The sequence below is a fragment of the Equus caballus genome, chromosome 3, assembly GCF_041296265.1.
Source record: "Equus caballus isolate H_3958 breed thoroughbred chromosome 3, TB-T2T, whole genome shotgun sequence".
Classification (NCBI taxonomy): Eukaryota; Metazoa; Chordata; class Mammalia; order Perissodactyla; family Equidae; genus Equus; species Equus caballus.
Genome location: NC_091686.1, coordinates 4,886,346 through 5,030,524, shown reverse-complemented (window position 1 = coordinate 5,030,524; position 144,179 = coordinate 4,886,346). Strand labels below are relative to the sequence as shown.

Sequence of the window (144,179 nt, the reverse complement as noted above, 5' to 3'; positions counted from 1 at the left end):
ATTAACCACTGCAGAAACATGGCCAAGGAGGTGTTTGTTCTCTCAACAAGTATTTGACCATTTCCTCTATGGCAAGGACTGCTTCAGGTCCTAGAGATACAGCAATGATCAAAACAGACAAAAATTCCTGCCCCCCTGGATCCTACATTCTACTGAGGCAGAGGGAGATGATAAACAATATAGTAAATCAAATATATAACATATCAGAGGATGAAAAGTGCTAACGAAGAAAGAAAATCAAGAGGTAAAGGAAATGATGAGGGTGAAGAAGTTTGAAATAGTAGATAGGGAAGCCTCACATTAAGGTGACATTCTAGGAAATACCCAAAGGAAGCAAGAGACCAAGCCATGACCAGTAGAAGGATGTCCCAGGCAAAAGGTAGAGCAAATGCAAGAACCCTGAGGCAGCATGTTCAAGGAAGAGCCAACAGGCCAGTGTGCTGGAATGAGCTGTTTGTCCACAGTCGCTTTTCAAGTTTTCTCTGCAGAGTGCAGGAGGCCTAAGGTCTGACCTAGCGGAGTACATATTAGTGGGTCCATATGCCAGCTAGATTATCATTAACACTAGGGAGCATTTGGAAAATGTAGGTGCTTGAATTTCTGCCTAAGCTGTTCCAGTTGAGTAAGTCTGGAGATGGCCAGGCATCTGTCTTTGTAGACAGCTTCCTAGGTAGTTTAAATGATCTGTAGGCTGGGGATCCGATATCTAGATCCAATCCGTCTTGATCTACAGCTTCATCCTGGCTATAGCAGGAATGGATCCCCTTTGCAGGGCAGTGAAATATTGAGGCCAACATGATCAGTGTTGGATTCATTGGTTTTAGCAGCAGGGAAAAGGCACGGTGATGACAAGCTAATGCTTTTATGTCTTATGCTCAAGAACTGCAACACAATGTGGGGCTTACAATCATTTTCTATTGCACTATAGATTTGTACTGTGCTTTGCTTTCCTTCCAGGAGACCCGGCCTCTGTGTTCAGCAGGTTCTGGTTGCTCTATTCCATGTCTTTCTGTATCCAAGGAAGGATTAAATAAGCTAACTGTAGGTAGGGATAGGGCTATAAATAGGATTCACCAGGAACTTGAATACAACTTGAAATATTCTGTTCTTGTCTTTGCTGATCTCTGCCATTGGCCTTGTGCTCCACCATTTCCACAAAGTAGAAAACATGACCACCCCCAGCTCTTGAGTTTTATAGCTGAGAGCTTCTGCCGTAAGAGAGGGTCTGATTTCCATACTCGGAGTCTCAAGTCTAACAGATTCTAAGGAGTAGACAGTGGCCTATTCCTGGTCAGTGCCTCCTATTGAGAGGATTGAACATGGCCAGTGTCATGGAAGAACATGGCAGCTTCTCTTGGTAGCCATAAATGAGGACAGATGACAGTTCCCAAGAGAAGGATGGGGTAGGGTGTATATGAGTACTTCCTTAGATGTTCTGTCCAGGGTTGAAACTTGCCTTGAAACTTTTCTTTTGAAATTGGTTTAGAGCCAAGATAATCTAAAACCAAAGTCCTTAAAATTGGATAAATGGCCCTACCAGATCTAATTCCCTATTACTGCTGTACAACTTCATCACTGAACGTCCTTTCTGTGCTCATGCCACTCTAGACACACTGGTCACCCCAAGTAAGGCCTTTGAACTTGCTGTTGCCATTGCTTGGGAAAATCCTGCCCCAGAAATCTGCATGGCTCGCTCCTCTCACCTCCTTCTGGTCTTTGCTGAAATATTGTTTTCCCAGTGAATCTCTCCCTGTCCACCTTATTTGAAATTGTATTTCTACTCCAGAGCTCCCAGTACTCCACAGTAATTTTATCCTTATGACTCATTACCATATGACATACTATGTCTTACTTACATTTTGTTGTCTCTATGGTTCACTGCAACATCAGCTCCGTAAAGCCAAGGATTTTTGTTTCTGTTGTTTACTGCTGTATCCCCAGCACCTGGAACAGTGCCTGGCACATAGTAGAAACTCAATGAATAGTGAATGCCTAGTAAAGTTCTTGTATATTTTCTTAGACCTCATAGTTATTCCACAGCTACACTTTTCTATGACATCCCATGATTAGGAACCCTGACGTAGAGGGCCCCACCTGAGACTCCTTTGGATTGAATCCAACAATAATTCCAGAAAATGAACAGAAGAGCAGGGAGGCTGGTGTTGGCATGGCAGCTGCTGAGCTGGGAAGGGGGCAGCATCTGTATTACTCAAACCCAGCAGCAGCCTTGGAGAGAGGATAAGCCTGCGGCTCTGCAGGGCTTTTCAATATCTTGGATTAAATGAACTGTGAAATATTTGTTTTATTAGAAGTGCTTGTGTTTGTTTCTGAGGCCTTACATTGTACGTGTTCTGGGCAGCTGATATGGAGCAGAGTGGAGTGTGCACAACGTTTAGAGAACTCACGGGAACATCCCTCATCATTTGGGACCTGTTTTCAGGGGACCCTCTCATCTCTCCTCCAAGACCAGCAATCTCATCCTTGGAACAAAGCACTGGGGAAAGAGCAGGTTACTGCCGGTAATGGAGCGTGGAGAGGAGCAGCCTCGTGTAGCACTGAGTGCAGAGGAACTCAGGAAATTCTTTTTGTCTGAATGTCTGCAATCCATAGAATTTCAGACCTGAGCAAGTATATTAAATGAGGACAGGACTGGGGGTTCAGGATGAGTCAGTTCTTAAAGCTGATGGAAATTGGAGAACTTTTACAGGACTTGAAAGAAAAGCCCCTCATGTGTACAGATGTGCTGAGTACAGCTCCACGGCATCTCCTGCCAAGTGTGTTGTTCTTAAACACATTTTCCACCTGGTCTAGGAAAGCTGAGGGCCTCCGAGGTTCATGAGGGAAGTCCTACTGTCTGAGTGGGGAATGAGAAATTCTAAATTTCTTGGTGAGTTCCCATGGTCAATGGAGTAGAAGCCTCCACATTCTTAGCTAAGAATATTGAGCGTCTTTCTGCCTGCTGAAGTCATTAAATTATCTGTGTATACGTGCGAACATTTGAATGGATGTGTGTACCTGTACGGATGCGTGTGGATGGACGTGTATGCGTGAAGGTATGTGTGTAGATGTATCTGTAAATGCATGGGAGAAGTTTCAGAGTATATACTTTCCCAATGGTTAAATGTTTAACTCTGGAAAGGTAGAAAAAATGAGGCAGGGTGAAATAAGGAAGGGGAGGGTTCATTTTTAGCCTTATAGAATTCTAAAATTTTTACGTCTTTTCCTACCAAAATGTACCCATGCATGATTTGTCCAGTGAAAAAAATTATTTAAAAAACTGCAGTTGACAAATGAACTCACTAACCAAAGACAAATTGACTGATGTTCCTTTTCTGTTCTACTCCATTTCCTGCTCCTTCTGAATGACCACAGTGGTAGTGGATTGTGGGGTGGGGGAAACTAATCACATCATGTGGGAATCTCTGTTTCTCTAATGCCACTGACCTACTGTCCTACAATACATATATGTCATTTTTTTCATACTATCCAATATATCGAGAATGTATCCTTCCCCAGCCCTTCCTGTTTTCAATTACCAAATTTTGCTCATCTTTTAAGACCTAACTTAATTAAATCACCACCATGAAGCTTCTTCTCATTTTTACATCATCTTTCCTATCCATCCATCCATCCATCCATCCTTTGTGAGTGACTACTGAATGCCAAACACTGTGTGAAACTTTAGGTAATACAGATCTTATTCTTGCCCTCTTGAAGATATAAAGAGAAGACAGAAAGGATATACTCAAGCAACCAAATGAATATAAAATTTAAAAATGTAATGCATGCTGGGGAAAAAATAAACATGGTATCCTGACAGAGAATAATGAAACAATACCCGAATTAAATAAGGTGGTCAGAGATGGCATTTATCGTATGACATGAAAATGGAAAACATGAGGCACGTTGAAAGATGAGAGAGGGGAAGTGTAGGAATGTTTTCACAAGGGAAACAATATCCATGATCTCTTCTGCTTCTAAAATCCTTCTATATTTGCCTACCGCATTGTTCATTGTATTTATCATGTCTATGTTCATAGTCTTGATTTTCAAGCTTCTTTACAGCTTTCAGTTTCCTATCATGTGGTAGGAACTAAACAAACTGAGTCAAACATCTGTGGACTCCAAAGCAAGAAAAAGGAATTCTCTTATATTGTCTCAAAGACATTTTAAATTTCATTGAAAGAATCTCTAAAGACACAGAGATTATTTCCAAAGTGATCTTTAGGACTGAATATAAAAATTGTTTCACTTTTCCAAGTTGCCTCTCTGCTAGGTCTTTACTCTGAACCAGGAAAGAAAGATCACTGTAATCTACAAATCCCATTCTGGTTGGGTAGAATCCATCCTTACGCCAAACTTTATTTAAAATCATTTAAAGATCTGTTGCAGAGGAAGTATTGTTATCCTTTCCTGTTCCTTTGGGCTTGTGGTCTTTTTATAGGGGGGAAGTGAGAGAGAAAGCATACTTTCGGTAGACCAGAAATTGTTTTCTTTAGTGTAATATATGGACTATTGAATATATCCAGGCTATAATCACCTCTCCATGCCTCTAAATTGAGTTGGTACTATTTTACCAACTTAATGAGTTGTTAGTCATCCTTATTTTTCCCTAAGATCTGGCCTTGAGGCATGGAAAGGTTTTTATTTTCTAAACCAGAAACCAGAAAACATCTTTGTTCTCTCCCTCAGGGCCAGCATCTTTAAGACCAAGGCATTAGAAAGAACAACTCCAATTTTAGAAACATACAGTAGTCAGAATAAAGTGGAAAACACCTTGCCGCCTCTGGAAGGGCATAGGATCTAAGAGTTCGAAGAAACCTTAGAAATTATTTAGGTCACTCCTCTACCCAGTGCTGGAATTTGTTTACAACAGCTCTAAAAAAATGAATGTATGTCTCACACATGAATGAAGAATGTAGCACATTCTAAGAAAGACTATTCCGGTTTTCAGTTATCTCTGGTTATTAGATAGTATTTATTCACGTCAGTTTATTCACACCATTCATACCATTACTTATTCACCCCATAATCTTCAATGAGACAAACCCTACCTTTCCAACATCTTTCCAGTGATCCTAAGAACAGGTCTTGTTTATGACTTAATTAAAACTAAATTGGGCTTCGAATCAGAAGATTTAAATTATGGCTCCAAAAGTTGGTTGATCTTGGGCAAGTTTTTAATTTCTATCTCTCAATTTCCTCCACTGTAAAATGTTTATAGTCACCTACCTCACTGAATAGTTGTGAGGGTCAAATAGGGAAATGTGTGTGAAAACGTCTAGCATATGCCCAAGACGTAGTAGGACCTCAACAAATTTTCTGTTCTGTTCCCTTTTATTTTCTCATGATCATTTAAAGAGCCTGGGGACAACTATATGGGTAAGAAATGCACTTGGCTACAAGTAACAAAACCCAAATAACATTAGCTTTATCATAAGGACATGTATTATCTATTTAATAAGAAGCTCAAAGATAGATAGCTTTAGGCTAGGTCTAGTAGCTCATTGATTTCCTCAAGGACTCGGGCTCTACCTCTCTGCTCCACCATTCTTCGAATTGTTGGCTTTTTTCTTCATGCTTTCTGCACTTTGGCTGTAAGAGGGCTGCAGTAGCTCCAGGCATCATGGATGCATTCAAGGCAGGAAGAAAGAGAGGAGTGGCATCTGTAACTCTCCTTTACTCCCTTACCTTTTCTCAGGAGGCAAAATAGTGTCCCGTGAGGTCTCCCTGCACTCTTTTCTTGTCTTCCACTGGCCAGACTGGGTGAAATGGCCATACCCACTGCAAGGTGAGCTGGGAAAGCAATATAGGCAAAGGGGAAGGGAGTTGGGAATGGCTATGTGCTAGCCAACTAACCACGGCTGCTGCTGTAACAGCTTTCATGTCTCCCCCTGATTGTCACCTTTCTAGGCTTATCACTCCATGCGGCCTCAGCAGCTCTGAAAACGACTTGATTCACATACTCCTTTGCCCCTTGGTTCTCCTTTGTTGGGTTAATCATGGTCAGAACCAGGTAATAGTTGTCCCCCTCGGGATTCAACCAGGGAGCAGAACCACTATGAGCCTTATGGACTTTGGAATTTATTATGGAATTAGATCGTATACAATGTGGGAGGAGCTGGAGAAGTAAGGTCTGGAAAGGGGAGTTGTAGGAACAGAGAAAAGTCGCTAACCTTCTTTCCTGAGGCATGGGCACAGGGCAACAAGTCGTAACTTGTAGGGAAATCTGGGAACTCAGGCATGTCCAGCTGCCAGAGCAGGGCCACAAAAGGAATATGATAAAGAAGTTTCTGGAAGGCTGTTGCCTCTAGGTCAAATGGTGAACCAGGGTCGCTGTTGGTCAGTTAGGCCTGTGGTCAGGAAGAAGAGCTGTGTGCAGGGCAAAGCTAGGACAAGCTGGAACCAGTTGGCACCTCATCTTCTGTCTCTTAATCTAACCACAATGAATCTTAGAGTTCAAGTTCAGAGCGATTTGAATGGGCTCAGTGTAGCCTCTCCAAACCCAGGAGGTGTCAAGCATGAGGAAAAAGAATGGGGCTGTGCACCCAAATGGACTTTGCTCATCGTGAGGTTTTGCACATTTTCATTGCAGTGAGATGCATTCTCAGGGAGAGAAGATTCTCTGAGGGTATGTCAAATGATGGAAATAAGGTCTATTCCAAAGGCAAAAATATGAGGTATGAATGCAGGTTGCTTATATGAATACACTAGCAGAAGGAAAAGGAGCAACTTAGATTGGGAAGATAAATAAGAAGGAAGAGGATGAAACATTGAAGCAGAAACTATGCCTCAATCATGCTTCTATAGAAGCCTTTCACATCTCCTCTATTAATTTTTGTTTCTTTGACTTCTGTTTCAAAACCCCATGGCAGCAGTTTTTCCTTAAGTGTATTTTTCCTTTGCAACTAAATCTTTTATCTTTGTCTTGACTTGTATATCAGTAAATGTTTAGCAGCATGTTAACTGTTATCTTTTGTGTACTAAAGCCCAGATTGTTTAGAATAATTAAATCACAGGATGTCTCCTATACTCGTCTTAGCTCCGAGACTCTTTTCATCTAGGTGATAAAAGCCAGACATACATTAATCCATCAAATTGTCTGATGATAACTTGAAAAATTATGAGAGAATGTTATCTAATCATGAAAATAAGTTAAATTCCTCCTTTCCTATAAATAAGAGGTTTTGGGGATTTTTTTTCTTTCTATTTACAAAGCAGCCAGAAGATCAGTGAGTAGGGCCATTTTTCTATTCTATTATGGAACACATATGATATATTGAGTGTTTCTGAGATTTGTTCTTTAGGGCCAATTTGTCAACAGGACAGGCTGACCTATGTCTTCTCTGCATGGCAAGCTGAATGTCAAACAAATGTCTCCTTCATTCCAAAGACACCATTCTATTCTATTTGGGTGGAAGATGCTGCTGGTTTAACTCAGCAGCAGGAAATTGCTTGACTGGAGTACCTTCTGATGGCAAACTTATTTCACAGACCTTTGTAGACAAGGTAGGTTTTGACATCAGTGCTAGTTAGAGCAATAGTTCCAACCTGATTTCCAATGATTATTGTCCGAATGGGAACATTCAAGTGTTGAGATTTCCTTATAAAACTTGTACGTCCAGAAAAGTCACATTTTAAAAAACAACACCACTTAAGGGTATATACAAAAGCCAGCATTGTAAATTCCATATTGCTCTGGACTTGGGGAAATAAGCAGATGGAATATATTGGAAGGGCTGAGGGCACAGATGTCTTCTTGGCTTGGGTTCAGAGTGAAAGGAGAAGCCCATTTTGTGCTAAGTCTGGGATAGGAAAGCTCCCGATACATGGAGGGCTGAAAAATCAAGTACACAAAGTTTAATGAACTGTTTTTTAAGACAATTATTGCAAGATTTAAGCAACAAGTTATTGTTCGGGACCATGCTCTTCTAACTGATTCAAACATGCGTTTTGAGTGGGAAAAGCTTTTCAGTGGTGGTTGAGTTATGTAAAGTGTCCTCAGACCTTCCCCTTACAGTAGCATGGCTATTGCTCTGGCCAAGAGAAAGCTTGCCCTGTTGAAGCCCTAAGTCCTTTGTTCATTACAAACATTGTCTCCAGTGTTTACTAAACTGGGAACAGATGTTTACTGTGTCGATTTTTCCTTTAAAAGTTGAAAAGTAAAATTAGCTGCTATACTTGGTTTAGGAATCATATTCCTAAAGGAGAAGCCAGGAAAAATAACGAACTTCCATTGCTTTGTTCTTGTTACAAAATTTACGCTTACTTATTAGAGAACATGTAAGAAAATACAGACAAAAAGAAAAGTTTAAATCACTGGAAATCCTTCTATCAGAAAACAATGAAAGTTAACATTTTGTAATAAAACTTTCCAGTTATATTTGGAATTGCTGTGTATTCTTATCGTATTCCTGCTGTTTTCTTCTAGCAATCTGTTATAGGGGTTGTTTCTTGTCAATAAATACAGATCTAAGTTGCCAATTTTAATGGATGATTATATTTTATCTAATCTATAATTTATCTAACCTATCCACCATTTGTAGACATTGTGTTTTTATCGATCTATCTATCTATCTATCTATCTATCTATCTAATCTATCTGTGTTTTCAATAACATTGCAATGACAATCCACGTACTTCTCTGTGTGCTTGTCTGATTATTTCCTTGGGTTGAATTCCGAGAAGCAGAATTGCTGGATCAACGGGTCTGCACAAGTTTAACTTTTGATAGGTATTGCCAAATTGCCTGCCAAAATTTCATACCCATTATACTCCCTTCAACAGGGTGTGAGAGTGTCTTTTCTCCATCTGCTCCCTAACACTGGGTAATATCAATCCAATTAATCTTTGCCAAGCTGAAAACCTAAAACAACCACAGCACCAACATTTGTTGCTCCTATTTGTGTATTTAAGATTATTATTGAGTTTGCACATCTTGTTACATATTAATTAGCCCTTTGCACAGAACATTATGAATGTCCAGACGATGAACTTCCTTTTACTGTGTTTGCACTTTTCGTTGTACTTTAAAGAGATCATACGATATGGTCTGGAGTTAGCAGGCCTGGCATTTAGTCCTGCCTGACACTAGCTAAAGGGATTAGTTGCTACTTCTCCCAGATGCATCTGTAAAATGGGAGCAATTATAACTCACACAGAGCCACGAGGACTATTTTCTTCTGTATGTAAATGGAAAGAGGAGGTTTTGTGTTTGTTTGTTTTTGGGTTAGGTTTTTTGTTGGTTTTTAAAATTTCTGTTCACTCTTATGGTCGGCCCCCTATAAAATGGCCCCCCAATGACCCCACCTTCCTAGTATTCACATCCTTGTGTAATCTCCTCTTGAGTGTGAGCTGGACCTACTGACTTACTTCCAACTAATAGAATACAGCAGAAGTGACGGGATGCCACTTCCAAGACTGGATTACAAAGACTCTGGCTCCCATCTTGCTCACCCTCTCTCTCGCTATCTATTATCTATTACTCTCTCTTGGAGCCTGAGCTCTAGGGGAAGCAAGCTGCCATGTTGTGAATAGCTCTACGGAGAGGTCCACGGAACAGGAAACTGATGTCTCTGGCCAACAACCAGCAAGGATCTGGGGCCTACCTACAGTCACGTGAGAGCTTCGAAGCAGACCCTACCCCAGTCCAGCCTGGAGATGACAGCAGTCCCAGCTGTAACATCTGGTTGCAGCCTGTGAGAGACTCTGAATCAAGGGCACCCAACCACGTTGTGCCCAAATTCAAGGCTCTCAGAAACTGTGAGAAAAGAAATGTTTGTTGTGTTAAGCCACTAAGTTGTGGGATAATTTGTTATGCAGCACTAGATAACTAATAGGACTCCTGAGGCATCTTCTTGGTGGTTACTACTAAGTGTTGTGTGCCCTACCTCCGTCTCCTGGCTCTGCCATGCACCAACCCTCTGTCATCAGTGGTCTCCACCTGGAACTCAGAGGACTTTGTCTTCTGGGCCTATCCTAGGAGAGGGTTGGGGGAAGCTATGCTCCTGTATTAACCATGTCTTTTATTTTCTGTATTCTGATGCTTCAACATCTGGGACCTTTCTGACCCTGGTTACTCTAAAAAATCAAATTATTTGTTCTCCACATCCTTCTTGCCTCTTCCCTTTGCAAGTAAGAGGAAGGAAATAAAGGTTAGTTTTTCTGTTGTTTTAATCAAAGGGCTAGACCAGATCATCTTTCAAGATCCCATTTCACCCCTGAAGTTGCTCGCTTATTTGTGGATTGGTTTTGCGAGTGGTGGAATGAAGATCATGGGTGCTATTGTTTACTCCTTTATCATTATGATGTTTGTGTTCTTGTTTTGTTTCTTTTTGAAGAAATAACACTCCAGCTTGCATGACCCATAATCCTGCCTCAAGTCCTTACTTTCAAATGAGGTGGGGAGTACATTCAAGCTATTTCATGTAGACTGCCTTCTGGATTGCCCACACACTTGTTTTCCTGAGCAGGATGACATCTTTTGTCTGTAAAGGGATGCACTTTGAAATTATTCCAGAAGAGAAAAAGTGAAAGGCTATGCTTTCCTAAGGTGCAGTCAAATTTTGTCACAATTTGCATTTAGTGAGCCTATTTGTCAACATTGCATCGTATCTGAAGATGCCTTTATCCACTCTTGTTTGTTTTAGGTTGAACTAAATAGTATGCAATTTACTAAATCACTAAAACATGGGAAAGAAAAGAAAAATATTTCTTATTTTTTGTTTTACAGCTCAGCTGTGAGGTGCAATGAATCTGGTGCTTCAGAATTGTCAATTATTCCTGACCTTTAGAACTCCTTAGTAAAAATTAAGATATTCTGATAGGTTAGATTCTGATTCTATTTTTTTTCAGATTCTTTTCTTTGTTTCATGAACTGCTTCTTAAAAATAATGCTCTCACTCTGCTGAGGAAGAGAACTACTGAATTGTCATGTGTGTGTTGACTAAAAACACACACAAATGGAACAGTAGCAGGACTTCTGTAACCAAGAGAAGTTTATGAAACATTTAATTGTTAAGGGAGTCACAGTATTTCAGAGCTTGACCTTGAAGTTTTAAAAAAGTGAACTGATCCACTGGAACGAGTACAAAGCCAGCTTTGGTGCTAAATGTAAATTGTTAAAAATGGTACGGAATAACATCTGCCTTGTAGTATGCCTTAATCAGCACTGTGAAAAATGAAAGTTTAACGATCTACCATAGTGGCTTCTAAGAGAAGGATAAACAAAGGATGAAAGAGTTTCTTGCATGGTTTGTAACTGATGCCATGAAAAATGTCAAGAACCATCTGCCTCAAACTTATCCAAACTGTCATCAAGTATTCTAATCCAGTCAAACGAGATACAACTAGAACAACCTATGTAACTTGCTGAAGGCTTTTCAAAAGAGTTGTAAATAAAGAAGGAAAAAACCCATCAACTGTGTAGCTGCAGATTGCAGCCAGCTTGCCTGTGGCTTTGAAATTCAATCCCATTTCTCTAGTCTGACAAACTGTACTAAATAGTAAAATGGATTTTTATTGCTCTCAGCCATTTTCACTTTAGTTGCTATCAGGAGATGAATACACAGTTTTCTAATAGAATCAGAATCATGATTTATTTTTTAAAATGCACAGACTGGTTTCGACCGTACCACTCAATCGGGGGTGTGTGCAGAGGACCCAGGCATTGCATTTCCATCAGTAAGCAATCACTCACACAGGTAGGGCTAGATTTCCATGGCCTAAGCTGGCATACATTTTTTTAAATTGGAGCTTCTCTTCATGCTACTTACTCTATCGAATTTTCCTAATCCACTCATTAAGAGTACAGAGTTCAATATCATACTGATGGGCTTTAAATGCCAGCTCGACCACTGACTGACTGAGTGATCTTAGGTAAGTTGCTTGACTTCCCTGGACTTATTGTTGTCATCTGCAAGACTGAGATAATTATAATTACCTAGATCATAGACAGACATGAGTTTAATGCTTACGAAATACCTGAAACATTGAAACCAATTAGGACAGAGACAGGTAATGCTCACTGAATAACTCTGTGCTCCCCCACTCTCCTTTGCAATTGGGTTGGGGCCATGTCACTGGTTCTGGCCAACGAACTGTTAATAGAAGGATCCATGTCATTCCTGAGCCAAGATATTTAACTGCTTGTGTGCCTCCTCCATCTTTCTCCTTCCCTTCCAAGGCAACTGTGGAATCGATGTGTTCCAGACAGAATAGCTACAAGGTAAAGAAGGGCCACTTGTCCCACACTGGACTTCTCGTGAGAAAGAAATATATCTTTGTTGGGTTTAGCTGCTGACATTCAGTGTTAATTTGTTACTGCACATGGTACAGCTCAGCCTAATACCTAAATAAGTGTGTTGGCACTTGTAATTATATATATCTACTTTGCTACCAATAGATACACAATAAATATGTCTTTAAATGGCATACACCGTTTTGACTATTCTATTCTCTTCTTCAGTATCTTTGACTGAATAGGAAAAGAAAGTTGGGGGAAGAAAGATGATGATACAAATAACTGTAGAACAAGGCAAAATAATGTTAAAGACGCGAGGATAGTTTTACAAAAGGATCTCTGAGAAGTTACAAGAGTAGACTATCTATGGTTGAGGAGTTCTGGAAGAAATTTCACGGATGTGGAGTCCCTTTAGCTAGCCTTAAAGGACAGGCAATAGTGAAATAGGTAGGTGGGTGTAGGGGGCGTACAGGGCATTCCTTGCCCCAGCCCCTCAAGATAGAGAACAATGCATAAGTCTTTAGGAAAAAAGGAGAAACGGGAATGACCAATATGCAAATGAAAGGATATTCACTTTCACTAGTAATCAAAAGTCAAATCAAAATTAGGGGCCGGCCCCGTGGCCGAATGGTTAAGTTTATGCACTCCACGTCGGCAGCCTAGGGTTTCACTGGTTCAGATCCCGGGCGTGGACATGGGACCGCTCATCAGGCCATGTTGAGGCGGTGTCCCACATGCCACAACTAGAAGGACTCATAACTAAAATATACAACTATGTATTGGGGGGTTTTGGGGAGAAAAAGAAGAAAAAATAAAGTCAAATCAAAATGAATCAAAATTGAAACAAGAAGTGGATTTTATTTTTCCACCCATCAGGTTGGTCAAAACAAGAAGACTGAGAATATCTGACGCAGGGTCAGAGAGTGGGGAAACGGAACCCCCGCTGACCTCCAGTGGAAGATAACTTGCTACATGTCTGAGGATTTTGGCAATAAATATCAAAAGCCTTAAAAATGTGCTTATCTTTCACCCAGTGATTTCACAAAGATGATATTCATCACAAAAAAAAATTTAAGTAGCAAAAGCAAACAAAACAACCCACAGCAAGAGGAAACAATCTAAATGTCCATCAGTAGGAGATTGATTAAAAAATATAGTATTTATGAGAATATGATATTAATTTAAAATGATACATATATAAACCTACTGACATAGAAAGATCCCTAACATATAGTTAAATAAAAGGACGTTTTAAATCATATAGACTATATGATCCTGTTTGTGTCTTTAATTACGAAATTATATAGTTTATATTTTAGAATTTAGAAGTATAATTTATGGAATTATATAATGTCTAATTATATTTGCCTGCATATTATATTTTGTATATATATTTTAGACTTTAGTTAGATTTAGATTGACATACACATGCGTATCTTTTCTAAATTTTTATATATCAAAATTTTAACAGATTATGCTTAGGTGGTTTTAGGTGGTAGGATTATAAATAAAATTTATTTTTACCCTTATTTTCTGAATTCCTTCCCATGTTTTTGTGTTACTTTTATAAGAAGAAGAAAGCTACTTCAAAAACCAAAAAAAAAAAAAGGGGGAGAAACTGGGAATGGCTTTCACAGGTGGAGGTGGATAGGACACTTTGAATGGCCTCATCCCACGTGTGATGGGTACAATTTCTTACAGCCTTGTTGTATCTACTCTGTGTGAGGAGATGAGCCGTGCCATGAAATGGGCCATTTCCTGCTTATGTAAGTCATTTTGCATTGGAAAATACTGCTTACCAAAGTAGTTTTTATCTTTTTAATATTATCTGCCATTTCTCTAAAAGTAATTGTATCTTTAATTTTATAATAAGTCTGACGTGGCTTGACAGGGCACAAAGGAAAAGAGAAAAAGATGGATTGATACTTTGTTAGAGAGAAGACCATAAGTCTCTCCCCTTGTACAGTCAGGGCAGAGAATTCTTAGTTTTATATATTTAGAATAAGAACAGCTACCATTTATTGAGTCCTTTCTATTTGACAGGTCTGTGCTGAGCACTATCTGGGCAATATCTCATTTCATCCTCACCACAATCCTATAAGGTCAGTTCAATTAGTTTTTTCAATTTTATAGATGAGGAAACTAAGTTTAAGTAACTTATTGATTAAGTAACTTATCAAGGTTCCACAGCTAAAAAAGTGGCAGAGTCATTGTTTTGCCTGATAATTGAAAGATGATCAGATTCCAGATGGTGGAACAGCTTGATGAATGGAAAGCGATCAGATTAGGGATTAGATGAGCTAGATCATAGCTGGCTCATATTGCCGCTAATTTTTGGTAAATTTCTTCCCCTTGGGTCACAATGAATATGGCAAATACAATGCATATGTATTAACACATTTATATGAGATTAAAGAATAAAAACTATATATCTATATCTACATTTAGATTTATACTAACAAGACAGAGAATAGGAGGGGAGAGGTCGCAGATGAGAGACGTCAAGGCATTTTTGAAAGATTGAAAGCAGAACAAAGAGTAGTAATTAACTTAGCGAGCAGACAGAACTGACACCTAGTTGCTTGCAGTTGAGGAGATGATGCAAGGATGTCTGCCTTGGAGATTCACGTAAAAGTTCAGAGATTGAAGGCATCCCAAAGAATGCGTATTTATTTATCTATTCAGTTGTTTTTCTCACAATATTTTAATCCATTTTGTAGAATTCTTACTTTCAAGTTCTCACCTTATGATTGTTTCCTTTTTCCTGCTTTTTGATTTTTGTTTCAAATTTAAAAGTTCTGAGCTCTTTAAATTATGGAAGTATCATATTCATATTGCAAGAATTTCAAATAACACAGAAATGCAGAAAGTAATAAAAAGAAAGTCTTTCGCACCTCCATATGATCTTCTAGCTGTGCTACCCAATATAGTATCCACCAGCTACGTGTTGATATTTAAATCTAAGTTAATTAAAATGAACTAAAATTGAAAATCCAGTTCCTCAATTGCGCTAGCCACATTTCAAGGGCTCAACAGCCACATGTGGCTAGCGGCCACGGTATTGGACAGTGCAGAATCAGATCATTTCTATTATCATAGAAAGGATGATGGACACTACTGCTCTGGAGGTATTCACTGTGAACAGTTTATTGTATAAATTTTCAAAACTTTTCAACTGCACATAATGCATCATACTACACGTACTCATGGTTTTACACAAATAGTCCAGCTGCTTCAAAGGAAAAACATGACCTCTTCCATCCCTCCTTCGTCCCAGCTCAGCTTCCCAGAAGCACCTGTTCATAATTTTAAAAATCTAATTATAGTTTATGCATTGCAGCAAACTAAGTAACAGAGATACGCAAGAAAAGCACGCTCACCACTCCTGCCCTAGCATATAGAGACAAAATCTATTTAATGTTTCTGGGTTTTTTTCTTTCGGTGACTACTTCCACAACTCCATTTCTTGATTCATCACTCAGTCAATATCTATTAACTCCTCAATAAGGAAGATGAGGATTAAGCTCACCCATATCGACCTCTCCCTTTTCTATCCTCCTGCTACTGTTTGAAATTTATATTATTACATTCTATTAGTTGCCCCTCTAACTCTGAATAACATTGTTTAGCCTGTATTTCTTCTTTCATCAACTTTCCCCTGACTGGTAAAATTGAGGTATCCACTCCTCCACTCTCCCCTCTCTCTCTCCCTCCCATTTCTAAGCCCCGCCTGCTGCTGCCCCTCTTACACCCGGACCTTATGTACTCTGTCTGCCCGCCAAGCCGCATTCTCTGTTTTCTGCGTAGGTTGGCTCTAACATCGCAAGCCAATTAGCAACATTCACTTGAAACAAAATATGTGGCTTTAACCAAATACACGTTAAGGTTCCTAAGTTTGGATATTCTATAATTTATTTAGCTAGATTTGATGTTAGATCATCTGATATAAACCCAACTCATACCAGTGAGGGAGTCTTTCTGTGTGTCTGTGTGTGTGTACACGTGTGCACGCTGTTTGCACGGGCAGGCTTTCTTCCTCTAGTCATGTCAGGTGGGAGGTGCACGTTCAGGGACTCTGGGGCTCCCAGGAGACAAGCTACAGCAGTGTGATTCTGATCCCCCTGGTCGAATACGGGCTTCACGTCCCAGATCTTTGTTCAGACACCGTCTCTCTGGCATGGCCTGGGGGCTGTGGATACTGCTTAGCTTTCTGATCTTCCAGACTCTAAAAGATTCCCTTGACTGAGGTAGAGCCTGTGGACTAAAAGGTACAGAGAGCAGAATTTCAATCCCAGAGATCTATGCAAATGCACGGAGACATCTATATTACATAGTCCATGAAATCTGATGCAAGTTATTCATAATTTCAGTGACAATATTGGATTGCCCTTAATAGGCACTAGTTGAAAGGGGGAACTAACCAAAAGCTAATATTGGAGCTTGCACTCAGGCTGCTAGGAGGCCCCCAAGAATCTCATTGGCAGTCTCTTTTGAAGATCGGTTCTCTGTGTCCATTAAAACAAGATTAAATTAGTTTGTGGGAGCTGCTTTTAGCATTGGCACTGTTACATTATGCATGATTTCTGACTGCACATCCCATGAACAAACTACGCGCAGCTCCATTAGTGATTTTTTAGGGCCGTGCTTAACTTGGAAATGGATTGATTTTGTGTAGGTTAATGTATAGCAATGATGCTGCTGTGTCCTTAAAAATACTCTCTTACATTTGATATCAATAGGGAAGCGCTCTTTGGGGATTATGGCTCATTTTAAAAGGTTAAATTATGTAGATTGATGACTAGAGAGCAGTAAACCCTAGACCAGTATATCGTAATATCTGGAAACGTAGCACTGCCCTCCTCCACGCCTTGGGGACATCAGGGTACCTTATTCAGCGTGCTTCCCACCAAGCACTTCCCCACATGGGGAAAACGATATTCCCAGGATCATTCAGCATCAGGGCAGAGCCAAATACTGAACTCATATCTTTTGAATTCTGGTTGTGAGAATCAGAAGTTTGGATTTTTAGTGACCTCAGCTCCTTCCCACTAGAGGGTTGCACCCATTTTTCTGTTCTTTCTAGAGCCGAGCAACATGCCTGGGATATGGTAAGTGGTGGTATTACTTGCTGAATTGAACTAAATATAGTTCAGCTTTCTCATTTTATGGAGGAAATGGTGGGACATGGTGTAAATATTTAGTTAAAAAGTACTTTTATTAAAGTGTACCTGAGGCCAGGCACAAAGATCAACCAGCCACAGTCGCCGCCTCTGGCAGCTAAGAGTTCGGTGGGGGAGCAGACCCTGCACACACAGTGCCCCTGGAAGAGACCAGAATGCAGCAGGTGCACTGGGAATGCCAACACTGCTTCCGGTGATGATATCCATGTTTAGTCAGGCAAATGAGTTGGTGGAAGGGATCCAGGCAAGAGGGCAGGCATGATACAGGCACAAAGAGGGGAAATGGCATGGAGAGGACAAGGGTCAGTAAACCATGGTGGGAGCTGAGGAGAGATCAGAAGAGGTAGGTAACAGACCAATCCGGAGGGAACTTCCCTGCCAGGCGAAGGGGCTCACTTTGCCCAGGAATGGCTGATATTCAGTGACAGAGGAAGGACTCGAGTTCACTTCTCTTGATTCTCAAAATGACTTCGTCCACCTCTATCACTGTGCAATGCTGGTTTCTCCCGCCTCAGTCCTGTAGTCTCTCTTTTGCTGCCCTTACTGGCAGAACTTCTGCTGCAGGCTTTGCGTTTTATTAGGATTTTTCAATTAGACAAGTAATACACTATAAATTTTTTAAGGATCAAAGGATATAAAGAGAAAAATAAAATCTCCCCTCTTGTCTACTTTCCCAATCCCAAACTGCTAACGGTTTCTTATGTATCTTTCTGGACATATTCCATGTGTGTAAGGAGTGTGGCAACCAAATGACATCAGATAGCTCATCCTGTAAGGTCACTTTGCTTTGGTTTTTCATAGTACATCTCGTACAACTTTCCATGACAGTATAGTTCTGTCTCACTTTTTAAAAAATTGCTGCATAGTATTTCATGGATCTAATTTGTTTAACCAATACTCCACTGTTGAGAATTTGTTTTATTCATTCATGTACACACACACACACACACACATATAATATATATAGTATATATGTGTACTATGCACCTACTATTATATACCGTGTACCCACTATATATGTATACATATAGTATATTATATCTATGGCAGGAAAAGTATTAAACATGGATTAGATACACTTAGAGGTCAAAAGAAGGAATGGCGGGCCAGCCCTGGTGGCCTAGTGGTTAAGCGCAGCTTCTGCTTCAGTGGCCCAGGTTTGGTTCCTGGGCCCGGACCTACACTGCTCTGTTAGCAGCCATGCTGTGCCGGCAGCCCACATACTAAAAAAATAGAGGAAGATTGGCATGGATGTTAGCTCAGGGTGAATCTTCCTCAGCCAAAAAAAAGAAGGAATGGTGAGGAAAAAAGCCATTTCATGTTTATCTGTAATGTTTTATTTCTTTTAAAAATATATAGCACAAATAAGGTAGATACTTTGATAGTTATTACATTATCTTTTGTGATTTTATATATCTTTAAATTCTACAGTTTTATTTAAAAAATACACCCACAGGGGCTGGCCCTGTTGCATAGTGGGTAAGTTTGGCATGCTCAACTTAGGCAGTGTGGGTTCCTGGGTTCGGATCTCAGGTGTGGACCTATACCACTCATCAGCCATGCTGTGGCGGCAACCCACATATAAAGTGGAGGAAGATTGGCACAGATGTTAGCTCAGGGCTAATCTTCCTCAAGGACAACAAAAAAACAGAAACAAAAACACACATACCAAGCAGATCGATGCTTTCATACTATAATATGCATCATTTTATTTCCTGTAGACCTACACTTGAAGAAGCTCCGTGAGACCACAGGAGAAGCCCCTCTGATAGTCTTCTTAGATTCAACTGCAGGAGTAATGGAGAGCTCCTAAGTTTCTAGCTTATTTTACACCATAAGACCAATGGGAAACAGGAGAGGCAGAAGTCAGAAAGATAAGTTTCCTCTCATTTCACCATTCTGTGGTTCTTTCTTGGAGCCCTTCTGGAAAAGTCCAGTCTGCCAAGCAAACTTACTCACTGAGGGACCTGCTGTGTGACACTGTGGCTCACGGAGAAGTGGTGGCCAGGCCCAGAACCCACCTCCTCCAAGGCCTGCATCATTTCCCACATCCTCACCTTCCCCACTGCGGGCTTGCGCCTCCCGGATCAAATCTCAGCACTTAGGTCCTCACCTCTGTGGTCTGGGTTCTCAGCGCACTCCCGAGGCCCATGGGCCGGTTATGATGTGGAGTTCCTGTGGAGCCTTGGGAATGTTGCTCTGAAGTTTCCAGAGTCAGACAACGTGGTTTAGTCAAATGCAGATGAAATTGTGGAGCCAGGTGTCCTAGCTTCAACCTTGGCTCCATCTCTTATTAACTGCGTGACCTTTCATCTCTGTCATGGGTCTAATGCAAACAATATTGCCTGCCTTCCTTATCTTGAAATGCCATCATCAGGATGAGGAGAGAGAAGGTTTGAGAAAGTAATGTGTAAGCCACAAAGTAGCAAACAAATGATAATTATCGCAACTGAGTGTGAATTTGGTCCAATGAACACTTCCACATTTTTCTGTCAAAATAAGATTAGTGTTAAAAATTTATAAAATTGTGAAAACCTCAGGTAGGTTATGTGTGTTTTTTGGCTTTTAGAGAAATAATATCTTACTAGAGCAGGCGTCACTAAACTATGACCCACAGGCCAAATTCTGAGGGCAGCCTTCCCTTTTGTAAATAAAGTTTTATTGAAACTCAGCCACACCCATTCCTTCACATATTATCTATAGCTGCTTTCACACTACCGGGGCAGAGCTGAGTACCTGTGGTTATAACAGAGATTGACCCACAAAGCCTCAAACATCTACTATTTGGCCTTTCATAGAAAAAGTCTGCCAATGCCTGTACTGGAGGAAACGCTAAGTGCCTTGTCCTTTCAGTTAACACTACGTATCACAGCTGTGCTCTTCACATTTTATATATGCAAGACAACACATCAGGGTCTAGAAGACAATATTATGGTTTTTATTTTTTGTCTCATTTTTTCTCATTTCCATTTTAGTATATATTTTACAAAGTATGAAATGCATTAGTATGATTGAACATGTACAAAATGTACTTATAAATACACACATAAATAATTATATTTGAGATAAATAGTCAAAAGTGTTTATAAAAATGAGTCCCTGAGATCTAGCCATGTTATTACATGTAGACCTAGTTATTTTGCCTGAACTCTTGTATGGTGTTACATTATTGGAGTATATCACAGTTTGTGCATCCACTCCCCCTCGATTAATATTTGGGCTGCCCTCAGTTTTTACTGCTACAAACAATGAAGCAGTAAATGTGTATGATTTGCTTTCTTCCAGATCCATCGTTAGTTGGTAAAGCCTGATGATAGGAACTTATTCTGGCCTTTTCCGATTTGAGAACTCATAGGGATAGGAAAATCCACAGCCCGACCCAACTGGGCCATTGCTGCATTATTCTTTGCTGATGCTACATGTGCTTTATCTGGTTGATAACAAATGCATTTCACTGAAAATTTTCATGAGTTTCAGAAGACAAAAGGGAAAGAAAGGTCTCAAAGACTCCACTAACCTGGGAAGCTCTAGAAAGAGAAAAGAATCTATAGAAAGAAAAAAAACTAATCTGAGGTGCCTCAGTTTCCTCACCTTCTCACCCGTCTCTGCTGTTGACCAACATCGGCCGGGGCTCCTTCCCAGGCGCTTTGGGGGTGACCTCACCTTCCCCCGCTCTGCCATCCCCAAGCTAGCTGGCTTCTCTGATTAGACTGTGCCTTTTACTGCCTTGTGTATCTTTTATGTTATGTAGGATTCTGGAAGCTCTGTGCACCTGTATTCTGATTTGAATTATTAAAGCAGGTCAGTATTTGTGCATTTAGAAGCGAGATTCTTTTTCAACCATCCCCGTGATGTGAAAGAGGAAGTTTTTCAACCATCAGTTACCTGTGTGGATAGTTCTTTTAATCCCCTCTATTTTTTTTTTGGCAGTTTCTCCATTCCTTAGCTTTTCTCTCCTTCCCTCCCTTCCTCCTTATCCCTCCCTCTCTCTCCTTCTCTAACTCTCTCTGTCTCTTTCTTAGTATCGTTTACTGGGCTGTGAGCCAAGCAGTGCTCTATGGCCCATGGGATTGACTCACATCAGGTGTGTGTATGTTGCTTCTTTCTCCTTGCCTTTTGTTTGAGTTTTAGGTCAATTAGACCAAAATCATTTCCATCCTTGGTACCAAAAGTGAAACCCTGGTTTGACCTATAGGGCCAACGCTTTAGCTACGGTGGAGCTCTGAACTTAGCAAGGGCTTGTTTCGGTCACCATTGGAACCCCACACCTAGAATACAGCAGATGCCCAATATCATTCATTGAATGGATGAACGACAGCACAAACCAAGCACTGAGGTGGGAGGGAGCCACAGCGCCGCTGCTGGGCCGTTCAGACTCAGTATACATGAGAAGAGTCCTAAGTGAGAGATTCCCCAACTGTCAGACTTGGGCACTCAAATGTAGAGAGATTGAGACCAGGCTTCACTGTTCGGATTATATCTTTGATGTTGTTTAGCTGCTAAAGAGATGGGACACATTGCCCATAGTATTTGCTCTAGAATTAAACTGAGAATAGGCAAGGTCATCTCGGGATTTTGATTTTGAACAACAGAATTTGAATCTCATATATTCCCCTATAAAGACTAGGAGTCTTTAGACATGACACTTTACTCTTTTGAACTTTGGTTTGCTTATCTATAAAACAAACAGGATATAGCATTGTCCTTACTGGTTGGTTATAATGATTAAATGAAATAGTTATTTTAACCTTGTAATGATAAGTGTTCAATAAATGTGAATTCCTTTCTCCATTTTTCCTTCTTTTCCCTTAGCCAAGATGATTCAGTTATTGGAACGCTGAAGTGGCCTCTTTAAAGTGTGGTTTATGGCATAGACTTAAATGACCGCTGTGTAGCTAAGTTATGATAGATTTGGGGCAGGGGACTATGAATTAAAAAGAGTGGCAATTTGAACATGGATCTCACGGAGAGATTTCTAAGAGCTAGATTATTTTGCTTATTACTATAAAGTGTACTTCTCTTTACGTTGTTAGCTTCATAGATTGTATGTGTACATATACAAATACATAGACATAGACAGATATATTTTTAAGAGCTTATATGACTGTCGTAGGTTGAACTGTATGCCCCCAAAAAAGATATGTTGAAGTCTTAACCCCAGGCACTTGTGAATGTTGCTTTATCTAGAAACAGGGTAGATGTGATCAAGTTAAGATGAGGTCATACAGGGCTAGGGTGGACCCTAAATCCAATGAGAAGTTTCTTTATAAGGAGAGAGAGATGTGGAGACACAGAGACACAGAGAGAAGAGGCGGCGACGTAAGGGCAGAGGCCGAGGTTGGAGTTACGCTGCCACAGCCAGGACACACCTGCGGCCCCCAGAAGCTGGAAGATGATGGCAGCCGTTGGAGCACGGAGGGTGGCCCTGCTGGCACCTTGATTTCGGACTTCTACCCTGCAGAATTTTCTGAGAATAAGTTTCTGTTGTTTTAAACCACTCAGTTTGTGGTGCTTTGTTATGGCAGCCCTAGGAAACTAAACAATGAGCTACCTGAAGTTTTCACAATTTTATCAATTTTTAACACTGATCTTGTATTGACTGAGAAGGGCAACAGAATTCATTGGACCAAATTCATGCTCAGTTGCGATAATTATCATTTGTTTGCTACTTTGTGGCTTACACATTACTTTCTCAAACCTTCTCTCTCCTCATCCTGATGATGGCATTTCAAGATAAGGAAGGCAGGCAATATTGTTTGCATTAGACCCATGACAGAGATGAAAGGTCACGCAGTTAATAAGAGATGGAGCCAAGGTTGAAGCTAGGACACCTGGCTCCACAATTTCATCTGCATTTGACTAAACCACGTTGTCTGACTCTAGAAACTCTTCAGAGCAACATTCCCAAGGCTCCACAGGAACTCCACATCATAACCAGCCCGTGGCTCTCGGGAGTGCGCTGAGAACCCAGACCACAGAGGCGAGGACCTAAGTGCTGAGATTTGATCCGGGAGGCGCAAGCCCGCAGTGGGGAAGGTGAGGATATGGGAAATGATGCAGGCCTTGGAGGAGGTGGGTTCTGGGCCTGGCCACCACTTCTCCGTGAGCCACAGTGTCACACAGCAGGTCCCTCAGTGAGTAAGTTTGCTTGGCAGACTGGACTTTTCCAGAAGGCCTCCAAGAAAGAACCACAGAATGGTGAAATGAGAGGGAACTTATCTTTCTGACTTCCCCTCTCTTGCCTCCCATTGGTTAATATTCCTCCCATGATAAGCTGACTTCCCTTCCACCCACTCCCAGGTGACCCGATCTTGCCCTACATGGTTGTAATTACATATTTCAGAGTGAGGAGAGAAGCTAGCACTCATTTATGCTCAACTTAATGGTAAGTTTTTATTAGTGAATTTTTCTCCTCTCTGGCCACTGAAATGGTCTTGCAGAAATGGTAAAAAAAAAAAACAAAAAACAAAAAAACAAACCCCCAAAACCACCACAGTTCTCTCAGAGCCTCCTGCTCCCAAGGGAAAAGGCAAAAGGACAGGCTGTTGTGAGGCCTCTGCCCAAGCAGATAAAGATCAAGAGCCGATCACATATTAAACGCTTGTGTGCTCTCTGCTAAGTGTCCTACATGCGTCTCTCATTCAGTCATCACTATTATGAAATAGACGCCTGCGTTTTCTGGATGAGCTACCGAGGCTCCAAGAAGATGAGCAATTTGAGAAAATCAACCAAGGAATACATTGTCAAGTTCAAAATTTGTGCCCAGGTTATCTGCTGTCGAAACCAGAGTTTGGGAGCATTATGTTATACTGCTTATCATATTTCATTGGATCTAAGACACCAACGGTTGACGTCAAACCACTATTTTATGTATGATTAATACATTAAAAAAAACCAGTACCAATTTAACTAGTGCCCTCCTTTCTTATCGCTCAAAACTTTCACTTTCCACCTATTGAAAGATTTCTTTAAAACTCATTTAGACATATCTTTATTATACATAGAAAGGAAAATAGAGTTGAAATGAATATTCCTAAAACATCGGTACTTTTGATATCTTGAAGATGCTTTGAATAACATTTCATCTGGGCTGTTGATGACTGCATAGCCTATACCACTAAAAATCTCAGTGATGAATATTTTGCTTAAGAGAATCTACTATTGTCTCCATGATTTTCTTGCAAGCCATTGACCCCCATTCTACACGTGTTGACACCCATGAGCAGGCAATGACAATGACATCATGATTGCCACCTGGCCAGCAGTGATTATGGTATGCACCCAATTTCAGAGATGCAAGAAGGTGAAAAAGACACATTTTAGAATCTACGAAGTATGGAAATTTTATCTGTGGTCATAATCTAGATGTCCTTTTCCATTTAGAATAAAATGTTTTCCTCCCATGACCTAAGGGATTTCTGCTAGCTGTATAGGCTTACTTGGGGGAAAAAATGTAGAAAATCTTCCGGTTGCTGGGTTTCAGTAATCCCAGCAATGACATTAATGAATTGGGTTATTTTCTAGGTAAACCCAACCTCCTTCATTCTTTGCAAGCTATGAGATTTAACTGTGTTTGAGAAAGTTTTCCACTAAAACTCCTGGGCTTTTAACTTATGTGGAGTCTTAAGTACAATTCATCATCTTATCTAATCTGATATCCAAGGATAGCTTTGTCAAAGCAGAGTCAAGTATTGACAATCCCTCAGAAACCTCAGAAGAATGAATACAAGAAAAATGATTTAAAGCTGGAAGATTTAAGTCAAAGTTTGAAATCTTTTTAAAAACTGAACAATGGACCCCTTCCTGAATCTGCTAATGCCAGCTTTGGAATATGAATAGAAAAGCAGACTCGGGGAGCAGAGATGGATCCTGGGATATCATCTTGTCTATTGCAAGAGGTGTATCTAGCATCCTGGCCAGATGATAACACACTGTGGTGATCCCAGAAGATTTCCACAAAGAATAGATTCCTGGCCTGTAGTCATTTTCAGTGCCTCCCTTCCCCCAGAAGAAATGCTCCAGATTGTTCTCGATAATATTTATCCTTGCCCTTAGAAGATATGCAGAAAGATGAGCCTGTCCCTTATATAACAAAGGGGCTACATAGTATAGGGGGCAAAAGTATAGGTCCAGACTCAGATTTTAATACCAGCTCTGGCTTTATTTGCTATGTGACCTTGGGCTAATTTTGTAACCTCTCTGTGCCTTTACTTTCTTGTCTATAAAATGGAGAAAATACTTTCATCTATTTAATGATATCGTTAAAAGGATTAAACGTGAATATTTGTTAAGTCCTAATACAAAGTAAGTACCTGGCACTTAGTAGGTGCTTTGTAAGTGCTTTCCAAATAGAACAAAAGTATCAACTGTTCTTATCAATTCAGGTTTTTACAAATAGTACAAACTAAATCATACAGCGATTGCTTTAAACCAGCATAGTCGTCTGTACTGTTTTTCCATCAGCATATCTACCTCAGAAGACATACTTCCGTGTTTTTCCTAAATTCTGAGTGGAGGTGAGAATTTTCTGGGTTGATGTACAGGCTGCTCTGTGTATAAACACAACATGTGTATTTTGGTGTTTTTGGGGGGTTGGCTTTAAGTTTGTGCTTCTTGCTCCATTAGAACAGATGGGGCTTATAGGCCAAGGCAACTTGGACAATGCATTTTAAAGAAATGTGGCTTGGCACTGATGTCGGAGCTCTTAACTGCGAGCTTTAAGCTCTTCCCTCCAGGGCTCTGCTCTGTGACCCAGCCCCACTCCGGGGGTGGCTTCTCTCCATCCTGTCACCTTCTGATAAAGGGTTTTTGGATTTTGATTTTTAGTGGGAGGAATCTGAATGTCCAGTGGACTTTTCTTTCTCTCAGGCCACTTAGGCCACCAGCCAGCCTCCTCCGACGCACAGCCACCATGTGTGATAGCACAGCGTGGCCTCCACAGATAGGGCATGCGCAGAGGCTACAGATGCGTTGGTCAGAGCACTAAAGGCAAAATTTGCTCCGGCAGCAAATAGGTTGACATGTCTGATACAGACATCCTGGGCCTACTTTTTAGATTCATGAAAGCAAAATTCAGCAAATCATTATAAGCATAACTTTTTGTTGTAGAAGTTTCTTATTTCAAACTCAGAATTCTCAACCCAGATTTGCTAGTAGAATATGGTCTCCATCAGAGCAGGACATGTCACTGAGTCAGCCTTGTTTGCTGGGGTATGCCCGGTGCCTTCATGTTGTCCAGTCCATCATGGGCCCTCGTTTGGTATGAAATGAGTGGATTTGTTGTTTCCTTTGATGTGACTTATGTTTTAAATTAAAATATCCAGTCAGTCAACTGCAGTGGTCACTGTAATTGTACTGAATTATTATTTTTTTAACTTTTTGTTAAGATTATGATAGTTTACAACCTTGTGAACTTTCAGTTGTACATTATTGTTAGTCGTGTTGTAGGTGCACCACTTCACCCTTTGTGCCCTCCCCCCACCCCCCTTTCCCCTGGTAACCAACAATCAGTTCTCTTTGTTTATATGTTTAACTTGCACTTATGAGTGGAGTTATACAGAGTTCGTCTTTCTCTATCTGGCTTATTTCACTTAACATAATACCCTCAAGGTCCATCCATGTTGTTGTTAATGGGATGATTTTATCCTTTTTTATGGCTGAGTAGTATTCCATTGTATCTATATACCAATCTTCTTTATCCAATCATCAGTTGCTGGGCACTTCGGTTGCTTCCACATCTTGGTTATTGTAAATAATGCTGCTATGAACATAGGGGTGCATGGGACTTTTGGAATTGCTGATTTCAAGTTCTTTGGATAGATACCCAGTAGTGGGATGGCTGGGTCGTATGGTATTTCTATTTTTAATTTTTTGAGAAATCTCCATACTGTTTCCCATAGTGGCTGCACCAGTGTGCATTCCCACTAACAATGTACAAGGGTTCCTTTTTCTCCACAACCTCTCCAACATTTGTTACTTTTTGTTTTGGATATTTTTGCCATTCTAACAGGTGTAAGGTGATATCTTAGTGTAGTTTTGATTTACATTTCCCTGATAATTAGTGATATTGAGCATCTTTTCATGTGTCTATTGGCCATCCATTTATCTTCTTTGGAGAAATGTCTGTTCATGTCTCCTGCCCATTTTTTGATTGGGTTGTTTGATTTTTTGTTGTTGAGCTGTGTGAGTTCTTTATATATTATGGAGATTAACCCTTTGTCAGATATATAACTTGTAAATAGTTTTTCCCAACTAGTGGACTGTTTTTTCGTTTCAATCCTGTTTTCCCTTGCCTTGAAGAAGCTTCTTAGTCTGATGAAGTCCCATTTGTTTATTCTTTATATTGTTTCCCTCATCTGAGGAGTTATGGTGTCTGAAAAGATCCTTTTAATACTGATGTCAAAGAGTGTACTGCCTATATTCTCTTCTAGAAGACTTATTGTTTCAGGTCTAATCTTTAGGTCTTTGATCCATTTTGAGTTTATTTTTGTGAATGGTGAAAAAGAATGGCCAGTTTTCATTCTTTTACATGTGGCTGTCCAGTTTTCCCAGCACCATTTGTTGAAGAGACTTTCTTTCCTCCATTGTATGCCCTCAGCTCCTTTGTTGAAGATTAGCTGTCCATAGGTGTGTGGTTTTATTTCTGGGCTTTCAATTCTGTTCCATTGATCTCTACATCTGTTTTTGTACCAGTACCATGTTGTTTTGATTACTGTAGCTTTGTAGTATGCTTTGAAGTCAGGGATTGTTATCCTTGTACTGAATTATTTTATGGAAAGTTGCAGTTATGTTAGATGAGTTACTCTAGAGATATGCTGTACCTCACAGTGCCTTCAGTTAACAATAAGGTATTGGGCCCCTCAAAATTTGTTAATAGGATGGATCTCATGTTAAGTGCCCTTACCACAAAACAACAGCAAAAACAACAAAAACCAAAGGGACACAAGGAAACTCTGGGAGATATTGGATATGTCTTATGATCTTGATTTGGTGATGGTATCATGGGTGTTCCTATATGTTCAAACTCATCAAATTGTACGTAATAAGTATGTACAATTCTTTGTATATCAATCATACCTCAATAAAGCTGTAAAAAAAAAAAAAAGAATGGAAGGGGAGGATGGAGGGAGAAAAAAGAGAGAGGAGGAAAGAAGGAACGGGGCCTCAGTTCCTCTAAGCAATTGAATTGAGAGTGACTTCTGGCTTGTTCCCATTGCTGGCTGTGGTTTGGGCCCACCCTTACCTCCTGAGAAGTCCAACACTTTGCACTAGTAACTGCCAAGAAATTCAAGCAGGTTGGAGAACCCACTGGATTATACATGGAAATGAGTATCTGAAATGTTCTTGGGTCTTTTCTCTTTTAAAAATCATAATACCAATGATTGCCTATTAATTTAAAAAATCAAAAAATAAGAAATGCAACAAAATCAGTCTCTTTTCTTCTTACCTTTTCCCTCTTATGTCAGTCCTCAAAAGTAGCCTCATTAACAGTTTAGTGTCTATAGTTCTGGGACACTCTTGTATGATATAACACAAATATAGGAGTGTGTGTGTGTGTGTGTGTGTATGCATATTATATACATTTACGAGGAAACTGACCTGTATGTTTGGTGTGGATCTTAGGACACAAACTCAAAAGATACGTTTCTTTATTTTCAATGAATCAACATAATTTGATTCTGAATTTCTATTCTTCCAAGCTGGTAGGAAATTCAACTTCAAATTAAGGTCCTAGAGCACCCAAGTGTTGTGCCAAGATCCTAGGATCTTATGAGGCACTACATCATCGTGAAGACTGTCCATTTTGGGTACTTCCGAGATGCCCACTGTCTCTGTTAACATGGTTCTTTCCAGAAATTGTTGGTAACGCTTCTACTAGTGGCAAGGATACTTGAACGGGCAAAGGGAATGGTGGAAAAAACAGGGAGAAAATACCATTTATCATCTAAAAAGGCATTCTACCTACATGTGTTTATATTGTTTTAGGAGAGCCAGAAATGAGGATATTATGCCACATATCTGTCTAGAAAAAATTGTAGTTAACCAAAAAAACTATCCTTATGTTCACTATGACGTTACATCGGCAGTTCTACCCATTCTTCCTGTTAGTAAATTAACGGATTTCAATAAGCCCGAGGAGGAAGCTGAACAGGCCTCCTCTCTGGCTCACGTGTGCACGAAGTTCTTCCCTAAGGGATCCTTTCTCGTGGTGTCAGAACCAAGCTTCCTAATTCAATATAAGCACAATAACATGCAACGTGGAGTGAGTCAGTCCTTGAATTGTGAGAAAGGCACTGGCTGCTCTGTAAAACCCCCCCGGTATCTGCTCATTCTGCTTTTCTCCTCCTTTCCTTGTTACTTTGTGGGTATATTGATTAGTTTTCAATTTCTATTTTCTTTTCCTTCTGTTTGTTCACTCTTTGTCCTTATTTTCTTAACTGCAGCAGAAGCTCAGCCCACTCCACTGTGAGGGGTGAAGTTTCTTGATGAAACAATTGGTGAAAAGGACCCAGCTTCTCACACACTGTCAGTAACTATCCTTGAAGTTTAAAGACGAAGCATGAACCTTGTGAGCTTGGAGGAGCCAGCTCGCTTTGCTGTTTAAGCTAATTGGTTTGAACAATATATTCAAGGTGCTGAGGGAGGAGGAAGCTTGACCCATTTCATGTTATGTACTCAGCCCGAGTTCCAACTGATTTCTCAGGCTCCAGCTAAGTCAAGGAACTTTTAGAGCTCCAGGATTCACAAAGTACATGAGCAGTCTGAGAACATTCATCACGTTATCTTATCTGATAGTGCCATTTCCACCTTTTGTTCACCAGAATAGAAAAGTCGGTGCATCTGGGTGATGTGCCCTTGGCATTGCCGTCTAAGGCATCTTGGAGAAGTTCACTTGGCCAGGTTGATATGTGCTGTGGGATGTGAGAAGTCAATTTTATCTTTCAGCTTCTAAAATGTCTATCAATTGGAAGAGTAACTGCTGTCTGAAATCTCAATGTCTATTTAGATAACATGTCAACCTCTAAAATTTATATTAGAGTGGCTAATAATACTGCATACCAATTAAGTGCTATGTTTAGGGGTAAGGAGGAAAATGTAAGAAGTTGGAATGCTTCATCATTTTAGCACATTGTCTCCAAGGCTCTTTATTACTATCCATTTTAATCTTTTCCATTATCATGAGATTGAAGGTTATGGAATTCTAATGCATTTGTAACACTTAATGCCCCCAAATGGTACATAGGACTCGGTAAGCTTAAATTTGTTTTGATTCTCCAGCACTCCTTCACCCTCCAAACTTTTCTACCTGTGTCACATGAGACTCATGATCATCAACAAAATCTCCTGCATCCTGTTCTTTGAACATTCTCTTCAGTGTTGTGCTGTGAGACCTGGCTACCCTTTGAGGACATTGCTTCCCATAATCTTAGATCAGAGCCTAGAGATGGACCATTTCCTTCTTTTCCTCATGGCTCCTTGTAGATCATTTCCCATCTCCTTTTCCCTAAACACCAGTTCCTTTGCGATGAATGCTATCAGACTATTTACTACTACCCCTTTTTGACACAGTCATCTATTAATGTCTGAGCCACTCCACCTCCCATTCATTGCCAATTTAGACAGCTCAATAGATCTCTCGTGTAGTCACATCTTTATCATTTTTGGTGATTCCAACATCTACAAGGATGATCCATCCCACCTGTTGGCATCTCGCGTTCTTGCGCCCCTCCCTCCAAAGGTCTTTTTTCTCTGCACTCCCTGTGTCAGTCGTCCATTTCCATGACACCACCCCAGATCTCTAAGCTCATTCCCATTCTGGGACTTGGGCATTGATTGGGACATTTTCTCCAGATCTCTTAGCTTGCCCCCTCAGTTATTCCAGTCTCTGTTAAAATGAAACTTCCTTGCTGAGGCCTTTTGGATTACCCTATGTAAAAATGACCATCCCACCCTAACCCGCACCCCTTCCTAGCTTCTTCTCTTACTCTATTTTTCTTCATACCTCTTATTACCAACTTGACAGCATGAAAGTATTTCCTGTCTCTCTCTGGAACACATGCCCACAGGGATAGCATTTTGTTTGCTTGTTCCTTGCACCTAAACTCTGTCAACTCACATTAGACCCTCAATAGGTATTTTAGAATTAAATAATGAACATATTCTATGTGTTTATAGCTAAGTAGCAATTTACTATGAACCCTTTCAGGCCATTTAGTGAATTATCACACTTTCTCAATACTCATATGGTAACTCTGATATATTAAGAGCATTCTTGGGAATAATTTCCATCAGAACTTTTATATTTTCCCACTAGAAATTTTTCTGATGTGTTCTAATTAATCGGATCGCATTCAGAGCCTATCCTGAACTGCCGCGTTGATTCCTCGTGGGAGCAATTCTGAAACAGGCAGGGCAGCTCTTAATAATATTTCTAGCATAGGTTTTGATAATTCTTTTTGGACTGGATGAGAAAAATTGCACAGATGGCAAGGGTGAGAGAACTTGGGTCATTCTTGTGAATGAGAAGATTTATTGCTTGCTTAATTCTCGAGGAAATACCTTTAACTTCTTCTTAAACCACGGGTCAACAGTTTTTCCTGTGTTTATGTAGTAGCTTTATTCATGGGCCTGATATTTGGCTCCTTCCAGGGAGTTCTGAGATCCTCAATCAGAAAAATGCTCTGTTTTGTGTTCAAAGATGATCTGTTGACCTGCCTGCCATGAGGCCTCCTGCTGGGCTGTTTCTCCAGAGGTGGGGACTTTTAATTTTTCTAAAGCATTTTCTAATTCTTTTCTGATTTTACTTCTAATCAGTGGCCTCAATTTGTAAGATGTCTAGCAGGATCCAAAGGCACAGACCAATGCTGAAGAAAAGACTTTCCCCTCTGCAAACCTAACTAAAATTTATAGATGTTGATGGTGTTTGCTGCTTTTTCTAAGCAATTCTGTACCACGCTATCTCCCAAGATTAAGAAGCATGGAAGAAGGCCTTCCCTAAGGTAACCTCGTCTGAAAATTTAATTTTGTATCTGGAGACTAACAATTCTGATTCTAATCACCAATGTATGAAGGTTTTCCTCACACCACCAAGAAAGTCTCTGACACTAGCTGGATGTCCTACAGTTCAACTCAATTCTGACACTACCTATCTGGAGAGAGCATCAGATCCCACAGGTTAAGGGCTCAGTCCTACAAGACTGCCCCCATTCTCCACTTCAGATGGCAGTGGCAGTGGCATGCCCAGGTTGTCCTCTGTGCTTCTGCTGGACTGATTATAGATGGGAAGTTCCAATGATCCTCTCCCTGGATTTGACTAATTCACTAGAGGGGCTCACAGAACTCAGAGAAACATTTTACTTACTGGATTACTGGTTTATTATAAAAGAATATAACTCAGGAACAACCAGATGGAAGAGATGCATCAGGAAGGTATGGGGAAACTGCTTGAAACTTCCAACTTCTAAGCCTTCTCCAAGAGCCACACTCTCCCCACATCTCCCCATGTTCACCAGCCTGGAAGCTCTCCAAACCCTGTCCTTTTGGGTTTTTTGGAGGCTTCGTTACACAGGCATCGTTGATTTGTTGATTAAATCATTGCCCATTGGGCATGGAGCTCGATCTTCAGCCCCGCTCCCCTCTCCAGACATGGGTGGAAAGGGAGGGCTTGGACTGAAAGTTCCAACCCTCCAATCACAGGCTTGGCTCCACTGACAACCGGCTTCCATCCTCAGGTGACCTAGGGACTCCAAAAGTCACTCATTAACAGAACAAAAGACACCTTTAGAGCTCTCATCCCTTAGGAAAGTCCAAGGGTTTTAGGAGTTCTGTGCCAGGAATAGGTCAAAGGCCGAATATATATCTCTTGTTATAAATCACAGTATCACATGGAGAAAACCACAGGGCCTCTGAACTTGAGTACTAAGGTCCATCTCTGTACTTTGTCACAGTCCGTATTCAATAAATACTAAATAATTGATTCAATAATAATGGGGAAAAAATTGGAGGTTAGAAAAGGATATATTCTTTTCACTGGGAGATAATATTCTTATATTTTGGGGGAAATCTTTGTTGGTAAAAGTTTTAAAAATCAGACTGGGAACTTCTCTGCCTTAAACATTAATCACAGGCCTGGAGAGGAAGATAAGATATTAATAGCACAAACTCTCATATGCGTGTGATGGGGAAAATGCATACATATTAACACTCTTTTTTCCTTCATCCTTCTTCCCATTATTATGCTGGGAAGAAGAGAGAATGACTTATTGAAGCAGAGAAAAGTGACCAGAGATGATAAAAAGCCAAGCTGGATATGTTTTTGGTGGAAAGTGGTTCGTATGAGAAGTACAGAACGTGAGAAATACAAGAAAAGAAAATTAAAAGATAAAGGAATTGCTGTGTATCTGTGTGGTTCATTTTGTACTTTCCTGAGAGCATGTACTAATGATATAAATTGTTTTTGGTCATTTTTACCAGTACCATTGTTTTATTGAATGCCCATCTGTGTCTCGGGGGCCCCAGATCTATGCGGTTTGCATAAGGTGACCCATCCCTGAAGCTGTAATGGAGGGAGGGTCGTTCACTCTGTCTCTGGATGTTCAAGGGATTAGAGAGACCTGACCTCTTATCTAGGGGATCAGAGAAGGCTTCTTGGAAGGGACGGTGTTTTACTCAGGCCTTGAAGAATGGATGGGATGTGGATCAGCAGAGACAAGGGGCAGAGCTTCCAGACGGAGCCAACGATTAAACTGACCAATACAGCAAGATCAGGGAGCAGCGAGGAGCTCAGTGTGGCTGGAGGCCTTTGCCTAGAATATGTCCTTTACAGCTGACTATCCACAACTCCTCCTCCCACCCCCCTACACCTTTATGTGGCCAAATCTCACTCATCCTTTAGGTCTCAGTAGACCTCATTCCTTCCAATAAGCTTCCCCTGATTGCTCTCCACATACTGTTATGTGAGGAGCTCCTGGATGAGAATTCAATGATACCCAGGGCCTCTGTTATCAGAGCACTCATCATACAGTAATGTCAGTGCCCATTGAATCTCCTGTCTCCAGGAGGACAGAGGCCTCTTGCTCATCATCATTTTTCCCAGTGTCTATCACAGTACCAGGAACAGAGTAAGTTCTTAATATTTTTTTTTTCAGAAATACTTAAATGAGAGAGAGAGTTGTGATGATACTTTCTGAAAAATTCTGCAAGACATGGCACAGAAGGCACTGGTCTTCTTGGACCCTTTACCCACCAGATGAACTGATTATTCAGTCATAAGCTACCATTGCTGGGGGTGGAAATATTTAAGTCCTCCCCTCATTGTAACAGGAATAATATGGGGATTAATGGGAAATATTAATTTTAGAGTTGAGGAAACAGATAATGAGAAGAAAGGTATGCAAAAAAAGGTGCACAATTAGTGACAGCTGGACTACTGTTTGTTGATTGCCACATTGGTGCATTTTTCCCTGTGTCATGTGGTTACCTTGCAAATAAAAAATGAAGCATTATTTTTATTTAAGAATCAGAAACTTGCCAATCCAAGATGCAAAACTACTGAAAAAAGAAATTCATGGCTAAAATGTCATGCCCTGAAGCAAAGCTAAGGCTCACAGAAACGACAGAATTTATTTGCCTGGATATATTAAATATAGAATCCAGTCAGCAAATTCCCCCCACCTCGCTTCTTGCTCCAAAGTCTATTGTCGCAGTTGTCAATCACAGCCACTCCATCTCTCACGCGCTCACATTTATATTGAATGCATCTGTATAACTTTAAGGTACAAGAAGCCATAACAGTAGGGGATTTGGAGTAAAAATTTTCTCCCAATGAACATATAAACTCAATAAACTATCGACTTAAAACAGCAGACGGAGGATTGATTAATGTATTATTTATATTTGTAAATATATTAATCATCTCTACAAAAAGGTGTTTTTTCAATTTTCTTGGGCGTTATTGGAGCAAAGATACAGTAAAAACTTACGACTTCACTGTAGGTCTCCCATGCTTACTCATCGGACTCTGCTTTACCACGACAGGTTCTTGGGGCGCAGCAGTGAACCGCAGAGCTGGCCCCTCACTTCGCAATGTCACTGTGTGAAGGGCAAGATGGATGGTGACCACATGATCACAGGTGTAACCATTTAATCCCATGGGTGCTGAGTGCTGGAAGGAAGCACGCGGGTATCCTGAGAATGCTCCCCACGGGGTGTGGGTCTCTGTCTCTCTATATATATCAAAGAACATGATATGTCTTTTCTAATTAGTCTTTTCATGTTCTTTGGATAAATACCAGAAGTGGAATAGCTGAATCATGTAATATTTCTATTTTTATTTTTTTGAGATATCTCCATCCTGTTTTCCATAGGTGCTGCACCAATTTGCATTCCCACCAACAGTGTACGAGGGTTCCTTTTTCTCCACGTCCTCTCCAACGCTTGTTATTTCTCTTTTTAACAGTACCAGTTCTGACTGGTGTGAGGTGATATCTCATTGTGGTTTTGATTTGCATTTCCCTGATAATTAGTGATGTTGAACATGGATGGACCTTGAGGGTGTTATGCTAAGCGAAATAAGTCAGACGGAGAAAGACAATTATTATATGGTTTCATCGTATGTGGAAATAAACCAGCAAACAAACACATAGATATGGAGAACAGATTGGCGGTTACCAGAGGCGGAGGGAGTACGTACGGGAAGCTGAAAAGGGTAAAAGGGCACACACATATGGAGATGGATGGCAACTAGACTTCCGGTAGTGAACATGATGTAGTTTATAGAAGTCAAAATGTAATGATGTACACCTGAAATTTACAAAATGTTACAAACCAATGTGACCTCAATAAAATAAATTTAAAAACCTTTAAATCACAAAACATCCTGGTGATGACAAATAATTTAAGATATGCTGAATATGTTTCTCTTTGTCCAAATACAATGCTCTGTTGTTAGCTCCTGTCTCCTTTTGCTTCTTGTCCCACTCCATTGAGAAAAAATTAAGGAAAGAAAATGTGCCACACAAAAGTCAGATTACAGTAGAGTCTAAGGTAATGAGCTCATACTCTGGTTCAGTTCCCATAGTTTCTGTGCATATGCCTTTTCTGAAACATCTAGGGTATGTGGAGATATAAAATGTGTCCATTTACCACGACACGTTTAGCTCTAAGCCTTGTTACTGTAGCCAATATATTCACGGACGAACTGCCTTTTGTAAAGTGTGTTTTCTTTGTTTCTGGTGAAAAGTGGTTTCAGGCCCAGCATGAGGAGTGGGGTGAGATACAGTGCGGTTTATCACAGGCACACTCTCTCTGGGGCATTCAGGACACAGTCCGTCTGCTCACTGAGATCCTTCCAGTGCAGTGTTCATGCTGGTGGGGAGCACCTGGCGGATCCACCCCAGGGTCAATGTCAGCCTCTGCTTTGCAGCCAAGCTTCTCATTTGTCTGGTTTGTCGTAGGGAGAGGGTGGCAAGAAGTGAGCTCCGTACCAGGTCCTTGGTGAGAACGGCACCATTAGTGACAAAAATTTGTGCTGAGCAAAAATAGTTGTATAAAATGAATGCTACCCATGGCCAGCCCTGTGGCCTAGTGGTTAGGTTCGCACGGTCCCCTTTGTGGCCCAGGGTTTCGCAGGTTCGGATCCTGGGCTCAGACATGGCACTGCTTGTCAGGTCATGCTGAGGCGGCATCCCGCACAGCACAACTAGAATATACAACTATGTACTGGGGGGCTATGGGGGGAAGAATTTAAAAAAAAAAAAAGGGAAGAAAAAAACAGATGGGCAACAGATGTTAGCGCAGGTGCCAATCTTTAAAAAAAAAAAGAATGCTACCTGGAACGAGAAGCAACTGACACAAAAATAAAATAAATGCATAAATGCTTGAAGAGTCAATGGAACAGAGGCTGCCTGCTCCCCACTGTACTGAGTGAATGCTCTGGCCCTGAGGACACTCAGAGGGGATTGGGCACTGGACAGACCTAATTGTGGGCCTCTCCTGTGCCCACAACCTTCCCACATGGCATTTTGACAGCAGATAGGCCAGTACCATCCCCGCCCTGTGAGGCCAAGCTTCCAGGGAGTTGTCACCAACGCCACTGACCTTGTTGACCTCTCTCCCTAATTCCTCTGGCCTGCTGCTTCCCCCAGTCATCTCTCCTGGCTGCTACGTGATCATTTCAGGGAGCGCATGGGCAAAGCATTTAATGATGTCCCATAGTGAGGAAGTTATTGCCTTTTCGATTCTCCTTCAATCTTTACATTGAAATCAAGGAAAAAAGTTCAAGTGTGGTGCTACTATGTCTTTAACAGTTCTCTGATACTTACTAGCTACTTTTTTTTTAATAAAGAGAGAGCCCACCTTGGGCCTAAAGCCTTGGCGGTGAACAGTGTCCAGCTAGAATTTAATAACATGGTTTTATTTTTCAGATACTTTCTATTTAAGGCAAGGGATACCAACGTTCCATTTATGCATGTCATATAGATCTTTCTTTAAAAATAAATGTATTTAAGGAAAAAAGGCAGTTAATAGGAAATACTAAGTAATAGGAGGGGAGCTATGCAAATATAGCGAAGACCGTGAAAAATAAAGTTTAAGAAATAGTTAGAGGACTTATGCTCCAATGCACAGATAGCACTTCTCTGTTGCCATATATAAAGAGTCCTGAAAAGTATGTAAAAGAAATACGTGCGACAGGCAGACATTATGAGAACTGAAAAAATTATATTTCCAGAGTTTGGTGCATGTTCTTTAATTTTTTTCTTTTCCCTTTGAACTCCCAGTCAAACGTGGCCCAAAGAGCATTCAACTGAAGAGCAAGACTTGCTGCTTTTGCCACACCTAACGATATTCATGCTTGAACTTCATTAAGTTTATGAGAACTAAACTTTTGTAAGAATTTTGTGTGCTTTCTTTTTTATCTTTTATTCATTTTTATTTCCAAAAGGCAAAGCACAATAATATAGGCATCAATTGCTTGAATACTGCTGTGGGAAGATGGCAACAAGGCCGTATCTGAACTGATGACTGCCTGGCAGTGCCACTCTGACAGCTGAGAAGGGGCCTTGGAGAGAGGATGGTCAAATGTTGTCACAGGTGGCTTGGGGGTGTCAATGTACAGAGCACAAAATTGCACATCGCAAGGAAATTGAACCTTCAGAAGTTAGCAATACAGTTTTATGGAGTATAATATGCTCGTGTTATAAGTGCAAGTTCACACTTGATCTTCATCAAGTGCTATTTTATGTTACTTATGAACTGATTTGTGTTTTTCTCTTGCAACAAAAATTAAGCTCCTGAAGCTTAGGGACTTTATTCTTACAGCTTTGACTCCCAGCGCCAGTTTAGGGTGGGAATGTGTATGCTTTTTACCTTTACAGTGTTTCTTCATTTGCATAGGTTATCCCAATTTTCTTTTAGGGAATTACTCTCGGTCCAGTCCACGTAGTTTGAATGTGGCTGACCCCATCCCTGGCTCCTTGGGTGAACACATGGCCCAAACCTAGTTAAGTGAATTACTGCATCCCATTGGTCAGTGTAACTCACTGAATGGGTACATAATCCAGGCTGGACCAATAGGAACTCTACCTAGGGTTTGGCTTGAATGGTTAGGATACAGGGATTTCTTTCAACTGCTAAATGAGTAGGATGTAAGCCTGGAACTACTAGGGATACAGTCTAGAAAACTCCTGGCGAAGAATGAAGCCATTGCAGAGAAAAAGCAGAGCCCTGAGTGATAGAGTAGTAAAAGCTAGAGAACCCTTTTTGTGCTCCTAGTTCCAGCCATTCCTGAGATATTACCCTTGAATTTTCCAGTTATATGAACTAATGATTCTCTTCCACCTCCCACACCTCTTCTTATGTTTAAGCTAATTTCAGTTGGGTTTTTGCATCTGGCTTCTGAAAGAGTCCTCACTAACACGGCCCCCCGCCCCCCGCCATCCTACCGAGTAACTGAGCACAGTACCAGGCATGTGATGTGTACATGGTAAATACTTGTTGATCTGTGTGGGCCCTAAGCTTAGGAAATAGGACGGTGTATCTAAAAGGCTTTTAGGTAAAAATGGAGACTTCAATCAGTCTCTCATTTAATGCATTTTTATTGAGCATCTGCTCAGTGCCAGGCACTGTCCTAGGTGCTGAGGATACAGCAGTGAAAAATTAGACAAAGTCCCCATTTTAATGGAAATGATATTCCAGTAGGAGAAGACATCACATGTCAGGTGGTGATATATAATCTGCAGCTGTGAAGAAAGACTTACTACTAATTAGGTGTGGGACCTTGAGAAAGCCACTTCATCTTTCTGAGTTTCCATTTCCTCATATGTAAAAAAAGAGTTGCATTTCATGCTCTTTTTCTCCCCCTTTCCACCACCACCACCATCAACAACAACAATATTTCCATTTCTTGACATACTTTCATAAACCTGAATTCTGGAGCATACCTGAATATATATTTGTTGGTAGTTATTTCCAGGAAATTTTATATTCTCCTGTGTTTATTGGTACAATTCTCTATGTATAGCATTGAGAACTATGATCTTGCTTGCTTAGGTTTCCCAGAAATAAGTCAGATTCCCAAGAGATTTGGGGGCGGCTGAAACCAGCTGAATTCCCTTGAGGTCTCACCTGAAATCACTACCTGAGTCTCTCTGTTCTGTCCCCGAGCTGTCCCTGAAATCAATGACAGACAGTCTCTTCACAGCCACCTTGCATTTGGTGAAAAGTTTCTGTTATCTCTGAACCTTGGCGAAGTTGAGACTTTTCTCCCCCCACACAGCTTCTCGGTTAATCACTTTACTTATCGCGATCTCTGGTCTCGCCTGCCTCTTCCTACAAGTTTTCAGAATCTTCAGAGCTTCTCTCCCAGTGGAAAGGTTCTCAGGAGCACTATTGCTGCTGACTTTTAAAGTGACACCGTAAGTATAATTTGGCTCTGAAGAGTGGACAGCATCATGTGGTTCTCAAGTGATGTTTTTGGTCTTATTTCCATATGTGTATATTCTTTTAACAAATATTTATTGAATATATACTGTGTGGCACTGGATGCTGCACCAATTGAGTACTGCTGGTAGGAGTAGGGATGAATGAAATTTGATTTTGGGTGGCCAATTTCTTAGTCTCACCTTGCTTAATGTTCCATCCTGCTGTGTACTGCGCATACTCAACTCACCAGTCCTCATTCCTACGTCTCATCCATCTCTAGTCATTCCCTTCTGAGGCAGTTCCCAGGTGTGTGGGGTTGGCTTGCCAGGCCACTAGGACTTCAGGCTCTTAGAAAAACATATGTTTTGGTTTTTCCTAAAAGCTGGTTCGAAGGATCACTGTGAGCGCTCTAGGAGTGACTCCTCAAGAGGCGTTTGGAGCTTGGGCCTGTGGTAAATCCCTCAGAAGCTCATCCAGGTCGTTCTGACCATAGTACTAGCTCATTTCGGGCTGAGAGCCTTTGGAGTGTCCACCGAAGGGACACAAGCTTCCACCTAACCCCAAACTGGCATGACTTTAGGCTGTGGTTTTGGGGTTTCCAACATCGGCAGTGCAGTTCATGTTACCCCAGGTGGCTCTACTTCCCTGTCAACCTGCTGAGTGAGCCACATGCCTTTGCCATGCTTGTCTCTGTATCATGCACGTTGGAATCACTCCTCTGATCCTATGCTCATGCTATTTGGTGACATTTCTCCCAAGAAGGGAGGCTGCATCTTAGTTCTGTTAATCTTCCTAGCATCTTGCACACTGTTTTGCATGAAATGAGTGCCCAGTGCGTGTTTTGACAATGGGATTTTGATTCAGTTGCTTTCTTGGATAGCTGTTGACAATATCCCAGCTAAATAAAGTAAAACCTCATGTTAGTCATTGAATTTCTATCAAAGGCATTGCAAACTGGTTATTGATTTTTTTTAAAAAAAGAGAAATAAGCCTACCACTTGATACTCTTGCACTAAAATGTGAGCTAGGACGACAACCAGATGTGACTCTCAAGTCAGATGGAACCCCTGTGAAATTGATAATAATACAAATAGAAGAATAAGATCAAATGGGGACTTAGTTAAGTTTAAACAACAGCTAATTACCCTACCTTGAGAAGGTCTCAGGCACTCTCCATAGTTTGGAAAGGTTTTAGGGTTTAACTCCATGCTTTTCTCTATTTACCCATTTCTTCGTTAACCATGCTTCTTTAGATCTATCCCATTCTATATCAATCTCACCATGAAGCTCAGTCTCTTCGTTGTTTCCACCAAAAATTCTTTTATGAACTTCACAACATTACAACAGAATTGAGAGAGTCAGAATCGGGAGAGAAACCACATGGAGAGCATACACTTCACTGTCTTCCTGGATACACCCGTCTCCTCACCTTTTCTTTTCCTCCTCCCTGCCTCAGTGGAGAAACCACGTCATTCTTCACCTTGTGTCACACCAAGCTCTCCCACCCATATTCATGCCCCCTTCAACCTCAGGCACTTTTCCAAGCAGTCTCCTTCCTAGGAGTTCTGGTCAAATTAAAATGTCTCCATCATATGACACAGAAAACGGGTCTCCCATGATTTAATATGGGCCTCAAGTGGAGATGGTAGATTGTCATTTGAAACTCCACTTCTTCAAAGGACAATATTCTAGAAATGAGGTGAAGCTGGCCGACTGAGTGGAATACCAAAACACCAAGAAGATGAAGGAGCTGATCATCAGCACTCCAGCTTCATAAGACAGCTGCTTCCTTCGCGTTCTGCTTCAGCAGGGCAGGGCTTGAGAGGTCTCTGGAGTCCTGCAGCACAAAACCTAAAGAGTGGTGTATAGGATGGGAGGGAGCTAAGTTCCTATCCTGGAGCCAGGGCCTTGACTTTGATGGGGATGCCTCTGTGTATCCCACTTGCACTTTTGAAAAGAGATCAGAAGTTTGCCATGAAAGATTATTTAATGGGTGGCCATCAACAGCTCTGTGGAATAGGCTGTGTTAAAACAAACGCAGTGACTGGAGGCCCTGTCTTCATCCACTAGAAAGGTCTTTCCACTCAAGGATGGTATAGAGTCCCAACTCAGAAGGCTAACTGCCAAAAGGTTATTGTGTGCAAGTGTAGCAATTTCTAGTTTCTGTAGGATGAATTAGATGAAGGGTTCTCCATAAATGCTAGTAAATGATGATGCCCTGGCAGCGGCAGCATATATCCACGCTTGAGCTCAGCCTGGTGCTGACTCGTGCTTTTCCGGTGGGAACCCAAGTGCTCTGCCAACACTCCTCATTCTGCAGCCTTCGGGGAGTGCTTGCTCGCAGCTGCAATGCAGCCCTGCAGTAGCTTGCTACAGGTATAGAGTGAGGTGGGCAGATAAAGGGTGGAGGATCACCAAGTTGACCAAAGGCAATGTGGGGTCAACGTAGTCATTGGATTCTGGGTCAATCCCAAAAATGTATTAGATCATGGAAACTCCTGGGCTGAGATCTCTAGACCAAGAGTCAACAAGCTATAGCCTGTGGGTCAAAGCTGGCAATGGCCTTTTTTTGTACAGCCCACACCTGAGAATGGCTTTTACATTTTTAAAATGTTGTAAAAAACCAAGTGTATGTGACAGAGAATGTAGCATGTGGCCTGCAAAGCCTACAATATTTGCTATCTGGCCGTTCACAGGCAAAGTTTGCTGACCCCTGATCTAGATGAGTGATATTCAACCTTGGCTACACACCAGAGCCACTTGGGGAATCTTTAAAACAAAATGAAACAACACAAATAAGCCAATAGATAACTCCGCTCTAAACGAACCTACTGAACTAGGCTCTCCAAAATGTCCTTGGTATTCTTGTAAACTTTCACGGGTAGTTCTGAGGGTTATCAGAGTTGAAAATGAGGTCGACCTTTTACTTTTCAAAGTTACGTGATCGTTGGTCTTGCACTCTACCTACCATCACGCAGAGCATCAGGTGGACGTTGGGCTAATCAAAGCCTCTGCTTCAGCAGAAGGGATGTGTGGGGCAGGACTGAGTAACAGAAAGGCCATAAGAAAGTTTCTACCTTTCCAAATTTGCTAAACACTTTACATATTTTCACAATGATTCTCGCAGCCCTCTACGAAATAAATCATTATTACAAAGCAACTAAGGCTTCAGAATGTTAAATAATCCATCCCAAATTACCTAGCTATCAAGGCAGACCTGGAATTTGAACCTGGGTGTGCCTGCCACCAGAATCTAATCCTTAACCAATGCGCTTTGCTGTCAGGCTGTCACGGAGCAGAACCACCGGTAACCAGAAATCCAATGGACCATCTTGGGAGTGGATGGGGAAGAGTGTGTGATATGCATTGACTGATACCCATGCTCTCACATAGAGCCACAGATACTGGGACTGTAGGGCGTCCTTGGCGGCTGTCTAGGAAAGGAATAAGGGGAGGCATGTGGATTTAAGCCCCTTACCCACTTAGTAATATTTATCCAGTGTTGTTGGCTTCCACCCCTTCCAGGCCTAAAATGCCATATGTGGACACCTGCCTCTCCCCTTTCAGCCCCCAGGGCATTGTAGAAGGCAAGCACATGGTCACTGGAATGAAGGTAGGCAAACATAAACTATTACCTTAATGATGCTCTCTGGAGCTGTCCAGTGCAGAGGCCCCAACATTGCCTAATTTTATGGAGGAAACTGAACCTTAGAGAGATGGATGAACTTGCTCAAATTTGCACTGATTCTATGGGTGGGATCTGCCTAGAGCCCGTGCTCTTTCTGCATCACTACTGCCATGCCTGCTGCCAGTTAATGGACCAGCCTGATTCGGAGAGGCCCCTCTTCCTATCTCCATCCATTTCCTTGGAAATTCACCAGGGCTTTTCCCAACAAAGGGACAGCCCAGTGATTCCTGGGGTCTTCTCAAGAGGCCTGGGTATGAGCTGTCCCTTCTTGAGCCTCTCAGTGGCCTGGTCTCAGTTGAAGATTTTCCCCTTCAGGAGGCCCAACTGCCGCCACATTGTCAATTGCTGGCTGGTTACTATGGAAACGGGTCTCAAGAGGGATCTGCTTTTCTCCCTCCTTGAATGAGGAGGAGTATAGGGCTTTGTGAGTACAGTGCTTCCCCCTTCATGGTCAGGAGAAGGACTGGCTTTGGGTGATGGGGCTTATACAATTTTGCCTAAGGACCCCACTCTTTGTCAGCATAAGTCTGCCAGTTTTTTATTCTGGAGAACAACTGTCCTTATTTGGAATCCATCTCCTTACTCCTTTTTGATGGTTAAAATGCCTTTTCTTTTAGGAAATGATTATGATAGTAGAAAGAATGGTTTAAAAGATGTCATCACTTGGTAAAGTAAAAAGTTTGCTAATACATGCAGCAATATGGATGAATCTCAAAATCCTTATGCTGAGCGAAATAAGCCTTGCAAAAACAAAGGGTACATATTGTATGACTCCATTTACATAAAATTCTAGAAAGTGCAAACTAATCTATAGTGACAGAAATCAGACAAGTGGTTACTAGTGGTGGGGTGGAGAGAGGGATGGATTATAAAAGGGCATGAGGAATCTTTGGGGTGATAAAAATATTTCTTATCTTGATTATGGTGATAGTTTCACAGTATATACGGATTTCAAAACTGATCCAATGATACATTTTAAATATATGCAACTTAGTATACTTCAGCTATACCTCAATGAAGTTGGAAGAAAATAGCAGCCTTTTGTTGTTCCTGAATTTTTATTTTTATTTTTTGTAATTTAAACTATCTGTGGAAAACTGAAGTGTGGGAAACACAGCGTCCTGGTAGCAGCATTTCTGAACACAATAGCGAAGGAGGTGAAGTTTGTTTCTGTTGTCCTCTCTATACTCGACCCCCATCCCCAGGGTTCCTGTGACAGGAGAAGGTGATTCTAGAAGCTAATAGGCACTCAGGCATCTGGAGACTTAGATGTGGCTTGTCTCTGAAGAGTTATTTGTATTTTATAAAGAATTCTTGCCTGTGAGTCATGTTCAACCTGAAAGGATCAAGCTCCAGTGGTAGAATTTTAAGCTCCGAGTTACCTAGTGAAAGTAGTATTTTGAGACTCTTTATATTGACCACCTTTGTCAACTGTTGGAATTAATGATTCCTTCTGTGTTCTTCGGGCCCTTTTTTGGTTTTAGGCTTATTGTACTTACCATTTCTGTTTCCAGTTATCATTCTTCCCAAAGTTTTTATAGAAGTATGTGTGCAAATTTTGTATATGTATATTTATACACACGCACACACATATTTATATTTGAAACTATAGTTTTAACCCATGAGGGCAAAATCTGAACAGGGTGAAGCATTGAGTAAGGATATCTTTGCGTGCCACACAATATGTTGCATGTATTTGTTCAATACCAAAATAAACCTCCTCACTTACTCTATGCTCATAACTCTTCTAGGAACTAGAGATACAAGCAAAAGTAAGACATAGTCCCTGACTTGGAGGCAGTAATAAGGTACGAGAGAAGGTAGTCTACCAAGTGGGCCATTAAAATAAGGTAGCATATACACTAAGATCTTGGTAAGCACAGGAAAATAGGACCTGGGGCAGCCCTTGCAGTGTCAGCAGAGTTCTTGAAAGAGGCAAGAGCTATGCCAAACCTGAGGTACCAGGAGTTAGTCAGCATGAGATGGGAGAAGGACTTTACTGGCAGTGGTGCTCTTGTGAGACTAAAAGAACCGATTCTTCTGGAGTGGAGTCGGTCCCAGGGAGAGAATGGACCCGGAGAGACACTCAGGAGCCAGATTATGACGTGCCTGTTTTAAATCACAGCAAGGAGGTTAGACTTTGTCATATGGCCAGTGCGCAGCCTCTGTGAAGATTTAAGCAGGGCAGTGCAGAGACCACAATTCGAATTTGGAAGGATCGTTTTGTCTACTGTAGGTTTACTTACGTGTGGACAAGGCAGCGGCTGGGAATCAAGTTAGAAGACCACGTTGGCAATGTAGTGAAAGACAATGGTACCTTGAACTAGGGACTAGAGAGGGCATGGAGGCAAGTGGCTATATATGAAAGGTACAGTGTCTTAGTCAGTTAGAGCCGCTGTAACAGAATACTACAGACCACATGGCTTAAACAACAAACATTTACTTCTCACAGTTCTGGAGGCTGGGAAGTCTAACATCAAGGTGCAGGCAGATCCAGTATCTGGCGAGGGCCTGCTTCCTGTTTTGAAGATGACATCTTCTCATTGCATCCTCACAGGGCCAAGAGAGAAATCATCACTCTTGTGTTTCTTCTCATAAGAGCACTAATCTCATTTGTAAGGGCTCCACCCTCATGACCTAATTACCTCCCAACAGCCCTACTTCCTAATACTATCACATTGTGGGGTTAGGATTTCAAAATATGGATTTGGGGGGAGGAAACAAACACTCAGTCCATAACATATAGCAAAGTTAGAATCAAGAGAACTAGAGTCAACAGACTGATGGAATATTAGTGGGAGTCATAGAGATGGGAAAGCTAGGAATGATGCCCAAGGATGGGCCTTAGACAACTGTGTGGTTAGTTAACGGAAGATGAGTTCAGGTTTAAATAAGGTTATGGGAGATGATGAGTTCAGGTGGAGATGTGCTGAGTTGGAGATGCCTGACACACAACTAGAAATGTCAAGAAGGAAGTCAAACTTAAGGATCTGGAACTCAGGAGGGGACTCCGGCCTATAAGTATAGGTTCAGCATATTGATGGGACATGAAACCATCCGAAGAGAACGAAACAGTAAATGCATGCTGAACTAAATTCTCTCTGTTTGGTTATTTTAGTCATTACTTTCGTGTTCACAGACGACTCTTTGGCTATACAATGGGGAAAGAAGTTCGTAATTAGTGGCAGGTATAACTGAGAATCCACTCTTTTTTGACTGTAGAGAAGAGTGTGGTTGCTGGGGATAGAAATGTGGAATTTGGATTAGAATTACCAGAAGTCCTCAACCCTTCAGTTTTTATCTGATTACTCGCTTTTAGATTTTTAGAAAATATTCCCTCATTGATGTTCCCACCGCGCTTGACATACACCTCCATGAGAGCACTTTTTAACTTTGGCTGTTATTATGGATTTACACGCCTGCTTTCCCCGCGCATCAAGCCTAATTGAGGCCAGGTACCATGCATGAATCATTTAAGTTTTGGCATAAAGCGAAGGTGTGCTAAACTGAGTGCTTCGTCTCCATAGTTCGCATGTTGAGTTTTCTAGAAAATTACTCTTGACTCTTGACTTCTCCATTGATATTTGTGTATTCGTGAGAGCAAATTTAAATGGGGCAGTATATGTACCCAACTTAAAGGAGAATTTTCCTCATTCTTACATAAGAATTGAATGGTTGTTTTATAATGTGTTGAGTCCTAAACTTAAAGGCATGTCCTTGTTGCTTCCTATAAATCTGAACCACTGGACAGATGCTTCCCTTGGTTTTCTGTGCAAACATCCAGGAGATCCCTTTTAATTCCATGATTTCCCTTAGCTTGCCAGACCAAATCTTAGTTCTCCAAAATCTCACAGGAAAGAAAAGTAACCAAAGAAATTATTGTTTCCATCAAACTCTAAGACAAACCGATGACATTAGGATGTTGTCCATTTGTGTTTACATCTTAATTTTAAGCCAGCTGGTTTTGTGTTTACAGTCTGCATTAACTAATTTAGGGCATCATGAAAATGGTTTATGTTTGATGGGTGAGTTTCATAATGAGCAGAATTTCTGCATGGATTTCTTACTCATTTAACACTTGAGAACATGTCATTATTTTATAAGCACTACTGATAAATCATCGGCAAATACTTCCCAGTCCTTTAAAATAATTTTTATTTCCCGTGATTTCAATTGTCTCTGCATTTTTCCTTGTAAATAGTTGAAGAGTAAGCACATTTTCAAAGAGCTGTAGGGAGGCTAAGATGCCAGTTGCATTTTAACGATATAGGGCATTATCGTTCTTACTGTAGCCAATTCTCTTTTAAATCATTGCAGTTTCTGCTCTAGCCTCCAGCTATAGAATTCTTTTCAAGCCGGCAGTGAACTTGGCAGGCTGCCAGAAGAAATATAAAGGTGTTTTGGTCCACCAAAGTATTTTGAGTGGTTCTTAGTGATACAGTTTTCTTCAGTACATCTGCAAAACATTTTTCTGAAGTGAATTTTCATGTGAAAAGCCTCCTTAATCATCACCAGCATTGTTTGTCTCAATGCAGTTATTTAAGTGCCCCCCTGGGTGCCTACAAAATAAACAAGGGAATCTTCTTAAGAGTTTTAAAAGTGGCAGGTGCTGACGCTGTGCCCTATTCACGTAGTTTGCAATGACATTTTTGTGCTAATCTATAGACAAACAAGAGACAGGTGACACACCGAATCAAGTACAATGAACAAGAGAAGACAGTTTTGGCCAATGAGGTCAGCTCTAGATAAGATGCTTTTGAGGCAAATGCATGCAAGAAGCAACTGCTTTTTAACCCTCTTGTTGTTTGCATTCTGGCTGTAAAAATCTGATACTTAAACTTGAGATGTTAACCAAACGCTTTTGGTTTTAAATGAAAACAAAAAGAGACTCGAGATGAAAATATCTGTATCTGTGTGTCTGTGAATACATAAGTCAATATGTATGCATGTATTTATGTACATGTACACACAAACATATATATTTGTCTTTAAAGAAAAGAACACTATGATTAAACATTAAAACGTGAAAATGACCATTTGTGTACTTTTTTGGCCATGAATTCAATCCACGTTTGTTGTATTTCCACAACAAACCACCCTATTTACATGCCAAACACCAATACACATGATGGAACTTAAGAAATAAATGATTAAACACATTTTTATTTTGTTTCCTCTTTATTGACTGCCTTGTATATGTACAAATTCTGTTTCTAGGGAACTTATTTTTTTTAAAAAATGTTGTATTAGTCATCTGTTTAGAGACACTTGATGGGAAGTTGATTTTATTAAGCTTTAATGCAGACAAATTATTAATCACCACCTTCCTATTTCTTTCTCTTTTTTTGCTGAGGAAGATTCACCCTAAGCTAACATCCACTGCCAATCTTCCTCTTTTATGTATGTGAGCCGCCGCCACAGCATGGCCACTGACAGATGAGTGGTGTGGTTTCACGCCCAGGAACTGAGCTACAGCTGCCAAAGTGGAGCACGCCAAACTTAACCACTAGGCCACCGGGGCTGGCCCCCTCCTATTTCTTTTTCAAAGTAATTCTGCTCATGAGGTAGTGACAAGAAGAGATCTGGGGAAGTTTTTTTTTTTTAAAGCTTAATTCTTTTTGTAAAAAATGAAGCATACCTACCATAAATAATACTGAATGCATAAAACACTGTAAAATTATTAAAATATTCCACTGCACTAAAGGGTAAACTTTCGAGGGCATTTACATATTGCTTAGGAGAAGTTGAGGGTTTTGTATGTAATCTCCCCTCCTCCCAAAAAGAAAAAAGAACCAGATAATGACATTTTATCCAGCCCTTTCCACCTTAAGAAGCCTTGGCAAGGTCCATTTTGATTATTGTGATCAAGCACAAGAAGTACTGCTCTGCTGTTGGATAGATCTTCAATATCGTTAAATTCCAAGCTCTGGGCCTATGGCTTTGGGCTTAGCTGCTTCCATGGAAATCAGCCCTGGTTAAAAAAATGTGTTTCTTACCAAGTGGCTCCAGAAAGAAGCATGTACTTCCTTGCAGCAAGCAGGGCAATCCTAGAATTTAAGAACTAAAGGAAACAGGTATCATTTATGTGACGCTGGGAGTATATGAACTTCGTTCAACTTGAACTGAGAATTCATGAAGCAAATGGAGTACTTCATCAGATTTGGTTTGCACTTGTCTGTGATAGGAGTAGAGTCCTCTGCTAAAATTAGACATGGTTGCCATCGATCCAGCAGCAGCATGAGGGAGGGCTCATTGCCGTCACTGGGAGGATTGCTATGTTCTGAGTTTTATTAGGAAATTCTCAACCAACTAGGTCATAAGTCAGTGGAGAGAAAGGAGTTGTCCACTGGCCGGTCTGCAGTAAGGCTGCAATAGCTTTCAAATCTGTAGGGTGCTACTTTTCCTACTGAACATACCATGATTGTTTTCCATCAAAGAATGGCTCAGGATTTATCAAAACAGTGAAGTCTCCTGGTTGCTGTCTTTGGACCTTGGTCTTCAGAGTCACCTCCCCAGCTTAATGGAAACATCAACATTTCACTGCCTGCCAGAGGAAGAGTGAACAGAATAGAAACATGAAGAAATGGCAACCTTCTAAGGAATAAATGCCCTCACGGGATATGTTATCTGAGATAATACTGTTCAGTTAGATACTTTGCAGGTCTTCCTTCCATTGAAAATGGGAACAATTACAATGAGATACAGATTCTGTAGGTTGTGTATAACTAACTGAAAAGTGCTAATGCCTCTTATGAAGAGGAAGAGGTTAGGTCATGGATCCCATTGATAATCTGATGAAATGTATGTACTCTGCGTGCGCACGCACACGCGTGCTTGCACCTGTACACAAACACGTATTTTCTACATATACATATGAACAAACACACGTGTATGATAAAACCTTAGGGGAAACAGAGACCCTCCTGAAGTGAATCCACAGACCTCCCCAGGGTCTGTGGACACCTGATTGAGGACCTAGTTGAAGACCCTGCCACCACGTTGTTGGGGGGAGGGGAGAGTGTTCAATTTTGCCTTTGCAGGTGACAATCTCATTACCTTGATGGCCTGCACAGAGTAGAAAAAAAGAAACAACTCCTTCAATTGTATGTTGGTGTAATCAGGATAACTTGCATTTCCATAGGGTTCTGTGTTTTTGAAATCACTTTCCCATCTACAGCCTTGTTCATCTAAGAAAGGGGTTGCAGTATTATCTCCATTCTACAGGAGAAGAAGCAAATGTGGGAGCTAAGTGCCTGTCCCCTGGCCAGTGGCTCCTAACCTTGTACTCCTGCTGCTACACTGCTCTGACAAGGGCTTTATTTGAATCTGAATCAAACCCTTGTCAAATTCGACTTTTCTTTCTTAGTTTTCAGGCTCTTAAATTAGGCCTATGGTTTTGATATAACCCACTTGTGTTCTCTCCTATGATGTTTGAGTAGACGATATTGATTTTAGCCATTTTCGACAGGCCAGTATTTGGGGAATTTCTATAGCCAAAGAAAGCATATCACTTTCTCCCTGAATAACACATTTGCCATTACCTAATTTCTATAGCTTCCTTTACATGTTCTCTTCAGGGTCCCCAGATCGTGAGCATGCAGTTCCTGCATGGACTGACCGTTACATTTCAGAATGCCCAACGGAAAACTACACCAAGAACAGCGGCAGTTTTCCAGGTGACTCAGATATCATCAAAGCAAGAAAAAAAAATCATGACTTCTACTTGAAATATCCAAATAACTGATACAAACCTGACCCACAGGATGAGACCTCTGGTTGTTTCCTGGGGCTTTGCTGCTCAGAACTGGTGTTCCCTTGCCTCTTTCACCAACATATTACAGGAAGTCGCTTGTTTAGAAAGGCAGTCAGAATGCTCATCAAAAATAACCACACTTGACATTTATCTCGTTTCTTTAACTTTGCAATGTGATCTTGCATCTATTTTCTCTCAAAAGCTTCAGAAGGTGTTCAACTGAGGATGGTTCCACTCCTTTTATGGGACCTGCCAGATACTGAGAAGTTAGATGTGGTTCAGGCTGCTCTCTTTACTGAGTCCAAGCCACTGGCTTGAAAAATGAAACATTCTACTAACTATCTAGAAGGTAACCTCATACCTTATACATATATGGCGTGTTACCATCTACAAAGTATCTTCACACCTGTAATTTCATGTCATCCTCATACGTGGAATCACTAAGCAGGAAGCTGGAACCAAGTGTTACAGATGGGACAATTGAGGCCAAGAAAGACAGAGGAAAAGGACTAAACTGGAACCAACATCTTCTAAATTCCAGCCTTTCCCACTGTCTTGGAGTTGCCGGTCCATTTTACTGACATGATTGTTTACTAGAGAAGGGCCAATGAAGTTGGTTCTTATTTTATACCTATTTCTTCTGACCCTCCTATGTCCTTGCAGGCAGCGCCTCAATTGACTTTCAAGATTCAGGTAACCAATTTTCTCGCTGTTTGCTTAAGAGCACTCATTTTGCAGTACATGAAACTGGCTTAGACCTTTAGACAGATCCCCCGGGGATGACTTATGTGTGCAGTGGTGAAAGTCGATTTAACAAAACCATTAATTTGAGTTTCTGGGAATAAATAGTAGCTGTCACCCGCCATCAGAAAATACACAGAGAGTGCTTTGTAATCCAAATTGCAAAGTGCCTGAGAATACAACTGAATCAGGGAAAATAACTTGGGTGGTTGTTCAAGTCTGGGTATTGTTTTAACTTTCTGGCCAGGATGGTTCATTTCAGTGTGGTTTTCAGAAAACTAGATATTGGGTTGTGCCTGCCACATTTCATCAGTCATGCTGCATTACGTGCATTAGGAGGGCCTATGAATTCTTTTGGTCTCAGATTTACTGCAAGATGAGGCAGAAATCCATTTATGAATCCAAGGAAGGAGACTGTTAAAGATGGTCCCCCTTCACCAGGGCAGACAGCACCTGCTTTTCTCTTACCATTCTCCTGCGACAGCCCTCCTGCCAAACCCAGTCCCTCCCCTGAACTAAAAAGCCACCTCAAGTAAAGCTAAATTCAAACAGAGGGAAAATATGTTTCAAAGACCCATGACTGATGGTAAAATTGTCTTTGTTTTTTTAAATAGTCCGCAGTAGGCAGCGTTACTATGATGAGCATAAGGAACAGTTTCAACACCAATGACCTGACAAGCTTGTGAGAGAACAGCCACTGACATTCTCAGAGGCCTGGAGTCTATGCTCATGTGAAGGCAAGTCATTGACTTTCTCTTTTGAAATTATTAAAAAAACACACTAAATATGGAATATTTCAAGCATATAGAAAAATAGACAGTTTCATACTTGACACCATCATCTGGATAGATACAACCAATGTGAGCATTTTGCATATTTTCTTCAGATCTCCCATTTCTTATACAAACAACACAATTGGATACATATACAGATAGTTCTCAACGATGCCTTGACTTAAAATTTTTTGACTTTATGGTAGTAAGAAAGTGATAGGTATTCAGAAGAAACCGTACTTTGAATTATGAATTTAGATGTTATTCTGGGCTACAGTGTGATATGCAGTAAGATACTCTCTCATGATGCTGGGCAGTGGCAGCGAGCACGGCTCCCAGTCAGCCACACGACCACAGGAGTAAACAACCAATACACTTACAACAATTCTGGACCCAGTCATTCTGTTGTTACTTTCAGTACAATGTTTAATAAAATATAAGAGATACTCAACACTTTACTATAAAATAGGCCTTAGATGATTAGATGATTTTGCCCAACTGTAGGCTAATGTAAGTGTTCTGAGCACATTTAAAGTAGGCTAGGCTAAGCTATGATGGCTGGTAGGTAAGGTGTATTAAATGCATTTTCAGCTTATGGTATTATCGGGGCATAAGCCCCTTGTAAGTCAAACAAGATCTGTATATACAGGTACATACATAAACATACATATGTCTATATACACGTATGTATGTATATATGCATACGTGTATATATATATGCATATAACTTTATATAATATATATGCATATATAACTGGCTGGACATCATACTCACTAAAGTCATGAACAGGCATACAGTTTTGGGCATGTGAAGCTCTGTCTATATATTTGAAGCCTTAAAGCCCCAATATAGTATGTCTGCTAATAACTGTTTTAGAAAGAACATCTCTTGTCAAAGTCTTTAAGTCTTTGTAGGACTGAAAATGTATTTATTTTGGCTTCCTATTTGAATGAAAATTTAGCCAAATGTAACATTCTAGGTTGACAGGACTTGTTTGTTTATTTCTTCCTTTCAACTTGAATCTATGCTCCGCTCCCTCTGGCATCTCCTGCTGCCTTGCTCTGGTCTGCCACTTTGCATGGGTTACACTTAGGCTCATAGACTCCGTGGGAGCCAAGGTCTTAGCCACTGCTGTAGTCTTTCGACATGACCTCATTCAGTGCTTTGCATGTGTCTCCCATTTCTGCCTAGGAGATGTGAATCTTGTTTTCGTCTCTAACCGTATCTTTTATTTTTTTCTCATCATATTCTATTGCTATAGAAGTCAAAAGGGCTTTCATGGACTGGACTATCGGCATCACCCTTGTTCTCTGCTGAAACCAATGTAGTGAAGGAAACCAGAGTCCAAGAGAAGTTCTAAACTATTAATCTTACTATGATTGCATAATAACCTAATCATGTGCTTAAAAAGAAAAGAAGTAATGGGTGGACAAGAAAGAATTCATGAAAAATAAATGTTTACCAAAATTAAAAATAGAATGCAGACACTAAATAGCTGAACAGTGAAATAATAAACTGAAAAAGTTGCACAAGACACTCTTTGAAAGTGCAAAACCCAAGGACAAAAATTAAAATTATGGATAAAAGAGAAGAATCACAGGATAAATCTAAGAGATGGGATGTCTAATGGTCATTACAGAAAGAGAAAACAAGATGGGGAAGAAGTGAAAAAAAAAGTGATAATAGAACGAATGGATAAAATTCCCTCAGATGAAGAAATTCTTGAGTCTTTGGATCAAAAGTGCCCACTAAATGCTAGGCAGGGACTTGGAAAAGTGACACACGTAGACATATTCTAGTGCTATGTCTGAGTTGTTGGGACATGCAGAGGAAAACATACACAGTTTCAGAATAACGAAAGAATGTGGTGACCATTAAGGAAGGAGAATCAGTCTGGGAGTGAATGCCTCGTCTATAACATGAAAATGCTAGCAGTAATGGAAAAGTAATTCCAAAATTCTGGGGGACGTGATTTTTCTCTCAGCATTCTTGGGTCCTCTCAAACTATTATCTATGTGTAAGAAAAAAAGAAAAAGAAGATAATAAAATGATGATTATAACAACAAAGTCTAGGAATCAAACATTTGATTAAAGTATAATTTTGTTCTGGGTTGCAGGCAGGGGTGTGTATAGATGCGGCTGAATTCCTGATAGAGAAATATAAGCTTGTTTATATTTGTTAATGTTCTAGTAGGGATCATTGGTTGTACAGAACAGAAACATACTGAAGCTAGCTCAAGGAAGGGAGGCTAATTTTAAGGATTTGACAGGCATCTAAGAGTCACAGGCAGCCCCATAGGAACTGGAAATTAGAAGCCAGTACAAACTGAAACCCTACTCTCAGTTTCAAGAGATACTTGGTCGGTCTTGTCTTTCTCCCGCAGCAGCCACATGGTCTGTCATACCTCTTTTCTTGGTAGCTTCTCTCTGAGCTGGCTGTCTGTGTACATACAGACCAGCTATGCCACAAGTCACAAATCTACAAATTGGACACATCCAGGACCAAACGACGACAGTCTCTGTGACTCTTAGTTCAAGTTCTCAGGAAAAAGAGCTCAACTAGTTGCTAGCCAGCTGACGATTGCCTGGCCTCGAGTTACCTGTCTCATCCAGGACCAATTTTCTAGGCTAGGGTGGGGTGGGGTCGTGTGGTACTATGTGCCTTAGTAAGCCTGTGTCTTTGCAGGCTATAAAGATAAAGGACATTGCCAGAGAAGTGAACTGGCAGCAAAGACAAGGAAATATGCCCAGGAAGGTGAAAAAAATGTATGACTGGCCACTCGTAGCACAGAAATAGGATAGTTCAGTGATCTCACTGAAGCCAGCCTCTTATGGGAACACCCTACTTAGGAGGAAGTTCTTTCTGATGTCAAATTAAAATGTGTCATAAATATTTAACCAGATATGTTTTCTTGAGCAACTCAGAGAGATACTAATCTACTTTCTCCATGGCAACTCGTCATCTGAAGACAGCAGTTGACATCCACAGCCTCCGCCATCATCTTCTCTCCAGGTTAAAGAGTCTTGCCTAAGTTATTGTTAATTTTAAGACTTTTGAGTGAGAAAGAAAAAATTCCCCTACTCTTGCACCATGTAGATACTTCCATAATTGCACTCATCTCCCTGTTTGGTGGTAATTTATCTGCCTCGCCTGCTAGATCACAATTGAGGTCTTGTGTCCAATTAACCATTGAACTCCAGCAATTTGGCCCCATGCCAGGAACATAGTAGGTGCTTAAAGAAATGGATGTGTTGGTCAGAATAATTTTTATTTTGAATCCTAAGGCATTTTATTTTTAACTTCTCGACAATTCTACCCTCTTGGTGATTATTTAGTCACAAGACAGAAGGGCTGAATTAGAGAAGCTCTTACTGCACATACTGAGCATTTTGTTAATTGCCCTCTCTATTTGTAGCACTTTCTGGCAGGTGTGTTCAAGGTTGACTTGCATGGGAATCCATCCCACAGGGTTTTCCAAAGCACACTGGAAGAGAAGTTAGCAAAGTTGCAGAGGGACAGTGTCAATTTTCCTGAAGTTGCTTGATCATTTGGGGGAGGGTAAGGAAAAGAAGTGAAGCACCATGATTGATTTGTCCCACTGGGCTACTGAGTGACCGCCACTGGTTTTAAACCATAATTGGCATTTTGAAAAAACCCACAATTATGGTTTCTTAGATTTAGCGACCCAGAGGTTGTAGGTAGCAACAGATGAGGTTAGTCCACGTGTTCACCTCTGAAGTCTTATGACCCAGGTACCATATTGCTAGAGCAATCCACTGTTTATTTAGAAAGATGAAGTAGCTTAAGGTTTGACAGTTGGGCCAGAGGAGCAGGTGCAGCGTTCAAACTCTAAACCAAAATGCGATACAAGTTAATGTTCATCCATATACATACATGACATCTAGAAAAAACAGTCTAATCCAAACTGAGTTGGCCATTTTCTGTTCTGTAGACACAGTTAAGGAGCCTCAGGAGAAATTAATACAAACGCCTTAAATGACAGGATTCAGAGTGCCTCCGCTCTCAAGCCTGCTTCTTCCAGCCTCTCTCTCCTCCTTAGCTGACCCAGATTTTGAGGCACTGCTCTGAACTTAATTTGAGGAGTGGTTCAGGGTAATGAGTTTCCAACTTCGTGCAGAAAACAAATTTGCATTTTTCCAACTGATTAGTTTCTCTACTGATTAACTCAGCAAGGTCAACTTTTGGTCACTGGTGCCGCTGATATGAACAGCTGATATTTTCCAGTTTCAGAGCTGGGAGGCCTAACTGGAAACTCTTGTTTTCATTACTGAAGGACAAACTACAACATTCCAGAAGAGAAGGAAGTGCTGGAGCACCTGTACCTCTACCTGGGTGCTTGTTAGCCTCTGTGGCTCAGGGTCTTAGCAAAGGAGAAGCTCCCTTCATCTTCTCTGCATTCCTAGCGCCCACTGCAGAGTCCTTTTATGAGATTTTTCCCAAGATGATCCAAGGTTTCTGGGTCATGACTTCACTGGAAACATAGTGTGAAGTAGAAAACACTGGCTTTGGATTCAGAAGGAACTGCCTTGGAATTCCCAGTTCCACCCCTGTCAAAGCTAGGTAACCTTGAGTTAGTTCCGTGCCTTTGTTTCCTCATCTATGAAATGAGGATAATAGCTATTTCCCTAAGTTATTAGGATCAAAAAAGGAAACATATACGAAAGTGTTTAGCTTAGTGCTTGGTACATAGTAAGAGATTAGTAAATATTAATTGTCTTCCATTATTGAAGTCCAAGGTCATATATGATGGCTAATTAAGAAAACAAGCTTAGCATCACTTATTCTACTCCGGTGTCTCACCTCTTCTCCATAAATGCCCGAATCATTTCTGGCCCCGGGCCCAACAGTTAGACCATCCTGACTGGCATTCCAAGGTGCCTTCAAATGCTGCCTTCTCCGCGGAGCCTCAGCAGATCCTCTGGCCCGTAGATCACTCAGTCCTCTGACTCCTTTCCGCTGTTATTTCCCAACTAGTGGCTCGCTAATTAGAGGGCACACATTACTGGTGGTGCCAGGATGACTTTGTGTGAAAGAAAAACGATTCAAGATTATCCAGGTACATTGCAGTTCCAGCTTTCCACGGGCAAAAATATCTAGCTGAAATTTTTGAACATTGTTTTATTTTTAGTGTATTTCCTTTTATACTTGCTAACCTATAGAAAACGATGTTTCCATGTATGGTAGTGATCTAAAGTTTCCTTTGACTATGGGGTTGTTTAAGGAAAAAATAAGTGGTTTTATGTACATAAAAATATTGAGTAAATAATAATAATTCCATTGGTATGTGAAAATGGCGAAAGATAAACCACATCCGGTTAGCATGCATGTGACTGAAATTTAAGAAATATCAGTCTGTTCCACTTACACAGAGGTACCTTCAAGTAGGCTGCTGTCTTTTAAGTTTTCATGTTGCTTCTTACCGAGTACTGCCTTCCCCTCAAATGGATTGTTAACTTCTTGGAAAACGATGTCTGGTGCTCTCTTTCAACCTTCTATCCTGTCTAACACTTCTGTAGATTCATTTGTACAATAACTACTTGTCACTCGAATGGAGAAGAAAGTAACTTATTTATCAACCCAGTCTTATAAATTGGCAGACATTCACAGAGATACAATCCACAGAAAAATAGTGATGCTCTGAACAATGAAGAATATATGTATAATTAAGAATATATATAATTAATATATAATTAAGAATTATAATAAAAATGAAAAACGTAACTCACCTGCCACTCCTTTTCTTCCTTACAGGCTTCTCTTAGTCCTTGCTGGACAAAGGATATTAGCATGAGCCCAGCAATCACAGGAAAGGCTAGAACACATTCCTACTGGTTATTAGATTTAAAATAAGTTCATCTTTGACGCCCTACCAACAGGGATTGTCTATTCTGTCAATCAGGGATGAGTGGCAGCTGGAGAGAGGAGAATTTTGATGTGGTGGCCCTTGTCAGCCCCTAGTCGTCATAGGAATTATTCTCCACTTTGATTCTTGGGAGCAGTTCTGGTGTCAAGAACACGAAAGGAATTCCTCCTTAAATGTGCATTGTCCATGCACTCTCACACCTCAGAAACGACTCCTGCATCCTCTTCAGCAAGTAGTTTTATTTGGTTAAAATTAAGCCTCCGTCTGTCGGGAAGAATTACTGTTCATCAGTTATTCAAACACAGTTCCTTATCTTACATGATCAGATCACCGTAGTGGCAATATGGAAACAACCCACTCACCATTAACGCGGCCAGTCACATCCACCTCTGCAGGATTCCCAGAGTGCCCCATTCTAAAATTAGAAGTGGCTGCCTCTTCCTCCTTCAATTTCTTTTTAAAATGATGTAGTTAGATCACTGGGATTGATTCTTTAATCAAACTTGGCCTGTAAGATGGCCCTCACTTTATGAACAGATAGCTTATCAACCTTTTCATTTTCTATCATTCAGATGTACAGAAAAGAGCAGCCATTCTTACGGTGTTGTATATGCTTTTAGGTTTAGCATTCTATTTTTTTTTCTTTCCCAAGATGATTAACCTCCCTGTTGTGTGCTGAGTAGAAATTATAACAGAAAAATACTTTTTTCTTTTGATCTTGCCGCTGCTTTGAACTAACCAGTTGGTGCAGCATGGCAGTCACAAAACTAGGACAGCATTCATGGATTCCAATAACTCATGTTTAACTTGGAAGAAGAGTGAAATTTGATTAAATATAGGATACGGATCTATAACCAGATATTGTGTGGCATTGAGTTTTCTTAAAAATCTTTTACTGTTTGATTCTTGACGCTTCTAGGGAAAAAAGCCCAAAGGGCCATTTTGAGCATACAAGGACAGTGTTGCAAAAATGAAGTTAATTTGCAAAGAGCATTAAATAGGGATCTCTTACTTGCTAATGGAAGAACCCAGTTCAAACTAACCCAGGCCAAAATAACTTTTTTTTTTGGCTCATACGGCCTGCGAAGTTTAGGCTCCTTGCTTGGGATAATTGGAGACAAGCACTGTGGTTTCTCTTCTTCCTTTCTGCACATTGACCTCATTCTTTATAATTGCAAAAGGGCTTCACAAGTCAGCAAATTTCTGTTTCACAAGAGAGAAAGTGCCCATTCTCCAGGAAGATCCCAGGAAAGAACTCCGACTCTACCAGCTTGTGTCACATGCCTTTTTCTTGGGCACTGTGGTCATGGAGGTAGGGTCACAGCTAGAGATGCATTTCACATTTGGAACACACGTTAGAATTCTGGATGGGGATTAGGTAGGGGCTAGCAGCAACCAAAAAGAAAGAGGTGGCTCTAATAAGGCCTTGCAGAGCTAGGCTGTCACCCTAATTTGTATCTACTATAAAGAACTGAGAAAGGAAGATGAGAACCAAGAGTAGGGTAGAATGGTGATGAAGTTGGACACATGATAGGAGGAAAAACTATCTTTTAAGACCGTGTCTACCCAAATCTAATGTGTTCATTAGAGTGTAGGCTACATTACTGTAAAAAACAGACCCCCGAATACAGATTTACGAGACAGACATTTATCTGTCTCTTGTGTTACAGTCCAGAATTGGACAGGACGTGCGGGTTGGTTAAGTCCCTTTATTCCAGAAGATCGTCCAAGCATCTAGGTTACTTCTACCTTGCTGATCTGCCATGCCCTAAGGATAGCTCCACATGGCTAAACCTGACTCAGTCCATTACCTTCCCACGACAGCCCACAGGACGGGAAAAGAAGGAGTAGAGGGTAAGAGCCTCCTTACAAAAATGCATGATCTGCAAATTACACACATGGCTTCTGCTTGCTTCTCATTCCTCAAAATATATTCACCTGGCCATACCTGCCCACCAGGAAGACTGGGAAGAGTAATCTTTAGATGGATAATTATATGCCCAGGTAAAGCTCAGGAGGTTCTGTTATTATACAATCTGGGAAACAATTAACCTTCTACCCTACCCAAAAAGTGGAAGATCTCTTAAAAATGCTCTAGCTTCAACGGTGATGGAAGGAAAGTGTATTCAGTGTTTATGATGCTGATTAAAATGTAGCCAGATGAGTGTAGAGGTACCCAACATGTAGAGATGCGCTTATGTATCTCCATTACTTGTTGGACTGCCTTGGTAAGAACAGCATCCTTTGCTTTGCCACTGAGGCTACATTTGTTTTGCTTTTTAAAAACTGTGTCTGTTAAAAGGTAGACTGGGTCTATGGTATCGTGCTATTTTGCCCAATTTAAATCTTACTAATAAGGGTGAAGGGTGGAGAGAGACTCCCTTAGCTTGGAAGAAATGACATGCATTGTGGCATTTATAATGAATCCATTTGTACCATCATCATTGTTTCACCTCCCTTGTGTAATTTTTCCCAGGCATTTTCTGGCAGTCTCCAGGAGTAGAAAATGCTGGCCTTCGTAATGTCCCTCCTGTCTTGGGCTAAACCAGCCTTCTCTTCTCAGGTCTCCAAGCAACAGAATCTTAAAAATGAAATATTCATTTTCTGAAACCTAATTTAATTTCAGTGATGACTGGGTTGCAGAGTTTATCAGATCACAGAATCTGAAAAATTCTCTGAATTAACAATTCTCTCCTAGTGATGGAGTTATTTATTTATTTATTTGCTGCACCTTGTTAAAATGTACACACTCAGTTTTAACCTTGGTTTGTCTGACAATGATTTACTCATTTGTGATCTAGGGGTAATGAGAAACACTGTAGGCAATCATCTTGCTGTCAATAAATGAAATACATCGTTATTTTTCTAAAACAGAGATGAGATTAGTGTTTCTCCCAAACGTAGCTTCTACCCTTACTGAGAAATAAATGATTTTTTAGTTTTATTTTTGGAACAAATTCTGAAGTGTGGTAGTAAGAAATTCATCTTTCATAACTTCTGGAGATGGTGAGTCATTACTGACACGTAATATCCAATTAAAGCAGTGACAAATGTAATTGTGTGTCACGCACCGTGGGGGTGATAAATTGTACCACATTGTGAAAGGCATGTTTTTGGTAAATGCTGTTTTGCTGTAAGATTGCAATTACAGCCTGCTTTGAATGGGCGCCTTTGTTTTAAACACAGGGTAATGGAGTTCTAAATAGAGAGATCAGGTTAACAAAAGGCATTTCAGAGCAGAGTGTAACCAGGCTAACTAGCAGTTAAAGTTTTCCTACCACTATCATTTCCACCTACAGCCAGAATCTATCTTAATTCCTCAAAGTATGGTTGTTCCTAAAGAGCTTGGTCCAGATGACTTCACTTATCTCTTAATATCATGGCCCGTTTTGCCTAAGACTATCTCCTTGAAATTACGTGACACTGTAAATTCCCAAAACAAAACAGAAACTCAGGAAACCCATCTAAGAAGCTGGCTTATATTCAGACAAATGGGAAGAGCTTACATCCTTCAAAATTTACCTTTCTCTAAAACATTTAAGCAGAAAAGGTGGACAATTTGGTTGAATTTTGTATTTATTAGATAATCTTTTATCTTTTTGCTTTAGCTACATAAACTTTCCTTTGCTAGCACATGTATTTTATGATTGTGTCACACTGTTTTATGTATGTGTCTGGTCTAAAACGAGATCATTCATGATTTTAATAAGGCGATTAAGATGCGTGGTGATGATCATAGTCTAAGATTTTTTAGGTAAAAGAGAGTCAAGCATTTAGTTTTACGTGATGATTGCTTTGTCGTTAAACTAAGTTTACTGAATTTGGTAAATAACTGAGCCATTCTCTGCTAATTATATTACTGTGACAATTTTCTTCGTTGTTTTGCTGAAGTTTGTCTTATAAAAATACAATAATGCACTTAAAATAATAGTGATAGTAATAGACTATATTAATTGAGAACCTTGAATATGCTTAGCATGATTATTTTAGTGAGTTTCAAATTGCATGAATAAGCTTTCAGTGCTTGGATCCAAATTTGCTTCTCTATTCAAAGATACATTGTCTCTGTCTTTAAGAACATTGCTATACAGTAGAGGAGAAAGAGTGCAGTGTAATAATGCACAGGTGTTTTCCTACAGCGCAAATACTCCTAACACTATTTGGATATGAGACAGATTAATTACAGAATGCAATTTGCATTTATGAGTCAGATATTTGTTATAACAATATGAGAAGTATTTCCATTTCCACCTATCTGGGATGAGTAGACCAACCCTTCTGCTAAGAACAACTAGAAACATTGAACAAAGTTTAAAAAGATATCTTTTTGAAAGCATTGGAGAGATACCAAGGTAGGAAGTTTTGAGAGGTCAAGATCCTAGAGAGAAAGGAAGTCCAGAGGAGTGAGCCTAATAGTCTTAGTCACTTTTCCACTTTAAGCAATTTTTGATTCAAAAGTAGTTCAAGGCAAAGAGCAGAACAAACCAAGCAGCAAGTAGCAGAAGGAGGCTTCTAAAAGGATGAGAATCTAATGAATGGATAAATTCATAAAAATACAATTTACCAAAACTGACTTACAATGAAAGAACAAAATCTGAATAGTCCTGTTTCTAGTAAAGAAAAGGAATCCTCAGGAAAAATCTTCCCACAAAGAAACTCTGGCCTCAGACGGGTTTACGAGTGAGTTAGTCCAAACAGTTAAGGAATAAATAATACCAGTTTTATGCAAACAGAGAGAATACTTTGCAATTCATTTTATGAAGGCAGTGCGGTCTTGATAGCAAAATCTGACGAAGCATTACAAAAAGGGTAATTTGCAGACCAATCTCTCAAAAACATAGATGTAAAAATCTAAGTCCAAAATTTTAGCAGATCAAATCAACAGATGTATAAAAAGGAATCTAAGTTTGGTTTAACATGTTAAAGTCACTATAATTTGCCATGTGAATGGAATAAAGGGGAATAATCTCAACAGATTATATGATTATTTCAATGGATACAGAAAATGCATTTAGTTAAATTCGACATCTATTTCCAAGAAAAATTCTTTAAAAACTAGGAAGAGAAGGGAAATTCATACTTGATAAAGGTATGTACAAAAACATCTACACTACAAATGGTATTTAAGAACACAATGTGACAAGTTTTCTCCCTGAAAAATGTTGGCTATCATCATTGTATTTATCACTACACCAGAGGTCCAACGCAATAAGAGAAGAGAAAGAAATGGAAGTATTTGGATTGGAGGAGAAATGGAAGTGTTAACTTGCTCTCTTTTACTCTGTTCACACGGTAAATTACATTACATTCTAAAGTGGGCAACGACTGAGGGCTTTCTGCCGGCAGCACTCCAACATCTTACAATTGCCTCAGGTAAAGAGTCTCCCTGCTCCAGGCAACGCCCCCTTCTCTGGGCAGCCTTACCAATGACTGGGGGATGTGAGTGTGTTAAGTGCTGGCTCCCTCACTCCAACTTGAGCATCCTTGGCTTCAGAGTTCCACACAGAGTTGGCTGAGTCATTTATAGAGACTGCCTCACAGTCTAACTTCTCCCTCTGCCCTGCTCTCTCTTCACACATCCCTTCCATGCGAGTTGATCCCAAAACCTGCCTAATAAGCCTCCTGCACACTAGTCTCCAACGCAGATTCTACTTTCTGGGGAACCAAAGCTGTAACAGTTGGTACTAGAGGTGGTTGGAGAAAGCAGATGCTAAGACAGGATTTTGGAGGGGGATCATCTGCTGCCTGAGTGGCAACGAAGACTCATCTTTGGCGGTAAGCAGAACACAGCCCTTGACATGAGGCAGCAGTGCAATTATTAAAGTTTTTACTGGTGGTAAAATGGGAGAGCACATGAGCAGAAGGGAATTCATAAGCTGGTGCAATAGCAGGCGTTTAAGAAACACGTGGTAACGATAACAAAAAGGACAGCAGGCTTGGATAACTTGCTAAGCTCCATTGATGCTTTGGAAAAAGATAACAAAAGGTTAAGAGTGATAAATTGGCAATTAAAAGTAAAGGAGGAAATCTATAGGGCCTCCTTGGTAGCATATAAAGAGGTCTGAATCTTCTACAGCTCAGGACTTCTTCACGAGTGATAGAGCTCAAAGGTTAAACTCTAAACCTAGGCATGTGCTATGGTCTGAACGTGTCCCTCGAAAATTCCTATGTTGAAACCTAAGCCCTAAGGTGAAAGTACTTGAGGTGGGACCTTTAGGAGATGATCAGGTCGTGACTGACAGTGGAGACATCATGATTAGGATTAGTGCTCTTATAAAAGAGGCCCCACAGAGATTGCCAGCCCCCTTCTACTATGTGAGGACACAGCCTGAGGATGCCCTCTAAGAGGAAGCAGGTTCCCACCACACACTGAATTGCTGGCACTATGATTTTGGACTTCCTAGCCTCCAGAGTTGTGAGAGATAAATGTTTGTCGTTTATAAGTTATCTAGTTGTGGTGTTTTGTTACAGCTGTCCAAACAGACTAAGATAGTATGTCTGTCATGCCTGGGCCCTGATCAGGAAAGAAGAGAATTAAAGCAGACTGAAACTTTGAATCTCAAGATTCCCCTGAATCTCTGAACCTCTAGAAATGGGGCACACCTCCCTCAATGGACTGCCGCTTTCCCTTGATTTGAAGATTGAGGGCATTTTCCCGTGCAAGACACATGCCAACCCCTCTCCCCAGTTTCTTCCAGGCCAATAAGCCAATAAGTAACAAGGGTCAAGTCCAAGATGACCTGGGCAGGGATATATTGGGCCTGATAAGGAAAGAAAGGAGCTAGACCTGAAAGGAGATGCAGGATCTAGCCAACATGTACCAGCAAGAGCCAGAAAATATGCACGGGCTGTATTCTGAGGATGCCGGATCTAGGAGGGAACATAAGAGTCAACAAAACAGAGTTTAGTGATTTGAGAAGACTCTGTCAAGATACAGAGAGTTTAACATCCTGGCAAGGACCCTACAAGATGATGCAAACACACAGAGTGGCTTCCACAGGCCTGGAAATAGTAACAGCCTACATTAAACGAAGTAGAAAAGTCAGGGAAGCCAGGAAGGCCATAGCGAAGAATCACTGTGCCAGACAATGGAAGAAGGGAAGGAAAGGCTCAGAGAACTGGGAGTAGATTGATAATGCAAGGCTCAATGTCTATGGTGCTGTTGCAAGGCCCAGTAGATGACAGCATCCACTACAGTCCAACCCTTGTTCCACTCAGAGTCACTTTACGTAATGTCTAGGAACAACTCCTCCAGAATTCCCATGAGCCCCGTTTCCCAAGAAAAACTAAAAGGAGAAGTTCAGTGGTATAATCTTCAGCCCCAGCCACTCTCAGCTGGTCTCCAGCTGTAACTGGTACTCACCATTTCCCTGTTCTAAGGCCATCCTTGACTCTCTTCACCTTAGCTAGCATCTCTGCTGGGCTCAGTGGCTTACCTTGTTGTATGATCCAGATCCTTATTCCTGAGCAGTCCAAGCTCTGGCTGCCATGCCCTTCCAAGCCATGGCTGCTGCAATTGTGTATTTACAGGTAACATTAGTCAAGAGAGACCAACAGGCATCCAAGTGGATCACTGGGGTACCAAACATATTTCTCTCTGCTGTCATTGGGTAACCATAACTCTACTTCTCTGTGAGATTTGGGTAGATAAGACTTCTTTAAAGGTCATATAAAACATTAAGAGAGGGGCCAGCCCAGTGGTGCAGCAGTTAAGTTTGCTTGTTCCGCTTCTTGGCGGCCCGGGGTTCACTGGTTTTGATCCCAGGTGCGGATGGACATGGCACCACTTGGCAAAAGCCATGCCGTGGCAGGCATCCCACATATAAATTAAAGGAAGATGGGCATGGATGTTAGCTCAGTGCCAATCTTCCTCAGCAAAAAGAGGAGGATTGGCAGTAGTTAGCTCAGGGCTAATCTTCCTCAAAAAGAAAAAAAAATTGATACATTTTATTATATAAAATTAAGAATTTTTGTAGATCAAAAGACATCTTTATGAGAGTGAAAAATCATCCACAGTTGTACAACTACTTTGGCAGTATCTACTACAGTTGAACATATGTATGCTTACATATTATATCTATATAATATAACCCTATATATTAAACAGGATACATACATGCATACACCAAAAGTCTGGAAAAAGAATGTTCATAATAACAGTATTTTTGATAGTCAAAAACTAGAAATAATCAACTACCCCTTAACAGTATAATGGAGAAATAAATTGCACTATACTCAATAAAGGACTACCAAGTAATACCTTATGATTCCATTCATACCAATATAAAAATCAGGCCAAACTAAAAACAGGAGGGGGGTCAGTCACTGAAAAGGGGCACAAGGGGGGCCTCTGGGGCATGGGGAGTAGCGATGTTCAGTTTCTTGATCTGGGTAGATATGGAGGTGCATTCACTTGGAGAAAATTCATTGAGCTATACACTTATGATTCCACACTTTCCTGTGTAATTGTTATACTCCAGTTAAAATGTTAAAAATAAAGTTCAGTGACCAGCAGAGTCTAGGAACTAGCAAGCTCTACTTAATAGAAAAACACAACATTATTGCATATGCGATGGAAGCTTACTGTTTGAGCGGCTTTGCACGTTGCCTTTTGTGCGGCTGGCTAAGCCTGTTCCCTCCCTCACATGCCCAGGGATTCTCTAGCCCGCCAGCCTGTTATTCCTCATGGTACTAACTGCTGCTCAAACTTGCTTACTTGTCCTAGCGTAATGTCAATTCAGTGCCCTGAGGGATCTTGTCGCTTGTTTACTGTTGTATCCCTTGTACCTAGATTAGTGCCTGGCACACGGTAGGAGCTCAGTAAATATTTGCTGAATGAATGAATAAATGAGAAAAAGATGTTAAGTATATGTATAAAAAGACACTGGCCGGGCTGGCCTGCTGGCATAGTGGTTAAGTTTGCATTCTCCCCTTTGGTGGCCTGGGGTTCTCAGGTTTAGGTCCCAGTACTGACCTACACATTGCTCATCACGCCATGCTGTGGTGGCATCTCACATCCAAAATGGAGGAAGATTGGCAACAGGTGTTATAGATGTTAGCTCAGGGCCAATCTTCCTCACCAAAATAAAAAAGGAAACAAAAGACACAAGTCTTTGCTTGAGCAGAAATTAAACTTATTCCAATACTGGATTTGTTCAGTGATATCTACATTTTATAGCTATACACAGGTACATATTTTTCTTAAAATTAGTGCAGAAAATATAACTTGTTACTGTGACTCTGAAGCTGTCTATTCCCTAATTTCTATTTTCCCCATCAAAACAAATGTTTTTTACATAGCAATTTCCCACAACAATAATTTCTTAAGAACGCAACTATGCATTAAAGCAGAAAAGACTGAACTTAATAAAGTGGCAAAGGGGGAAGGCTAGATTACAAGCACTACCAAAATTTGGAGGAGGAAGAGGTGGCAAAGGCAGCCAGGGAACTTTCCAGAAGAAGATGGGTCTTGAGCTGCTGTGAAGGATAAATAGGATATGAGAAATGACAGGGTGTTGGGGTGAGGGAAGCAACATAGAAACAAGGAAGAGGCAGCCTTGTCCACATCCCTCTGGCTGGGGTCCAGGGCAACCCAGTAGGATACGATTGATCATGGGAGCCCAGAAGAAGTAGGAGAAAATGTAGGTCAAGAGCCCAACCTAAATGTTTAAGCAGCTGGCACGGCATCCAGTTCCAGCTCATTGCCTACCTCTCTATTCCCAGAATCACATTCATTATTACTGTTGTTTCAAAAGAGCCTTGGGCTTACCTTCCCTGGTGGGCCAACCACAGGACTTGAGTGAGGTGATGATGGTACTGGGAGGGGTGGGGGATGTGTGTGCACACGTGTGCATCCTCGCAACCTCACAGTAGTGTTTATTCCACTTCTCTAATTCACTCAATTTGTTCCTTTTAGAAGCAGTGGTGCAAATCTTTCTACGTTCATTAAATAACAATTGAGTGTCCATTGTGAGCTAGGGACTGGGGACAGAAAGATGAAAAAGACAGTTTTAGCTTTTAGGGACCTCACTGTGTAGTAGGAGAGAAACATCTACACCAATAGTTGCCATTCAGTGGGATATGTACAGTGTCAGAATTGTGTTTGAAGTATAACAGGAATAGATGGAGACAGTGATCAAAACTGTTTGGTGCAGGGGGTTCCCGGGACGAGGAAAGATCATTCGACATGGCCGTGCGGAACTCCTGGGACATAGTGATTTGGTTGTTTGGAGTAAGTGATGTTGTCATTGCCAATCCTGAGCTAATGAAAAAGGAAAAAATAAGGGCTAACCAGGAGCCACAGATGACCGCTCAAGGGTTAAATCCAGCCAGAAAAAATGGTCTACAGGGTTAAAAAGAGAAAGTAAAAAAAATATTATCGTAATTCCAAAGCAGGGAGATTACACGAAGATCTGGATTAGCAGTTTCTTGTGAGACAATGGAAGACCTGGCAGCACTTGGCCCTTGTTTTTTCATGGCGACAAGCGGACTGTGCTCTCTGATTGCCATAGTCCCCCCACCAGCCCTTCCCATGCAACTTCTCCTCTCTCTTGGCCTCTGTGTGGGTTTTGAACTTGATCCCTATTTGGTGGGATGGTGGGGTCAAGGACCAGTACACAATACTGGGTGATAAAAATCTATGCTTTTGTTTTATGTAGAAATGTACCCATGAGAAAAGACCATTAACACATGATCATATGTCAAAAGTGTTTCAAAAATCCACTATGGAATTGTACACTCATTGATGAGTTAAGACATAACCTGAAACAATGGAATCATTAGCAGCACTTGTGTCCTTAATATACTTCATTACTCCAGAGTGGCTGTGAGGATCAAAACAGGATAACAAATACAAAAGTGTTCTGTAAAATAGATGTGGTTTGCAAATACAAGAGAGGATGTAAAGAATACAACAAAAGACAATAAAACGTTCATGATGACAGAACAAATTTGAGTATGTGAAAGCAGGGAAGAGAGTGGCATCTGAGGGAGTCCTCTCAATTTTAACAAGTAATATGAACATGTTGGTATCAGCAGACCTGGGCGGGGAGTATCCCGATGGTGCTGTTCTCCTTTCGGCCTCAGGAGATGGCTATTCTGGGTGAATATAACATGCCCACACTGGGGATGACCCCCAAACACACATCTTAACTTCCTGCTTACAAACCTATTATAGATCTACTCTTCATGAATTTAAGCCTTTCTTGAGCCTGTTAAATGGTTCAAAAAAAAAATCACAGATTAAAAAACAGGAAAGCTAGTTGGCACAAGCAGTATAGTAAATCGAAGTAGATTAGAAACCCAGCGGTGGTTGTATCTTTCCTCGGCATTTAAAGCCAGCAAGTGGACGTACTTTACAGTTAATATGCTTGCTGGTTATTTTCACTTCCTCATCAGAAACGTAGCTTATTAAATGGCAATCCTTTTCTTGTAATTTGTAAAAACAGAACTCATACAAACATCCAATGGGTCCAAAGAAAAGGAACAGAAATGAAACCGGTCTTCAGGGAGAGTAAGAGTGGGAGAAATTCTCCCTCTGAGCACATTTTTCAAACGTTCCGCCTTTTCGACAATTTGTGTTGTAAATTAATATGATGACAGCATGGCTGTTGAGATTAGGATAGAAAGATATTAGAGGAAGCAGTGCAAAAGGAAAACAGCCAGAAGATAAAGGGAGGCGCTCTTTAATATACTTATTCTCTCATCATCCAACAGAGAAGCCCCCAGCCTCCCCGAGCACCCCGGGCTCAATTCTCCTAACCTTGAGTGGGCAAAATTGGTTTGATTAGCTAGGATGAGGGTTCTTGGGACTTGGATACACTTTTTCCCCCTTTTGTGGGCAGGTTCACCAAACAATGGAAGGCAGATGCTGCAGGAGAGCGGTTCTCAAACATGGCTGTCCAACAGAATCACCTGGGGAGGCTTTTTAACACTACCCATACCTAGCCTCACCACCGCCCCACCCCAAACAATTAAAATAGAATCTCTGGAGGTGGGGTTCAAGCACCGAGATGTTTAAAAAGCTCCTATGTGAGAACCACAGCCTTCGAGGTGTAGGCCAGTTTCTGCAGTCACTGCAGGGCCTTTCAGAGGCGTCCCCGTCGGCTCAGTCAGCCCTCTTGGGGCAGTTCAGCAGACCATCAACAGACGCCTGCCGAGAGATGACCTTCCCGCTTGCTCTCCTGCCCCCATCCCAGTCTTCCACTGCCTCCTTGTCCTCTCTCCACTGTAGGGAACATCACCATTTTACTGGGCCAGCACCCATTCATGCTACTTCTAGTAGCAACATCTCAGTTCTGTAAGCACCCCCCAGCTCCCAATTCTCAGCCATCATCAGGCGGTTCCGACTCCGCTCACAGCGCCAGAAATACCCTGTGACCCTGACCTGGCCAATCAGAGTACAAGCTCCCCTGGCCCCAGAGTGGCTGGGTCAGGGGTGGGCACGTGACTGGATCCTGGCCAATGAGGGGCAAGTTCTGTGCGAGCGCTGAGAGGGGGACCCTGGCTCTTATGAGTTAGAGGTGCGGTCCTCCATCCTGTCACCACCAGGGAGGCAGGCGGGAGCTCGAGCCAGCGCGAGAAAGGCGGGTGTGCCAGGGGAGAGGGAAGAACCGCGGAGACGCGTCCAGGCCTCCCGGCTGGGCCATGTTCAAAGGTGGATCCGCCCCTGGGCATCCCAGCGGGGACAGCCCTCAGCTCCCTTTCTTGCTGAGCACCTCGCCTTGGCCTTCCTGTACTGGCAGCTCGCCGGCGGAGGGGAGGGGAGGGCCGGCGGGCTCCGCTGTCGCAGGCGTGTGGCCCGCGCTCCGGGAGCTGAGCCACGCGCGGCCGCGGCCGCCCGGCCCTCGTCTGTGCTCGGTGCCCCGGAGGCAGCCCAGGCCTGGGGCACGTGCCCTTGGGCACCAGCCTCTCTGCTGGGAGAATCCCGTCCTTTGATTGAGTTTCCCGGTCGATTCAGCGAGAAGCAGTTCAAGCTCACACCCCTGTCTCTTGGTACAGAGTCACAACGGGCGACCTGCTGAAGAGTATTGAGTGGCCGAGTCCTCAGTTTGGCGCTCAGTTCTGAATAAAAGCATATTCTGGGTAAGCCTTTGGCAGCTATCTAGAGCGTAATAGCTAATATATCCCGAGGACTTACTATGTATCAGACATCATATACATATGATGCACATACATGTATTAGACAATACATATTTCAGACCGTATGTATAGTATATTAAATATTCATTTTATTCTCATAACAACTATGGGAGGTTATTACTATTGTGCATTTTTTGTATGAGAAAACCAAGGCACAGAGGGTTTAAGTAAATTGCTCACAGTCACACAGCCACCAAGTGGCAGACCTGGGATTCCAACCCCGGAATTTGTATTCCAGGGCCTGGGTTCTGAAGCAGAACATTTTATCCCAGCCTCAGCCAGGCCACTTGCTCAATCCGGAACAAATAGTGACTTATGGCAGAAAAGAGGAAAAGGTGGCATGGTCCAGGGTGGATGAGCTAGCCGTTTTTTCCAGCGTACCCGGATGCAGCCACCCTCCTTCCCGCCTGATGGAATGTTTGCAGGCAAGTGGGCGTGGTTATATTCGTACACACCGACTCAGAAGGGCTGCTCCAGGGCTGAGGGGCAGAGAACTGGGAAATCGAGGCGGCGTGACGATGTTCCGTGTGCAGATACAGAATCTCATCAGCGAGATGATGAAGGGCGCTTTCTGGACAGAAGGAAACGTTTAGCAACATTTTGCCTTTTCAGTTTAATATGCAAGTAACATTTGATTCCCTGGGCATTTCTATTTCTAACTAGAGCTCTGAAATGCAACCTAATTAGCAGCATTACCTGGAAAGTGGAGCTTTCCTCTCCCGGAATGGGGGGCCTTGCGAGCGCGCTTCTTGCCTGTCGTCCCCACTTGCTGTACACTGATTTCAGTTTGTCCAACTTGTCCCTCCTTTCCCGAGATAGCCCAGTGGAACAAAGAGAATATAATCTTACTTTTGCCACACCCTACATTTTGCTCCTTTTTTTCCTTCTTAGTGAGGTTGAGAAACAAAGCATTTCCGTGTGGCTATTCTCTCCTGCGGTTGGAGGCCAACCCTGAGATTTCCTTTGTTCAAGATTTAAGGAAAATAATCACCGCACAGCAAACATTGATATGACTTTTAATGGCCATTTACCTGATTAATATCCTTTTATGCTACAAGGCAGCATGAGACACAGCCCTTTAATGAAAGCCAGCAACAAAGCCTGGACCAGGTGTGTTACTAAGAAACAATCTCTTGTGTGATTTAATTAGTCAAAGCATTGCATGGAGCAATTATAAGCAACCTTGCAGAAGTGGCAGTGGTATGGAGACCTCTGCTATAAATTGGTTTTTTAAAGAAAGACATCATGATTTAATAACTGCATTTCTAGTGAAAGGAGAAACCCCTCTTTAATTGGGAGCAAGAGGGAAAAAAATAAGCTAATCACAACTTTTAGATCTTGCCCCACTTCCCCTCATCTCTAATTGGGTACAAAAAAAACCCCCACCTCTTAACAATTTCTAGGAGGACTTGAAAATGATTGTTTCTGTTGTGTTTTCTGACTTTGTCTCTTCTGTTCCTTGAGCTACTCAGTATCTTTGAGATTGGCACTCCACTTGCTGTGACATCTTTGGAGAAAACTTAAAATAACTCCACTTGGTCAGGCTGAATGCAGGACATCCTGTAATTTTAAGAGTTGCCTTTATTGTTACATATAAAAGAAATGGGAATTGTGATGGTTTGATGGGGCGTTTTTTTTTTAATCCTCATGCCTTGGTTTAATGATGTGTCAACCTGCCACGGACAGATTGACTGGCATAATGCTTATTACTTAAGATAAAGATAGATTTCTTGTGTGATGTGGGAGCTTTACAATAGATAGGGTCTTATCAGGGAAAGTCTGCCTAACCCAGGTAGGATTTGTGACTGACTTCTACATTGCAGTTCTCTATACTTCTACTTAAATTAAGGAGACAAGCTTTCAGTGCAGAGAGAGCGAAATACAGACTTGAGAACCAAAATTGAAACTTCCCTTCTCCATCTGGCTCCTGTGCACTCCCTCAGTTGGGGGTCTGGTATGAACTCGTGCCCACTGAGTACCTGAATTTCCTTGAGCACAGGAAACTGAACATCACACACCATCAGAGAGTCATTTGTCCTTGGGGTCACTGGGCAATGCTAGGGTGGAATTTCTTTAGAGCTTTTAACTCGATACACATCTCCCAATCTATAAGGTCTGATCTAGGACCCAGAATCTGTGTCTGACGCTGGGTTTTTGATACCTCAGTCCAGAGATGAGTTAGAGAGACTACGTATTGGCAACACCAGTTGTCAGCCTCAGGGGTTTGTAAACCATGGGCTGCCACAGGCCTGTTTTGTAAAGAATGTGTTATTGGAACACAGCCACACCAATTCACCATACTGTGCTACAATGCAGAGTTAGGTGATTTCCATAGAGACCATCTAGCCCACAAAGCTAAAAATACTTACTATCTGGCCCTTTCTGAAACATTCGTTGACCCCCGGAAGTTATCAGAGATGAATTCTGACAAGCGTTGCTTGCCTTTGCAGCCTGTTAGGCGGGATTCACTCCGGCGAGATCCTCCTCCCCTATTTCTCAGTATCCAGGTGGCTCAGGCTGAGAAGGAAGACTGGGTTTGGGACTTGAACAACCGGGGTCAGTCCACCTCAAAGTGCTGAGAAGCCATTCGCGCACTGGAGGTGGGGTTCCTGATGCATTTCAAGTCCAACTGGAAGTGTTGAGGAAGCATCCTTTAGCATTTGGAAAATTATAGATTATGGATCAGTGGGTCACAGTTTGTGGATTACACAGCCATATGCACCAAGCTCTTTTTGTGGGGGAAATATATAAGCCTTGCACAGAGAATCTTTTCTTATATACACATTTTTAATTTCAAAAGAAATACACGAGTTCATTTGCTAAAAATATTTGAACCGTAAAGATAAAGCTAATGAGCAGGGGTAATTTCAAAACACCAAACCACAGTTCGACATGGGCACTGACCACTCGGGTTGATGCCAGCCGTAGCAAGAAGTGCCACCTAATGGTCTGTCCCAGTGCAGTGTGTGCTCTGCTAATGACCCCTTGACCACCCACCCCGACTCTCATCCGTTTTGTTCCCTTTCCCATTGTTCTTGGTTTGGCATGTAACTTTCCTGAGAGTGTCGTATGCTTTTATGTAGGTACTCGGTGAATTTGGAGTATTCTTGGGACAGTTTTTATATAAATGGTACCAAAGTGTAGTTATTTTAAAACTTACTTCTTTTTAGTAGATCTCTTGGTGCTAATACCCATAGATCTACTTCATTTCTTTTAGCTGCTGCACCATATGACGTAGTATAGGTATTCTTAAACACTTATAAGAACATTTTTAAATGAATGCAGATGTTATTAATAAAACACTAGTTCATTTAAATTGTCACTACATTCGGTATCAATGTTAGCATATGGAAGCAAAAATGTAGCAGCAACCATGGGGCTCTGAGAAATATTTCCTGGTAAAAATAAATGCAGAATATAAAACAAAACAAAAAAATGTGTATTTTCGTATATTTGCCTGCTTGGGCAAAAAAAAAGTCTTTGGAAGGATCCAGAAAGCAAAGCTGGAAACTGGTTGAGTCATAGTCTTTAAGGAAGGCACTAGGGGATGGGGATGGGTAGAAGACAATTGTTTAGTTGATTTACTATTTTGAATCACGTAACTCTATTATTTGTTTAAAAGAGTAAAATAAAATAATCACAAAAGCAGAAGGAAGTGTCTCAGTGGTCGACGTGGGGATCCCCTGGCCAGGCCTGTGACCTCTAACAATTGTTCTCGTATCAGACCAAATAATTGAGTACTTAAATTACTATCAACAACCTCTGGGGAGGTCTGGGGATAGATTGAAAATCTTTTCTTGAAACAGCTAAATATAAAACATAGATCCACTAAATTAAAATCATTTCATTGAAACTTAAACAAATATTCCCCGGGGGACCCAGCCCAGAAAACAACAGCTGCTGTTCCTTGGGGCCCTCCCCCTCCCAGCTTGTGTGTGACCTGTGAATCCCAGGGGTCATCTGCTCAGATCCACCTCCTCCAGCCCGTCTGGCTTGTGAGTGGCAGGGGATGGGGGAGCAGCTGTTCCTGAGAGGCGATAGGCCCAGATGCCAAGGTTGGGACCTCTGGCCTCAGTCCCCCAGCCCCTTCCCAGACAGCGGGGTTGAGGAAGAAGGAACCGTTGTCTCTTCCTTCATCTCAGGGCCTGTAAGGATCCCCAGAAAATCTCCCGGCTGTGATGAGAGATTTCTAAGTGTCCTTCTCATCAAATGGAATATGTCCGTACCAGCAGCTAGATTCCTCTTTTTATCTTGTATCGTAATAACAAATATTTCTTTCTTACTTACTGTGTAACCAGCAGTTTGCTAAGGGGAGGATTATTAAATTATTATTAAGATATATGCTGGCATTATAGCCATTTAGCAGACGAGGAAGCTCAAAGAGGTAAAAACATTGATCACCCAGCTCCTGCGGGTTGAGTTGGGGTCTGAACTCCAGGGCTAGTGCTTCCACCCACCCTATAGTCTGACCTTTCCTTGTGCTCCAAGGCTTGCCCTCATGTTTAGATATAATAATAAATACTCCTATTCACCCAGTGAGAGATGAGATGCCCCAGAAATCCTGCATTGGGACCTGCCGGATGTAAGACTTAACCTCTGAAATGATTGGCTTGAGTCAGTAGTAACCATGCCGTCAGGACCAAGAACTATGCTTAGAGTCTTCTCTGTGCAGGGCACTGGAAAGGATAAAGAAATCTAATAATAGCCAGTTATGCACTGAGTACTTGATGCCAGGCCCTGTTCTAAGATCTCCACGTATCACATTTACTCACAGTAATCGTATGGGAAGAGATTTATTGTTTCTCTCATTTTCCAGGTGAGGAACCTGAGGCCTAGAGAAATTCAGAGTCCCACAGGTGATAAGTGGTGGGACTGGGATTCAAGTCTCTTCTTACATCATACGTATATCATGGGCTATATAACATCAACATGACTTATCACTGGTGATATTAATGTTGACCATTTTGTTAAGGCAGTATCTGCCAGGTTTCTCCACTATAAAGTTATTGTTTTTCCCTTTCCATAGTTTATTCTTTGGCAGTAAGTCACTAAATCCAGCCCACACTCAAAGGGAGAGGAATTAAGCTCCCCTCCTGGGTAGGGAGTATCTACGTATCTAACTCAGAGATCTTCAACAAGGAAGATTTCTCCCTGTTATTCTATGTAAGCATTTATTTATATCTATATGGACTCATGCATCCCTATTTTGTACTTTGTGTTATAATCTAATACTAAGTACTTATTTTGTTGTTCAAGTTTCTCCAGCTTGGGCCATTGAGAGCTCTTTCAGGTTGGCTCTTATGTCCCCTTGACATGGACATGCTTTTTCGAGTACTTCCTTACTTTTTGTCGCTACAAGATGGTGAAACTCATCTTGCATTTTTTATGCTCCATGCCTAGGGTCAACTGTTTCTTTGAGAAGCCTTGATTCTTTCTAATGAAGAATGGTATTTAGAAACCAAGATCTGGCCCCGGGTGTGTTCATTGTTAACTGGCATGTCACTGCTTCTGAGTGTTGTCAGTGGACAGAGCTAGGAAATATATGTATGTACACTAACCAATGTATACACCTCTCTATAATTATTTCTGTATCTGTCTACCTATATATGAATTACATGACCATGAGTTTGTCCCTTTGTCTCTAATTCAGCACCACAGATTTAATTCTAGCTTTCCTCACTTGATTGTTTGCCAATTTCTTTCTCTGGCAGTGAGAAACCTGGCTCCCATTATCTACATTTATTTACATATTTGCTCAACCGTCATATCCATGCAGCTTCAGACTCATTAGCCCATGCCCCTGAGAGAAATAAACTGCTAACTAGAGTGCAACAATTATATACAGTTCTTTTTTTCCTTTAGCCTTACAATTTCTAGTCAAAATACCATTTTCCGTAGTTACTTAGGTCAACACTATACTCTTTTAGGCCAAACTGGGAAGCAGGTACATTCGCACTGTTCACTGATATTTTAATTTCTCTTCTTTTGGGCATATGAGGGGTTAGAACTTCCTTGCCATCACCCGGTTAGGTAAGGACACGTTACTTGTTTTGTCCAATGAAATATAAGAGAAGATGACAAGCGTTGCCTGCAGGAAGAAGAATTTGATTGATTGGTCCATCCCTCTCTTCCCCTGTCTTGGCAACTGTGGAAGCGTAAGTTGCTGTAGAAGTATGAGCTGCCTCATTACATGGAAGAGAGCAGCCTGGGAGAATCATCTAGACCCAAAGTGGGTTTTATGTGAGAATTAAACATTTATTAATTTAAGCTCCAGAGATTTTGGAGTTGTTTGTTACCGCAGCATGACTGTGATCTAGCCTGATACATAAACAAACATAATAATTAAGAATGATAAAATATAAAGAAGTAAACTCCAGCATGTCCTACGGGGAAAATTAGTGGTATAGATAAATGCTACGAATAGTGGTTCTTAAAGCTATTTATGTTCACCAATCCATTTGGAGATCTAATGAAAGGCATCTACTATCTTCTTCCTCAAATGCAAAAGTTACGTATACACAAGGTTTCACATTCTGTTTCAGCCAGGTACATGAGCTCCCTGCAGCCTGTCTAGGGCACATGGCCCATCTCATGTGGGCAGCTGCGATTCATCTTCCCTGACAGCTGCCATGTGGGGATGTGGGTTCAGTGTTGAGGGCACAGATCTTTGGTATTAAGGTTCGGGTTGACCCCTGCAGGTGGAGTCAGTCTGAGAGAGTTTCTTGGAAGAGGTGCTGTTCAGGCTGAACCTTAAAGCAAAGGCAGAGAGAATGGGAACCAGATTTCAGGCGGAGGTCATATAGACAGGAAGTGGCAGAAGAGCTCCTTGAACTCAGGGCTATCTTACTCCAGACCCCACCATTTCAACCTCTGTGTAAGGGCTTTTCACTCTTTCAGGAAGGCAAGCAGGAAACCTAACCCTGATTGGATGTGTTGAGCAAAGCTTTGAAGACCTTGACAATGGTTGTAAAATCTAATGTTCTCAGTGCCTGGCAAGTTAAATCAATGAGTTAAGTGAGAGGTGAAGGACGATAGGGAGTGGAGTGGACTGCAGTAAACTGGAGAGCATGCGGCCCATCTCAGGTGGGCAGCTGCTGTTCGTCTTCAATTACAGCTGTGACGTGGGAATGTGAATTCAGTGTTCCACAATTCCAAGTTTTCAAGGGAAAATGTAAATATTGTTTTTCTGTGTGTGAAATATTCTGATATTTTACCAACAGACAAAGCATGTCTGGCAACCGGGGCCACCATGTGCAACTGGGTAGGCTGTGTTTGAGCTGAGGGTCCTAAGGAAGTCTACTCAGATAAAGGAATGTCTTTTTCTAATTCATATGCAGATACACATAGAGCTGCACAGAAGCCATGATTAGGTCATATCCAGCCTGCCGGCCTCCAATTTGAAGCCTCTGGTTTGGGAGGAAGCTTGCTTTCTCTGTTCTTATCAGGCCTTTCTGTAAACTAGTGTGAACAGCTTACAAGACACACCCAGTTCAACGCCATCAGCCCTGTCACCTGTGCGCGAAGCCATAGTTCCCCTATGGCTGTCATCCAGGCCCACAGCGTGGGGGAGGTGATGGGCATTTTGAATTCTGGCTGCTGGGCACTTGTAAACAGGTGCTATTAACCTGGTGTCTGTTTCCTTGAACTACAGCATTACCTGATTTTCCGGGCAGCCGTGCAAAATATAATCGCCCAATTCTTGTCCACCCAAAAGATGGAATAAAAGCAAAAGCAGGGTACAATTTCACGTTATGGACACTTGCCGCAGTGCACACGTAACACTAGTAATTTGGAAAGGAAGAAGTCTGAGCTATCATTAGGGGCACTAATGTATTCCCCTGGGATCTTCTCACATAGCAGTTATTCCATGAAGCATTCCTTGCTGTAGTTTCCTGTTTTTCTTTCCTTCTCTCCGACTGTACAGCTTCCAGGGAAACAAAAACGGATGGAAAGGTGTTTTGGGTGTCCTCACCAGAGCAACAAGCTTCCATTCTCGCTGCCAGGCCTCTGAGCGACGCAATTAAACCCAGCTTTCAGGGTGAATGGTAAACCCCGAAGCAGGCTCTGCCCCTGGAAGAGAGGAAGGAGCTCACGCACTGAAAAGTGTGTTGGTAGTTTCACTTTACTTCGTGGCCTTGTAGGGCCCCAAGACTCCGCTGGAGGCGGTGAGTACCCACTGGCTTCTGGGAGCTGATCATGATAAACCAAACAAAGCTCACACTGACCAGAGATGCGGCCAGTGGCTTAGAAATAATCCAGGCATTCCAAGAATGCATGGCCACAGTCTGCTCCATCTGCAGAGCACACAGAGAAGAAATGTGAAGAGGTAATGCCCGTATTTTAAAGAAATCTCTTCTAGTACGTTATTGATGAGGCTTTTCTCTTTTCTTTCCTTTTTCTTCTTTTTCTGTCTTTGTTTTTCATAAATTTCTTTGGCTGCCATTGCAGTTCCAACACTCCTCTTCTCCCTTCCCCCATGGGAGTTATTTGAGTCATGATGTGCCTCAAAAGGGCCGATCTCCAAAAAAGAAAAGAAAAAGGAAAACTATTAGAAACATAATGAGCCTCTTAGTCTCTTTTTTTTTTTTTTTTTTTTTTTCCCTTTCTGGCCTTGTGTGTAATCAGGAGAAGAGAGAAGGACCTTGTGTACATTGCTGTGAGGGAAGCTGCTCTGGGCTGGGTTGGTGGGAGGTAGTACAGGACTGATGCTTGTAGCCAGTGTCCGGAGTTTAGCGGGCATTCAATAGCGCGGTGGTTCTCAATTCATGTGTATTGGAAGCTTTTGGAAGATCTTCATTCAGTGCATCTTGGATAGGATCTACGCATCTGTAGTTTTTTAAATCTTCAAAGGCGATTCTGATATATAGCCAAAGAAGAAAATGTGTATTTGTTAGAAGGAAAAATCATTGAATTAAGGAAGGAGTAAAAAAATGCAACTAGACCAAAAAGCAATTGTATTAGATTTGAGGCAAGAATTCTTTTTTTCCAATTGTTTTGTTGAGATCATAACAGTTTATAGCATTGTATAATTTGGGGTGTACATTATTATTTATCAGTTTCTGTATGGACTGCATCATGATCACCACGGGTGATCTAACTTTTATCTGTCACCATACACACCTGCCATTTTACCCCTTTTGCCCCCCCAACCCCCTCCCCTCTGGTAACCACTAATCTGTTCTCTTTTTCCGTGTATTAGTTTATCTTCCACATGTGAGTGAAATCATGCAGTACTTGTCTTTGTCTGGCTTATTTTGATTAACCTCATACCCTCAAGGTCCATCCATTATGTCACAAATGGGAGGATTGTGTCTTTTTTATGGCTGAGTAGTATTCCATTGTGTATATATATACCACATCTTCTTTATCCATTCAGCTGTAGAAGGGCACTTGGGTTGCTTCCACGTCTTGGCTATTGTGAATAATGCTGCAATGAACATAGGGGTGCATAAGTCTGTTTGGATTATTGACTTCAAATTCTTTGGATAAATACCCAGTAGTGGGATAGCTGGATCTTATGGTATTTCTAATTTTTTGAGAAATCTCTGTATTGTTTTCCACAGTGGCTACAGCAGTTTGCTTTCTCACCAGCAGTGTTTGAGGGTTCCCTTTCCTCACATCCTCTCCAACATTTGTTATTTTTTGTCTTGGTAATTATAGCCACTCTGACAGGTGTAAGGTGATATCTCATTATAGTTTTGATTTGCATTTCCCTAATAATTAATGATGCTGAACATCTTTTCATGTCTCTGTTGGCCATCTGTGTATGTTCTTTAGAAAAATGTCTGTTCATATCCTCCACCCATTTTTTGATTGAGTTGTTTGGTTTTTTTTTTTGTTGTTGCGTTGTATGAGTTCTTTGTACATTTTGGATATTAACCTCTTGTCAGATATATGATTTGCAAATACTTTCTCCCAGCTCATGGGTTGTCTTTTCATTTTGTTCATGATTTCATTTGCTTTGCAGAAGGTTTTTATCTGATGTAGTCCCATTTGTTTATTTTTTCTTCTGTTTCCCTTGCCTGAGTACGTGTGGTATTCCAACAGATGCTGCTAAGACCAATGTCAGAGAGTGTACTGCCTATATTTTCTTCTAGGAGTTTTATGGCTTCAGGTCTTACATTCAAGACTTTAATCCATTTTGAGTTAATTTTTGTGTGTGGTGCAAGACAATGGTCCACTTTCATTCTTTTGCATGTGGCTGTCCAGTTTTCCCAACACCATTTATTGAAGAGAATTTCCTTTCTCCATTATATGTTCCTGACTCCTTTGTCAAGATTAACTGTCCTCAGATCTGTGATTTTATTTCTGGGCTTTCAATTCTGTTCTGTTGATCCGTGTATCTGTTTTTGTGCCAGTACATGCTGTTTTGATTACTGTAGCTCTGTAGTATATTTTGACATCAGGGATTGTGATGCCTCCAGCTTTGTTCTTTTTTCTCAGGATTGCTTTGGTATTCAGGGTCTTTTGTTGTTCCATACAAATTTTAGGATTCTTTATTCTATTTCTGTGGAGAATGTGATTGGGATTCTGATTGGGATTGCATTGAATCTGTCGATTTATTTAGGTAGTATGGACATTTTTAACTATGTTTATTCTTCCAATCCATGGGCATGGAATATCTTTCCATTTCTTTGTGTCTTCTTTGATTTCTTTCAATGATGTTTTGTAGTTTTCAATGTATATATCTTTCACCTCCTTGGTTAAATTTATTCCTAGGTATTTTATTCTTTTTGTTGTGATCGTAAACGGGATTGTATTCTTGAGTTCTCTTTCTGCCAGTTCATTGTTAGTGTATAGAAATGCAACTGATTTTTATAAGTTGATTTTGTACCCTGCAACTTTGTTGTAGTTGTTGATTATTTCTAATAGTTTTCTGATGGATTCTTTAGGGTTTTCTACATATAGAATCATGTCATCTGAAAACAGCAAGAGTTTCATTTCTTCCTTTCCAATTTGGATACCTTTTATTTCTTTTTCTTGCATAATTGCTCTGGCCAAAACCTCCAGTACCATATTGAATAGAAGTGGTGATAGTGGGCACCCTTGACTTGTTCCTGTTCTTAGAGGGATAGCTTTCAGTTTCTCGCCATTGAGTATGATGTTGGTTGTGGGTTTGTCATATATGGCCTTTATTATGTTGATGTATTTTCCTTCTATATGCATTTTATTGAGAGTTGTTATCATAAATGGATGTTGGCTCTTGTCAAATGCTTTCTCTGCATCTATTTAGATGATCACGTGGTTTTTGTTCCTCATTTTGTTAATGTGGTGTATCACATTGATTGATTTGCAGATGTTGAACCATCCCTGTGTCCCTGAAATAAATCCCACTTGATCATGATGTATGATGTTTTTAATGTGTTGCTGTATTCAATTTGCCAATGTTTTATTGAATATTTTTGCATCTAAGTTAATCAGCAATATTGGCCTGTAATTTTCCTTCTTTGTGTTGTCCTTGTCTAGTTTTGGCCTCAGGGTAATGTTGGCATCGTAGAATGAGCTAGGACGTGTTCTGTCTACTTCAATTTTTTGGAAGAGTTTGACAAGTATAGGTAGAAAATCTTCTTTGAATGTTTGGTAGAATTCTCCAGAGAAGCCATCTGGTCCTGGACTTTTGTTTCTTGGGAGGTTTTTGATTACTGTTTCAATCTCTTTACTTGTGATTTGTCTATTCAGAGTCTCTATTTCTTCTTGATTCAGTTTTGGGAGGTTGTATGAATCTAATAATTAATCTATTTCTGCTAGGTCATCCAATTTGTGGGCATATAGTTTTTCATAATATTCTCTTATAATCCTTTGTATTTTGTGGTATCCATTGTAATTTGTCCTTTTTCATTTCTAATTTTATTTATTTGAGCCTTCTGTCTTTTTTTCTTGGTGAGTCTGGCTAAAGGTTTGTCAATTTTGTTTATCTTCTCAAAGAACCAGCTATTAGTTTCATTGATCCTTTCTACTTTTTTTTTTTTTTTAGTCTTTGTTTCATTTATTTCTGCCTTAATTTTTATCATTTGCCTCCTTCTGCTGACTTTGGGCTTTGTTTGTTCCTCTTTTTCTAGTTCTGCTAGATTCAGTTTAAGATTACTTATTTGAGGGGCTGGCCATAGTGGTTAAGTTCACATGCTCCACTTCGGCAGCCGGGGTTTGCGGGTTCCGATCCCAGGAATGGACCTACATGCCGTTCATCAGGCCATGCTGTGGTAGCATCCCACATGCAAAATAGAGAAAGATTGGCACAGATGTTGGCTCGGTGACAATCTTCCTTAAGCAAAAAGAGGAAGATTGGCAACAGATGTTAGCTCAGGGCCAATCTTCCTCACCAAAAAAAAAAAGAAGAAGAAGAAGAAGAAGGATTACTTATTTGAAATTTTTCTTGTTTGTTCAGGTGGGCCTGTATTGCTATGAATTTCCCTCTTATAACTGCATTTCCTGTGTCCCATAAGAGTTCATATGTTGTATTTTCATTTTCATTTGTCTCTAGGTATTTTTTAATTTCTCCTTTGATTTCTTCATTGATCTGATGGTTGTTCAGTAGCATGTTGTTTGGTTTCCACATATTTCTGACTTTCCCAGCCTTTTTCTTGTAGTTTATTTCTAGTTTCATAGCATTGTGGTCAGAAAAGATGCTTGAGATGATTTCAGTCTTCTTAAATTTATTGAGACTTGCCTTATTTCCCAATATATGGTCTATCTTTGAGAATGACCCATGTGCAATCTGCACTTGAGAAGAATGTATATTCTGATGCTTTTGGATGGAATGCTCTCAATATATCTATTAAGTCCATCTGATTAAGTGTTTCATTTAAATCCACTGTTTTGTTGCTGACTTTCTGTCTGGATGATCTGTCCATTGATGTAAGTGGGGTGTTGAGGTCCCCTACTATTATTGTGTTGCTGTTAACTTCTCCCTTTATGTATGTTAATAGCTTCTTTATATACTTTGGTGCTCCTGTGGTAGGTGCATATATGTTCATAAGTATTACGTCCTTTTGGTGAAATGTACCTTTTATCATTATATAACTGTCCCTCTTTGTCTCTCTTTGTCTTTTTTATCTTGAAGTCTGCTTTGTCTGATATAAGTATGGCAGCACCTGCTTTCTTTTGTTTGCTGTTTGCTTGGAGTATCGTCCTCTATCCCTTCACTCTGACCCTTTGTTTGTCTTTAGAGCTGAGATGTGTTTCCTGGAGGCAGCATATTGTTGGATCTTATTTTATAATCCATCCAGCTACTCGGTGTCTTTTGACTGGAGAATTTAATCCACTTACATTAAGAGTGATTATTGATATATGAGAGCTTCATACTGCGGTTTTATATCTGTTTTCCGGTTGTTCTTTGTTTCCATTGTTTCTTTTCCTTTGTATTTTTGACTGCCATTTCATTTTGGTTTTCTCTGTGGAGGTTTTCTCTTTTTTAATGAATTGTGGCCCTGCTCTTATTTTTTGTTTAGTGGTTGCTGTAAGGCTTGTATAAAAGATCTCATAGATGAGATAGTCCTTTTTCTGATAGCCTCTTATTTCCATTAGCCTTAAGCAGGTTCTGTCCCTTCCTCTTCCCCTTCTGAGTTATTGTTGTCACAAATTATTCTGTCTTGTGTTGTGAGTTTGTGACTAAGTTAAAGTGTTTATACTGACTTTTGATGTTTTCCTTCCTTTTATCTTTTAAGTTATAACTGAGTATTTGCTTCCCTGTTCTGAAAGAGAGCCACAGTTTTCTGATTTTGTCTATTTATCTCCTTGCTCAAAGCTTTTTAGACCTTTGTCTTTTTGTTTCAGGTATGAGGGCATCTTTAATCATTTCTTTTAGGGAGGTCTAGTGGCAATAAACTCCCTCAGCTTTTATTTATCTGGGAAAGCTTTTATTTCTCCATCATGTCTGAAGGATTGTTTTGCTGGATAGAGTATTCTTGGCTGAAAGTTTTTGTCTTTCATATTTTGAATATATCATTCCCTTCTCTCCTAGCCTGTAAGGTTTCTGCAGAGAAATCTGCTGGATGCCTGACAGGGTTCCTTTGTAGGTTATTTTATTCTGCCTTGCTGCTTTTAATATTTTATCCTTGTCAGTGACTTTTGTCAGTTTTACTGTTACATGCCTTGGAGAAGGTCTTTTAGCATTGATGTAATTAGGTGTTCTGTTATCTTCATGTATTTGTAAATCCAGTTCCTTCCTCAGATGTGGGAAGTTCTCAGCTATTATTTCTTTGAGCAAACTCCTTTCTCCTTTCTCCCTCTTTTCTCCCTCTGGAATACTTATAATCCTTATGTTGGTTTTCCTAATAAAGTCTGATATTTCTCAAAGAATTCCTTCATTTAAAAAAAAAGTCTTAGTTCTCTCTCCTCTTTCCACCTGTAGCATTTCTATATTTCCATCCTCTAAATCATCAGTTCTTTCCTCCATAACATCAGCTCCATTTTTTTAAAGGATTCTATATTATTTTTTACTTCATTAATTGTGTTCTTCATATCCAGAATTTCTGCTTGTTTTTTGTTTTTTTTTTTTACAGTTTCAATCTCTTCGGTGAAATATTCCTTCTTCTCATTAATTTTATTCCTGAACTCATTGAACTGTCTTTCTGTGTTTTCTTGTAACTCATTAAGTTTCTTTATGACAGCTATTTTGAATTCTCTGTCATTTAGATTGTAAATTTCTGTGTCTGCATGATTGGTTTCTGGAGAATTGTCATTTTCCTTCTGGTCTAAGTTGTTGCTGTAATTTCTCATGGTGTTTGATGAGCTAATATTTTCTCAGCACATTTGTGGTAGTATTAGGTTGCAGATCCCACCTGCTACCACTAGCAGGGAGCAGGAGCTGTGTTTTTGATCTCACCCCATCTGCTGGAAGTTGTAGGGGTACTATGGGTGCTTGCACTTGTCAGGAGAGTATTTGTGTGTGTGTGTAGATCGCTGCTGCCTCTTCTTATAGTCGTGCTGGCCACTGTGCTTGGTGGGCAGGGATTCCTAGTGGGGTCCGCACCTGTGCCACTTCTTGGGGCCACAGTGGCATGGTGGGCTCTCCCACCACCAGGAAAGTGATCACAAGCTAAGGGCTGCTGCTGCTTCTTCCTACAGTCAGTGCAAGGTGCAGTCTCACTTTCGGGGCACAGTGGTACTGTGGGTGTTCATGCCAGCCAGGAAAGCATTCACATGCAGGCACAGGGCTGCTGGGGAAGGGCAGGGAGTCCTCACCTATCTCCACCACTTCCCCAAGGCCCAATCCATCTACCTTTAGATGTATAGCTGCGTGTGTCTCTCAGGCATCCTGTTGTGCTGTGTGGGTTTCCTCCATTGCTCAATGATTGTCCATTTAACTATAGTTCAAAGAGGGAGAGACAAAGGGAATGGCTCACTCCACTGTGTTGCTGACATCACCTTGTTCTTGATGGTCTTTACATCAGATTCTTCATTGATTATGATCCTCAAAGTGAGCTTCCTACGAGTACCCAGAATTCTTTAATATCACAATGTGAACCTGAATTTAAAGAATCTTCCTTCTATTGGTGTGTTATCAATTTTGGCTGTGTAGGGCTTGTGATGTTCTCCTAGCCTTGATGAAGGATTGGTAAGGTGGATTGTAGGTGGGTACATGTTGCAGCACTCATTTACTCATTTAATAAATATGTATTGCGATTTCCCTGAGCAGCCACAGAAAACACACAGACACAGATTAAAAACCCGCAGAGAAAAAAAAAAACCCAATTCTAAAAAGTACTCAATGAATACAAAAGAGGGCAGGAAAGGAGCATCAAGGATCAGAGAATAGAAGAAGAAAAATAGAAAAAAGTGACAAAATGATAGATTTAAGCCCAATCTTTATCAATAACTATATTACCTTAAATGGGAGTAAATACTCCAATTGTAAAGCCAGTATTCTCAGGATGGATAAACAGCTAATTGGTATCTATAATTGATGTACCTTAAATATGAAAATGTGAATAGAAAAAATCAAAAGAGGAAAACAATATACTAAACACTACTCATAAGAAAGCTGGTATGCCTCTGTTAAACAAAGAAGATTTCAAAACAGAAAATATTACCAGACATAAGATGGAGACATTTCATAATAATAGGGTCAATTCATCAAGAAGAGAGAATCCTAAATGTATGTGCATCTAAGGCATGTGCATTCATCAAACTACATGCAAGAAAAATAGACGGAACTAAAGGGAGAAACAGATCGATGGACAACCAGGATGGGAGACCTCAACACTCCTTTCTCAGTAACTGATGGCCAAGGAAACAAAAAAATCAGAAAAGGTACTAGTAAGCAACACAATGTAATAGACATTTATAAAATTCTTACAATCAACAGATACAGAATATACATTTTTATTAAGGACACATAAAAGATTAACCAAAATAGACCAGGTTCTGGATCATAAAACAAGTCCCTTCAAATTTTTAAGGTTGAAATAATACAAAATGTGTTCTCTGACCAGGATAACATTAAATTAGAAATAATTAATAAAAATATATCTACATATTGCCCACACATTTGAAAATTAAGCAACACACTGGCAAATAACCCATGGTTCAAAGAAAAATTCATAAGAGAAATCAGAAAATATTTTGAAGTAATTAATAATGAAAACACAAATATCAAAATATGTAGGGCACAGCTGAAGTGGTGCTAAGAGAGAAAATCATGTCTTTAAATACTTATATTAGAAAAGAAGAAAGATCTAAAATAAATTATATAACTTCTACCTTAAGAAACTAGGAAAACTGGAGCAACTAAGGTCAAAGTAAGTTAAAAGGAGGAAATTGTATATATATGTATGTATTTTATATACATACATATATACATACATACATACATATATATATATATATATATATATATATATATATATATATTCTATGGAAAAAATAGATAAATGTGAAGTCCAAAAGTTGATATTATTTAACAAATATTAGTGAAATTGATAAACTACGAACAAGACTGAACCAGAAAGAAGAGGGAAAACACAAAGACTAACATTAAGAATGAAAGAGGATATCACTACAGGCACCTTATGTCACCACGTTTTACAACTTTTAAAAAAATACGGTAATCCAAACTGTTTAAAGAATAGATGATCTGACTAGCTCTAAATATTCACTAAAAATTTAACTCATAATTAAAATCCTTTTCACTAATAAACCCCTGTCTCCACCAACCTCACTGGTGAACTCTATTAAATGTTTAAGGAGGAAATAACCTTCATCTTATACAAACTCATCAAAAATAATGGAGGAGGAGGGACTTTCTAACTCATTTTATAAAGCCAGCACACTAAAACCTGAGAAGGACATTGCAAGAAGAGAAAACTGCGGGTCAGTATCACTCATTAAATAGACTAAAAAAATCCTTAATGTAATATTAACAGTTAGTATAGAAGTATATAAAAAGTACAATACATTATGATCAAGTGGGTTTAGTTCTAGGAATGTAAGATTCTTTTAATATTCAAAAACCAATGTAATTCACTTCATTTACAGAGTGCAAGAGAAAAGTGATATGATGATCTCAAGAAGTGCAGAAAAAGTATTTGACAAAATGCAACACACATTTATGATTATGAAAAAGGAAGAAGAACCTTTGAGCAAATTAGAAATAAAAGAGAATTTCTTCAATTTAATACAGGGCATCTCTGAAAAAGATCTCATTCTTAATGGTGAAATATTGAAAGCATTAACATCATTTGTTAATGTCATTCTTAATGGTGAAATATCAAAAACATTCATCCTAAGATTGAGAACAGGCAAATTTTTCTACTCTAAACAGTTTCTCCTCAACGTTTTACTAGAGTTCAATGAAATAAAACGTTGATAATGAAGAAGTAAAACTATTCATAATGACATGATTGCACATATAAAGGAATCTTAAAAAATTAGTAGATCTGATATGTGAATTCAGCAAGGTCTCAGCATAAAAAGCTAATGTACAAAAATCAATTGTATACCTGTATATTAGCAACAAACAATTGGAAAATAGAATTTTTAAAATACCATTCATAATAAAACCAACAAATATCTGGAAATAAATTTAACAAAAGACGTAAAAGACCTTTACATTAAAATCTATAAAATACTGTCTAGGAAAAAGTAAAGACTTAAATAAAAATGGTTTTACCATGCTCATGGAATTGGAAGACTCAGTATTATAAAGATGTCAAATTTCACTCAAATTGATCTATAGATTTAGTGTAATTGCAATCAAAATCCCATCAGGCTTTTTTGGTAGAAATAAATAAGCTGCTAATAAAATTTATATAGAAATGCAAACAACCTAAAATAGCCAAAACAAAGAAGGACAAAGTTGGAAGACTTATGCTACCTGATTTTAAGATTTGCTATAAAGCTATAGTAATCAAGACAGTGTAATACTGGTGTAAGGACGGACAAACAGATCTATGGAACAAAAAAGAAAGTCAAAAAGTAGATCCACATGTATACAGTCAATTGATTTTTCAAGAGAACACCAATACAATTTAATGGGAAAAGGAAAATCTTTTTGACACATTATGTTGGCTAGCTGGATATCTGTGTGGGAAAAAATTTGAACTGCTGCTCATCCCTCACACCATACACAAAATCAGCTGGAAGTAGATTACAGCTCGAAAGGTAAAAGCTTAAACTATAAAACTCTTAGATGAAAAAATAGATGAATATCTTTGTGATCTGGGCTTAGGCAAAGATTTTTTAGATAGAATGCAAAATGTGAAAATTATAAAAGAAAAAGATAATAAACGACTTCATCAAAATTAATTTCTGCTCCTTAATAGTCATCATTACAGGAATGAAAAGGCAAACCACAGAATGAGGAAAACGTAGACAGTATTTTCTGCAAAGTATGCCATATATATCCACAAAAACTTGTATCCAGAATATATGAAGAACTCCCACAAATAAATAGCAAAAAGAGAAACAACCCAAGACAAAATAGTTGAAGGACTTGGAAAATTCGCAAAAGAGGATATATGAATGACCGCTAAGTACATGAAAAGATGTTCGATGTTTTAAGCCTGATGGGAAATGCAAATTAAAACCATAATAAGAAACTATTATATATTCACTAAAATCTATAAAATTTAAAAAGACTAACAATATCTTATGACGGAAAGGATGCAGAGCAACTGGACCACTCATGTGTTGTTGGTGGAGGTGTAAAATTAGACAACCGCTTTGGAAAACTGTCAGTTTCTTATAAAGTTCAAAATACACCTACCTTATGATCCAGCAACTCAACTTCTACCTATTTACCCAAGAGAAATGGAAGCATATTTCCACAAAATGACTTGTTCATTGCAAGAATGTTTATTGCAGCTTAACTCATAATAGTAAGAAATTCAAAACAACATGTTTAAATTTTCTTGTTGTCCATCAACAAGAAAACGGATTAACAAACTGTGATAAATCTGTGCACTGGAATAGTGTGCAGCAAAAATGGAACAAATTACTCATTCATACAACACATGGGTAAATCTCAAAAACACAATGTGAGAATCAATCAAGATAAAAAATAACTCATACTGTATGTTTGCATTTATATCGAATTAAAGGACAGGCAGAACTAATCTATGAAGAATCATAACTGTGTTTCCTCATAGAGAGAAATCAGAATTGTGGTTACATCTGGTGGGAAGAGGGTTAAAACTTGAAAGGGACACAGGGGAACTTTCAGGGTGATGATAATACTCTATACCTTGATTGAGGTGTTACTTAAATGAGTATATACATTTGCCAAAGTCCATCGAAATGCGCATTTAGGATCTGTGCATTTTACTGTATGCAATTAAATCAAAGAAAGGAATGTATGGACACCCACTGTGTCTTAAGTGCTATACTAGACCCTGGGGATAAGATAGTGAGCAAAAGTCATAGTCCTTGCCCTCATGGAGCTTAGAAAGGAGAGGTGGAGAAAGATATCAATGGAAAAATCATGTACTTGAAAACCTGAGAAATGTAGATGAGCGAAATGTTTGAGCAGGAATCTGAGAGCACAGCAGGTGTGAACAACAGTCCCTAAACTCAGAAGTGCAACAAGTATCACATTCTGGTAAATTGTCTTAGTTCTCCCCCATGTGGGTGGGTGGGAGGTTCCATCTCTGTCTGCCTTGGGACTGCCTTCTCTTTCCTGATCACTTCACCCTCAGGGACTCTGGTGGTACCTGGACAGAGTAGTGTAGTCCTCCAGGCTCCTGGCAATCAGGGCTTTCGTGGTCATTGCTGATATCTTTTTGTCCAATGAGGAAGGATCCTTGAAGGAGAGAGGCATGCTACTGTTGAACTCATAAGCAGTTCTCTAGAAACCCCACACAGCCATCTTTTGGAGGTATTGCCATCTCTTCAGGGGTTTGTCTAGGAGTAAAGAGAAGGTCTCCACTGTTCACTGGATTTCTCACTCTCTCTTGCCCTCTACTCCTCCAACTTCTCTGTGGACACCTGGCATTGTCTTTTTAGAGAGCTTAAACTGCTGGCAAAGACAGGATGCCTTTGCTCTCTGCCCTACAAAACTTGGTTATTCAAGGAAGGACAACAAGGCCAAACTACAGGCTTGAAATGTGAGAAAGAAAGAAAAATCACACATGTATATGCAATGATAATTTCAATAAATTATCCTGCCCAAGATTATTTACTGGAGCAAAGTGATTCAGGCAGAGAGGCCTGGGAAGAGCTTCTCTGAGGAACTAATGATTGAACTAGATTTCTTGAAGAGGTGGAATTAACTACGTCAGGTGGGGTGGGGGAAGGAGTGTTTCAGGAGGTAGGACAGCATATGTAAAGGCCCTGTGGTGAAGGGGAGCACGCTGTATTCAAGGAACCTAAAGGAGGCTAGTGGACTGCTGTGCAGTGAACAAAGCATAGGGGTACAGAGACCAGAGAGGCAGGCAGGAGCCAGACCTGGGAAGGCCAACATTGCCATCCTTATCTTAGGGTAAATGGGAAGCTATTGAAGTGTTCCAAACTCCTTTTTTCTCCCTCCCTTTAAAAAATATATTTGGCTAGAGTGTTTATTGAAGGTATGGCTGGTCCTCAATTCTACCCACTGCTGGGGCTGCTTCTAAGTGGAGTCAGGAAGCCCCCACACACATCCCTTTTGGGTTTTGTAGATTCAGAAGGGCCACTGATCTCGGGGATGGGCACACCCATGCATACGGGTAACGTTGTACTCCAGCCAACCCTCATTACTGCATATTTCTTCAACTTGGGATATGTGATCACTTTCCCAGTTGATTCAAAGCAGTTAGGTGAAATGGCTGGAGAAATAAAAGTAATTTAGGTTATAAATGAGAATGCTAACCATATGATAGGTTGCTATAAGGAAGACCAACATTAATGTGCTGTAATATGCAATCTGAACTTGCAGAGGAGTGAGTTATGTACTGCAATAATAAGGAGGCACAAAAGTTATGTGAGTACTTACTGTCAGGATAGCTATTTCTACAATGAGGCTTTTACAGTCTGGGTGCATGTCTGTGCATAATTTTCATATGCTTCCCAGGTATCATATGTTATATCTAAAGACAGGAAGAGGCTAGTGGCCAAAGGAGGAAAAATATGCTATTAAACTCATTAATTTGTGAGTTCTGGTTATAGAATGATTGTGAAGGACAGTCGTTTCTTGGCTTGAATGTGTTATTTTGCTGTAATTTTAAGTGTGAATGTGTGAAAATATTGAGTGCATCTGCTAAGTGAGGCAAAGTGTAGAGTGAAACTTTATTTATTTAACCTTATTTTGTCAGTAATGAGGATGGGGAATCTATAAAGAAAGGAAGAGTCCTTAAAATAGAGACTGAAAATGGAAATAAAATGGAGTGATGTACTTAAAATACTGAATAGAATCTGTTTTAATTTCTGTTTTCTAGCACCTTCGAGTACTTTAGAAGCACAAATTTACATAGTTATAAATCAGTCGCGTCATCTGAAAGTACTTTTATTAGGCAATAGTTTGAACTTATCACAGTTTGAATGACACAGCCAGCTGCATTTCTTGAAATATATTCTAGAATTTTTCCCTAACTCAGAATGAATGTCCTACTTTCCTAAGCAGTTCTACCCACTGAAGCTTTGGTTGAAGTGAGAGAATTCCAGCCTAGCATCATTGGCTGGCAGACACTAATGACCTCAGGGAGCCAGAAGGCCAGGCCCCTGGGCCGATAGGAGTTCAGTGTTTTAATTCTACTGATGTCACTCGGAGGAGGGTAAATGGGCTACACAGCACTGTCATAGACCTTTGCGGTCTAGCTTCTGCTGAGCTCCAAATCGCTGCTCTGAAGTCCTCCCACTTGTGCCTGGGTAGCTCCGTTTCTTCATCAATAAGTTGACTGCTCCAGCTTTCAATGTCTGCCCTTCGCCCCGCCCCAGCTGCTCATCAAATCTCACAGAGGGCAGGCGAGGGGTAGACGGGATTCTCCCTCATAGACCCCCTTCCTTAAGGTCTTATAGAAGTGGTATCTTGTCTCTCTGTCCTTCCATCTACGGCTAACTAACCCTCCCACTTAACCAGTCTCTACATGTTTTTGATATCCCAGCGTTTTTGACGCTGGCTCCGTCTCCCTACTCAGCTCTCCCCCTGATTTCTCTCCTACCCCGAAAGAACTCTTGCCCTGCAGAATTCACAAATTCACCTTCGGGCTGTGGCCATCTTCCTTGCTTTACACATGTGCATCTTCCCTTGCGTATCAGAACAGTTAGGGAAAGTACTCGTCAGGCTGAGACCTGGGGCAGAGTTTCAGAGACTCTGGCTCTCCTCTCCAACCTTCCTTACTGAGCAGATGCCCAGCTGCCCTCTGTGAATTGCATCTTTGTCCCCTGCAAGTCTTTTTTTTCTTTGTGGTTTCTGGTATTTTGAAGGATTTTCCATTTCTTAAAAACATACTAGCTTATAAAAACTATGTGTCACATATCCTCATTATAGAAAATAGATACTTTATATCTATTTTTTAAAAATAGGTATTTAAAACATAGGAAAAATAGGTATTTATTAGCAAAGATAGAAAATAAAACTTCCCTTTGATCCTACCAGACATTTTATGCACGTAAACACACATCGGCAGTATGGTGTAGCAGTTAAGGGCATGAGGTATGGGCTGGAGTGTGTGAATTTGAAAGCCAAGCTCTGCCACTTATTGTCTGTGTGACCTCAGGCGCATTAGTAAACTCTCTGTGTCCCAGTGGCTTCATCTTTAAAATGGGGTGAAAATAGTAACATTGCTAGCGTTGTAAGGATGAATGGGTTAATATTTACAAAGTGTTTAGAACTGTACCTGGAATGAAGGAAGTCCTCAATAAATGTGCTACTGTTGTATCATTTATAAAGAAATGACGTCATGCTACATGTGGAATTTTACAGCTCGCTTTTTCACTAAAAGTATATTTTGAACAGTTTTTATGTCAATGAATGGCTAATCTGTTAGCTATATTATCTTTTAAACATATTATTTTAAATGATTGTATAATATTCCATTGTGTAGTTGAACTTGAATTTATTTAATTAATGTTCATGAGGTGAATTGTTTCCAGTTTATAATATAAAAAATGCCAGCAATTAACATCCTAGTCCAGCCTACATCTTTGGACATATCCATGGTTTCTAGAAATGGGATTTATGGTCAACAGATAAGCACATTTTTAAGACTCTTGATTTAAATTGCTAAAATGATCTCCAGATTATACTCCCATCAATAAATTTTCAGTTTTTTTAAAAACATTGCTTCCTTCAAGGGTCCGCAGGAACTTTACATTCACCGTATTCTGTTGCACCTGATCTGGCTAACTCTTTTGCGTACATGGCTTTCTAATAGGTATTATGCCAAGCACTGATTTTCAGATAGTTGTAGCAAGGCATGGTCATGAGGCTTCAGGAAAGAGGTCCCTATATTAGCTAAAGATCTTAGGAAGGCCTTGAGAATATAGCTAAACCCTAAAGGACGCCCTTAATGAAGAGGTTCTCAAATTTAGCTGCACATTAGAATCTCCTGGGCGAACTTCTAAAAGAAATACCAATGCTTGGGTCTAGACTCAAATGGCCTGGGGCAAGGCACAAGCATTGAATGATTTACAAAGCTGTTCAGATGATTCTAATGTGCAGTCTGAGTTGAAGACATTAATGGATTGAATTTCTTTAATTACAGGTGAGATTACTTGAATTCATCATGTGTTTCCTTACACCTGCCGTTGGTGTCATCTTGGTACTACCCTTCAGTCATTCCCTTCTTTGTGAAAATAAAAATAATGATTTCAAACATTGGCAGTATCTAGAAGCTCAGGTAAATATATTCTTGCTATTCACTTTTCTCTTTCCGTGATGCTGTAGACAGCATCCTAACATTAATCTTACTGCTAACCCATCAATCATCTCTCTGATCACATCTCTTCTCCTAGATACTAAAGATCTCTCTTTTCAGGTGATTCCACCTACTATTGTGCTTCCCATGTTGAGTGTGATGTAAATGTCATTGGTTCTATTTTGTTGCTTTTATGAGACAATCTCAGCACTGGCCAAGTTTTTTGGAAATGTGAATTCTTGATGGAGCTCGCTGAACCAGAGACTTGACACTTGTGGAATTTTGCAAGCTGTGGGGAACCTCTAGCTAAGGATTCTCAGTATAAAACTAGGGAAGGCATTTGATTAAAATGCTTTGCAATAGTATGTTCTCGAGTTTTCACAAGTTTGTTCAAAAAAATACAGAGAGCTAATCTCCCTACAACAAGATACTTAATCATACTGTGTACTTAAAGAAACAAACAAAACTTTACAAAGGTATGAGGGAATGTGTACTCTTAAAACTTTTGGTGAAAATGTAAATTGGTGAAACCATTTTGAAGAGCAATCTGAAAATATTTACTAAAATTAAAAATGAATATCTACTTTCACCCAGAAATTCGTGTCTAGGAAATTATGGATATTCTTATAAACTTGTACCAAGACACATGTATGAGGTTATTCATTTGAGCATTGAGCGTTATACCAAAACATTGGTAATAACCTACATGTCCATCAGCAGGAGACTGCCTATATGAATATGGCACATCCATCCAGCTGTTAAAATTATGGATTAGAGTAGTTTATATAGACATCAATGTACTCCCATGATGCATAAGCGAGCAAAGTAGGCAAGCTATAGAATGGTCTGTAGGATTGCATTTGTCTAAATTTAAAAATAAAATCATAAATGGTTTTATGTCCTTTGTATCTGGAAGGATCAATGAGGAACGTTAAGAATGGCCGTCTTTGAAATACGAAGGGTTGAGGAAGAAGAGAGGCTTATACATTTTAATTTTGTAGGTTTATGTACTTTTTGGATTGTAAAACCACATTTATGTGTTATTCCTCTTTCAAAAATTAGGTAAAGAATTTTGACAGTTGTGGGGTCTGCTAAATCACTTTGCAGTTTGAAAAAAAGGAGTAAAACAGTCACAGAAAATGCTTTACAAGTATCTTTGAGAGTTTGATGAGGAAGAACGCCACATTCGATGGTAGGTGGGCTGGCACGGTATTCCCTCTGAGCTAACTGTTCTTCAAAGCATGTGGTTCAAAAGTGATCCTCAGGTAGGCTTACAAGAATTGGTTATGTTATTTTCCACGCCTTAAAAAAAAACATCTAGGGGCCAGCCTGGTGGCGCAGAGGTTAAGTGCACATGTTCCACTTTGGGGGCCCAGGGTTCGCCGGTTCGAATCCCGGGTGCGGATATGGCACTGCTTGGCCAGTCATGCTGTGGTAGGCGTCCCACGTATAAAGTAAAGGAAGATGGGCACCAATGTGAGCTCAGGGCCAGTCTTCCTCAGCAAAAGGAGGAGGATTGGCAGCAGTTAGCTCAAGGCTAATCTCCCTCAAAAAAAAAAATTATAAAATAACCTAAAAAATCTAGAACATTTCCTTGCAAAAGAGTTACCTCCTGTTGTGTCAAGCCATTTAGTGATTTGGGAAAAGGAAGTTAGCTTTGGTGAACAGATTTTTCTCGCCTATCCGTTGTTCTCCTGTCCTTGGTATAGCATGAGTTTTAGGGAAATACCTAAGAGAGTGGTTTAACATTAGTGTCATTCTCATTGTTTTAGTTGCAATCTGTATCACACATATCCAGACACCTAGAGAAAGAAACAGGTCTTTACCTGAGTGTCCTGTTGAGTCTTGAAAGATGGTATTTCAAAGAAACACACCAACCAAGCTGTTCATCTCGAATGCCAACTTGTTCTCCTCCCTCTGTCTCTCCTTCCTGGCCCTGTTCCTTCCTACACCATGACCTCCTCATCCATGTTCGCTATACCCATGTTTCCTTTCCACCCCCACCACCACCACCTTGGCTCAGACAAACCCATGCCTGGATTAGAGAATAGGAAGTTATGCTGTTTCCTGCTAATTTTTCCTGCAAAACCTACTAGAATCATTTCCCTAAAATGCTCTTTTATCATGGTGTCTCTGATTGTGCATAAGTAGAGGTTGCCTGTGAGGTTGATCCCACACTCCTTAGCCTGTATTCAAACTCAGTCCAGATCCAGGAAGTGTTTCTTGGTTGAACTGAGAACCCCCATCCCCGCATTCACACACACATCTACACAAACACACATAAACTCGCACTTACAGATTGTGCTTCTTGGGTCCAGTCCTCACTACTGAAGTGAATTTCATAGTATCCTGAATTCAGTGATTTTTAATGGTTATCCAAATGGTGTGACGTCAATTTATACACATGCAGGCACACAGAGTACACAAACACATTTCCAAGATTTATTTACCAAAGAGACTCAGTCATGAAAAGATCTGTTTGAATCAGAAGAGACTGAAATACCAATAGATGGAACGTTTAAATCCTTTTGCTCCCTTTTTTTGACTAAGGTTAGGATGCCATCAAGATGAGGTCAGCTACAGAAAATGGAATAGTTGCAATTTCTTTACCTAACTTCAGAGTTCTGTGTAAATTATCTAGCCTCTTACTCAGGCCTGGTCTTGATAGATTCCTTGAGGGGAGTGGCTGTGCCTGTTTCTTTGGAATCTCCCAGTATCCTATGTAATTCTGAGAAAAGTTGCCTGGACATCCAGTTTCGGAACCCAGACCTTATATGTTCTGATAGGTTCTTCATACAGCTTACCCAAGGAGGATGTGCAAATTTGCAGGGTCCTGGGGCAGGGAGCAGAGCAATTGGTAGCTTATAAGGCCATGGTCTTTCCCCCTAGAAAGGACATGCTTGTGGAGCTCCCTTTACAGACCAGGCCAATGCCCCCTGCTTCCTGGGTGTAACCACTGTCTTTGGAGTCAATCTCAGTCATCATCAGTATCAGGGAAGGCGTTTTTTTCTCAACCTTAGAATGAAAAGATTAGATTCGGGTCTGAACAGTAGCAATGGGATCCAAAAGCTACTTTCGATAATGCGAAAGGGCTAGTAGAAGTCATATATTTGCCTTCAAAGCACCACATTACTGATTATAGGTTAAATGCAGTTTGTTAGACAAATCTTTTCCAAATGTGGAGTTTGTACAGGGAAATGAACAAAAGGGGTTCATGGTGGAGCCTAGTTGATCTCTATGCCCTTTCCAGGCCCCCTTGACATTCTTTAATTCCTAGCTGGTCCATGAACCTGATAATGTGGGCAAAATGCTCTCATTCCACCTACCATGTTTTCTTGGAAGAGCCTAAACAGTCTTAGCATTGGGCAGTGCCTCTGGACTGGGCAAATCTCCTACCTGACTTTGACAGCACCATCCACCTATCTTGACTCTTCAGTCCTCCGTGTCTGAACCCAGAAGGTTGAAAAGTGCTCTTCCTTCATTTCTTTCTCCCCTCTTCTCATCCTCCCTCCCTCTTTCTTTCAGCCTGGACTCGTCAGCATAATTTTCTGTGTTTGTTTTTATATCCTAGGCCTCTTCTCTCTGTTCTATGTATGCATCTTCTTGTGTCTTTCCCTGAACCTATGCATGTTTTGCTCTATGCCGTTTTCTGGATTCAACTTTATCAACATGGTAGCCGTAAAACCCACTTGTTTTCTTCCTTTAAAATGCTGACAATTTTGTAGATATCAAGTATGAGGGCGGCACCGCCGGCCACTATAGGATGGCTATATTAGGCTGTGCTTCTTATAGCTGTCCTTATGATTGTTGCCAGTAATTTGATAAATGCATACTAGCTAATAAAGTACAATTAACATTTAATAATCAAAAATGTGGAGTCAGTTGTACCTCCCTCACCGTAGTGATGAGCAAACCTTTTATGTTGTGATGTCTTAACAGTTAGCTGCATGAGTGCTAAATGTTGCTTTTAATTAAACAATAAAGAATGTAACACCCTTTGTGGTATCATTATAAATTTTGATGTGGTACAACAATTTGATTCTTTAAAAATTAATTGCCTAGGAGTATGTTTAAGTAGTATTGATTATGTTGCTGCCTCGCGTTGATCTGTGATACTTAACCCAACATTTAAAATATCTTTTCCCCATTATATGTTGTGATGCAAGAGTAAAAGCAAAGTACAAAACAAATAGGCACTTGAATTCTAATAGCAATAAGCAATAAATGTCAGGCATCTGGAAATTATGGTTGCAATTTCATCAGAGTACACTTTGTTCTTCTACTGTGCCTGCGTGAATTTTGCTACAGGCAAAATCTATTACAGATAACAGTTAAGAACCTTTCTAATCTACACAGATAGTCATGGCAAAATGCTAGAAAACTAAATGTTGGAAAATGTAATATTGCAGGGGAAAATTGACACTTGTAGAAAATAATGTGGTCCTATTTAGAACCACAAATGGTAATCATTTCTTTAGGATCACGATGTGGTGGATGTTCCTGCGACGGGTGACCCAGATGAAGGACACAGTGCTGGGACTGAATCCTGTTCTGCTGGCTGGTGTGTGTGTGTGTATAGGTAGATGCTTATCTGTAAATGGAGGGGTGGGGCGTGTGCTTAACGATCGCTACCTGGAATTGTAATTACAAAGTCAGATCAACCCGTGAGAAGCCGGGGTTTTTTCCACTGCCCTTGGGTATACCGAAGAGGAATATTTCTATTCTGGGGCCAGTTGACTCCCCTCAGGAGAAAGATTAGTTAGTATTCACCACTCTTGATGGCACATAGTGACCCTGGATAGTTGCTTGGTAAATTTACTAAGTGAGCTTTCGGGAAATTGGCTCCCGGCTATTAACTTGGAGACAGAGCTTTTCTGCACTTAACTCCAGCTTAACCTGCATCTTTTAGGTCTCGGGGCATTAGAACTAGAGTTTGAATATCTGGAGTCTACCATTTACCTTATAATCTTCTTCCTCTTTATTTTTCATGTCTCTTCAATATATATAAAGCATTGCTACCTGGATTAGTTATCTATTGCTGTGTAAACAATTACCTCCAGATTTAGCATCTTAAAGTTTATTATCTCATAATTTCTATGGGTCTGGAATTTGGGAGCAGCTGAGAGGGGTGGCTCTGGCTTGGAGTCTCTCGAGAAGTTACCGTCAAGGTGTCAGCCAGGGCTGCAGTCAAGTAAAGACTTGATGCCAAGCTGGGGATGGAGGATCCTCTTCCAAAAGGAGAGCTATTGGCAAGAGGCGTCAATCCTCGCAGGTTGTCGGCAGGAAGCTTCCATTCATTGCCGTGTGAATGTCGCCATAGACCTGCCTGAGCTTGCCCACAACTTGACAGCTGGTTTCTCCAAGAGCAACTGATCTGAGAGGAAGGAAGCTGCAGTGCCTTTTATGAGCTGGCCTGAGAAGTCACTCACTGCCATTTTTGCCACATTCTGTTTGTTAAAAGTGAGTCACTGAGTCCTACTCATATTGAAGGGGAGAACTAAACTCCACTTCTTGAAGGGAGGCACATCGAAGGATCGTGGATGTATTTTTAAAACCAACATCCACCTAAACCGGGTGCACCAGCATGGCCTCGCAGGGCAGACTGTCTTCCAGGCCTGCTCAAGTTGTACCTTGTCTCAAAAGACCTCCTTCGCTTCTTGGACCCATATTTTTCTCCCTTCACTCACGCCTAGATAACAGCATCTCACCTCTTTGAGCATCTTGTCTTTGACTGCTATGAATCATTATTCTAAGTGTGTATTTTTTTTTCTCCCCAATAAAATGTTAGATGCCTCAAGGCAAGGGTTGTGTCTTATAATTTTATCTTCTCTAGAGGCCATTCCTTGTTAGGCCAATAGCTGAGCCCAATAACTAAGCACGGGAGGCTGTTGAGTGTGGTAGATGAGAGCAGGGCTTTGAAGCCAAGGAATCTTAGGTTCAAATTCTGGCTTCACCATTGGGAAAGCTTGGGAAAGCTATTACAATGGGGACAGTACTAGAACATAGCTCAGAAGACTATTGTGAAGATTTAATGAGTTAATGCCTGTTAAGAATGTAGAAAGTGATACACAAATCGTAGGTATTGTCATCGTGGTGCTGCTGTTTATAGTCATTTCACCTGTCCATAGGCCACTTTGTGTTATGTTGGATGGACTGTTGGATCCAGTTCTACCAACTTCCTGTGTGACATCGAGCAAGTTCTTCTTTTCTGAGCCTTTGTTTCGGGACCTGTGAAATGAAGATGTTGTACCAGGTTATTTCTATGACCCTTATGCTGCAAGACTCTCTAACTCTGTTTTCTCTTATACAGATGAGAGTAAAGAGAGAAGAGATTTTCTTTTTAATTTGGGCAAGGGCTGCAGGACATGCCGTGTTAAATCTTACAGACAAGGATTTATGTCAGAAGATCAGCCACCTGTGTCAGGCCTGTCTGCAAGGGAAGACGGAAACTAATATTTTTTGACTACTTGTTATTTGCTTGGGTCTCTGCATATGTCATACCATTAAATACAATTATCCCTCTGAACTTCCCTCTTCTCCCTTCTGCTCGTGCCAGCCCATCCACCATCCAAGATCCCCGCTAAAGATGAAGGTCTCAGCTCACGTGGCTGACCAACAGCAGCAGGGAGAATGGTATCCAGTACTATGTGATTCCAATCCCAAGTCCTTTCCGGGACCCCTGGCCACCTCCACTTGAGAAGAGTGTCACCTCTTGAGTGATTTAACTCAGCTCATCCTTCTGTACATGGCAACAGTAATACTCGGGCAACCCAGGAGAAACTGCAGTGGGGTCGTTTGTATAGCTGGATAACTCTAGCTGGGTCAAATTGAAGGGAATTATCTGGAGTTCTTTTAGTCCCTTTTTAAAATCTAATAGGTAATTACCAGCAGTCTTGTCTCTGTGACTTAGTCTCAATGGCACTAAGAGGGCAAAATTCTTTGGTATGTAAATTCCAGGGTTTCTGCTAGGGTTCTTGAGAGTCTGTAAAGGGAGGGGTTTTTGCTTGTTTGTTTTGTTGTCATTCTGGTTTTATTTTTATTTTCCTTTTACCCTGGTCCCTCTAAGCTTGGGAGACTGTTGACTTTGTGTGGCAAAGCAGGGAGGTAGGCTCTGTATAGACTTGTTGCCACTCCGCACCTCATTGGTGCCTGCAGAGTCCTTCCGTCAGTGAGACCAGAGAGTTGCTCAGAGTTGGGGCCACCAGCGGGTCTCATGGCCACCTCTCTTCGAGAAGGATTGGGAGGCCCAGCTGCATGAGTCCTGCCTACCCAGGCTTCCCAGTGGGCCTTTGTCAAGGGTGCTTAGCTGCCTGAGGGCAGGAAGGAAGGAAGGACTAAGTCCTTCTCTAGGCACATGTGAGCAGGAGGAGAGAGGAAGAACGGGGCAGGCCATCAGTATCCTGTACGGATGGCATGATAGGATGTAAAAGTGGAACATGTAACAAAGCAGTGGCATCAGCTACAGCGCATAGGAAGAGCCCAGGTGCCCACAGCTGTCAAGGATAAAACAGGCATTTGAGAGCAGGAAGGCACCAAGTATAGTTCCTCAACTTTAAAGATATAAAACAGGTCTGATAAGAGCATCCTCTCTTCTGCTGATTATCATTTTCCACCTTGTAGATATTCATGTCAAGCCTCGTCCCTGCTGAACTGAGGTCTCTTTGAGGTAAGGAGGAACATCTGGATTCTGAGAGAGAGAGAGAGCCCCGGATTCAGAGGTGACAGTCCTGCCGCCACCGATGGCCCTACAGAGCCTTCAACACAAGCAGGCAGGAACCCCTCTAAATGACATTGAGATTGCATTGCCCCACTGCTTAAAACCCTCTAATCAGGCTATTGCACTATCTACAAAGGAAAACTAAATATTAATTTACTAAAAAATACTAGAAGTCTTAATTGTATTTATGATTTTTAACTGTAATTCTAGACTTCGGTTCACAGAAGTAATTATGCACATCATTATTGTAGGTTAAAAGATGCAAAGGGTAAGACATATTTTCCTTCAAATAAATTCCTCCTTCTGAAGCAAGCTCAAACTAAATTTGCCTAATTGTAGCATGTAGCAACTCGGTCTCTTAGAAATTTGTTTCTTCTCTGTTCGTTTTTGAATACTGCCTCTAGATTTGGATAACTTGTTTATTGAAAAGGAAAAGTAGGACAAGGGAAATTTTCTTAAAAATCCTATGTATAAAGCTAAAGCCTACAATGATTTCCCATCCCACTTGGAATAAAATCCAAGTTTCTTATCAGCGCAGGGTGTTCCTATGAGCTGGACGCAGCCCACCCCTCTGACCTCCTCTCATTGGTCTCCCTTCATTCACTCCTCTCCAGTCACGTTTGTCTTCTTTCTGTCCCTTCAGAGTGCCAACCTTGTTCTCTCTTTAGGGCCTAGACTTGCATTTCCCTCTGCCTGGAAAGTTCTTCTGCCAAATCTTGGCATGACTGTCCCCTTGTCGTTCAGATCACAGGTCTGTGTGGTCACATGGAGGTGTTCCCGACTAGTCTACTTTATGTGATTGTGTAACAGGTATAACCAATGACAATTGTCCTATTAGTTTATTAATTTACTGATTATTATCTGTTTCCTTCCCTGACATGTGAGCTCCAGGAGAGCAGGAATTACAGCCTGGTTCATCCGTTGCTCTATCCCCGGGGCTGGGCCAGTGCCTGGCACAGAGCAAATGTTCTCTGAAGAAATGAAGCAATCTTGGCTCTGCCAGTTGCCACCTGTATGACCTTGGGAAAGTCACTTTATTTTCATTATGTTAAATTAGGCTACAAAACTACTTGTTATGAGGGTGAAAAATATGTATATAAAATACCTAGCACATTGCCAGGTTCATAGAATGTGTTTAATAATTAGAATTTTTTTCCTAAAAAGTCTAAAACACTGTATATGTGTGTGTATGTGTGTAATTATGAGCACATGTAGTAAGCACTGAATAAGTATATGTTGACTGAACCAAATATTCATTGCAGAGCCTGATCTTCAGCCCAGGTTGCCTGATTCCTGGTTTGGGGCCCATTACATCTTTGGTAATTCCCATGCCAAGTATGCCTCAGCGGTGGGTGGGAGGAAGTGGGATGCATGGAGATGGAGTATTTTGAGAAATGAATGTAGGCCAGCTTTCTGGAGACATTGCTTCCAGACGTGGTTCTGCCTCGAACTAGTCGAATCACTGGGGAAGCTGTGTTATGGCTGTTGGCCTCTGTTTTCTGATCTATGAAGTAGAGACCATGATACCAATTTTTCCTCATTCTTGTTAACAGATTCTACTGTATTACTCACTTTGCATCAAGATAGGAAGAATGGTTCTCCCTACGTGTTGCATGTGATCTAGTCGAGGAGTACTGTGGACAGGTATTGTCAACAGCAACACAAGACCCTAGCAACGAAGGCGAGGTCAGAGTAGAACGATCTGAGGGTAGAACTGGGCACTATTTGCCCAAGAGTGAAGCATCATAACTTAGGCCAGAAAATTGGAATTCATGTCTAGATTCTGCTACTTAGTAGCTGTGTGGCCCTGGACAAGTTGTATAACCCCTCTGAACCACATTTTTCAGCTGTGTATAAGGGAGATATATCACCTCCCTCACAGGATCCTGCTGATCGTTCCTTTGTGAAGTGTAAAGGACTACCTGAAAAGCTCTGACCCTGCTTTTATTGGCCGTATAGCCTACTTGGTATAGAAACATTCCAAGCAATAGACTGTGTGCTTCCTAAAATACGGAAAACTCCTCAAAGGCAGAATCTACAATATTTAATTTTTCTGGATTTCGTTTCATCTTCCATATGGTATCTGGTTAGATGACTCAGTTAGCGTAATTGTGGATTCGTCCTCAGCTAGTCTCCAAATGAATATTTTCCACATTTCTGCCAAAGTCCCAATTCAAATTGTTTTGTTTGTTTGTTTGCTGAGAGCAGCTGGTTTGTATATAAAGGTGGGGATCAATGGATTCTGGGCAGTTTTCAACACTGGATCTTGAGGGAAACATTAATTTCCAGAATTAGCCACAACAAATGGGTGCTTATTAGATGAGAAGGCTGAAGGTCTGAACCCCTGCAATCTTGCAGGGTTTTCAGAGAGGGGTTTTTGACCATGGATCTAGAGTAACTCTCTCCCAGTCACCCTCTATGACATCATCCTGCTCCTTTCCTTTACAGAATTTGTAACTATTTAAAATGACCTTATTTGTTTACTTGTCTATTTCTCTTACATTCTATTGGAATGTGAGGTTGATGGAATACGACCTTTATTCATTTCCCTATCTCAATAACCTAGAATAATTCCTGACACATGGAGGCGATCAAGAAATATTTTTAATTAATTAATAACTAAGTGAATGCAGCCATTGAACTAGAAACTGAAAACAATTCAATTGTCCAGTTCTTCTTTTATTCCAAGGATGACTTCCTCTAGATGCAAGAGCAGACGCAGTTGAGGATTCCATGTTCATCTGGCTGAGTGGAGTCAACCAGCATGTTAGAGGTATAACATCCGTGAGTCTCACTCATACACAGAGAAATCTGGCCAGAAGAGCAATCCCAATGACTCAAGATAGTCTCCCAATCCTGAAAACGTGAAAAAGATTTAGCCTATGTCCTCATTTGGGATGTGGTCAGTTATAGCAACCTTAATTTGCTGGCTTTCTTTTCAGAAGAGCATATCCCGTCTATAGTGTAATGGGTTCGGAAGGCGAGTTACCTCTGTTTCCTCTTTGAGGACAAACTGCATGAAGCTTGCTACGTTCTCTGCCACTGGGGTTAGAAGGGCCATGAGCTGGGATATGCAGTGATTAAACACTGTCAAGATGAGGGCCCCTGAGGCAAGGATCGCCGCCTTCACTCTCCCCCAGAGCCTACGGGGCGTGTAAACCTTGAGACCAACCAAGTATTTCCTGAAGATTTGTGCTGTGTTCAGTGCTAAGTTAATTTTCAGCTTGCAGTCACTTATGGTGGTAACTTCCATATTCATGCAAAATTCTTCTTTGACTAGGATTATTCAGGGTAACATTTAAAGACTCTCTCTGAATCCTTACTGTGTGAGAATGGCTGATCTGAATAATTTTGTGCAGAGGTGTTGATTATGGACTGAAGGTTTATATTTTTGTGTTAATTTCAGGTAAGCCCTCTCTCTCATTTATTTGACATTAACGTAACTGGATAATTTTGAAATTCTGGTAGTTGTATTTTTAAATCCACAAAACAAAGTTCCAGTGCAAGTAGGTATTTTTCACCAGCCAAAAGATTTGAGTATGTTGTAAATATTACAAAAAGGGCAATATTCTAGTCTAGCTACACGCCTACAGATTTATTTTTTGTGAACCCTAGATCTAAGCTTTGTATGGTGCACTCGCAGTATCCACCTTGTCTATCACCTCAGGCCGTATTCAGTATTTCCTCACTTAAAATCCATAAAGGTTTGGATGATCACATCTCTACACGCAGTGGTCCTTTGGGCATCCCTTTGATTCTTTTGAATTAGGAGATGTTAGAAGTGGAAAAGACCAGTGATACATATAAACCAGCAGTGTCCGAATTCTTTTTTGTGGACCAACTGTGTCCAAGTCAAGACACCTGGGGACCTTTAAAGCCATACAGATCCTAGGACTCCAACCCCCATAAATTCTCCTTCATTAGAAGGATTGGGGTCTGGTCCTGGAATCTATATTTTAAAAAATGTGATGCTCAGTTGAATTTGGAAACAGATGGCCTCTAGTATAACACCCTGATTTTGTAGAAGTAAACTGAGATCCACAAAGGACAGAGGAAACATACATGGACACACAGCTGGAAAATGACCCAGCATGTATATCCTCAGTCTCCTTCATCCTGATTTCATCACCATGCTCTAATTATGATGACAATATAACAATCAATGATAACTCTGCCTACAACCACTACTCAACATCTATGCCTATTGTGTACCTCCTTAGTACTGACCCTGATGCCTCATTTTCTTTGATCCTCCTAAGAACACTTATGAGATATGCCTTATCTGCTTCCTAGGATAACCAGGCCTCACAGTACCTGCTCATATAACCAAGCTCCTTTAATGGTGTTTCTATGTATTTCCTGATGACACGGTGAATGACTGAGTCAGGACACTGTTAATACTTTCCACTGGGAAACTGACCCTGGAAGGTTACAATGCCCATGATTAGGAATCAGAAGATTACAGACATAAATGGCACAGAAGAAGGCATTTTTAAAAGAGCTAAATCTAATGTTGTTCATAAGTCTTCTACCGTGTTCTGAGGTTGCCAGAATTGATCATTGCTACTTTATTTTAATCAGGAGCTGAAACTTTCTTGGTTACTGTCAAGTGGGAAAATTCTCAGTGCTAAAATAATTTCCAGGTCCAATCAAAACAAGCTTCCCCTCAAAAAACTGTCGAAAATCTCAACATGCAATAGATGTGTTATGGACTTATAAAAATGGAGCCTGATACTCCCCAGAGTCCTTTCCTGATGAGGCTTCTGGAGGCACAGGATTCCCTGAGATGGATTTTCCCAGAGGGAATCTGGAGAAAGGTTTCAAGACAGATTTTCCTTTGTGAGTGTAAGTAAGGAGGTGTGTCTGTGAGGGGAAAAGGGAACATGCCTATTTGTGTGCCTGTATGTGTGGTGTGCGTGCAACTGAACATTCTCCAAAGTCTTCCCCTTCTCTCAGGAATGCCCTGGCAGAGGTGGGGGAGTGAACAGGCAGATCCACCCAGGATTTCAGAGCTCTGGGCGTTAGGCTACCTTATCTCAGCTGGGCTGACTTCTCGCCAACATCCTCAGGTAACTCATTCCAGCTTTACTTGATCTCCATCTCAAGACAGTTGTTTTCTTTTACTTAGTTACATTTTTTCTTATTATCAAAGTAATACATTTTTTTAATATAGATTTTATTTTTTAGAGCAGTTTTAGGATCAAAATTGAACAGAAAGTACAAAGAGTTTCCACATACCCCTGGTTCTCCCCTCACCACAAAGCAGAACGTCCCCCATTATCAATATCTGGCACTAGAAGTACATTTGTTACCGTTGATGGGTCAACACTGACATGTCTTGATCACCCAAAGTCCATAGTTTACATTAGGGTTCACACTTGGTGTTGAATGTAATACATTTTATTGTAAAAATTTTGAAACAGTCAAAAAACATTCAAAAATTAAAGAAAATTAAAAGCACCTATAATCCTACACCCAAATTTAACTACTGGTAACATTTTGGCTATGTACAGTCATGCAACACTTAATGACGGGGATATGCTCTAAGAAACGCATCATTAGGCTATTTCGTTGTCGTGTGAACTTCATAGAGTGCACTTACACAAACCTAGATGGTACAGCTTACTACACACCTAGGCTATATGGTACTAATCTTGTGGAACCACTGTCATATATGCGGTCCATCATTGACCAAAACGTCATTATGTGGCACATAACTATACTCTGCTCATCTGTATGTGTGTGTGCGTGCACGCATGTGTGAGTGTGTATGTATATATTCTTTTTCCTTATCAAAATCATAGTAGGAATACTACTTTTAACACTCTTTTCAATTAATATTAGATCTTGAATATCTTTTGATATTCTTAAATATGCTAACAAATGATTTTCCAGGAGTGCATAGTTCCACATTGAAAGTTTGATCATGTTATTTCTACCCACAAGTCATCGTAAACATCGATGGCAGGAACCTCCTCTGTGGATTTTTTCCTCCCTTAAGACAAATTCATAGGGCAGGAATTGTGATGTCAAGGGCACCATACCATCAGACTTTCTTTACAACAAGCCAGACCAGCCTCCAGGAAGGCTCCCCCCGTGCGCACTTCCACCTGCAAAGTATGAAACTGACCCTTTACCCACATACTAACCCAAACTAGATACTTAAATTTAAAAATTCTATTGTAAAAGCAATTTTAAAATAATGCCTTCTCAATTATAAATAAAATAATGGAATGAATTATGTCTCTTTTACTATATGTCCCCAAATATCTAGTCATTTAAATGAATCCATTTAATAAGCACCTCTAATACTGTCCTAATTGTTGGGACCATTAAATAGATGAATAAATCATTCTCTACTCTCAAGAATTTCATTCATTAGAGTGGAGATAGATAAGTATATGACTAAGTTACGTGATGTGCTAAATTCTTTGCACATGGTTGGTACCCAATAACTGTTTTTTGACTGGATGCCTAGATGAAGAGGATCAGTGGGCTGTGGGACTGCAAAGGAGAAAGTCGTTAATTTTTCCCAAGGGAGGTAAGAAGAGGCTTCCCAGTAGAGGTGACTTGCCATCCAATCATTGTCCAGCAGTGTGTAAGCACTGGACACTCTTCTAGGTACTGGAGACATGGTGGTGGTCAAGGTCAACAGAGTCTTTGACCTTATGGCGCTTCCGTGTTAGAGGGGAAAAACAGACAACAAGCAAGGAAACAAAAACAATAGCATGCAGTGTCAGGTGGTAAGAGTGATGTGAAGAAAATAAGGCAGGTGAAGGGGATAGAGAGAGGCTGTGTAAGGGGAGGTGCTCTTCCAATTGACTTAAAAGATAAGGATTTTGTTGGGCTGAGATGAGAAAAGCTTCTGGGAAGGTGTAAGAGCCTGAACAAAGCCACAGGTGAGTGGCGTGGTCCAGGGAGGTGCGGAGGGCATGGCAGGGCTGGGGTGGGAGTGAGGATAGAGGAAGTGGGGCAAGGGTGGGAGATGGAGGTCAGATGGTGAAGGATTTGTAAGGATGCCCTCCTTAGCTGACAGACTGACCAGCAAAATCGGCTCTTATCTTCTCTCCTCTATTTCCTGCTGAGCAGTTGGAGGACAAAGAGAAATATGGTTTGATCATTGGCCCAACGCGCCTCCCACAGGGTAGGTGTGAGGAAATGTTCACATAGTTATTCGATGGGTTCCGCTGTGGTTTCTCTCCCAGTGGCAGCAATCAGTAGTTCTAAAAGCTCCACCAATCTTTTCCACATTTTGGAGCTTCAGAAAAGTGAGGCAGAGTGAGATTAAGTCACAGGGTTGTTAGATGAAATACAGGGCACCCAATTAAATTTTTCTTTCAGATAAATATGCAATAATTTTTTAGTATAAGTACGTCTCAAATATTGCATGTTTATCTGAAAGTCAGATTTAACCGGGTGTTCTGTGTTTTCACTTGCTAAATCTGGCAACCGTATCAGGGGAGGGTAGAAAGCCAGAACTGGATGTCTGTGTCGTCTTGCATGGGCTCTGAGAGGAACTGAGAGAACGTCAGAGAAGAGCAGTAGTCTTATTTTTGTATTATTTCTCCCAGGACTGATTAAGTTATTTGCTAGATAGTTTCTTTCTTCTGAGAAGCCAAGAAAATGATAGTGAGTATTCAATGAGAATAACAAGGAACGACTGCACTTAGGGTGATTTCTGTAAGCGGGAGTTGGAAGAGCCGGCCCTCACGCAGGTCTTGTATTGGGAGATGGCAGTGATGGGGGTACAAACTTCACAGACATGCTTCTGTGGAGTTTAGTGTGGTTGAGGGGGGATTGGTACAGGGACTATGTGTCCACTTGGCCTGGGACAGTCCTGATTGACAGCTGTCATCCCAGAGTAATTACGAATAGTGCCACCTTTCACCCTCAAAAGTATCCTGGTTTCAGATAATAAATAATATGATCCTTCCATGAGGTGGCCAGGGAACCCAGAGAGTTTGGCTGCACCTTTGTGGGCTGGGGATGTCCCATGACTTCACTGGGCCTCGCTCATTTCATTTGTGAATGAGAGGGCACTGAGTGAAACTCTAAGTCTCTTCCCAGCTTCCATTCTTTGGAACATCTGCATGTCTTTGGGCAAAGCTAATAGTAAGAGGCTGGTCTTCACTCTCAATTTGAGAACGATGTGTATTCCATTTCTCCGTAGGCTCTGTTCGTGCCAGCAGAGTTATACCAGCTTCCAAAAATCCTTGAAGAGTGAAAACTTAAAACTGTTATTTTGTCCTCAGGATAGAAAGACCAAGTGCTAAATAGTGCCTGAAATAAATACAATTTAGTTAACAAAGAATCACAAGTGACCAGGCACGGCATTGGCTAATTCGAGCCAATTGTGTAAGCAACTATTTATACTTTAAAAAATATTCACTGCACAAGTAATAACAGAATATGGTGAAATTTCCACTTTCTCACTCCTCTCTCAGATTGACAACATTCCCCTAAACCAGTTGTGAATTCTTCCAGACCTTGTAAATACAGGTCTGTATTTCCATTCATTTGCATGCATACATACACAAAGTTTTCAAAACCAAAAATATATATATTTAGTTTTTTAGTACATTGCTATTAATATTTCTCAGCCACTCTTCCCTTTCATTGAATATAGGTCTACCTCATTCTTTTTTTTTAGCCATATGGTATTTCATAGTATGGATGTATTAAAATATATTTAAGTAATCCCCTCTTGTTGGACATTTAGGTTGTTTCCAATTATCTGCTATAATAAATAATGCTGCAATGAGTATCCTAATATGAATGTGCATATGTATATTTTTGTAGGTAGATTTCTAGAAATGGAATCATTCATTTTAATAATTATTGCTAAGTTGTTATTTTAAAAGTTTCTTCTGATTTGCACGTTAAATTAAGGGCACTTTCCAAGAACTTGAAGAGAATTTTCTCATGGAGGCAAGGATTCAAAGTCTTGGTTCTTCCTGAAATTTAGCTCTAAGTAGCCTTTTTTTTTTTTTTGACAGTGATTCCTTGACCTGCGCAATTGGATCAAACCTAGACCAAATTAAATCTTACTTATGTAGAAACTTGGTCTCCATGACCTTGTGTTTATCTGGGGAGTGATTTATTGGTGCAGGCTGCGGTCCAGCTATGAATGACGCTGATGGGGGAACATACTTATCCCTCCATCTATAGAAGCTGAATTAGGCTTACTGGGATTAACTGCGGCTGAAGGACTTGTTCATCTACTTTAATTATCCTTCCAATGAGAGCTTTTTCCCAGACTGGATTTGGGATCAGGAGAAGAATGGAGGCTGGAGGCAGTGATGGAACAGCTCAGCTAAAGATCTTATAGAAAAGGCGCTCAGAGGGGAAAGCTGTAGCCTAACATAGGTACATAAGATTTAACATTTTCCTTTTTGAAAGGAGAAGCCATGTTTTTAAAAAACAGATGTATTTTTGTAAACTTTGAGTAATTTGGCTTGCCAATGAAATTATTTTTCCAAGGAATCACATTCAAAGTCAGAAAGAAAAAAGGAATGGTTTTCCTCGCTCTGAAACAAACAGGGCTGTCCGGTACTGAAACTTGCACCCATAAAGCCAAAGTTAACAAAAGGATGAAAGCTGGGATAATTGAGGGGACTGGAGAGCTGGAGACAAAGGCTGGACAAAACGGCCATTGTGTCATCACTGTGTGCTCTGCTGCCCTCTAGTGGTCACGTGAGGGAGTTGGGCGTAAAAATGTCTCAAGGTCATCCTCATATAGCTAGATTGTAGAAGAAAGAAAGGTGGCATTAGGTAGTCCTTCAAACTGCCCATCTTGTCAACAGACTGCCTAGTGAGGAGGGAACAAACGTTCTGGCATAGAAAGCAGAGAAGAGTTAAGTGTATGCTGCAACGGGGCTACTTAATAATAGGAAAAAGGAAACATGAGAAATGACACTCTTTCCACTTAATTTAATGTGACTCATACATATACAACGCTGCCTCTGTGCAAGATTTCCTATCCAGCAGTGAAGACACAGGGAGGAATTAAACATGACCTCCGCCCTTGGGGAGATCCAAGTGTGGAGGGCAGGGCGCAGGCAATCAGCAAGTCGGACTACGAACAATGTTATAAGAGGCATTTGACAAGACATTTATTCTGGATAGTAATTCTCAAGTTAGAAGGAGATTACTTACTGAGCATTTCCATTTTGTTCCAAAAAGGGAAGCATTTCCTTGTTCTAGATAGAGACACTGGTACAGGATGTGGATAAAGTTTTCTTTCTTCTCTCTCTTTTGTAAAACATTGAATTTAGACTGCTGAGATGGCACAACTATGACAGCTCAAAGTTGCAGTCTTGGTTTGAAGATGAAAGCCATGCCGTGTACATGAGTTCTTTATTCCTTTGCTAAATAAATTCCTCTGTGAACTATAGGGGACAAAAGGCTCTACTGAGGGAAGCAGCCATACTACACGGCCACAGAGTCAAAGGTGGCCACTTGCCCCCACCCCCATCTATGCAGAGCTGTGCCTCATGCTCCTTAAGGAATCTTTTCTAGAACACTCCTCATCATCAATCTTTAGGAACTCTGTTTAGAGACGTGTAGGCCCTGCTAAATAATCCTCTCTCCTAGTTCCTTTGCTAGCAGCTTTTGAGTTGCATTTGTTAAGAACTAATCCTCCATTCTTTTCATTTACCAAGAAGCCAGAGAGGGCCTGAGGAGGAGGGTGGGATTAGAGGGGCAGGGTTCCACCTTCAGTATCTAGAGCAATGCTAATGTAAGATGTGTGGATTTAGGAAGCTACCCTTGTTTTGATCTGAAATTTATTGGAAGACCAAAGACTAAACCTCTCATGGATATTTTGTTTTCACCTGGCTAGTATCCATTCCCCCATCTTCCTAGATCCGCTTTGGATTTTCTATAGGTGACCATTCCTCCTTACTCTCTTTCTTTATGACTTTACAGTGCCAACCGCTCCTGTAGGTAAAACAAGACTGGCCACTCAGAGTTTAACATCCTCGAGCTACTGTGATAAGTTCAAGAAAGGCCACAAGATCTGAGCTGGACCAAATAGGGCAAATGGGATCCCATCTTGGAATCTGTTGGAGCTATCAGGGGAAAAACATTTTTTTTTTCTTTTGTAGTATTCAAGAAGATGGGACATAAGCTTAGAGCTCCTGACGTCTTGTCACCAGGAAGGGAGAAGTTAACTAAGAGCTCAGCCACTCTAGAGGAAAGCAGAGAAATTGATGCAAGGGTCCTAATGACATTGTTTGAGCTCCTGGATACAACCGTGTTTGAAGTCTCGTATATCCATGAACTTTGCAGTTGTGTGAACCAATCTATTTCTTTTTGGCTCTTGCTCAAGTCAATTGTTCGCAGACATTTCTGTGCGTCAAATCACCTGAGGAGCTTGTTAAAATGTAGATTTCTATGCCCCACCTTCAGGTGGATCTATGGTGGGAACCAAAACCTTGCATTTCAAATAATTTTCTAGGAGATGCTGTGGCTGCTGGTCCAGGGGCCATACTTTGAGAACCATTGGCTTAGGAGCCTTTTTTGGTTTCTGCTGCTGATAACCCAAACTGTCTTGATTGACATCAGAAGATCTTTTCTAAATGGAAAAAGAATCCGATGCGTAGAAGAATTAATAGAATGAGATAAAATAATGTGTTTGGGAACTAGTCAATAAGCACTTGAAAAAGGACATGGCCATCCCTCATGACTGCTTTGGACCAAACCAACATTTTGTAAGGTGGTTTTCCACTGTCCATATGGCTAAAGGCAAGGCCGTTCGAGTTTATGACAAATGAGCAAAAACAGCAGGACTAATACATGTTTTGTCGAAGACTTAAAACCCGTGCATTGAGAAAATGCACATTTTTCGCTCTGATCCAGTCTGTCAACAAAATGCTTTTCATGAGAAACATCAAAGCCATTTCATCTGCAAGTTTCATTTTTTTGAATCCCTTAATCTACACTGTTGACAAAAATTTCTGTCAAGTGCCTCAAACCATTGTATTAACAAATTTTATTTTGTCAGTCATGATTTAGCCCCCTTGCAAAGACGGTTTGTAATATTCCGCTCCATCCTGCAGGAGGAATACTTAACTGTTAATGCCTCAATCTTAATATTGAAAGCAACTGAAGAGAGAAAGTAAAAGTGGTGTCGAGTCTGCTCATTTAGCACATCTGTTGGATGTCCATGTGCATTTGAAATAAATCCAGTTCATCTGAAGTTTTCCCTGGGTAATGCAAGCCACAGTGAGGGTCAGGATATTGCAGTTGGTGAACTTACACAGTACTGTTCATGTTTTCCAGTTTAGTTTCTTATCTGCTAATCACAGGCTTTCTGTTCTTACCTATGCGACTTCTCCCTGTGGCTACGCCTGGTGGCTTTTGTGAAAGCATCACCATTCACGATTTTCCCTAATTGCAAATGCAGGAGGATGCCGTGTACCTTCCAGTGTCTTCAGATTCCAGTGTGTCTTCAGTTCAATTATCATGCCATTAAAATAAGGGATGGTCACTGCTGTTTTATAGAGATGCTGTAAGAGCATTTGGCTATTTCTGCTCAAAAAGAAGCAATGGTGGATAAGCTTAAGCTTGAGATGTCTGTTTTCTGCATAGCTTATCCCTGAATTATTGGTGATGGCAAGATGAGAAGGCTGGATTTCCTGATAGTCTCTGACATGTTAAATTGCTAAGTCTTCTTAGGAACTTCAAAACAAGACAGTCATAAATTGATGTCACCAATTCTAATTATGGTGGATACCCCTGCGGAGAATTTGCAGATGCCAATGTATCTTGTAGGGAATTGGACATCTTGTACTGTAGACAAGAATGAAGGATGTGCTGGGTTAAATATTGAGCAATCTGAATGTGAGTCCTGACTCTACCTCATAATAGCTATTTGACCTTGAGCAAGTCACTGGATGTCTCTGGGCTTGAATATCTCCTCACCTGCACAATGGGGCTGATGTAACTACTTGCCTTGTAGACCTTCTGAGCTCCTGGGAAGATCAAAAGAGGTGAATTTATAAGTCCAAATTTAGGGTGATTGTACAATGCTAGGTAAATATAAGCTCGCATTGGAAGCTGTTTCAGACATGCTTCTTTCATTTTAGCTAGCTTCGAGGAGGCAATACATTCCTCTCTGTGGTATAAACCAGTGGCAGAGTGGTGATGTAATTTGATGACTTGCCTCGAATCTCTCCTGTTTTGACCGTCCATATAGTCTTAAAACCCACTTTCAGGTGGTGTCTAGAGTGTGGCATGCAAAGGAGAAGGGACTACATATAAAGTGTGTTGGCAAAGGTTGATGTGCATGTGTTTACCGTACTGCTTTCTCGTATGGGCACCACTGGGAACAGGGATGTATGGATCTGACGTAGGAGCAGTTGAGACCTGGAGCCCAGAAGCTTCCCTTGAAGAGAAGGTGGCAGATGGCACCAGGAAGGTGGACTAGAAGACTCCCCTGGGTATCTCGGGCAGGTAGGTGGCCCTGTCTCTTCCACAATTTTCTTTCATCTAGTCCATTACAAGGAAAGAATAATCTTATATCTGAGACCCTTTGAACCCCAACGTATGCCTAGAAACAGTGGTCACTGTAAAAGCACCATGGTGGCAAGATTGAGTGGCTATGACTTTTGCCAGCAGGACCCTTGTGTCCAGCATTGTGGCAAGTCCACTGAGTTCGGCATATTCTCTTACAATCCTTCTTGACTCTTTTAAGAATCCTTCAAACTTCTCTCCTCCAGGCAAAACTATCTTACTTCCTGCTCACTCTTCCCAAATCATTCATCAACTCCATGGCCACCAAAATCCATGCTCCCTCACATGACAAACGATATGCAGCTAATAATAGACTTCCCTGAGCTCTGAGCACTAGATTTGCTGTCTACAGCAGAGGGAATCGAGATTGAGTGCACAGTTGGGGAAAAACAAATCAATTATAATAAGTGGCAAACAAACAACTCCTCGTTTCTCTCAGAAGCCCAAGCTAGTGGGGTGAGTTATACAGGCAAGGGCTTTCTGGACTGGTGGTTTCTGGAGTATCATCCTTAGGATGCACGTGCACAGACATTAGGAGGAAGGGGCCGTGGGCAGCCCAGGGGTAGAGAGAAGAGCAGGTTCTGTACATTCTATGGACATAATTGGTTCTTTCCCAGGAAACATTTACACTAACCTTTGACTTCCAGAAGCAGAGACAGGCCCACAGCATAAACTACTCTATTGGGTAGTATGACAATCAGGACTTTTTGATTGCTACTGTTGGATAATGTAATCCACACTGGCTTATTGGACAAAAAATAAATGAATGAGACCCTCTTGGTTTATATACCTTAACTTTCTAAGGGTTAATCTTACTTTGGGTGCAGCTGGATACAAGAGCTCAAGCCACCACAGATGTGATTTCTTAGTCACCATTTCTTGGCTGGCTCAGCTTTCTCTGTGGAGAACTCATCCTCAGATGGATTTCTTCTCATGGATACAGGATGCCTGCTAACTTCAAATCTGGCAGAAAAGAATGAGAGAGATTTACTCCTAGTGCTCCCTGAGAGTTAGCCTGCTTGGGGAGGCCGGGGTCGCAGGCTCACCCCTGAAGCAGTGACTATGTGAAGAAGACTCAGGCCTTCCACTGGGTTAGGCCTGGGTTGTATATATGACCCCTACAGACCTAGGAGGACTGAGGAGGGACAGAATGGGGCTTCAGCTGAAAATCGGAATTGCTAGTGGGAAAGCAGAGTCTGCTAGTCATGGCTCAGTGGCAGAACATAGAAATTGCTGTCTTAAGCAGAAAGCAACTTGCAGGATATTCAGTATTTAGAAAATGGTTGGAAGAGCTAGGATTGGTTCCAGGAAAGACTTCCAGAAGAGCTATAGAGAATTGGCCAGCATAGGGAATGGCCCCTGTTATACTCAGGAGGTGGAGGATTGAGAAGCTGCCCTACCACATCCTGGCTCCTGGGTGCACCACCTTCATGTGTTCCAGGGATCAGGAAGCTGCCATCAGAACCATTGGCTCTAGAGCCGTGCCACTTCTGGATCCACACCAGCAAGATGGTGCCCTGCATCCTGCCTCTTAACACCCACAAAGCCAGAGTCCCTTCCCTGGACTTCTGTTAACCCTGCTGTAGAAAAATCAAATATTGTTATGGCAACCCTTGCCAGAGAAGCATGGTTTCTGCCTCACTGCCACCTTCTAAAGCTTGTGCATCTGAGAGCCCAAACTGAAATGACATCGTGAACCTTGGGGAGTCTGAGAAGTAGAGTATTTAGCTTTGCAGCTTCTGCAGCCACCAAAGAGAGGATAGACTGGAAGGTGAGTGGCTATTTCTATCCATACATGAGGGCCAGTTAGGAATGTCTGCTACGGTGATGATTTGAACTGTACACAGGCCCGTGTGTACAAACAGTACACATGGGTGTTCTCAATGCTGAAAGTTTCCTCAGATGTACCATCTTGCTGAGTCAAAGCTGCAGAGACCCATGGAGTGACACGCTGCATCAGACAGAGTCACTCATGAACTACCATGGATACTCAACAAGAGATCTAATGTGCACACCTAGTTGGGAGAAGAAACCCAGGGATGTAAGCATGGGGGGAGCATCAAGTTCGCATAATGCCTGGCCAGGGGGACGGTGGCAAACCTCCGAGTATAGAGCCAGCTAAAGAGGAAGGAGCACTTCCGACGTCTGTCTTGACTGCACCCAGGGCTGTTCCTGGCTCTGGTGAACCAAACCCGAGGCTGTTGCTGTGTGTATTTAGAGTTAGTGACCCCTCATTTAGACAACACCTGCTGACAGTGTTATAATAGCCAGTGTTTCTTCTATACATACTACGGGCCAGACACCATTCTATGGCCATCACAGGTATAATCCCATTTAAGCCAAATGGCAACCCTATGTGACAGGGTATTCATTCTTTCAACAAATACTTGTTGAATGCCCACTCTGTAGCAGACAGACCCATAGGTACCGGGGATACAGCTGCAAATGAAGCAGGCAGGACCCCTGCCCTTATATTTCTTCCACCATGATGAAAACTATTGTTCTCCCCATTTGCCAAGGGGAGAAACTGGAGGCGCAGAAGAGTTGAGTCACTCACCCAAAGTCATTCGGCGAGTGACTGGCATGACTTGTGCTTGAACCCTGGCAGACTTCCTGCCACACTTCCACTTCCTCATGACTGCCTTGAGAGAAGATGCCAGAGGAAGGCCTTATCTCCACTTCACCGGTGGGTAAACTGAGGCTCAGAGGCCTTGAGTTGATGTGGCCAAGCTCACAGTAATAGCAAGGAGAAAAGCTGGAGCTCTGCCATGTGTGTTTAGAGCCACAGTTAAGTCTTTTCGTGGTGACATTGTGCCTCCAAGACTTAGCACGTTCTTACTTCTGTCCCTCTCTGCAGTGCTCCTAGTGATGTTGAGGAGGAGGTCAGTAAGGCCTGGCATTCGAGGACTAGCTATGTGCCAGGCTCTGACCTGATATCCGTACATGATTTTCTCATTTAATCTTCACTAATCTGTGAACTATATATGGTTATTATTCCTATTTCACAGGTGAGAAAATGACTCAAAGAGTAATTTTCCAAGGTCACAGAGCTGGGAAAGGGGGAGCCAAGGTTTAAGCCAGGCTTCCTGATCCAAAGGTGCGTGACATTCCACTTGACTGCAGAGAAGCTCTGTCTTCTCCTCGTACTTGGAGGGAGAGCTTTGGGGATTGGCAAATCAAACACTTTTCTTAATGCAAGAAGCGTCTCATCTTTCACCTGTGTTGTCACAAAATAGGTGCAGAATCATGGTGAAGAATAACCATTTTGCCAAAGCTACTTTGGATAAGTGTCCATTCCAGCACATGAGGCAAGATCAGACGCTGCTAAAAAATATATATTAATAATAAATAAATCATATGCCTGCTTTCCTTTGGCACCCACCCCCCTCTCCCACTTGCTCTTCTGGTTGGAGCCGACTCAGGCTTGTTTCATGTCACTGCTTATTTGCAGTCCTATTTCCAAAGGATATATTTTTATTGGAGCAATAATTTCCATCATAAGTTAAATAATTTGGCACTTTGCCATTTGCATTAAAGGGAAAAAGCCCTCTGTTACTTAAATTTAACAGCTTCATGTCAGTCTCAGGAGCTTTTCCAGTGGGAGAACCTCTGAAGGCCAGCCCCTCACCCTTAGAATAGTAGAAATGTGTAATGTTAAGAGGATTTCTCAATCTGGGCACTGTTGACATTTTGGGCCAGATGATGTTTTGTTATGGGGGCTTTTCTGTGCATTGTAGGATGTGTAGCAGCATCCTTGGCCTCTGCCCACTAAATGCTAGTACTGTTACCCACCCCGCCCCAGTTGTGACAATCAAAATATCTAGAGATATTGCCAAATAACCCTGAGGAGGGGCTGGAGCAGGCAGGCAGAATCGCCCTTGCTTGAGTCTAGGAGTCAGAACGACTTGTATTCTGAGCACAATTTGGGCTGCATGAACTTGGGGAGGTACTGACTCCTTTGAGACTCAACCGTACAATGGAAATGACAATGGTGCCCACCTTATACAATTGTTGGCAGGATTAGCTGAGATTGTGTGAGAAATGTGTGGTGGTGGGGATTGCTAATGCGTTCCTTAAAAACTTGTTCATCGTTTTCCTGGACACAAAGTCAGTCTACATTTCGCAGCCTCCCCTGCCGTTAGGTGTGGCCTGATGACTGGGTTTCAGCTAGTACAATATGAGTGAAAGTCATGTGAGCCTGGCCCATGAAAGCCTCCAGGAGGCAGACCTCCGCGATCTTGCCCTGCCTGCCAGCTCTCTGTAAGGTCTCTGAGGCTCGAGGGAATGGTGGTGCACAGGATGGAAGCAACCTGGGTCTCTGGCTGCCTGGAGCATAACCACTCTCTCTCCCCTGCCACTGCTGACTGCACTTTCTGTGAGCGAAAAATAAGCTTTTATTATGTTAAGCCACTGAAATGTGAGAGTTTATCTGTTACAGCAGCTAGCATGACACTACTGCATGTGCATGACAATACATTTGGCACATAGTAAGCGTCAATAGATAATACTATTATTATTAACAATTGGTGACTCCTATCTTGGTTTTCTTAACCTGACAGACAACTGGAGATCAGCTAGGGGAGGTAATGGGAGCTGAGCTGATTGACATATATCACAATGTGTTTCTCTCTAAGTCATGAAATTTGATGGGTGAATCAGCACCAGCTTATGTCAGACATTCAAGAGCGATCTTGGGAGCCCCAGACGGCATCTCAAAAGCTAGCTTCCTTGGATCTCCCAGAGCGTGGATCTTTCCCACTTGTAGAATCTGTGATGTTCTTCCTCTAGGGCAAGCCAGATCTATGCTTAGATCCCAGTAAAGAGCATGGTTTAAGGGGAAGGCCATTTGGGTCCCCACCTTCCTTTTTTGTCAATGCTAGAAGTTTATGTTTCTGTGGGGAACTATAAATAATGTACATTGAGTAAAGGCAATGCTTAACTCACTAGGGATTCAGACATTTAATTCAATATGGTAAAATGACAATGAGGACCCTGAAGCCCACAGAGGGCATCTGGTGGCTGTATTCTTCTTTGTCCTCTGCTGTAATCCTTTGCCTTCCCTGATATTAAGATGCTTACAACATTGGACTTTGGAAAGATTGCAAATGCTTCACAAACTTTCTTTCTACAAATACTTTGTGCACACAAGCTACGCTAGGCTGAATAATGGCCCTCCAAAGACACCCACATCCTAATCCCGGGAACCTGGAAGAGACTCTGCAGATGGGAGTAAATTGAAGCTCTTCAGATGGAGAGATTATCTTGGATTATCCAGATGGGCCTAATGTAATCATAAGCATTCTTAGGGAGGCAGGAGGAGCAGAATGAGTAATGGGAGATGTGACAACAAAAGCAAAAGGTAGGAGTGCTCTGAGGAAGCAGCCACGAGCCAAGGAATGCAGATGGCCCCAAGAGCTGAAGAAGGCAAGGAAACAGATTCTCCTCTCAGAACCTTCTAAAGGAACCACCCTGCCCATACCTTCACATTAGCCCAGTGAGACTTATTTTGAACTTCTGACTTCCAGAACTATAAGATAATAACTTATTTTGTTTTAAGCACCAAGTTTGTGGTAATTTGTCACAGCAGCAACAGGAAATGAATACACCGACCTATTGTCATTTATGGGTCAAGGAGCTGGAGATAAAGTCATGGTTCCCCTGGCCTGGAAGTGCTCATTTAGCTCACTGTCCACTCATGGAGGCAGACAATTAAAACACAATTGTAACTAGTGCCATTTTCAGAGAAGATAAACTAATCCAGTTTGGGGGAGATCACTGTATAGGTCAGGATTCTTTCAGTTGTGTCAGAAAATCCAGCACAAACTAGCTTCAGCAAAAAAGAGAGTTTAGTGGCCTCAGGCATGCCTAAAATGAGGAGCTCAAACAGTGTCATCAAATCTCTCTCTCTCGCTCCAGCTATCATTCCTGCCTCACCAATTCCATCTCTTTATTCTGGTACTGTCTGTGTTGGTCTTGTCCTCTCTTACTTCACATGAGGGAGATGGCTGCTACCAACTCTAGAAAAATAAAGTCAAACATCCAGTGGGAAAAATGATTCCTTCTTTCAGAATTTACAGGATAACCATGAGAAGAAATATTCTGATTGGCTGGTGTGGGTCACATGCTTTTCCCGGGACCAATCCCTGGGACCAAGTGAATCACATAGTGTGATTGGTTAATACCGGGGCACATGGCAACACCTGGGGACAGGAGGCGGGTCATGTGATTGGCTGTGCCATGGGATCACATGGAGTACAGGATGAGTAATTCTTCAAATGAAGTGGAGGCTCTCTTTCCAGAAGAAAGAAGAAAAGCACGCTTGACAGATCAGCTCCTGAGGTAACCATTAAAGTCAGGCAGGTTTGGTAAAGCTGATTACAGCAAAGGTTTTAAGTGACTGCTGAAGGGGCCCACCTGAATCAGGACCACATGCTCGCCCTCCCCCCCCGCCCCTTCCTTGTCTTTAAACGAGTGGCTGCAGCTCCAGTTTCAATTCCCACATCTAAAAAAACATCCATTGTTGAAAAGGTCAGAGCTATCTTGGCTCCCCCATTTTGCCACTCACCCGATTGTATTTTGGGCTAAGAACTTCCAAGAATCAACTCCTGAGCACGGCTCTTAGAGCCCTCTTTGCAAAGACCAACTCAATGGATGCAATTAATCATTGAAATGATTTAGTTTTCTAAGGGAGAATGTCAGCCTTTCCTGAGAAGCAGAGCTCCTGAGTTCTGGCAGCATTTCGTACTTAGAATTAGCTCTCTGCCCCTTTGGCCCTGGCCCTGATCTTCTCTGCACATTAGTATAGCTTATTGGGTTCCCGTGGAGTTGACCATAAGAGCCATCGAGTGAATTTTCTTCCATGGTGGTGGCTGGATTAGGATAATGCCAGTGAGAACCTGCTGATTATCTAAAAATGACTCAAAAAGTGTGGGTCTGACTCTATTAATCTTTCCTAATTTGTGCCAGCCTGCTACATTCAGATTTGAGGCTTTTCTCCTTGCCTCGATATTTAAGTACTCTCTGGCTAAGATTACCTGCCAACGTTTGTGTCTGGGCTGGTGTAGGGGTGTGTGTATGGAGCGGTAGTCTTCCAGCTCAGTTAAGAATCTACAGCCCTGGCTCCTACCCCTTTGGAAAGCAACATGTAGAAATGGAAATAGGGTGGGAATATGGAGCAGATGCTGCTGGAAAGTTCTATGCTTCCTAACTAGCATGCTCTAGCTGTGCCTAGGCCAGGCTGTGGGAACGGTTCTCTTATTGACTAGTGGCACTTGTCCAGTGTTTGCTCATGCCTGGTCCACACATTAGATTCATGAGGTGGGAATGCTAACTGGTATTACGCAGCAAAACGACTTCCTTAGTGATAAAAGGTTTGGGGGAACAGTGTACTAAACAAAGTGAAACATGTTTCTCTAAGAAGAGGATAAAACATGTAACATTTCTCAAATTTTTTGGGCAATAGACTAACTTTTCCTGGCAGCTTTAGTCACTTGTTTAATAAATTTCAATTTGGTGCTCACCACACGCTGGACTCCCTGCTAGGCACAGGGCGTGCCATTTTGAAAAGAGCAGACTCAGCTCCACGTCTCCCCAGACGAGTGTTCCAAGGAACCCTCTCTGGGAAATGCAGCCCTGGCCCACTGTATCGGCCTTGGAATAGTAGGTTTCTATGAGGTTTGTGCCCTCATCTCCTTGCTTTCAAGAACTGGTTTGTGGCCCCAAATGAAGCAGTTTGAGAGAGAATAGCAGATATTGCTTAGTGCTACAGAACACAACTGTTAGAACCAAGAGCCTTCTGTTCCATGGCCTTGCAGATTCTCGTGGGATGTTGTAAGTGTACATTCGTGCCGGTTAGGGGTTCAAATCACTACACTTGCCTCCTTAAGTAGGTTTTAGGTTCCTTGAAACTTGAGATCATGGCCTATTTTCCTTTTTTTTTTTTTTGAGGAGGATTAGCTCTGAGCTAACATCTGCCACCAATCCTACTCTTTTTGCTGAGGAAGACTGGCCCTGAGCTAACATTTGTGCCCATCTTCCTCTATTTTATATTTGGGACACCTGCCACAGCATGGCTTGACAAGCAGTGCATAGGGCTACACTGGGGATCTGAACTGGCGAACCCTGGGCTGCCAAGGCTGAATGTATGAACTTAACCGCTGTGCCACTGGGCCAGCCCCCATGGCCTATTTTCCTTTTTATTTCCTCTTCTTTGTTAGCATACTTCGGTTTGCAAGTGACAGAAACCCAACCTAACGAGATAATTTCTTAGCTTTTATAACCAAACAAGGAAAGAGCAAAAGTAAAGTTGGGTTTAGGTTTTACAGATTCCAAGATTCAAACACTTTGAAGATACTCTACCTTCGTCCCTGTTTCTTTTGCTCTCTCCTAGGCACATACAAGTGTGTGTACACATATAAGCGTGTGTGTGCGCACACACACTTTTGCTTCTCTTTGTGTGTCACTTCATGTCCTCTAACTGTGGCCCTTCTCCTCTGCCCGCTGGAGAGTGTAGCCCTGTGACAGCCAGAGTCCCGGTCCTCCATCCCCCGACAGTAGAATAAAGACACGTCTGGTCGTCATCTCCAGTGAAAAAGCCTCAGAGCAGGGCTGTGACCAGGCTGGGTTTGTGTGCCCACCACAGACCGTTCCTGTGAGCATGGGGCTGGGCTACACTGGGATGATCCACTGCCCAAGTCCGTGGCCATGGGCACCGCGCTATTACAGAAGGAAAATACGCAGTGGGCAGTCAAAACAACATCCCCTCCAGTTCCTCACCTTCTGGGGCTTGAGAAGATTGGAGGCACTCGGGGCATAGCTGCTGGATAGAGGAGCAATGAGACGTAGAATAGTGAATAGCACCAGGATGTGGGATTATTTGTTATTAAAGGACATGTTTCTCCCTTCCTAATAGTCTTGCAATATCGTAGATGCTCAGCAGAAATTTGTATAATGAGAAGTAGGGTCTCTGTTTTGCTTTAACATTCTAGAAAGTTTTGTTGCATTTGTTTTATTCTCTTTGGAAGATTCTAAACTTAAGATCTTTATAAACATTTATGTCTTCTGATTTTTTTTAGCCAATTTTGGGGAGCTTCTGACAAGTTTCTGCTCCCAAGTAGATTCCCTCTTTTCATGCCAAGTGCCGAACGCACTTTCTGTTTCTCATTCGCCTCCTGGCTTTCTGTTGTTTGGTTCTTCACTCCTTGTCCTTGTACAGATGGCCGACCTTCACTTCATCACTCCCTTTAATGAGGTCCCACACAGAGATACTGGTCTGTATGCACTCTCCTAATTGCAGCCCGAGAAACTTCATGCCATTTCATGGGCTGAGGAAACACACAGGCAGGGAGGGCCCAATGGCGACTGAACAGTGACCTTGGGCTGGAGAATTAGAGCTGAGGGTCTGTGGACTCCTCCTTTGCCTCCCCGACTGCTGACATACAACTCCCTACGATCTTAATTCTAACGCTGTCTTATTAGGGAAGATGGAACGGAGCACCTGTGCGCAGGGCTGTCTAAGCACACGGCCTGCGCCTGTGGCACAGAGGCTGTTCTGCCTGTTCTTTGCTTCTTCTGTAAACAGCAGAGAGACTTAGTCAGGGTTGGAGCAGAGGAAGAAATATATTAGTCATCCTCATAACAGGGAATGTTTTTTTGAACCTTTACTACATGCCAGGCATTGTATTCGGTCCTTTAGGGTTAATAGCTCATTTGATCTTCGGTCATTTGAGTGGGTTTTTTTTTTTTTTTTTTTTTTTGCCTATTTTACGTTGAAGAAACAAGTTCAGAAGAGTTAACGTTAGGTAACTTGCCTATACTCAAACAGTTAGTAAAAGTCAGATCCAGATTTGAGTGAAGGCAGTTTGATTCCAGAGCAGCTGGTCGTATCCCCGCTGCTCTCCCCCTGCCCCTCGACTAAGCACACACAGTCTGCCTGTGAAGTGAGAAGAGAGGAGGCATTTGCATGATGCCAATTAGTGTACTTGACCGCACACTGCAGGTGAAGGCAGTGCTGCCCAGGCCCGGAATGTGAAGGCTGGAAGACTCTTTTAGGCCCTGGCATGGTGGGGTCATGGCAGAGGAAGAAACAAGCTGAGAGAGGAAAGCGGCAGATGTGGTGTCTTGACTCCCAGGATCTCATGCTCCCTCCTTATTCTAGGACCTGGTAGAACAGGTGTTCAAAGAGTGGCTCACTGACTGTGCATCTTAAAAGCACCTTCAGCTACTGGAGAAATTGCACATTCTGTGCATCCTTGGCCCCAGATACCTGAATTGGAACAATTCCTATATCTTGGTCAAGAGAAACGTTATGCACTAGAAAGTTTGTGAAAGGTAGTCATTGAGTTCTGTGGTGAGAATTTTGAGTTGCGTGTAGCATTGTCCATCTAGAGGCAGCTGTGGCTTGGAGGAAACAGAACTGGATTTGAAGGTCCGTGCGTCTAGTGTGACTGGTTTTCTTTTAAAGCCTTAGATTCTTCATCAGCGAAAGGAGCATCAGGTACCCGCTTATCTCATAGATGTGACAACATGGGTGAAATGGCGTTCGTGAATGGAAGAACAGGTTGGTGTCAAAGTTAGCAGTGGGCGTTGGGGCAGAGAAGGACCTTGTGTGCAATTTGCGTGGGGTCCTGCGTCCACTCTGAGAGTCCACATGTAAGGATCAATGTTATGGTCCATGTGTTTGCTTATCATTCAGCTCTCTGGGGTAGAAGAAATCCCAAGGGCAGGTGGGGACTACAGGTGGTCAGTGGGTGGTTAATAGGATTTAGGTGGGTGTGATACCACCTAGCGGACTTTCTTTCTGCCTCCAGTCATCTCCACCGTGTGTAGCTGTGGACTACCTGCATCCTTTCACCTGCCTTGGATGTCCGTCTGTCCCTTTGCATGCTGCTCAGCCATCTCCCTTCCATCTTGGAGCAGAAGTTTAGTCCTTGAGGGGCAGAACTGGAAGAGACTCTTGAAATAATCTAGAGATAAAAGTTCCTGAAGTCTCCAGCATTACTCAAAGCCTAGTACACAGACCACTGATGGGACTTGCAATTTGTTAAGTGGTAATAGACACTCTATTTTTCATTGGTCCCATGGTTATGTGGATACATATTAGAAAATAACTTTATTTTATTTTTTTTTTTGCTTGGAAAGATTCTCCCTGAGCTAACATCTGTTGCTAATATTCCCCTTTTTTATTTTTCCTCCCCAAAGCCCCAGTGCATAGTTGTATATTCTAGTTGTAAGTGCTAGTTCTTCTACGTGAGCCACTGCCACAACACGGCTACTGACGGACAAGTCATGTGGTTCTGCGCCTGGGAATTGAACACGGGCCCCTGAAGCAGAGTGTGCAAAACTTTAGCCACAAGGCCACTGGGGCTGACTTGGGTTTAGTTTATTTTTTATTTATGATAGGATATAAAATTTCCTTTAAAATATATTTGTTAACAAAAATAATAGTACAGGCGTTACACACAAGCATTGTTACAATGATATGTGGTTTCATGATACAGCTTAACCCTCTATTTTATAGAGGAGGTAATTGGGGCCCAGAGAGGGAAGTGATCTGTCTAGGGACACACAGATAGTCCTTGTGGAGTTAGGCTAATGTTGGGTCTGGGGCTCGTCTCCCGGGGCTCTGCTCTTCAGCTCAGTTAATGTTGACTCTGGGCCTTAGATCAAATGTGATTAGGAAAGAAAACCACACCCCTGTAAAATGCTCTCTAAGATCAGCTAAAATACATTTTGGAGTAAAATCTCTCTTTTCCTTTTGATTATGTGTTTGTTGTTGATACCTAGTGAGAAAAAAAGCCAAGACCTGCAGGGCCCGCTGGGATTCTGTGGCGGTGGTACGAGGGAGGGAGAGGCAGAAGACGGACTCAACCATCAAGGCTGCTCTCTCTGCTCAGTAGGAGCTCAGGATGGTGTCAAGGGCCATCGCCACGCTGTCTTCAGAGCCCCAGGCTGCTGCAGAGGAGTCTCAGGGCCTCTGTGTGAGGGCAGCTGAGTAGGTGGGCTCTGTCCCCGTGTCCTCTCAGCATTTATGTAGTTTGTGAATCAGAGTGCCACAGAGGGTTCCCTTTTAATAAAAAAAAAAAAAAGGAGGTGAGGGGAAGGGCTTCCTTAGCAAAAGCTGGAAAATTGCTGGTATAGTGGAAAGAGCGTAGACTTTGGAGAAAGATGGACTGACTTTGAATCCTATCTTTTTCATGCACCAGAAGTGTGATTTGGGGTAACTGACATTGTGAACCTCAAATTCCCCTATGTTAAAACCCCCTGTTTCTTAGAGTTTATTTTGAATATTTAATGAAACAACATAGAGGAAAGCACATAGCATCATTCTTGGCATGTGGTAGACACTAGGTCACCAGGAATTTTTATTACTCGTAATCACCATCATAGTAATTGCATCACCCCTCCTGAAGTTATTTGTATTTTAAGAGGGCACAAAGCTCTAAGCTAGAATACTAGACTCGATAAGGAACTTTCAGGCATCCAAGGACAAGGAGAGCATGTAGGGAGAGGGTGGGTGGGGGAGGGGGGTACAGTTTCTGATGTGCATAAATGATGCCACCTCTTTGTAAGTGCATGGTTAATTTTTGTTCAGGTCCACAATCATCAGTTATTCTCTGCTGTAGCCACCAAATTCAGAAATCTACTTCTTGTCTGAAAAAAATAAAACCTCTAGTGCAGGGAAAGCTTAGGAGAGAGCCCTGGGTGCTCGTGCAGGCAGTGGCCTTGGGTGTGTGTGTTAACACAGGCTACAGACGCAGTTTCCATGACGGTCATCCTACTAACCAATCTCTGAGAACGTGCTTTCTTCCCACAGGATGCCTCCATTCTGGGGAAGGGAAAATAAACGAACTCATTCTACTTATGGACCTAAGAGATTATTCATAATGGTGTTTTTCTTTTTGAAATGAATTCTTGCAGGAGTTGGTACCCTGAGCCAGCAGTGCTGAGGAAATGATCTCAACAGCAGTGGATTATCTGGAGCGACCCCCGTCTCCACCCTTCCCGCTCTGTCTTCTCATCCTTTAGTACAAACACTCCATTCTGGCCCAATTAGAATCACACAATGTCTCATGTTCATGAAGTGCATTTTGAACTTTAAGTTCCCTCTTCATATTTTTAAATCATTGCATTTAAGTCTAATTCAATAAGATTCTGTATTTCCTTCAATTTAATCTGTGAGCTGCTTTCGCCTACCTGTTGCTAGGACAACCAGTGCCTGCTCTGGCTTTTGCTTGTTGTCCAGGCAGAGGCTGTGTTAATTAACTCCCTGAAATTGCAGGCCAGGTAATCAATACCAAATGTATGGACTTGGCTGGAATGTTTTAATTAAATTTACAGTAATTTTATTTGCAGCTTCTTCTGCAATCTGCATGGTAGGCAATTGATTTTTATTTCAGATACGATGGTCTGCTCGCCAGCCGGGTCATCCCTGCTCCTAAGTGCCTCTCTCCATCAACTGAACCATTGTTAAATGAGGAATAGCCAAGACAAGTTATTAGTTAAAATAATAATAAAAAAAGAAGAAAACCTTAAACTATCAGGAGGGTTGAGCTTCCATCAGTTAAGTCTCCCCTCAGCTGGATGTTTGTGTGGAATGAATCCAGAAGACAGGCATCAGCAGGCTCCTGGAAAATGTCCGATGATGTTGGGTGGAAAACACAGATGCTGTGTGCTGCAGCATCGTCTGTGCTGCTGAGAACAAAAGATGCAAAGGACTGCCCTCCACCACCAATATTCGTGATACAGACGTGTCCTAATAGGACTGAACCGTGCGATGTTTAGAAGGACCCCACCCCCCCCTTCTTCAAGCATAGTGGTTAACTGCTTGGGCTCCCAAGACAGATAAACCTGGGGCTCACATCTCAGCAATGCCACCAAGCCAAGTTGATCAGCTTTCCTGCATATCCAAAGGAGAGGTGGTCATACCCACCTCCCAGGGTTGCTGTGAGATTGCACACAGTCATGCATGTTATGGGGTGTATTAGATTGCTCTGACATGAGCATGAACTCTTGAATTCGACAGTCTAGCTTTGTGCCCCAGCTCTGTCGCTGGCTCTTGGGATGACCTTAGGCAGAGTACTTAAACTCTCAGGGCCTCAGGCTTCTCACTTCAAAAAAGAGGATATTGTCACCTGTCTCGTAGAATTAGGCTGGGGATCCTGTGAGATAATGCACATAAAGCAGGGACCTCAGTGCTGGGTGCATACGTTTACTGGGATTTCCTTGAGTTTGAGGTCTCATCATCCTGTGGAGGTAGCTCTATAGTTCAGCCAAGTAGGTTCCTTGGGTAAGGACCAAACCTGTGTCAATTGCTTGGGCGTGATGGGAGTTTATTGCAAGGAACGGTGAAGATCCCAGACAGAATTGGAATCTGTCCCAACAGCCATCCTGACTCTCTACACGCTGTTTCTCCCCTCTCATGGACACCTTTAGAAGTACCGCCCCAAAGTCTTTATCTTTAAGGGTTAGGAACCCGAGCTGAGAACCCTACCATTATGTTAGTTTTCCCTGTGTTCCCACTTTCCACAGTGAGCGTTCTCTTGGGTGGTTTCATTCCTGTCAATTCCCTTCCATCCAACAAATTCCCTTCAATCACTTTGGAATCACTTGAGTTCTCTTACATACTTCCGTTTGGGTATGCCCCTGCTCCACAGTCCTCTGTGGTATGGGCAAAGGCTGGCTATGTGCCCTTACCAGGGAAAACAGTCTAACATGACTAAAATAGGAAGAAAATGAAATAAAACAGGCCTAGCAGGGTGCCCTGATTCAATAATGGCACTAAGACTTTTGTATCATCCAGTAGAGCCAACTTTCATTTGCATACAAAACCTTTTATTGTTTGAAATACCTAGTAGGAATTCACTAAGTATCATTACATCAATGGAGGAAGGTAGGAGCAATTTAAGGAGGCCAACGTGATTCCATATGGTTCCTTCAAAATGCTGGAGAGGCAGCCAAGCACTTCTTCTGTTAATGTGTTTCAATAGCCATTTGCTAAGAATGATGACGGATTTAACTAAAGGCATTGGCCACAGCAGCTTGGAATGGCCATTAGGGAATAAGAGTGAGATTTTCTTATGGTGCACACCTGCCTGAAAATCCTTTCTCTATGCCCACATCTTACGTTCCAAATAAACAGAAATTTAATGGGAATATATTCACTTCCCTTCAAAGACAACAGAACATTGTATTGGAAGAGCTTCAGCTAACTGGAAAATAATATGTGTCCCTTGGTGAAAATATAGTCATCATGCTGGAATTTGCGGATATTTCCCTTGACAATAAAATTAATCTCTTTTTCATTGCTTAAGATGATTTCCTGTTGGGAGACACTGTCTATGGAGATATTTTTGCTAATTTATTTGAGCCTGGTTAGAGAATCGATTCTAGTTCATTGTAGCTTGGGGATGGCTGACCCTTGACAACTGCTTATTCTCTATTAGATTTTCCTGATAAACACCTCTTTCTCACTCACTCTTTCTTCACATTTATCATGGCGTCTAGACCTAGACAAACACGTTAGGCGGAAACTGAAATCTATGAAGGAGCAGTTATGGTTGAGTGATGTGAGGTCCAGTTGCCCCACCTTTCCTGTAGAGGTGAAGGAGACCATCAGTGAAGTGGTGGCCAAGATGCCCAGTATCAGAATTCCCCCACCCCCTCAAGGGGCCTGACACAGGGCTCCCCAAGCTTCCTGGAACCTATAGGAGCTCAGAACTGCCTTAAAATAACATTAACAAAGCTGAAAAAAAAAATGCGACTTTTTGGTCATTTGCGTTGTCATTGCCTGTGTGAAAATGTCCTTTTCATCCACATGTATGAGTTCACGTAATCATTATTATGGCTTGCCTTTTTCCTCTAACATTTCTTCTCCCTTTCCCAACTGCCAAAGCACCAGCATTGTGTACATCCGCCAAGTTGCTGCTCTGGCCTTGAGACCCAGGTTGGGTTTGACAGTCAATATACTCTGAATATACCCCTCAAATGCAGTACTGATCTCGGAGAGTTAAGTGTGGACTCAGTGTTCATTGTTGCAACAACTTAGAGCAGAATAGCTACATAGAGAATATAACACAGTGAATATGTGTACAATGTTAACCATATACAATGCACTGAATCCTTACATATATAAACTCATTTAATTGTCAGAGCAGCCTTCTAAGGAAAGTACTATATTATCACTTTCTTTATAAGAGGAAATTGAGGCAAAATAAATTTAAGAAACTTGCGCCAAGTCACATTGCCCATAAGGGGAAGAGCCCAGATTCAGATCCAGGAAGTCTGGCTTCAGAATCTGGCCTACTGTATTTCCAATGTTCCTACCTGGCTCTTGAACATATTTGGTAGTTCTCTTCCCAGTGGGGTTTCTCTTCCTAATTCCACTTGGGCTAGTCATCCGTGCATTTACTTATTCAATCAATTATTCACACATTTATCCATTCGAAAAGTATTTACTGGAAACCCAGTGTGTTCAGACTCCATGCTGGATCCTGGGACTGCGGTGATGAACAGGACAGCCACAGGCCGGCCCATGAGCATACAGTGTAGCAGGGGAGCCAGACGAACAAGTATTTAGAGGATTAACTGGCTGTTTATAATTTCTGGTTGCACTTAATACTATTGCATTTACTATTTATGACTTGGAGCGATGGAGGGATGAATGGTTTCGTGGAGAAAGTGTGGAAGGGGGGCAAGAATTGGGCAAGGAGAAGAGGCTATTGCAGGAGCCTGGGGAGGGGGCAAGGTGAGAGGGGCATCTGGTTTCTGAGATGTGGTGTGTGTTTCTTCCATTCAAGAAGACTTGAAGTCAATATGACTAGATACTAACAATTAACAATTCCGGGTAAATTTTAAAATTTTATTTATAAAAGGAAAGGAAAAGAAAAAATGCGGGACTGGAGCATTTCAGACTTCCTTATCGTTTCTTGAAAGTGGAGTGGGGCTTCCAGCGCAAGGGTCTAATCTGACATGGAGTAAGCTGTGTGGACTGACTCTCTTGTCTGAAACAAAGAGGCAGGCCAAAGACAGCCAGCCCCTTGTCTTCAGCCTAACGGGGTGTGTTCTGCGGGTGAAGGGGCAGGGCCATTTGTGCCTGTGGCTTGGGGGCAGTGTCTATGCAGCTCAGGGAGCAGGTGGAAGAGGCAGCCTGCAAACCCAGAGGAAGTCACAGAGAGTCCATCATGTCAGGGCTCCACTTCCCTGCTGTCAGAAGAGTGAGCCTCTTAGGTGTGTGTGCTCCCCTGTCAGCTGTGGTGTCTGATAAAGTAAGGGCTGTGACTTCATGATCCAGGCCCTGCAGAAATAGGAGTTGTAGGCCTTATCATAACATTCATGTCAGCCGTAGGTGACCGGAAAATTGCTCCTCTGCCCACTCAGACCTGGGCCCCACCTAGAAGTTGAAAATAGGTGACCCAGAATTACCCAGTCTTGGGGATGGATGGTCCTCCTAAAGGTCGCCTGACCACTGATTTCCAAATCTGACTGCTCATTCAAAGCACTCGAGAGCATTTGTTAAAAATAGATTAAAAAAAAAAAAAGAGGTCTAGAGATTCTGATTTAGCAGGCTTGGGATGGGACATGAGAATTTTTGAGCTGATGATTCAAAACCTGGATCTAGATAGTGCTTCTCTCCTGGGGGAGCTTCTTAAAAGGTAGGTTCGATTTCAGCAGATCCAGTTGAAGCCCAAGACTTGCCTTTCTAAGAAGTGCCCCAGGGATGCTGCTGGCCCAGGGGTCATCCTTCTGGGTGCAAGGAATGAGAACAATCTTACAACCAGGGAGGTTTGTTTTCAGTCCTTATTTGAATACTTCTAGAGATATGGAGCTCTCAGATCCTACCACTTAAGACAAGTTTCAATTATTAGCAAGATCTTTCTTTCATTGAGTTAAAATCTCTATGTCGGTAACTTCTAGAAGGCACTGGAGTGGAGTGTTTAAGTGCGAGCTCTGGAGACGGGTGACCTGGTTTGGATCTTGGCTCTGACTTTTGCTAGCTTTGTGACTTTGGGTAAACACATGACCTTCCTGTGTTTATAAAATAGGGTAATAAAAGTGCCTACCTCATAGGATTCCTATAAATTCATAATCACATTAATCTGTGTTCTAATCCAGTAAGATTAGAGCAGTGCTTGGCGTGGAGTAAGCACTTATAAGTATTTCGTTATTGGTGCAGCTGCACATCAACCAGAATCACTTTGACATTAGTTCTGTTTCATTTCCCAATCTGAGGCATCATTAGACCAGATAGTGACCAGGTGGCTAAGACAAAAGTTGGAATTTCCTCTTTCCAGCATCCCGCCAACCTTTCCAACCTTCACACTCCTGGCAGGTGGCTATTTCCATAGATCTTTCCAACTTGATCTACCTAATATTACTTTGTACAGACAGGAATTAATAAAGCATTCAGAATGTGGAAGAGGGCTTTTCTTCTAGGAACACAGCAATTTGAATATAGGCCTTCGTGGTTTCATATTAAGCTTAGGAATTTCAATCCCCAATCCCAAACAGTGGAAGAAGAGAAAATTGTTTTTTCTTTTCTTTTAAAAAATTACTAAATGTTTTGGATGTACAAAAATATATAAAGAATACTGTAAGAGAGATCTATATACCTACCTCCCAGCGGAAGAAATAGAATATTAGTAGCACTTAGCTCCCTATACATCCGTCCCCAATTGTATCCCCACTTTCTCAGAGGCAACCATGATTCAGAATTTAGTATTATCATTTTCACATATTAGGGTTATTTTTTAAACCATAAACATATGTTTTCCTAAATGACGTAAGTTATTTTGCACGTTTTAAGTTTTTATATGATAGATACTTCTGCAATTTTCTTTTTCATCCCTTCTACATTGTAGCTGTGAAATTCATTCTTTAGCTCTCTTACTGTTTTCACTGCTATATAGTATCGCATTGTATTTATTTCTCATTCTTCCGCTTGACAAACTCTTAACTCCTTTGGAGCGTAGAATGGCTGTTTGCTCATTGTGCATTCTTTCCAAGTCTATGACTTATTGCATGAATTCGATACTTGGAGTCTTGGTTTTGGAATTCAGACACCTTTTGCCTTCTGGCTTATGTAGCTGAAAAGTGGTGGCTTTCAATATTTTTTTTTTGTTTGCTTGTTTCTTTTTGTCTTCCTCACTTTCTCCCCCATCTTCCTCCTTTCCTCCCTCCCTTCCTTCTTTTTTTCCTTCCTTCCTTCATTCCTGTACTATATATTTAAAATATGTGTTCAAAAATTCAGTTCACTTTTTTGTTCCGGGCTATGTAAGCCTCCTCATGCCATTAACCAGCTATTTCCATTGATGAATGGAATCAGAAGAGTAATGGATACAAGGAAGTGGGAAGAATGGATTGGATGGGAAAAGAAATCTCAGTCAATATCTTAAAATAATATCTGCCATACTGAAAAGGACAGTTAAACAAGTTGGCACTGATGACTACATGGTATAATTAGCATTGAGTGATGTCCCAACTCTCAAACTTTATTGCATATGCTTATCATCTAGGGATCTTGTTACCATGTAGATTCTTATGTCATAGGTCCAAAGTGTGAACTGAGTCGACATTCCTAGCAAGCTCCCGGGTGATGCAGATGCTGCTTGTCCTGGACCAGGCTTTGGGAAGCAAGGGTGTATGAACAGAACGCACATTTGTCTCAGACCTGAGTTTGAATCTTGGCTCCACTGTTTTCATTATCTTGGAGGACCTTGGGAAAATTAGTTTCCAGTGCAGTGGTTCTCATCCTTGCCTGTACATTATAGTTACCTGGGCTACACTTAAAAATCTTGAACCCAGATTGCACCCCAGATTAATTAAATCAGAATATCTAGGGGTGGGACTGAAACATTAGTGGTTTTAAAAACTGTCCAGGTGAATCCAATGTGCACTCAAGACTGAGAACCGTTGCTCCAGGGCCATGGCTCTGAAACTTTAGCACCCATCAGAATCACCTTGAGGGTTTGTTAAAACATAGATTTCTGGGCCCCAGACCCAGAGTATCTTATTTAATGGGTCTGGAGTTAGGCCTGAGATTTTGCATTTCTAGCAAGTTCCCAGGTGATGCTGATGCTGCTGTTCCTGATCCAAGTGCTTAAGTTCTCATCAGTAAAATGGATATAGGTATTACGTCTTTCACGGCCCAGTGGAGGCTCAATGACATAAAACACTTAGTATGATGTTTGGTACATAGTAGATGATCAAGAAACGGTGGTTTCTTTCTATTATTACTAATAGTAGTTTTATGTCTGTGCTTAAGTTAGGTGTTTAGCTAATCGTTAGATAGTTTACCCATAATATTGGTTAGGTTATTCTCACTTAACGTCTTTGTGTCTTAACTTCCTGCATAAAGAATCTCTTCCAAGTGTGGTTAAATTTGTGCCATCACCTCTCAGAACGCTTTAACTTGTCCTTTGGTTACAATGATGTTCTTCTCAGGGATTAGCCTTGTTTAAATTTTCCAGATCACCTGTATACATACCTAGTGGTTAATAAGTGACCCCTCATGAACAACCCACCTGGTTGAGTCTGATAAATCCATCATGATGCTTATCTAGTTCTTTTTTCCAAGAAGAACCCTACAGGCCATGCCTTCCTGGTGGCAGAACCAGAGACCCCAGGGCTTCAGCTTGTGTAAGACCTGGTGCTCTCCGGACGGGCTGGCCGATGGGAGTGGGAGGGGCTGGATGGAGCTCTCCTGAGGCTTGATGCTCTGTGGTGAACAGTTTCCCTCCACTGCCACCCTGCTATATGCAGAACCTCCACTGTGATTTTTCTCTTCTTGAATACTGTGTTTGCACACAGCCCTTTCCCAGTAAGAATAGTTCCCAGGTGGTATTCTCTGGCCCGAAGGCTGCTACTTCATTATCGCCTTTGTTAACCTGAGAATACAGCCCTTTGGGTTCTGCAAAGGAGCACATCATTCTCACAAAATTCACCGTGTCAAAAACGACTCCTCGCTGGGCTTTGGAGCTTCGTGGGTGACCTGCAGCTATTGATCTCGCCTCCAGCATTGTGAATAATGCAGACAATACAGTTTCTGGGTGACTTCTCTGAAAACTGCCCAGATTTTGGACTTGAGCTTGATGCAAACTGCATTGTAAACGTGCCAACCTTGTGCTGACAGCACTGAAAGCACTTTGGGATAAACATTTGTGTTTGCTAAAAATGTCTCTAAAGAATTGGGAGCATTTCATCAGAAGATTTATCTGCGCACATCTGGGGGTGCTTTAGAGCTTTCCACGGCCAAAGCAGTGGTTCCCGAGTGTCTCATTTATCAGTTTCTGGTACATTTTGAACCCTAAGCTTCAAAAGGAAAATTGGAATTAAAGGGTTAATTCTTGTTTAAAATTGACATGTATCCCTTCTGGAGGATAAAAAATTTAATTGACAGGATATTTACTACGGATAGGAGTTTTTGGCTTCAATGTGGCTATGTTGCTATCTCTTCAGGTTTCTTAGCAAATCTGGGCTTGGAGATCAGATCTGTCTGAGAAAAGATGATAATTATCACTAAGCAATTGCTGGGTTAATTAGGTCTGTCAATAATTCAGAGGGCAGTTGGAGCAAAGTTGAGACAGGTTTAGAGCCAAGGGTTGTTGCTGTTTTGTGAAACAGTCTGAAATAAATCTCTCCTAGGTCAATAACTCTGACTTGGGTAGTATCCACCTTTGGAGTTGAGTTTAGGCAGCTGGACTCGGTAAAAGCTAAGTATTTGTTAGGATTGGCTGGCCATAGGGCATTAAGTTCTTCCATATTTTAGGGAGGAGCCTAAGCTGGGAGGAGGAAATATCCATTAAGGAGAGATTAATGTTGCATGTCCATTGGAAAACTCAGTCTGTATCTATGTGGCAGTAACCAGTATTGTGGCCACATTTTATAAATGGTCTTTTAATGGGGACGATATAGTGCTGAATAGAATACAGAGATCAGTATTGACATTTTAATATGTATAAGAAAGATGCTCTTGTAATAATACAGTAATGAGAACAATAACCATGATTCTAATATATTGAGCATCTCCTATGTGCCAGGTCCTTGTACATGTGATCTCCAATTCTCACATTGGCTCATCAAAGTAGGGATTATTAACCTCATTTTACAGATTAGGAGACTGAGACACAGAGAAGTTAAATCATTTGCTCAAAATTATGTAGCTGACAGGTGGCAGAGCCTGGAACTCAAGACTCAGGACTGCGTGGCTCCAAACCTGCCTCCCACTGAGGAGACAAATGGTTCAAGGAGGAGACGGCCCACAGGAGCATCTGGAATGCCAGAGGTGATGCTCCACTTGTACCAGGCACTGTGGTGTGAATCTGTCTTCTTGACTCCAACTTTCTTCACCCAGGTGGACTCATCAGTAGTGTTTTCTGCAGAGGTGCAGAGGAAGAGCCCAAAGGCAAGGTCTGGATTTGCTGAACATCTATTATAAATTGGGAAGTTGAGTGAAGCACTTTACGTATGTTAAATCCTTTAATTATCACAAAAATTTTGCAAGGTAGATTTTCTTATCCCTATTTTACACATGTGGGAATTGAGGTTCAGTAAGAAAAAATCTTGCTCAAAGTCATATGTCTAGTAAGCAGAGAGAACAAGGATTTAAACTCTAGTTTGTCCTACAAGTTTGTTTATGAAAGGCAGAATAAACCTCCCTGGGTTTTTCAGCATGTATGTTCCATATTTGAATACTCTACCTGGATTCTGCAAATATAGGAGCATGTGGAGTTGCTCTGGAATGGCAACATGGTTAGTTCCACGAACCTGCTCTTCAGCAAAACACACAGTTGAAAATTGTTTTAAGAAAACAACCATTTAAAGTCTCTGGAAATTTTCCTAAAGGCATATAGCAAATAAAGAAACATTTATTCAAGAAAATCTATGAAAACTTGGTAAGAGGAGTGAGAATCTGTGGCATTCGAACCGTGACCTGTCTCAGCTCATCATGATGGGAACCCCTCTCAAGGTAGATGCAGCCAAGAACGCAGGACTCCTTATCCCATAAGCTACAAGTTGAAAGCTAAGCTATCTTCCTGGGAAGGGACAGCTACTACTATTTCTTACCTTTCCCAGATACATACTGCAGAGGCTAAATTCCAGGTGAATGTGGCTAAAGTTTAGGGGCTCCCTTCTTCCACCCAGCCACTATTCATGGAGTGGAGGCTCTCCTTCAGCCATGGCCTGCTGAAAATACTGGGGCCACTCTCATCCTCACTCCAGCTCATTCACAGAGTGGAGATTTTATGCCAGGAAAGACAAGCAAAGAAGATCATAGGGTACTGCCCCACCTAGTATCCTGCTCTTAAAGCAAAGAGGGGTATTCTTTAGAGAGAAGCAGGCTCTTGTCCTTGTTTCCAGTTCTCAAGCTGGCGGCTCAGAGATTTTACCCAGGGGGAGAAGGAGGCCTTAATAACAGAGAACTTCAAAGCTCTCCCCAAAGGAAATGACTATTTGAAACAGTGTGGGGGGTGTTCAAGCCTAAAAGTACTCTCAGAGGCAATGGAGGTTTTAGAGGTGAAAGCAACAAATTAAATACTAGGACAGTTAGTTTACCAGAGAGAATCAGGGAAAGAGACATCTAAGAAGAGCCCTCCACTGGTCAGAACAAACCTCAAACACTGGCCCCCAAAACTACCCTTGTAAAAGGACCCAAATTTAATTGGATCAGACTGTGGGACCATTTATGCTCCAGGGAATTGCTGAAAAAGATACAGCAATCATCTGGCAGTTAGTGGAGCCTAACAGCTGGGTGTGATCATGGAAAGAGTCAGTCAAAGAGAATCCTGCCCAAACCATTGTCATCTCAGGGTGACTATGAGCATGAGCATGCCCAAAGCTGTGCCCCCAGAGGAACAACGTCAAAGGCTGCATACCATTGGGGCAGAGGTGAGGAGCAGACTTCACTAAAATAGTCCAGCCATTTCACTAACAAAAGGAACGAACAGCAAGAAACCCTAGAGATGGGGCATCAGTATCCAGATTTGCAACAATATATATTTAAAATGTTCCATTTCCCCCACAGCCCAAAATGATGAGACATGCAAAGACACAGGGAGACATGATGCATAAACTAAAAGAAAAGCAAATAACAGAAACTGCCTGTGAAAGTAGCCAGATGTCAGATTTAACAGAAATGTTTCAAAGTAACCCTTCTAAATATATTCACAGAACTAAAGGAAAGCATGGTTAAAGAAGTTAAAGGAAAGTATGATGACAATGTATCATAAAATAGAGAATACTGATAAAGAGAAGGAAATTATAAAAAAAGAACAAAGTGGAAATTCTATAGTTGAAAACTACAATGACTGAAATGAAAAATTCACCAATGGGCTCAATAGTAGATTTGAACTGCCAGAAGAAAGAATCAGTGAACCTGAAGATAGATCAAAAGAAATTATGCAGTCTGAAGAACATAGAGGGGGAAGAATGAAGAAAAAGGAACAGAGCATACAGTGTGGGATACCATTAAGCACATCAACATATACATAGGAGTATCAGAAGAGAGGAGAGAAAGGGGCAGAAAAAAATGCTTCTAGAAATAATAGCTGAAAATTTACCCAGTTTGATGAAAAACTACACATTCAAGAAGCTCAACAAACTTCAAGTAGGATAAATGCAAAGAGATCTGTGCATGGACACATCATAGTATAAATGTTGAAAGTCAAGGATCAAGAGATAACCTTGAAAGAAGCAAGAGAAAAATGACTCACCAAGTACAAGGGGACTCCAATAAGATTATAGTTGACTCCTCATCAGAAAGAATGAGGGCCAGGGATGACATGTTCAAAGTGCTGAAAGAAAAAAAAAACCCATCAATGAATAATTTTAGGTCCAGCAAAACTATCATTCAAAAATAAAGTGAAAATTAAGGTCAAATAAAGACTTTCCCAGTCTTTACTTACCAGAGTATTATAAAGAAATGAAGACAATTCCCCATCTTACTCTATAGGAGTAAACCAAAACTGAGAGAATTCATTGTTAGTAGAATAACTTTACAAGAAATACTAATTCTTCAGAATGAAAGCAAGTGACCTGAGGTAGTAATTCCAATCCAAGAGAAAAAACAAAGAGCACTGGTAAAGGTAATTATATAATTATAAAAGACAGTATAAATGCATATTTCTTCACATTTCTTAACTGATTTAAAAAGTAATTGCATAAAGATATATATATATATATACACTATAATGATATGTTGGCCTATAACGTATGGATGTCTAATATAATTTCCCACAACAACACAGAGAAGGTGCATAGGAAAAAGCAACACTGAGGTAAGTAAATGAGGCCTGATGGTAACATAACTTGACTCTATGGGAATAAATGAAGAGAACCAGAAATTGTAAATAAGTTCAACACAACAAACTTACTCTCCTTCTCTCAAACCTCTTTAAAAGATAAAATTAGTTAAAACAATAGTTATAATAGCATATTGTTGAGTTTGTAACATTCATAGATGTAACATGTGTAACAAAAATAGCACAAAAAAGGAAGAAGGAGCAGGCCTACTTCAAATGCTTTGGGCGTTTCTTTGTCTCACTGGAGTGGTTAGTATAAATGTGAAGTAGGCTCTCAGAAGTTCTTATGTACACGATATTAAGCCCTAAAGAAATGACTAAGAAATATCTCAAAAAATAGTGAAAAAACATTAAAGGAATTAAATTGTCACACTAGAAAATATTCATTTAATGCCAAAGAAATCAGTAAAAGAGAAATAGAGGAGAGAAAGAGACATGGGACATATAGAAAAAAAGTTAAATGACAGACTATATAAATAATTACAATAAATGTGAGTAGATTAAACAATTCAATCAAGAGGTCAAGATTATTAGAGAAAGAAAAATAAGATCCAATTGTATGCTGTCAATAGGAGATACACTTTAGATTCAATGATACAAATAGATTGAAAGAAAAAGGATGGAAAAATATATATCATGCAAACGGGGGGCAGGGGGAGAGAGGAGAGCACACTTTCTCTGATGTCTTTTCTTATAAGGGCACTAATCCTGTTGGATCAGATGACATGATCTTGCATACAGAATAATCTCTCTTATGAAGATAAATATAAAAATTCTTAGCAAAGTACTATCAAACTGAATCCAGCAATATATAAAAAAGAATTATTCACCATGACCAAGTGGGATTTACCCAGGAGTGCAAGGTTGGTTTGCCATTTGAAAATCAATTAATGTAATACGCCATATCAGTAGAATAAAGGACAAAAACCACATGATGATCTTAATAGATGCATAAAAAGCATTTGACAAAATCCAACAACTTTTCATAATAAAAGCTCTCAGAAAACTAGGAGGAGAAGAGACCTTCCTCAGTCTGATGATAGGCATCTATGGAAACCTCACCA

General features: G+C 41.2%; 2 long non-coding RNA genes across 10 annotated transcripts; one reads left to right on the top strand and one right to left on the bottom strand.

Annotated features, from left to right (window-relative positions):
• Positions 1–49,055: 49,055 nt before the first annotated feature.
• LOC111772248 (uncharacterized) lies at positions 49,056–75,186 on the bottom strand. Of its 3 annotated transcripts, XR_011437294.1 has the most exons (8): positions 74,692–75,183; positions 73,709–73,882; positions 73,019–73,127; positions 72,778–72,893; positions 68,952–69,163; positions 59,046–59,446; positions 51,781–52,031; positions 49,056–50,573 (listed from the first exon to the last, which is right to left on the bottom strand). It is a non-coding gene; the product is annotated as an uncharacterized lncRNA (long non-coding RNA). The 3 variants fall into 3 exon arrangements; XR_011437295.1 differs by lacking the exons at positions 49,056–50,573; positions 51,781–52,031 and adding an exon at positions 58,225–58,339 and having other exon boundaries at positions 74,692–75,185; XR_002805771.2 differs by lacking the exons at positions 49,056–50,573; positions 51,781–52,031 and adding an exon at positions 58,231–58,956 and having other exon boundaries at positions 74,692–75,186.
• Positions 72,606–118,597, top strand: LOC138923559 (uncharacterized). Of its 7 annotated transcripts, XR_011437302.1 has the most exons (7): positions 80,270–80,648; positions 96,436–96,570; positions 97,651–105,949; positions 106,995–107,078; positions 107,586–109,150; positions 109,262–109,374; positions 115,232–118,597. It is a non-coding gene; the product is annotated as an uncharacterized lncRNA (long non-coding RNA). The 7 variants fall into 7 exon arrangements; XR_011437299.1 differs by having other exon boundaries at positions 106,995–109,150; XR_011437298.1 differs by having other exon boundaries at positions 80,271–80,648; positions 97,651–101,149; positions 102,899–109,150.
• The last annotated feature ends 25,582 nt before the right edge of the window (positions 118,598–144,179 follow it).